Consider the following 144,179-nt stretch of genomic DNA (forward strand, 5'->3'; position numbering starts at 1 on the left):
AAACTGGAGCAAGTTCAGAAAAGAGCGACCAGAATGGTGACCGGTCTGCAAACCCTGTCTTATGAGGAAAGGTTGCAGGATTTGGGAATGTTTAGTTTGCAAAAGAGAAGACTGAGAGGAGACTTAATTGCTGTCTACAAATATCTAAAGGGCTGTCACATTGTAGAAGGATCAACTTTATTCTCATTTGCACAAGGAAAGACTAGAAGCAATGGGATGAAACTGAATGGGAGGAGACAAAGATTAGATATTAGAAAAAACTTTTTGACAGTTACAGTGATCAATAAGTGGAACAGGCTGCCACGAGAAGTGGTGAGTTCTCCTTCAATGGAAGTCTTCAAACAGAGGCTGGACAGACATCTGACTGGGATGATTTAGCGAATCCTGCTTTGAGCAGGGGGTTGGACCAGATGGCCCAGGAGGTCCCTTCCAACTCTACGATTCTATGATTCTATGATTCTATGTCACAGCTCACCGCCTCCTCCTGTACAATGACTGATAACACCTCTATATACAGTAGATAACACAGGATCCATCATTCATAATAGGTGATGTCACAGCTCACCTCCTCCTCTTCCTGTACAATGACTGATAACACCTCTATGCACAGTAGATAACACAGGATCCACTATTCACAATAGGCGATGTCACAACTCACCTCCTCCTCGTTTTGTACAATGACTAATAACACCTCTATATAGAGTAGATAACACAGGATCCACCATTCACAATAGATGTCACAGCTCACCTCCTCCTGTATAATGACTGATAACACCTCTATATACAGTAGATAACACAGGATCCACAATTCACAATAGGTGATGTCACAGCTCACCTCCTCCTGTATAATGACTGATAACGCCTCTATATATAGTAAATAACACAGGATCCACCATTCACAATAGATGTCACAGCTCACCTCCTCCCTCTCCTGTACAATGACTGATAACACCTCTATATACAGTAGATAACACAGGATCCACCATTCACAATAGATGTCACAGCTCACCTCCTCTCCCTCCTGTACAATGACTGATAACACCTCTATATACAGTAGATAACACAGGATCCACAATTCACAATAGGTGGTCACAGCTCACCTCCTCCTCCTGTACAATGACTGATAACACCTCTATATACAGTAGATAACACAGGATCCACAATTCACAATAGGTGATGTCACAGCTCACCTCCTCCTCCTGTACAATGACTGATAACACCTCTATACACAGTAGATAACACAGGATCCACCATTCACAATAGGTGATGTCACAGCTCACCTCCTCCTCCTGCACAATGACTGATAACACCCCTATATACAGTAGATAACACAGGATCCACCATTCACAATAGGTGATGTCACAGCTCACCTCCTCCTCCTGTACAATGACTGATAACACCTCTATATACAGTAGATAACACAGGATCCATCATTCATAATAGGTGATGTCACAGCTCACCTCCTCCTCTTCCTGTACAATGACTGATAACACCTCTATGCACAGTAGATAACACAGGATCCACTATTCACAATAGGCGATGTCACAACTCACCTCCTCCTCGTTTTGTACAATGACTAATAACACCTCTATATAGAGTAGATAACACAGGATCCACCATTCACAATAGATGTCACAGCTCACCTCCTCCTGTATAATGACTGATAACACCGCTATATACAGTAGATAACACAGGATCCACAATTCACAATAGGTGATGTCACAGCTCACCTCCTCCTGTATAATGACTGATAACGCCTCTATATATAGTAAATAACACAGGATCCACCATTCACAATAGATGTCACAGCTCACCTCCTCCCTCTCCTGTACAATGACTGATAACACCTCTATATACAGTAGATAACACAGGATCCACCATTCACAATAGATGTCACAGCTCACCTCCTCTCCCTCCTGTACAATGACTGATAACACCTCTATATACAGTAGATAACACAGGATCCACAATTCACAATAGGTGGTCACAGCTCACCTCCTCCTCCTGTACAATGACTGATAACACCTCTATATACAGTAGATAACACAGGATCCACAATTCACAATAGGTGATGTCACAGCTCACCTCCTCCTCCTGTACAATGACTGATAACACCTCTATACACAGTAGATAACACAGGATCCACCATTCACAATAGGTGATGTCACAGCTCACCTCCTCCTCCTGCACAATGACTGATAACACCCCTATATACAGTAGATAACACAGGATCCACCATTCACAATAGGTGATGTCACAGCTCACCTCCTCCTCCTGTACAATGACTTATAGCACCTCTATACACAGTAGATAACACAGGATCCGCCATTCACAATAGGTGATGTCACAGCTCATCTCCTCCCTCTCCTGTACAATGACTGATAACACCTCTAAATACAGTAGATAACACAGGATCCACCATTCACAATAGATGATGTCACAGCTCATCTCCTCCCTCTCCTGCACAATGACTGATAACACCTCTATACACAGTAGATAACACAGGATCCACCATTCACAATAGGTGATGTCACAGCTCACCTCCTCCTCCTGTACAATGACTGATAACACCTCTATACACAGTAGATAACACAGGATCCACCATTCACAATAGGTGATGTCACAGCTCATCTCCTCCCTCTCCTGTACAATGACTGATAACACCTCTAAATACAGTAGATAACACAGACCTTAGATCAGTATGTGTGGCATTCTGTCTACAATCTAGAATGATCTCCGTAACTAGCATTGATACATGTGATCGGCCGTACTTTCCTTTCTGGGACTGGGATCTTCCTGTGACATGAGGTCAGGGATCTAATAATGGCAGTGCGCCTCCTGTGAGGTTCTACTAGCTATAACACTGACCGGCAATTATTCACTGCAATAATGAAGCATTCAAGTGCGCTATATACAGTACTATTTCATGTTCACGATCTCTACAGGAACGAACGATAAATTGTAGTAAAAAATAATAAATACAAATTCTGAGTATTAACAAACTGTTTTTTTTGTTTGTTTTTTTTTAAAAATCCCCTCTCTGCTTCACTATGTAATGAAGAAGCACACACTGACCCAAGCTGTAAAGTTACCGTGTTCTTTAGTGAAGTGGTGATCGCCATGGAAACGGAACTATAACAAACAAATGCAGAATTGTTGTTTTACAGCAACACAAAATATTTTATTTTTTTTAATAAGCAATGATTTTATTGGGCAGAAGTGCAAAAACATGAACACCACACTGTACATAATACACAGACATGACCCAAATATCTGACAAATAGAGGTAAAATCCATTGATTTATACATTTATCCTAAGAAAACGAAACAAGGAAAGTTACGCTATTGGAGTAGTTTGAAGTATGTAATGTTGAGAAATCTTTATTCGGTCTCCTTGTTTATTACGATCTCTAGAAAAAAAAATTCATGTGGTTACTGTAAGAAATGTAAAGAGGTCGTCTGATCTCAGCAGTCCCTTTCTATATATTCTATCAGGTCGAACAAAAAAGCTATAGGCGCTGAAACTCACGTTTCCCTCATTTTTCAGCATGCTTTACACCTTCCATTCTCAAAAGGTTTTGCTGTCCTGGTCCCCGAAAGTCCACCTCTCTCTTATGCCTGTATACGGTTTGTCAGACAGGAGATCAGGAGCAAAGAGGCGTAAACCAAACCCGCCTTCACTTTTTTTAGAAAGTTATAGACCAACCCTTCACTTCCTGTAGAGAGATAAATATCTGCCCCCATTTCCTGCAGACTATTATTTGAAAAAGATGGAGACACAAAGCGCAAAATAGGGTCTCATCCCACAGAAAGACAAGAGAGCTTCCAAGAAAACTGCTCACCTGATAGTGTGGAGTAAATGTATATATAGATGTAGGCTGCTGCAGATCCACGAGTCGATCAACGACCATATGAAATGATATACTGTGTAGGAGATGTGGATTAAATCCGCGCTGCCTTAGCAATAAGATTCCAAAGGATGGTGAAATTACACGGTGGTTTATTCAACGTGTTAACGTGTTTCAAGGTCATTATGAGCCCTTCTTCAGGAAATACCACATACGACATGATGTCCCCCACGTCCTGTAGATAGATAAATACCTGCCCCCACTTCCTATAGAGAGATAAATATCTGCCCCCCACTTCCTATAGAGAGATAAATATCTGCCCCCCACTTCCTGTAGAGAGATAAATGCCTGCCCCCTACTTCCTGTAGAGAGATAAATATCTGCCCCCCACTTCCTGTAGAGAGATAAATATCTGCCCCCACTTCCTGTAGAGATAAATACCTGCCCCCCACTTCCTGTAGAGAGATAAATATCTGCCCCCACTTCCTGTAGAGAGATAAATACCTGCCCCCACTTCCTGTAGAGAGATAAATATCTGCCCCCCACTTCCTGTAGAGAGATAAATACCTGCCCCCACTTCCTGTAGAGAGATAAATATCTGCCCCACTTCCTGTAGAGAGATAAATATCTGCCCCCCACTTCCTGTAGAGATAAATACCTGCCCCCACTTCCTGTAGAGAGATAAATATCTGCCCCCACTTCCTGTAGAGATAAATACCTGCCCCCCACTTCCTGTAGAGAGATAAATATCTGCCCCCACTTCCTGTAGAGAGATAAATACCTGCCCCCCACTTCCTGTAGAGAGATAAATATCTGCCCCCACTTCCTGTAGAGAGATAAATATCTGCCCCCCACTTCCTGTAGAGAGATAAATATCTGCCCCCACTTCCTGTAGAGAGATAAATATCTGCCCCCCACTTCCTGTAGAGAGATAAATATCTGCCCCCCACTTCCTGTAGAGAGATAAATACCTGCCCCCCACTTCCTGTAGAGATAAATATCTGCCCCCACGTCCTGTAGAGAGATAAATATCTGCCCCCACTTCCTGTAGAGAGATAAATATCTGCCCCCCACTTCCTGTAGAGAGATAAATACCTGCCCCCACTTCCTGTAGAGAGATAAATACCTGCCCCCACTTCCTGTAGAGAGATAAATACCTGCCCCCAACTTCCTGTAGAGAGATAAATACCTGCCCCCACTTCCTGTAGAGAGATAAATATCTGCCCCCACTTCCTGTAGAGAGATAAATATCTGCCCCCACTTCCTGTAGAGAGATAAATATCTGCCCCCCACTTCCTGTAGAGAGATAAATATCTGCCCCCCACTTCCTGTAGAGAGATAAATACCTGCCCCACTTCCTGTAGAGATAAATACCTGCCCCCACTTCCTGTAGAGAGATAAATACCTGCCCCCACTTCCTGTAGAGAGATAAATACCTGCCCCCACTTCCTGTAGAGAGATAAATACCTGCCCCCAACTTCCTGTAGAGAGATAAATACCTGCCCCCACTTCCTGTAGAGAGATAAATACCTGCCCCCACTTCCTGTAGAGAGATAAATATCTGCCCCCACTTCCTGTAGAGAGATAAATATCTGCCCCCCACTTCCTGTAGAGAGATAAATACCTGCCCCCACTTCCTGTAGAGAGATAAATATCTGCCCCCACTTCCTGTAGAGAGATAAATATCTGCCCCCCACTTCCTGTAGAGAGATAAATATCTGCCCCCCACTTCCTGTAGAGAGATAAATACCTGCCCCCACTTCCTGTAGAGATAAATACCTGCCCCCACTTCCTGTAGAGAGATAAATACCTGCCCCCCACTTCCTGTAGAGAGATAAATATCTGCCCCCACTTCCTGTAGAGAGATAAATACCTGCCCCCACTTCCTGTAGAGAGATAAATATCTGCCCCCACTTCCTGTAGAGAGATAAATATCTGCCCCCCACTTCCTGTAGAGATAAATACCTGCCCCCCACTTCCTATAGAGAGATAAATACCTGCCCCCCACTTCCTGTAGAGAGATAAATACCTGCCCCCCACTTCCTGTAGAGAGATAAATACCTGCCCCCACTACCTGTAGAGAGATAAATACCTGCCCCCCACTTCCTGTAGAGATAAATACCTGCCCCCCACTTCCTATAGAGAGATAAATACCTGCCCCCCACTTCCTGTAGAGAGATAAATACCTGCCCCCCACTTCCTGTAGAGAGATAAATATCTGCCCCCCACTACCTGTAGAGAGATAAATATCTGCCCCCACTTCCTGTAGAGAGATAAATACCTGCCCCCCACTTCCTGTAGAGATAAATATCTGCCCCCACTTCCTGTAGAGAGATAAATATCTGCCCCCACTTCCTGTAGAGATAAATATCTGCCCCCACTTCCAGTAGAGATAAATATCTGCCCCCCACTTCCTGTAGAGAGATAAATACCTGCCCCCACTTCCTGTAGAGAGATAAATACCTGCCCCCCACTTCCTGTAGAGAGATAAATACCTGCCCCCACTTCCTGTAGAGAGATAAATATCTGCCCCCACTTCCTGTAGAGATAAATATCTGCCCCCCACTTCCTGTAGAGAGATAAATATCTGCCCCCCACTTCCTGTAGAGAGATAAATACCTGCCCCCACTTCCTGTAGAGATAAATATCTGCCCCCCACTTCCTATAGAGAGATAAATACCTGCCCCCACTTCCTGTAGAGAGATAAATATCTGCCCCCACTTCCTGTAGAGAGATAAATACCTGCCCCCACTTCCTGTAGAGAGATAAATACCTGCCCCCACTACCTGTAGAGAGATAAATACCTGCCCCCCACTTCCTGTAGAGAGATAAATACCTGCCCCCACTTCCTGTAGAGAGATAAATATCTGCCCCCACTTCCTGTAGAGATAAATATCTGCCCCCCACTTCCTGTAGAGAGATAAATACCTGCCCCCACTTCCTGTAGAGAGATAAATATTTGCCCCCACTTCCTGTAGAGATAAATATCTGCCCCCCACTACCTGTAGAGAGATAAATACCTGCCCCCACTTCCTGTAGAGAGATAAATACCTGCCCCCACTACCTGTAGAGAGATAAATACCTGCCCCCCACTTCCTGTAGAGAGATAAATATCTGCCCCCCACTTCCTGTAGAGAGATAAATACCTGCCCCCACTACCTGTAGAGAGATAAATACCTGCCCCCCACTTCCTGTAGAGAGATAAATACCTGCCCCCCACTTCCTGTAGAGATAAATACCTGCCCCCACTTCCTGTAGAGATAAATATCTGCCCCCCACTTCCTGTAGAGATAAATATCTGCCCCCACTTCCTGTAGAGATAAATATCTGCCCCCCACTTCCTGTAGAGAGATAAATACCTGCCCCCCACTTCCTGTAGAGATAAATATCTGCCCCCACTTCCTGTAGAGATAAATATCTGCCCCCACTTCCTGTAGAGAGATAAATACCTGCCCCCCACTTCCTGTAGAGATAAATATCTGCCCCCACTTCCTATAGAGAGATAAATACCTGCCCCCCACTTCCTGTAGAGAGATAAATACCTGCCCCCACTTCCTGTAGAGATAAATACCTGCCCCCCACTTCCTGTAGAGAGATAAATACCTGCCCCCCACTTCCTGTAGAGATAAATACCTGCCCCCCACTTCCTGTAGAGAGATAAATACCTGCCCCCCACTTCCTATAGAGAGATAAATATCTGCCCCCACTTCCTGTAGAGATAAATACCTGCCCCCCACTTCCTATAGAGAGATAAATATCTGCCCCCCACTTCCTGTAGAGAGATAAATACCTGCCCCCCACTTCCTGTAGAGAGATAAATATCTGCCCCCACTTCCTGTAGAGAGATAAATACCTGCCCCCCACTTCCTGTAGAGATAAATACCTGCCCCCCACTTCCTGTAGAGAGATAAATATCTGCCCCCACTTCCTATAGAGAGATAAATATCTGCCCCCACTTCCTGTAGAGAGATAAATACCTGCCCCCCACTTCCTGTAGAGAGATAAATACCTGCCCCCCACTTCCTGTAGAGAGATAAATACCTGCCCCCCACTTCCTGTAGAGAGATAAATACCTGCCCCCCACTTCCTGTAGAGATAAATACCTGCCCCCCACTTCCTATAGAGAGATAAATATCTGCCCCCCACTTCCTGTAGAGAAATAAATACCTGACCCCCACTTCCTGTAGAAAGATAAATATCCTGGACGAACCAGGCGTCAATCAAATTAAACCCCACCCTACTGTCCAAAAAAGCTGAAATAACCACCTTACTTTCACCAAAATGGAACTCAGCCAGTAAAAAGAACTGTGACCTACCCACCGAGGAAATATGTACACATGGGTTGCTTACCTCCCCACAGCCTGAGCTGCTTAGTTTTTCGGTGGCTGTTAAGTATAGATGGACAAGTACCAACAAATTGACCCTTCATACCACAGAAAAAACACTCCCTCTTTGTGTGGAACTGCAGGGGGACTGGTAAAACGAGTCAATCAAAAAATGGAAGTTAAATCGCACCTCAGAAAGCCAAAATCCTTCAGGACACTTATTAGGACGTACGTCACCTCCAGGGAGTCCATCCTGGAAAAAGATCCATACCAAAAAGTAAAAAAGACAGCGCCTCAAACGTTGGTGAAAAAAGGAATCGCATTTATTCTGCCTCCTTTGGCAAAGTTTCGATCCGAAGCTTGATAAAGATCTTTGGTTCGAAACGTTGCCACAGGAGGCAGAATAAATGTGATTCCTTTTTTCACCAACGTTTGAGGCGCTGTCTTTTTTACTTTTTGGTATGATAAAATGAGTCGTCCTCCCAACTGCATGGGTTCCTCAGTATGCTCAGCCCTACGTTTCATTGAGCCCTGGCTGATCAAAGCTATTCACCGAAAAGCGGCGATCGCAAAAAAAAAAGTTTGATTTCCCATTTATTTCTGTCTCCTCTGATATGATCTAGCATACTAGAGGAGAGAGAAATGGCGTCCACTGAGACACCACCGGTACCTCCGTTGTCCCCGGAAACTCTGGCTCTGTCCCCTGGCCCTCTACGTCTTCTTCCTGGAAAAAAATGGCGGGCGCATGTGCAGTGCGCCCGCCGAGATCTGACGGCCGGCACCCGGCAACAATAGGAGATTTTTCCTATTGGTTCATTTTGATCACTGTAATAGACCCTATCACAGTTATCAAAATAAAAAATAGTAAACTAAATCCCCCTTCATCACCCCCTTAGTTAGGAAGAAATAATAAAATGTAAAAAATTCCACTTATTTCCAATTTTTCCGTTAGGGTTGGGGTTAGAAGTAGGGTTAGAGTTGGGGTTAGAGGTAGGGTTGAGGTTAGAGCTAGGGATAGGGTTGGGGCTAGGGATAGGGTTTGGGTTAGAGCTAGGGTAAGGGCTAGGTTTGGGACTAGGGTTACAGTTGTGGTGTTGGGGTTATGGTTGTGGTGTTGGGGATACGATTGTGCTGGGTTTACAGTTGTGTTGGGGTTAGGGTGGTGTTTAGGCTTGAGATTAGGGTTAGGTTTGGGTTTAGAGTCAGTGGTAGGGCTATGTTAGGGTTGGAGTTAGAAGTGGTGGGTTTCCACTGATTAGGTACATCAGGGGCTCTCCAAATGCGACATGGTGCCCGCCATTAATTCCAAACAATTTTGGGTTCCAAGAGTTAGACGGTTCTGCCTCCCTTCTGAGCCCTGCCATTGCACCCAAACAGTGGCTTTCCCCCACATATGGGGTATCATCGTACTCAGGAGAAATTGCACAACACATTTTGTGGTCCATTTTCTCTTCTTACCCTTGTGAAAATAAAAAAGTTTGGGTCTAAAGTAAATTTCTGGTGAAAAAAGTTAAATATTCATTTTTTCCTTCTACATTGCTTTAGTTCTCGTGAAGCACCTGAAGGGTTAATAAACTTCTTGAATGTGGTTTTGAGCACCTTGAGGGGTGCAGTTTTTATAATGGTGTCACTTTTGGGTATTTTCTGTCATATTGACACCCCAAACTCACTTCAAATGTGAGGTGGTCCCTAAAAAAAAATGGTTTTGAAAATTTTGTTGGAAAAATGAGAAATGGATGGTCAACTTTTAACCCTTATAACTTCCTAACAAGCAAAAATTGTTTCCAAAATTGTGCTGATGTAAAGTAAACAAGTGGGAAATGTTATTTATTAACTATTCTGTGTGACACCACCCTCCTGATTTAAGGGTACAAAAATAACAATTTAAAAAATTGCAAAATTTTTGCCAATTTTCCATTTTTTCATAAATAAATGCAAGTCATAACAAATAAATTTTTACCACTAACATGAAGTACAATATGTCGCGAAAAAACATTCTCAGAATCACTGGGATCCGTTGAAGCGTTCCAGAGCTACAATTGTGGCCAAAAGTATTAACACCCCTGCTCAGTTTCTTCCTGAAAATGATTGCAAACACAAATTCTTTGTTATTATTATCTTCTTTTAATTTGTCTTAAATGAAAAAACACAAAAAGAATTGTCCTAAAGCCAAATTGGATATAATTCCACACCAAACATAAAAAAGAGGGTGGACAAAAGTATTGGCACTGTTCGAAAAATCATGTGATGCTTCTCTAATTTATGTAATTAACAGCACCTGTAACTTACCTGTGGCACCTAACAGGTGTTGGCAATAACTAAATCACACTTGCAGCCAGTTGACATGGATTAAAGTTGACTCAACCTCTGTCCTGTGTCCTTGTGTGTACCACATTGAGCATGGAGAAAAGAAAGAAGACCAAAGAACTGTCTGAGGACTTGAGAAACCAAATTGTGAGGAAGCATGAGCAATCTCAAGGCTACAAGTCCATCTCCAAAGACCTGAATGTTCCTGTGTCTACCGTGCGCAGTGTCATCAAGAAGTTTAAAGCCCATGGCACTGTGGCTAACCTCCCTAGATGTGGACGGAAAAGAAAAATTGACAAGAGATTTCAACGCAAGATTGTGCGGATGTTGGAGAAAGAACCGCCACTAACATCCAAACAAGTTCAAGCTGCCCTGCAGTCCGAGGGTACAACAGTGTCAACCTGAACTATCCGTCGGCGTCTGAATGAAAAGGGACTGTATGGTAGGAGACCCAGGAAGACCCCACTTCTTACCCCGAGACATAAAAAAAGCCAGGCTGGAGTTTGCCAAAACTTACCTGAAAAGCCTAAAATGTTTTGGAAGAATGTTCTCTGGTCAGATGAGACAAAAGTAGAGCTTTTTGGGCAAAGGTATCAACTTAGAGTTTACAGGAGAAAAAAAGAGGCATTCAAAGAAAAGAACACAGTCCCTACAGTCAAACATGGCGGAGGTTCCCTGATGTTTTGGGGTTGCTTTGCTGCCTCTGGCACTGGACTGCTTGACCGTGTGCATGGCATTATGAAGTTTGAAGACTACCAACAAATTTTGCAGCATAATGTAGGGCCCAGTGTGAGAAAGCTGGGTCTCCCTCAGAGGTCATTGGTCTTCCAGCAGGACAATGACCCAAAACACACTTCAAAAAGCACTAGAAAATGGTTTGAGAGAAAGCACTGGAGACTTCTAAGGTGGCCAGCAATGAGTCCAGACCTGAATCCCGTAGAACACCTGCGGAGAGATCTAAAAATGGCAGTTTGGAGAAGGCACCCTTCAAATATCAGGGACCTGGAGCAGTTTGCCAAAGAAGAATGGTCTAAAATTCCAGCAGAGCATTGTAAGAAACTCATTGATGGTTACCGGAAGCGGTTGGTCGCAGTTATTTTGGCTAAAGGTTGTGCAACCAAGTATTAGGCTGAGGGTGCCAATACTTTTGTCTGGCCCATTTTTGGAGTTTTGTGTGAAATGATCATTGTTTTGGTTTTTGCTTCATTCTCTTTTGTGTTTTTTCATTTAAGACAAATTAAATGAAGATAATAATACCAAAGAATTTGTGTTTGCAATCATTTTCAGGAAGAAACTGAGTATTATCTGACAGAATTGCAGGGGTGTCAATACTTTTGGCCACAACTGTATAACCTCATAAAGTGACAGTGGTCAGAAATGTATAAAATTGGCTTGGTCATTAAGTAGAAAATTGGCTCTGTCACTAAGGGGTTGATGTGGCCAGGCGAGAATAAAATGGTAAATGGGTGAGGTTGTGGGAGTGGTTAACGGCGTGACCTAAAATTTTGCATCGGTGGGCTATGCAAGTTCTGTCCCTCTTTCTCTGATCTTTTGTTTAAAGGAGAACCCAGCAATCTCAGCTCTTCCTTAACAGGTCAGTAATCACCAAAATACTTTTTTTTCTATATTTAGGTATATTATATCACACTTCTGATAAATCCACCCCATGGTGTCAAGGGAGGCCCCAAACTATCAAGCAAAGCAATGATGAAGGAAGTCATTCTACACAACAGAAGCCTCCCGATCCTATTATCATACATTGCTTTTTTTTTGCAGCTGACTGACTCGGTTTCTCGCTCCTTTACACTGGAGCAGCTGCCACCATCAAAGAGCGCATGAGTCACGTCCATAGGTGCAAGGAACGGGCAGCCGCAGCCTCTTATTACCGACGATGATGACGGTATACAATTGCTAGGAAAGCAAGGTGCCATTATAATGGCTTGGCAACCACAGAAACCATAGATGTCGGTAATGTATCACACACACCGATAATGATACCGACCACAGAGCTTCTAATAAATGCAGTAACGGAGGAGAGAAGCAGCACTGGGATGGCAGATTGGCTGCTAATCCAAAGATTTCAACCTTTTTTGTAGATCAAATAAAAAATGGCAGCACTCCAAAAATTGAAAAGTGAAGTGATGAGGAAATATTATTCACCCATGTAATAATTTAACATCTTGGTCCCACATGGAACATTTCTCAGGAATTTTTTTGAATATTTTTTTTTGTGTATTTGAAGTGCTGACATTTTTTTGCTGAACTCTTAATAGATACAGTAAAAAGACAAATATGATATAGCACAAAGATAGATAGATAATAGATAGATGATAGATAATAGACAAATAATGTGCTCTGAGCTTGTGTGACAGGTATGATGTGTGCGCTGCACTTGTGTGACAAGTCTGACATGGCACTGCGTTTGTGTCAGGCATCTGATGTGTGCTGAGCTTTTGTGACAGGTCTGACATGTGCGCTGTGCTTGTATGGAAGGTCTGATGTGTGTGTGGCGCCCCTGAGGCTCAGTCGCCACAGAGGTACTGCACCTTCTCCTAAGGTGTGGTGCCCCACCACCTAGGTAAGTTGGGAACTCCTTTCCACACTCCAACACCTGCATCCGACACACAGGATAGTTCAGCAATGGACCAGATTGCGGCTCCATGCTTAGAGGGTAGCAGAGCACCTTTCGTGGGTCCTTGATTCGTAACACGAGATGTGCTGGGAGGTGGGTGGAGTTAGATATAAAAGAGTGGGAAGGTTTAGAATTACAGATCAGTCTGAGAGGAGTCTGAGAGCAGTCGGAGAGAGGGGTCTAGAGGGTCAGTCAGTCAGGAGAGACTGAGGACAGATCCCTAGAAGGGAGAATGGAGGAAGGAGTGCTGCAGCTGCCTCAGTGACCTGAGCCAGCTGGCTCGGGAAAGGAACAGAAAGAGAAAGACGTAGAACTGCAACCTAAGCTTCCATAAGAGAGAGAAGGAACAGCGCGGAACGAAGGAGTAGGAGACCAGAGAGGAGTTGTGGGTTGGAAGAGGAACCCTGCCTATAGGTTCTCAGCGCAAGGCCGGGACCCGGTCCCCGAGGTTGTATGGACATTTATGGTTCTGCAGCAGAAACCGGTGGAGTAGTTGGCTGTAAATGCATTACTCCCATCCAAGACTTGGGGCACAACAACATCTGTATAGGGAGCCGGGACTCAGGAGAAAGGGAGTCCCCGAAGTAGGCTACAGCTGTCTGCCGTACAAGGAAGTGTTGTTAGGAACATCTGACAGGAGGAACTTCAGAGTACCACGGTACTGGAGCTCTTCACTCTAAAAGGCGCAATAGAGGAGTCGTTCAGGAAAGGTACATGTTGGCGGAGTGTTGGAGAGGGGAAGCCTGACTTGCCCGGGAGGTTGATTGAGTCTCTGTCCCGGAGGACATGGCATGGAGGCAGGCACCAGTGTGTACCACGAACTGTGAGTAAAGCTTTGGAACTACAAGCCCTGGTGTCTTCCAGTCATTGTGCGCCAACACCGTCAGCACCGCTACATCTGGGTATCCTCCTTTACACTACCTGTGCCTATACACTGCCCTGGGGTTACAGCTTCACCTGTGGGGAGCTACACCACCTATGCTGCAACACACCATCAGCTCCAGAGGATCTGCACGCAGCGTTGGCTTAACATCTTGCTTGCCAAACACCACAGGTGGCGTCATGAACTTTCACATAAACTATATCTCAAACCACCATTGATTTGGGCGCCCAGGGCCACGGACCGGGTCACAGCTGCCGTGACACATCCCACTGACCCCGGCCAGGTACCGAGTACCCCACAGCCCTGGGACGGGGGTGACCCAATTTTGGCGTCACGAACAGGATGACGAGACCCGATACTATCGGGTTCTGTGCGCCTGAAATTTGTGAGACTTTGAACTTTTGAAAATGTGCAGAAGACCTGATTTGATAGACTGTAAAATGGACATTAGAAATGGCCGCTGGTGCGGAGAAGAAGGGCGTGAAGAGATGGGAGGTCCTAGGAAAAGACGGCGAAGAGTATTGGGCCTTCCCTGCCTGAATTGCTATGTGACAGATACATGGCCCACCCCCCGAAGGGTCCGTATACTGGCTTGGTACGGAGGCGCTGGAAGACGCCGCCCCCGGAAGGAGGGGCAGAAGAAGCCAGTGGCGGGAAAGGGGCCGAGGCAGGAAGAATGCCAGAACGCCATTTTGCAGAGTGAGGGAAGGAGGCCTGCGGAGCGCGAGGAAACGGATCTCCCTTGCACCATGGCTGAAGGCTCCAACCCGAACTCCGGAATGAACCGCCAGCAACTAGAAGAGGAAATTGCTGAACTGACCAACCGTCTGCAGCTGAGGCAGGAGGCCTTGGAGCAGCTGAGACGGCAGCAGGCCCAAGAGGGGCCTACGCCTGCTGCTACCCGCTCCACCGGTACCTGCTGCTGCTGCACCAGACTGTCCTGCGGCAGCGCTGATCTTCATCTCCACACTGTCTGTGCGGCTGAGCATACCGGAGGATCCGAGATCTGAGACCTTGCACCCACCCGGACCTGTTGCGGCTGCGCAGGTCCCTACCGAAGCCCCCGCGGACCCGGAGCTGCCATCGGTATCACCACCACCGGCACCCGGACCGCCTGCACCAGAGCAGAGGCCGCACCGCCAGGAGGCCCCAGGTACGTCAGATGTCCCTCCACCTGGGAAGGCCCTGGAGTGTACCACAGCTGCAGCGGCTGGCCAGGTCGTGCTAGACCTGGTCTGGGACCGGGATCACTGTCCCCAGGGGGGAACATCGGGACCCCTAACGGTGGTGCCGCGGGCCCCAGTGGGCGAGGGCCACTCCCGGGAAGAGCGGGAGGATGAAGAGAACTGGGCAGGATGCCGGGCCACCATCCGACAGCTGGCAGCGGAATACCGGGGGAGAGAGCAGAGAAGAAGGCTGTAATGGGCCCAGATCTGGCCCGGAAGGAGAGGGCCCGTGCAGGTCATCATGGCCCCTGGGATGCAGCCGGATGGGGGCAAGTGCTGAACGTGAACAAAGAAAGGGGTTTCGGATTTATTGCGGACCCCAAACGAATTAGTGACTTGTTCTTTAACAGGAGGGATGTCGAGCCACATCTGAAGAAGGTACATCCTGATAGAGACCTGCAGCCTGGGGAGTATGTGACATTCACCCGGCATGAGGGGCTCAGAGGGTGGTATGCCCTGAATGTACGTCACATTCCAGGAGAATTTATTGAGAGGTACAAGCCAAAGCAACCTGTTGTTGCCCGTCCACCCACCGTTGCCACCCCGACTGCACAGGTACCTGCTTCCAGGAGCCAGGCTGCTCTTGCATCAGCTCCAGCCCGGCAGCCCAGACCAAAGATCCCTGGCTTGACACCATGGGAAGAGGAGTACTTAAAGATTGCCAACGACTACTTTGAATCTGGTAGCAGTTCCCGTTCGGCTTCCAGAACCCCAGGAGGGGACCACAATTAAGAAAACTTTCAAATCTCGTTACCCAGGAGGGTTTATTTGCACCAGTTGTGCCTTGTTTTTGTTATCATGTTTTCTGGTAGCACTTTTGTTGCCTAGTTTTTGCAATGGCAGCGTTTTCCCAATTTGAACTAGCGATCATGAACTTGGAGTGATCCAAAAACTTTTATTGTAAATAGTTGCGCCTCTTTAGTGCCCTCTCTTGGTTTTACATATAGAGACACTTTGCGAAGATAATGTTTTTGCATGGACACTTTTCGAAGATGATGTCTACCTCCAAGGACACTGCAAGAGATCCCGGCTGGGAGCGGTGTCCAGCACTTACAAGAATGACTGTTGAATGTTTTACTGTGAAGTATTTGATAATGTGTTTTATGAGTATTAGTAACTGAGAAATGGCTTTTAGACAAAGAATTGAGAATGTTTTGAAACAGAATTAAGAATAAAGAATTGAAAGTAGACAGGTGACGGACCAGGTACTTGCAGTCAGCGTCTTGCGTCTAGAAGAGACAGTGAAAGTAGAAAAATGAATGTGTACTAGAGAAGGAAACTGAAAAACGAGAGAAAATGTGTTACAGAGAATTGCACTTAGAATTAAAAATTTTAGTTAGACTTTTAGATAGAATTGTTTGTAACGTTCAAGATGAGTACCTCCTATACTAGGAAGATTAGTATAAGAAAAGTTTGTTATGCATTACAAAATTTTTGTATGTTTCTTTGCTGTCTTGCAGGCCGTGGACATGCTGTGTTTAACGGGGGGGTATGTGGCGCCCCTGAGGCTCAGTCGCCACAGAGGTACTGCACCTTCTCCTAAGGTGTGGTGCCCCACCACCTAGGTAAGTTGGGAACTCCTTTCCACACTCCAACACCTGCACCCACACACAGGATAGTTCAGCAATGGACCAGATTGCGGCTCCATGCTTAGAGGATAGCAGAGCACCTTTCGTGGGTCCTTGCTTCGTAACATGAGATGTGCTGGGAGGTGGGTGGAGTTAGATATTAAAGAGTGGGAAAGTTTAGAATTACAGATCAGTCTGAGAGGAGTCTGAGAGCAGTCGGAGAGAGGGGTCTAGAGGGTCAGTTAGTCAGGAGAGACTGAGGAGGGATCCCTAGAAGGAAGGATGGAGGAAGGAGTGCTGCAGCTGCCTCAGTGACCTGAGCCAGCTGGCACAGGAAAGGAACAGAAGGAGAAAGATGTAGAACTGCAACCTAAGCTTCGCAGCGCAAGGCCGGGGCCCGGTCCCCGAGGTTGTATGGACACTTATGGTTCTGCAGCAGACACCGGTGGAGTAGTTGGCTGTAAATGCATTACTCCCATCCAAGACTTGGGGCACAACAGCATCTGTATAGGGAGCCGGGACTCAGGAGAAAGGGAGTCCCCGAAGTAGGCTACAGCTGTCTGCCGTACAAGGAAGAGTTGCTAGGAACATCTGACAGGAGGAACTTCAGAGTACCACGGTACTGGAGCTCTTCACTCTAAAAGGCGCAATAGAGGAGTCGTTCAGGAAAGGTACATGTTGGCGGAGTGTTGGAGAGGAGAAACCTGACTTGCCCGGGAGGTTGATTGAGTCTCTGCCCCGGAGGACACGGCACGGAGGCAGGCACCAGTGTGTACCACGAACTGTGAGTAAAGCTTTGGAACTACAAGCCCTGGTGTCTTCCAGTCATTGTGCGCCAACACCGTCAGCACCGCTACATCTGGGTATCCTCCTTTACACTACCTGCGCCTATACACTGCCCTGGGGTTGCAGCTTCACCTGTGGGGAGCTACACCATCTATGCTGCAACACATCATCAGCCCCAGAGGATCTGCATGCAGCATTGGCTTAACATCTTGCTTGCCAAACACCACAGGTGGCGTCACGAACTTTCACATAAACTATATCTCAAACCACCATTGGTTTGGACGCCCAGGGCCACGGACCAGGTCACAGCTGCCGTGACACATCCCACTGACACCGGCCCGGTACCGAGTACCCCACAGCCCTGGGACGGGGGCGACCCATGTGCTTGTGTGACAGGTCTGACATGTGCGCTGTGCTTGGGTGAAAGGTCTGATGTGTTGTGATTGAGTCACCGAAGGAGGAAAAAACAAAAATAATAGCTAAGTCCAGAAAATCAGAGAAGTTGGCATCGGATTGCAGACCCCTGAACCTATCCACACAACTAGCAGTAGCCGTGGGGGGTTCCTACGGTGCCCTAGACCCCTCGATCACAGCCGGAGAACTAAATTAGCCTAAAGACAGAAAGGGGAAATCTAAACTGCCCCAGAGCAGACCCCAAAGCAATAGGCAGCCCCCAACATATAATGACTGTGAAGCAAGATGAAAAACACTAACACAGATAGAAAGATAGGTTGAGCAAATTATGGGGCCCAAGCTAACTAAATAGGACAGGACAGAAAAGCCGCTGTCTGCAATCCGCAAAAACCCTATCCAAAAAAGTACCAACAGACTGATAGGAAAAACAGGCCCTGAAGTCGCTAGGCTTCAAAAGTCTTTATCAGCACTCAGGTATATTCTGAAGACAGAGCAGAGATCAACTGATCAGAGACAAAAATGGAATTCAGCTCACCCCCGGCCGGGGATGGCTGAACTCCAAAAAACAAGGCAAACAAAACCAAAACTAAAGTGTACAAAAAGCAGAGCAAAAAACTTAGCTTTGAGAAGCAGGAATCAGACTGGTATCCAAGAATCCAGCAAGAAAATCACCAGCAAGGCAGCAGGGCGTCGGCTGCCTTATATCCAGTCATCAGTTCCTGTGACCCAGTCATCATCTACCTGCTCAGCTGTTTGGTAATCAGCCTCACTACCTTCCTTCGCCAGAAGAGGGAGTTCATCAGACCTCACTGGTGAAGGGAAACATGAACTCACAACACTGATGTGTGCTTGTGTGACAGGTCTGACATGTGCACCGTGCTTGTGTGAGGCATCTGATGTGTGCGCTGTGCTTGTGTAGAAGGTCTGATGTGTGTGCTGTACTTGTGTAAATAACTTGGCACTCAATTTAAGATGTCCTTAATCAGAAGACACATTTTTATTAATGCAGTCTGTACAACGTTTCGGTCTGTATGGCCTTCCTCAGTCCAACTACTCAAAAATTGGTGGATAAGCAATGAAGCTTTGTATCGGCTCTTAGTATAAATTCTGTAGCATGGAGTATAGAAAGTGTGTCAGCCCTCTGTATTAAGACGGTTTCTGTGAATAGGCTTTGTTGTTATATATCAGGTCCCTGCCAATGTTAGGTTGGTGTGCTAATATATATAAGGCCCCTGTAATATATTGGTGATTCGTGGGAATGGGCATGCAGGACGCTGCTTCCACTGCCTGTCACGTCATACACGTGGATACAAGTCAAAGGCAGGAGGAGCACCAAGGTACAAGGGTCAGGGGCTCTGAACTGGAAGCTAGAGCGATCACCAACACTGGTCAGCAGGCTGTAATGGACTGAAATAGCCCAGCTAGCTCCAGAAAGAGGCCAAGGAGATTAACCCCCGCATGACCAGTCCAGAGAGAGGACAACAGAAAATAAACTTTGGACTGGACCATGACAGTACCCCCCTCTCAATGGGGGGCCACAGGACCCCCAGGCTTCCCTGGATGATGAGCGCGAAAGGCCCGGACCAGCCGATCCGCGTGGACCAAATGCGCCGGCACCCATGACCGTATCTCAGGACCGTACCCTTTCCAATGGACCAAGTACTGAAGAGAACGGCGGAGCATACGAGAATCCACCACCTGTTCCACCTCGTACTCAGTCTGGCCATCTACCACAACAGGCAGCAGGTGTGAGGGAGACTCACCAGAGGAAGGCGCCGACTGCTTCAGAAGCGCCTTATGGAACACATTGGGGATCCGCAACGACAGAGGCAAACACAGGCGAAAGGCCACAGGATTAATTACCACTAAAATTTAATACGGACCAATAAATTTGGGACCCAACTTAGCAGAGGGAATTCTCAGCCTTAAAATTTTGGTGGCTAACCATACCTTATCCCCCACCTGATAAGCCGGCCCCACAGAACGTTGTTTATCCGCAAAAAATGTATATGTGCCCTGAGCCTCCCCAATGTTTCTCTGAACCTCCCTCCAGACCTCCCCCAACCACAGAAAGGCCGAATCAGACCCTGGACACCCCAAATCCAGCCGGGAAAATTCACCAAAATGAGGGTGAAACCCATAGCTGCAGAAGAATGGAGAAGTACCAGTGGACTGATTGACACGATTATTGAAAGCGAATTCCGCTATAGGTATCGCAGAGCACCAACCATCCTGTCTAGATGTGACAAGACACCGTAAAATCTGCTCCAAAGACTGATTGGTCCTTTCAGTCTGTCCGTAGGTCTCGGGATGGTAGGCCATTGAGAAGGTCAAACTGATGCTCAGCCTTTTACAAAAAGCCCTCCAGAATTTTGCCACGAATTGCACCCCTCTATTAGACACCACACTGACAGGCACACCATGCAACCGGATCACATGCTCAATGAATAGTTTAGATAGAGTCTCAGCATTAGGAAGGCCCGTTAATGGTACAAAATGTGCTTGTTTAGTGAACCAACAACTACCCAGATCACAGTTTTGCCATTAGAGGGGGGAAGATCGGTGATAAAATCCATGGACAGATGAGTCCACGGTCTATCTGGAATTGGCAGTGGCACCAATTCCCCGGCCTGCCGGTTGTGGGAGGTTTTTGCGTGGGCACAAGTTTCACAGGAGGACACAAACCCAGTGACATCAGAAGTCAACGAGGGCCACCAGAACAGCCTAGTCATGGCTTTACGAGTGGTCGAGATTCCAGGATGTCCACTCAGAGCCGAGTCGTAGAACTCCCGAAGCACTATTAACCGATACTGGACAGGCACAAAGAGCTTATTTTCAGGTATGGACGGAGAAGCAAGAGATTGGGCCTCACGAATCTCCTGTTCCAATCTCAGGGACACCACAGCCTCAGGAGGTGATACTGGAGCTAGGCTGCAAGACAAAGCATCCGCCTTCACATTCTTGGACCCTGGTCTGAAAGTGATGGAAAACTGAAATCGGGAAAAAAAAAGTGACCACCTTGCCTGTCTCAGAGTTAAACGTTTGACAGACTCGATGTCAGACAGGATCTTGTGATCTGTAATGACAGTGATACAATGGACAGCAATCTCCAAAAAATGCCTCCATTCTTCAAACACCAATTTAATGGCCAATAACTCCCGGTTACCCACATCATAATTCCTCTCAGCAGAGGAAATTTTTTTTTTAAAAGAAGGCACAGGGTCTTAAGTTAGTTAATGTGATGGGCCCCTGAGACAACACAGCCCCCACTCCCACCTCAGAGGCGTCCACCTCTATGATAAATGGTTTAGACAAATCAGGTTGAACCAGTACCGGGGCAGTCATGAAATGTTTTTTTAATTAAGAAAACGCCGCCACAGCTGGAGCTGACCAGTTTTTGAGATCAGCCCCCTTTTGAGTGAGATCAATGATGGGGTTTGACCACTTGAGAAAACCCCTTGATGAATTTCCTATAGCAATTGGCGAAACCCAGAAATTGCTGAAGACCCTTGAGATCTCTGGGTTGCACCCAATCCACAATGGCCTGTACCTTCATAGGGTCCTTACAAAACCCCTCAGCGGACAAACTGACCCCTCGAAAGGACAATTTTTGAGTAAAAAATGAACACTTCTCCAGTTTGCAAAGAGTGAGTTCTCCCTGAGCCTCTGGAGAACCGCACGAAGATGACCCATGTGACTTTGTCTATCAGAAGAATATATGAGTATATCATCAAGATAAACTACCACAAAGTGTCCAATAAAGTCAGAAAAAAACATGGTTAATGAAATTCTGGAATACTGCTGGTGCGTTAGTCAAACCGAATGGCATAACCAAATTTTCAAACAGACCCTTAGAGGTGACAAACACAGTTTTCCACTCATCCCCTTCCCGCATACGGATAAGATTGTATGCTCCCCTGAGGTCCAACTTAGAGAACCACCTGGCCCCCAACAATTGATTGTACCAATCAGGTATCAGTGAGAGAGGATAAGTGTTTACTATGGTTTTCTCTTAGACCTCAATCGTCTGCAGATGAGACTCAGCAGGTAGGGATTATTATCTCCTTACTTAGGGAGAGTCCCCAATCTTGGGCGGTTAGTGATAATGTATTGAAACCTCCACCAGGGGGAGCTGGTGAAGGAAGAGAGGTTAGAGTAGCAACACTGAGCTACCACACAGGTGTCACAGGTAATGAGAGAATGGTCAGACGAACCGAGTCAGAAACTATCAGGAGCAGACGTACCAGAAGAAGCAGCAATCCACCTAGTCAAAATACCAAGCCGAGGGTCAAAAAGCCAAACATGAGCACGGTGTCCAAAAACGTGAGACGGAAGACGTGGTTGGGGTACAAGCCGGGAGTCAGAAGCCAGACAGCGAACGTAGCAGCATAGACGAATACCAAGAGACGGGGTCTGAGATCAGTCTGGGTCATACACGTGGATACAAGTCAAAGGCAGGAGGATCACCAAGGTACAAGGGTCAGAGGCTCTGAACTGGAAGTTGGAGCTATCACTGAGGCCATGTGCACACGTTGCGGATTCTGCTGCGGATCCGCAGCGTTTTTGGCTCTGCGGATCCGCAGCAGATTTTGCTGCATTGTACAGTACCATTGTATTCAATAGAAAATAAAAAACGCAGTGCACATGCTGCGGAATTTTCTGCACAGATTTGCTGCGGTTTCAAATCCGCAGAATTTCAACTCTTTGTGCGGAATCCACAGTGGTTATACACCTGCTCCATTGTAGAGGTGTGAAACTGCAGGGGAAAACCGCAGGCTAATCCACAGGTAAAATGCAGGTCTTTTGACCTGCGGATATACCTGCGGATTTTTCCAAATCCACGCGGAAAAATCCGCAGCACCTTTCACAACATGTCCACATGGCCTAACACTGGTCAGCAGGCTGTGACGGACTGATATAGCCCAGCTAGCTCCAGAACGAGGCCGAGAAGATTAACCCCCGTATGATCAGTCCAGAGAGAGAACAGCAGAAAATAAACTCTGGACTGGACCATGACATCTGACATGTGCGCTGTGCTTGTGTGACATGTGTAACGAATGGAAGCGGAGGCAGAGATGGTGAAGTTCACATTCGTTTTTATTTTTAAAGTGGAACCTCGGGACCACGGTCCGGGGGGCTCCAAAGAGGACGTGACTAGTAAGCCCCGGGTACCCGTAGTAAAGCCCCTCAAAAAGGGCCAGAATGGAAAACCCGGAGGACACAGGTGCTACCTCCAGTTAGACCCCGGGCACGTGGCAGCTGTCCCAGCGGGACCAAAAGGGATAACAGTAGTTGCAGCAGAGTCCGTAATGAGACGGGTCCTGGATCCGGGTGGTTGGTAAGGAGTCGGTTCCAGTGACCTTCACACAGTCCTTGGACTCGGATGGCTGTTGGCGGAACGGGATGGCTTTCGCCCAGATGGCTGCAGATATAACCAGGAAGCACAGGATACTGATACTCTGTGGAGACAGATAGCATTAGACAATGCACATAGACTGCAGGCGCAGCACAGACAGGTTAGCATAAGAACCGGATGCAGCAATGATAGATACTCGTTGCTCCGGCGCTCTCCCTCTGGAGGAGAGGCCAGAAATAGCAGCCAGTGCGCTGCCATTGGATAATTGCACTTTAAGAAAAATGCATGCTGACCCTTTAAGAAGGCAGGAGAGCACGCAGGCTCTAGTTGCAGATCTGCCGACAGGATGCCAGGAGGTGGAGGCAGGGGAGCGACCTGAATGCTGAGCAGCAGCATGAGACACAGAGGAGGCAGGCTGCTGCCTAAGGACAGCGTGCGAGGCACGAGGTGAGTGTCCAGAACGGGGAGCAGTGGCAGACCTGGACGCAGCGCCAAGACGGGGACCAGGTGTAACAGTAGCAGACCTGGGCGCCGCGCCAGGACAAGGACCAGGTGTAACAACATGTCTGACATGTGCACTGTGCGACACGTCGAATTTGTGCCCTGTTCCTGTGAACAGTAGGCTGTCTGTGCTGCACAAACTGTGACATGACCAATGTGTCTTCCGTGCTCAAGTAATGCATCAGATGTGTGCGCTGCACTTATGTCACATGTCTGATGTCATGAAAGCTACACTCATACTCATCAATGGTGAAGTTCTAACACCAAGAAGGAAAAGTGATTGATTGATGGAAATCACAGGATGGAGGCGTCACTGATCTGCGAATCATGGAATAATGGGAACAACATTTTCAAAACATCCGGATGTATTCAGTCTGGAGTCTGAGCCATGAGCAGAAATCCCAGCACTTCCATCCTCAGTCACTATCACTGAGGTTCTTAGTGATCTTCTGAGGAAGAGTCTGACACTGGATGTACTTAGGCAAATCATCAAGATCCTCTGCTGGCAGCTCCTGTGTGATCACGGTCCAATGACTTCCAAGATGTGCGCTATTGAAGACAAGTCAAGGAGCAGGCTTCTCATAGTAGCACAAGAAACATGATGTTGCATCATTCACTGCATCATCTTTACCCATTCCACATCCCATGGACAGCGCAGTGACACACTCGGCTCTGCTATTCCTAGTTATGTACAGCTTCTCCCGTGCTGCGAGCTTGGCGCCTTTAAGGCTCGTGGCTCTCTCCAAGGTCATATATAAAGATCGGTTGTCACTCGTGGGAAGGTAATGGCTTCTGTGAACAAGCTGCGGATAATCAGATCCATTTGTCTCAGTGTCCGGGATAAAGAGTGCAGGAATGTGATAGTTATGCAGCAATGTGGAGCGCAGTCATTAACGCGGCCGCTCTAACTGTACCCATCCATTCTTCAGCCGTAAGAAGTAGACAACGGTGGTAATTGGAACAAGGCTTGGGAGTCTACCGGCGTGCCGTCCTATTTCTCAGCAAGGATAATTCTGATTATTCACCTGCGAGAAAGCAAGTTTCAATGGAGGGAAACAAGTGTCAAACTAGCGGCAAATTGTGCGTATAATGGCCCTTGTTTAACTCGTGAAGTGCAACTGCATTTAGTAAATGTGAAATGATGCCGCCTCTATTCTATTTTAGCCTTTAATCTACTAATTCTACTCTTACAACCCCTACAAACGGTATACGGTACTCTAAAAAAAATGTGCCACGTATCATGTTAAAATAATGCCGCCATACACTTGTCTAAAATAATGGTTATACGATGGGCATGCTCAAACAATTCTGCTAGGCAATGTTAAATGTTTTCACTATTTAGTGAATTCCTAAATAATACAACAATAAAAAAAAGCAAAATACACTGTCATACTACACCGAGATAACGGTCATATAATGTAATGATGCTGTAGACTTATAGAGCTGCCATATAAACTGAAAAGTAAGCACTTACCAGACCATGTCTAAATAATCCAATGACGCACTGCCCAAATAACACTGTCATACTATAGTGAAATGATACCGTCATATACCTGTCCAATGTGTCCAAGTTTCTTCTTTTTCAGAGCCGTGTAAGGAGACTTATAGGCCATGCAATGCTCCTATGGGAACTAAATATGCAAATAGCTCTTAGGCCATGTCAGATGCCCCAAATAAGGCCTTCTGCTTTGTACAGATGAAGGGCAAACACCCTGAAACACGTGTCTGGAGATGGAGTGTCTGGTTTCGCTTCTTATTTTTTAAGTAGTGTGGCAAGGCTTGTTAAAGGGTCAATATTGACTTCTAGGATTGCTACTGTGGCGCTAGAGTTCCTGTCCTCTTCCTCTCTGAACAGGCTATTCACGTATACTACCAAACCATATCAAAAGTATGGTTATACAGCAGATATACTCATGCAGTATTGTTAATCTATACTCAATCCTATCGCTATTTTGCAAAAGCCTAAAAAAAATACAATGATAAAAAGCGTCATACTTTAGACAGTGTATGGCGGTATTATTTAGGCAGAGTATGACATTAGGTTTCAAGAACTTTAATACTGTATTATGTAGACATTCAATAAATAATGAGAACTTTAGCTGTGTAGGGCAGTATGATAAGTCCACTGTATAACCGTATTAAATGACCAGCGTATGGCGGTATTATTTGGAGAACTATAGTTATATAGTGGACTTACCATACTGCCATACACAGATAAATGTTACCACTGTTCTGTGAATATCGACACAATACAATAATAGTGCCCATAACCCCATTTCATAGCATACCCAAATTATACCGTCATACACCAGTCAAACAAAATAGTAATACAGTGGAAATATAATATTACCATGCAGTGCTAAATATCATTACTATTCAGTGCATGGCTAAATAATACTGTATCATACAGTGCGCAGATAATACCACCATACACTGCTGAAGTGATACAGGCATACAGTGCACATAATAATAGTACCATACCATTGCAAAATAGTGCAACTACGCAGTGTCATTGCATCCTCATGATGTTTTCTTGTAGCCCTAGGTCTTGAATCATAGGATTTTCGACACCGCTCTTACTTAGTTTGAAAAACATTCTTTTTCTCTTGCCAATTGTTTCAGGAACTCGGACCCCCCAAGGTTTCCAGAGTCTGAGACCACCAAGAGTAGTAGACACTGGCAGCAGGTAACCCTGAATGACTCCGTGTTGCCTGGAGGGGTCAGGTGTGGGCGGCTCGGAGGTGGTCGTTCTGTGCGGTGATCCTTTCATTAGATCATTATGGTTCTTGTATTTTTTACTCTCTTGTCACAACGTGTAGAGATAATGATTTACGGAATATGTCAGCCGGAATCCGGGAAGGGGAATAACCCCAGACCACATCGGACCAGAGTAGCTTTATGGAGCAGGATTTAAAGGGGTTCCTCTAAAATATGTCTGAGCTCCACTGAAAGGATTCGGAGTTACTGGGACTGATGATTGCTCCATGCTTAGGTCACTATGGTTCAAGATTGCAGACGTGTCTCACCTTTATTAGAAATGTTGAGTGCCATTGACACTTATTATTAGGAGTGGCTCTTTTCATATTCATCTTTAGCACCAGATTAAAAAATTACAGTGACTTGCAAAAGTATTCACCCACTTGGCATTTTTCGTGTTCTGCTACCTCACAACTTGGAATTTCACTATGTTTTTTTTACGGTTTCCATCAGTTCACGGAAAGAACGTTCCTACAGCTGTGAACATTTGTTTTTTTTTTATTGTGATGCAAACAACAAATTGGACAAAATAACTGAAAACGTCAGTGTGCATAACTATTCACCCCCCTAAAGTCAGTACTTTGTAGAGCCTCATTTTGCGGCAATTACAGCTACAAGTCGCTTTGTATAACTCTCTATTAGCTTTCCACTGGGATTTTTGCCAATTCCTCAAGGCAAAACTGCTCCAGCTCCTTCACGTTAGATGTTTCCTCTGGTGAGCAGCAATCTTCACGTCTGACCACAGATTCTCCATTGGATTAAGGTCTGGGCTCTGACTAGTCACCTCCAAAACATTTACACGTTTCCCGTTACACTACTCAAGTGTTGCTTTAGCAGTATGCTTTGGGTCATTATCTTGTTCTTGTTGGAAGGTAAACCTCTGTCCCAGTCTCACATCACTGACAGACTGAAACAGGTTTTGCTCAAGAATATCCTTGAATTTCGCACCATCACAGTCCTCTCAACTCAGACTATTTTCCCTGTCCCTGCTGCTGAAAAACATCCCAGAGCATGATGCTGCCACCGCCATATTTCACTGTGGGCATGGTGTCCTGTGTTGGTTTAGCATCAGACATAGCATTTATCTTGGTTGCCAAAAAGTTCATTTTTAGTCTCATTTGACCACAGCACCTTCCTCCATACATTTGTGTAAGTAAAAGCTTTTTTCTGGTCACTCTTCTATAAAGGCCACCTGTATGGAGTGTACAGCTTATTGTGGTCATATGGGCGGATACTCCAGTCTCTGCTTAGAAACTCTGCAGCTCCTTCAGTGTTACCTTTGATCTCTGTGCTGCCTCACTGATTAATGCCCTCTTTGCCCGGGCTGAGAATTTTGATGGGCGCCCTCTCTTGACAGGATTGTTGTGGTACTATGTTCTTTCCATTTGATGATGATGGATTGGATGGTGCTCCGGGGATCATCAAAGACTGGGATATTTTGTATAACCCAACCCTGATATCTCACCAACTTTGTCCCTGAGTTGTTTGGAGATCTCCTTGGTCTTTATGGTGTTGTTTGGAGATCTCTTTAGTCTTATTGGTGATGTTTGGAGATCTCCTTGATCTTCATGGTGTTGTTTGTAGATCTCCTTGGTCTTCATGGTGTTGTTTGGAGATCTCCTTGGTCTTCAGGGTGTTGATTGGAGATCTCCTTGGTCTTCATGGTGTTGTTTGGAGATCTCTTTGGTCTTCATGGTGTTGTTTGGAGATCTCCTTGGTCTACATGACGTTGCTTGGAGATCTCCTTGGTCTTCATGGTGGTGTTTGGAGATCTCCTTGGTCTTCATGGTGGTGTTTAGAGATCTCCTTGGTCTTCATGGTGTTGTTTGGAGATCTCTTTGGTCTTCATGGTGTTGTTTGGAGATCTCTTTGGTCTTCATGGTGTTGTTTGGAGATCTCCTTGTCTACATGACGTTGCTTGGAGATCTCCTTGGTCTTCATGGTGTTGTTTGGAGATCTCTTTGGTCTTCATGGTGGTGATGGCTTAGTGGTGCCTCCTGTTAATGGTGTTGTAGTCTCTATGGCCTTTCAAAAAAGATAGTGTATATACTGGCAGACATATGACGCTTAGACTGCACACAGGGGTCGTCCTGTCACTAAGCATGGGACTTATCAAAGTAATTGCATGTACCAGAATTTTATAGAGGTTTCATCGCAAAGGGGGTGAAAACATATGCACATGCAAATTTTTAGTTATTTGATCTCACAACTTTAATGTATGTCTATTTTTCTTACTTCACTTCACCAATTTAGACTATTTAGTGCTGATGACTAGAGTTGAGCGATACCGTCCGATACTTCAAAGTATCGTATCGGATGGTATCGGCCGATCTTTAAAAAAAGTATCGGTATCGCCGATTCCGATACCGGAAGTCCCATTCAAGTCTATGGGACTTCCGGTATCGGAATAAGAAAAACCCTTTCCTGCCCTTGTACAGCCTCTCTGGGGTCTGTACGGGCCTTTCGGGGGGCTGTGCCGGCCTGCCAGGGGGTCTGTGCAGGCTCCGGTGGTCTGTGCCGGCCTGCCAGTGGTCTGTGCAGGCTCCGGGGGGCTGTGCCGGCCTGCCGGGGGGCTGTGCCGGCCTGCCGGGGGGCTGTGCAGGCTCCGGGGGGCTGTGCCGGCCTGCCGGGGGGCTGTGCAGGCTCCGGGGGGGCTGTGCCGGCCTGCCGGGGGGCTGTGCCGGCCTGCCGGTGGTCTGTGCCGGCCTGCCGGGGGGCTGTGCCGGCCTGCCGGTGGTCTGTGCCGGCCTGCCGGTGGTCTGTGCAGGCTCCGGGGGTCTGTGCAGGCATCGTCCGATGGGACTACAAGTCCCATCGGGCGATGCCTGCTACCATGACAGTGATTGACACATTAGCCAATGATGGGACAGTAGTAGTCCCATCATCCGGCTAATGTGTTAAATGTAAAAAAAAAAAAAAAAAATTACATGCTACATACATACAACATGCATACTACATACATGCTACATTCATACTACATACTACATACATGCTACATTCATACTACATAAATACTACATGCAACATACATACTACATATATACTACATGCATGCTACATACATACTGCATGCTACATACATACCACATATATACTACATACATACTACATGCATGCTACATGCATGCTACATGCTACATACATAACACATATATACTACATGCATGCTACATACATACTACATGCTACATACTACATATATACTACATGCATGCTACATACATACTACATGCTACATACTACATATATACTATATGCATGCTACATACATACTACATGCTACATACATACTACATATATACTACATGCATGCTACATACATACTACATGCTACATACATACTACATATATACTACATACATACTACATACATACTACATGCATGCTACATGCATGCTACATGCATACCACATACATAACACATATATACTACATGCATGCTACATACATACTACATGCTACATACATACCATATACATACTACATGCATGCTACATACATACTACATGCATGCTACATACATACTACATGCTACATGCATACTACATATATACTACATGCATGCTACATACTACATGCTACATACTACATATATACTACATGCATGCTACATACATACTACATGCATGCTACATACATACTACATGCTACATACATACCACATACATACTACATATATACTACATGCATGCTACATACATACTGCATGCTACATGCATGCTACATACATACTACATACATACTACATGCTACATACATACCACATATATACTACATACATACAATACATTCATACAATACATACATAGACATACAGTACATATAACATAGAGTAACATACTTACCAATACTTGTCACATTGTTCCCCGAAGCCATTGTCTTTTCCGGAATAAATATTAACATAACAAACCACAAAAATACTCACCCACGATCCGAAGCAGTCCACGAGTGTGTCCCACGACGATCTTGGGTAGAGAACTGCAGCATCAGCTGTTGCTGCCGTTCTCTACGGGCTGCAGGAATCCAATGACGGAAGGTAGGTATCCTTCCGCACTGTATTCCTCCGCCACTTAAAAAAAAAAAAGTCCCTAGTCTCACTTTATGCCATTGCTGTGTGGGAATTTCCCACGCAGCAATGGCATAAAGTGAGACTAGGGACTTTTTTTTTTTTAAGTGGCGGAGGAATACAGTGCGGAAGGATACCTACCTTCCGTCATTGGATTCCTGCAGCCCGTAGAGAACGGCAGCATCATCTGATGCTGCCGTTCTCTACCCAAGATCGTCGTGGGACACACTCGTGGACTGCTTCGGATCGTGGGTGAGTATTTTTGTGGTTTGTTATGTTAATATTTATTCCGGAAAAGACAATGGCTTCGGGGAACAATGTGACAAGTATTGGTAAGTATGTTACTCTATGTTATATGTACTGTATGTCTATGTATGTATTGTATGAATGTATTGTATGTATGTAGTATATATGTGGTATGTATGTAGCATGTAGTATGTATGTAGTATGTATGTAGCATGCATGTAGCATGTAGTATGTATGTAGCATGCATGTAGTATATATGTAGTATGTATGTAGCATGCATGTAGTATATATGTAGTATGTATGTAGCATGTATGTAGTATGTATGTGGTATGTATGTAGCATGTAGTATGTATGTAGCATGCATGTAGTATATATGTAGTATGTATGTAGCATGTAGTATGTATGTAGTATGTATGTAGTATGTATGTGGTATGTATGTGGCATGTAGTATGTATGTAGCATGCATGTAGTATGTATGTAGCATGTATGTAGTATGTATGTAGTATATATGTAGTATGTATGTAGCATGCATGTAGTATGTATGTAGTATTTTTTTTTTTTTTTTAACATTTAACACATTAGCCGGATGATGGGACTACTACTGTCCCATCATTGGCTAATGTGTCAATCACTGTCATGGTAGCAGGCATCGCCCGATGGGACTTGTAGTCCCATCGGACGATGCTTGCACAGACCCCCGGACATCAGCACAGCCCCCCGGCAGGCCGGCACAGCCCCCCGGCAGGCCGGTACAGACCCCCACAGGGTGCACAGACCACCGGCAGGCCGGCACAGCCCCCCGGCAGGCCGGTACAGACCCCCACAGGGTGCACAGACCACCGGCAGGCCGGCACAGCCCCCCGGCAGGCCGGTACAGACCCCCACAGGGTGCACAGACCACCGGCAGGCCGGCACAGCCCCCCGGCAGGCCGGTACAGACCCCGGGCAGTCCACACAGCCCCCCGGCAGGCCGGCACAGCCCCCCGGCAGGCCGGCAGAGACCCCCGGAAGGCCCGAAATGACGGCGCATCATGATGCGCACACACCGCGCATCATGATGACGTCAGTCTGTCAATCAACTTTGAATTTCCGATTCCGATGCCGAATTCCGATATTGAAAAAATATCGGAAGTCGGTATCGGAATTCCGATACAGCAAGTATCGGCCGATACCCGATACTTGCGGTATCGGAATGCTCAACACTACTGATGACATACAAATCAGAAAACAAAAATATTTACACACAGGTTGTAATGTAACAAAATAAGTAAAAAGCCAAGGGGGTGAATACTTTCACAAGCCACTGTACGAGATTCTCTTTCTTAAAAGCCATTTAAAAGACAGACCTATGAGCCGGAGGACCATAGGAACAGCAGACTTAAAACACCTACAAAGATGAATGCACATATCAGAAAATGGATTACAGCTTGTATGAAACTCCAGAGCTGCAGTCCCTGATCTGCAGGTGGAGACACTGTGTACATACATCACTTATCCTATATTATACTTCAGAGCTGCACTCACTATTCTGTTAGTGGAATCATATACATGCATTACATTCAGGGCTGCCACAAGGAATTTCGGGCCCCATACTGGCAAAATTTTCGGGGCCCCCTTTAGACTCCGCCCAGGCTCCACCCCAGCCCTGCCCCCACCCCTCAAACTGTCCACAGTCCCACCGCCCTCTCTTGGAAAAACTCCACATCTCACCAATCACATATTAACAGTTCCCATCACCAGATCACACATATAGCCAGCAGCTTTTGTTTTGGCCAAAAAAAATTTTAAGCCGCCATCACAACACTGTAGACACTTTTCGCCGAGCTCTACTCTACGCTAACCTATTAAATATTTGTTAAAATATGCAATACAATTTAGGTATATTTTTATTTATTTTTCAAATTTTAAAATGACCAATAATATCACATACAAGGGACAAATACCACCGCACCATGTCCAGACAACATATTACCACCACATAGTGACCTATAATACCACATACAAGGAACAAATACCGCCACACCATGACCAGACCACATATTACTACCATAGTGACCGAATAATATCACATACAAGGAACAAATACCACCGCACCATGACCAGACCACATATTACCACCACAAAGTGACAAAATAATAGCACATACAAGGGACAAATACCGCCACACCATGCCCAGACCACATATTACCACCACATAGTGACAATACTACAATACTGATCAGTAAAAAAACACAATAGTATCACCATAAGTGCCATTATATACAGGGGATCTGTACTTAGTATGCAGTGTCTGTGTACAGGTAATACAGTAATCAATGACATTATACACAGGAGCTCTGTATATAATGTACAGGTAATACAGTGATCACTGGTGATATTATACACAGGACCTCTGTATATAGTATACAGTGTATAGTGTCAGTGTATAGGAAACAAGCTAACTCACCAGTGATGTCTCCAGGTGAAGTCCTTCATCCTTGCTTTTCATCTTTCATCCAGCACAGACCGCCATCACTTCTTCTAGCCAGGGCTCGTCTCTGCAGGAAATAACACAGTTATCTAGAGCTCCGCTTGCAGAACACATTACTTATTTTTTACGAAACAATCACTGATCTCAGGGAGACCAGTCAAAGAAAACACTGCGGTAGCCGGCAAAGGCGCTCAATCAGTGAAATCCTAGGTGCATTGCTCCCTGGGAAATACGAATATGCAAATAAAGTCCGTGGAGCCTCATTTAAGAGTCTCAAACACGGGACTAGCCAGATCTTCCTCCAGGGAAGGACCCAGCCAAGGAGTGGCTCCTTTCGGAAACCACCATTACCGCCATATTAAGTGGCCCTTTAAGTCAATATCCAGCTCTTTACAAGTTTACAGATATGACAAGGGAAATACCAAGGCCAGGTATCCATCCACAGACAGCTGTTTCGGGGTGTTGCCCCTCATCAGTGTGGAGTACTTATTTTTTTACCAACTTGTACATTGCATCACATGAAGAAAAAAAAAGGCAACATAGTATCACTCTACATAGTAACAGGACCGTCCCCCCATTTAAAACAGTATACTCAAAAAATAAAATAAATACATCACTGGAGTAATAATATCCCTTAATTAGCCCCTATGGTAATAATATCCCCCCTCCTGGCCCCCGTGTGTCTCATTTCTGGCTTCTACTATATGTTCTCCCATCCCACCCTCATGGGTATCCATTGTGCCCCATATGATCTCCCCATCGTATCCATCCTGCCCCATGATCCTGCACCATGTGTCTCCCATCCTGCCCCTTCCTGTGTCTGACTGTCACATTCTGCCCCCTCCTGTGTCTCACTGTCACATTCTGTCCCATGTCCAGCATTCTGCCCCCATCATGTCCAGCATTCTGCCCCCATCATGTCCAGCATTCTGCCCCCATGTCCTGCCTTCTGCCCCCATGTCCTGCCTTCTGCCCCCATGTCCTGCCTTCTGCCCCCATGTCTGCCTTCTGTCCCAGTGTCTGCCCCGGCCCCCCGGATCGCCACTTTCAATTAAAAAAGAAAGCAAAAAAACAAGTTCTTCTTACCTGGCCGTGTTCCAGCAGCAACGCTCACGCTCCCTCCACGCTGCTGAAGGGCGCACTCGCGTGCTGCGGCTGACGTCAGCTGCCAGCCTCCGATTGGCTGGCAGCTGTTAACTATTGACGTGCAGGCCGACGGGCCCGCTTGTAAATATTGTTCAGCTGCCGCAGCACAGCGCTGCTAAGGGCCCGGTTTAGCCTGCCGGTAGGGGCCCGGTGAGCAGATGCCCCTCTACCCACCGGGCCCCATACGCCAGTCAGGACAGTAATGGCCTGATGGCGGCCCTGATTACATTACTTGTCCTGTATTATACCCCAGAACTGCACTCACTATTCTGCTGGTGGAGTCACTGTGTACATACATTACATTACTGATCCTGAGTTACATCCTGTATTATACTACAGAGCTGCACTCACTATTCTGCTGGTGCAGTCACTGTGTACATACATTACATTACTGATCCTGAGTTACCTCCTGTATTACACTCCAGAGCTGCACTCACTATTCTGCTGGTGCAGTCACTGTGTACATACATTACATTACTGATCCTGAGTTACATCCTGTATTATACTCCAGAGCTGCACTCACTATTCTGCTGGTGCAGTCACTGTGTACATACATTACATTACTGATCCTGAGTTACATCCTGTATTATACTACAGAGCTGCACTCACTATTCTGCTGGTGCAGTCACTGTGTACATACATTACATTACTGATCCTGAGTTACCTCCTGTATTACACTCCAGAGCTGCACTCACTATTCTGCTGGTGCAGTCACTGTGTACATACATTACATTACTGATCCTGAGTTACATCCTGTATTATACTCCAGAGCTGCACTCACTATTCTGCTGGTGGAGTCACTGTGTACATACATTACATTACTGATTCTGAGTTACATCCTGCATTATACTCCAGAGCGGCCCTCACTATTCATAGAATCATAGAATCATAGAATCGTAGAGTTGGAAGGGACCTCCTGGGCCATCTGGTCCAACCCCCTGCTCAAAGCAGGATTCGCTAAATCATCCCATTCAGATGTCTCTCCAGCCTCTGTTTGAAGACTTCCATTGAAGCAGAACTCACCACTTCTCGTGGCAGCCTGTTCCACTCATTGATCACTCTAACTGTCAAAAAGTTTTTTCTAATATCTAATCTGTGTCTCCTCCCATTCAGTTTTCATCAGTTTCACTGGTGCAGTCACTGTGTACATACATTATATTACTGATCCTGAGTTACATCCTGTATTATACCCCAGAGCTGCACTCACTATTCTGCTGGTGCAGTCACTGTGTACATACATTACATTACTGATCCTGAGTAACATCCTGTATTATACTCCAGAACTGCACTCACTATTCTGCTGGTGCAGTCACTGTGTACATACTACATTACTTATCCTGTACTGATTCTGTGTTAAACACCAGAGATGCACTCACTATTCTGCTGCTATGTACTTACTTTAAGTATTAACTTTTTATTATATTTCATAGCTGCCTACAGTTTTTCAAGCTTCAGAGTTGAAAACTCCTAGCATAACCTGCTTTTGCTGAGTCTGCACAGGGCTTGCTTTTATGAGTTGCTTGGAAAGTGTAGTGCATACTGTAGATGCTGGCCAGTGCCAGGACGTTCTTTGGACTGCGTTTGCGCGCTTTGAACTCCCGTCCTATTCGTTTGACCTTGTGTCATTGTCTTCTGTGGGATGTATTTAGCAGATATGGTGTATGCTATGTGACGTACACACAATCCTCAATATCTCCTATGTGATGTATATACAGCAGGCTCTGTGTGTTCTATGTGCTGTATATACAGCAGTCTCAGAGTCTCATATATGATGTATATACAGGTGTCTCCGATGTGAAGGGACAATCACTTTTTCACACAACTATATATAGCAGCCTCAGTGTCTCCTATGTGATGTACACACGTGGTCAAAATTGTTGCTACCCCTCATTTAATGACAGAAAAACCCACAATGGTCACAGAAATAACTTGAATCTGACAAAAGTAATAATAAAAAATCTATGAAAATGAACAAATAAAAGTCAGACATTGCTTTTCAGCCATGCTTCCACAGAATAAAAAAAAAATAAAACTCATGAAATAGGCCTGGACAGAAATGATGGCACCCTTAACTTAATATTTTGTTGCACAACCTTTTGAGGCAATCACTGCAATCAAACGATTCCTGTAACTGTCAATGAGACTTCTGCACCTCTCAACAGGTATTTTGGCCACTCCTCAAGAGCAAACTGCTCCAGTTGTCTCGTGTTTGAAGGTTGCCTTTTCCAGACGGCATGTTTCAGCTCTTTCCAAAGATGCTTAGTAGGAGTTAGGTCAGGGCTCGTAGAAGGACACATCAGAATAGTCCAATGTTTTCCTCTTAGCCATTCTTGGGTGTCTTTAGCTGTGTGTTTTGGGTCATTATCCTGTTGCAAGACCCATGACCTGCAACTGAGACCAAGCTTTCTGAACTGGGCAGCACATTTCTCTCTAGAATCCCTTGATAGACTTCAGATTACATTGTAGCCTGCACAGATTCTAGACACCCTGTGCCAGATGCAGCAAAGCAGCCCCAGACAATAACAGAGCCTCCTCCATGTTTCACAGTAGGAACAGTGTTCTTTTCTTGGTATTCTTCATTTTTCCATCTGTGAACATAGAGCTGATGTGCCTTGCCAAAAAGTTCCATTTTTTGTCTCATCTGTCCATAGGACATTCTCCCAGAAGCTTTGTGGCTTGTCAAAATGTAGTTTGGCAAATTCCAGTCTGGCTTTTTTATGATTTTTTTACAACAATGGTGTCCTCCTTGGTTGTCTCCCATGAAGTCCACTTTGGCTCATACAATGACGGATGGTGCGATCTGACACTGATGTTCTTTGAGCTTGAAGTTCACCTGTTTAGAAGTTGTTCTGGTCTCTTTTGTTACCATTCGTATTATCCGTCTCTTTGATTTGTCATCAATTTTCCTCTTGCAGCCACGTCCAGGGAGGTTGGCTACAGTCCCATGGAGCTTTCTGAATAATATATGCAACTGCAGTCACAGGAACATCAAGCTGCTTGGAGATGGTCTTATAACTTTTACCTTTAACACGTTTGTCTATAATTTTCTTTCTAATCTCCTGAGACAACTCTTTCCTTCGCTTCCTCTGGTCCATGTTGAGTGTGATGCACACCATGTCACCAAACAGCACAATGAGTATCTGTAGTCCTCTATACAGGCCACTCACTGATTCCAAGATTGCAGACACCTGTGATGCTGATTAGTAGACATACCTTGATTTATCATGTCCCTTTTGTCACATTATTTTCAGGGGTACCATCATTTCTCTCCAGGCCTATTTCATGAGTTTTATTTTTGGTTACAATTTTTACAGCTTCGGAGTTACATTAGGTCTTTGGATATGGGGGGGGCTCGTACCACGTGTCCACCTCTTTTGAGCCACTATGTTCTCTACCACAGGGGCCGGCGCATGCTGTTTCTTTGATATACGGTATGATTGTGTCTGGGGGGATGGGGGTTTGGCCTCTCAGATGTACGATCCAGTGGCAAAAGGAATTAAGCAGAGAAATTACATCTCAAATGTGGGCCAAGGCGTTCACCTCTGCGCATAGGCTGTTGGTGTCCTGCAGGATTCAGGAGCTGAACTATAAGATAATGACATAATGGTACAGAACACCCGTTAAATTGCACAGGATGTGTCCGACAGTCCCAGACTTATGTTGGAGGTGTAATAGTGAAGTGGATCCATGTTACATATATGGTGGAGCTGTCAAGGTGTCAGACCTCTATGGAATGAAATATTCGCACTCTATAATTAAATTGCTAATAAGCAAATGGAGGTGACTCCAGAAGTGGCATTGCTATCCATTTTCCCAGCCTCATTATCCAACATTAAGAGTATGTTGCCATATTTCATGACTGCAATGCGTCAAATTATACCCAGGCGCTGGAGGTCTTTGTTGGTACCGGGGCGGATTGATTGGGTGGAGGCGGTGGATATTCTGTGTTGGATGGAGGGGATGAGGGCTTTTGATGACAGGTCGGATACCAGTTGGTTTGCGGTGTGGCATCCTTGGATTCAATTTAAAGAGTCACAACATTTTCAGTCTTGGCTAACAAAAGGGACATTGCCTCGTCCCCTATAGCAAAATAGCAAATAAGCAACACTGGCCTGTCAGACCTTGGACATTTTATCAATATCTGTGTTTTGTCTCGTTTTCCTATCCTTTTTTTTTTTCTTCTCTATACTTTTTTCTACTTTTTCTCACTCCTTTCTTCTAACTTAGACTGTCTCCCTCCTCCCTTGATCTAGCCATTTGAGAATGTATAATGATGTAAATGGGATGGGTTAATCTTGGTAGGGGTGATACTACTGATAGAGGGTAGGAGGGTTGAATATCCTTACTCTACTAATGAGCATTCAAAATTGCAATGTTTGTTACCATTACTCTACTTGTTTAATAAAAAATATATTGAACAATAAAAATCTGTGGAAGTATGGTCGAAAAGCAATGTCTGACTTTCATTTGTTCATTTTCATAGATTTTTGATTATTACTTTTGCTAGATTCTAGATATTTCTGTGACCATTGTGGATTTTTCTGTCATTAAACGAGGGGCACCAACAATTTTGACCATGTGTGTATATATAGTTGTCTCCTATGTGATGTATACAGCAATCATGGTGTATCCTGTGTGATGTGTATACAGCAGTCTCTGTGTCTTCTATGTGATGAATACAGCAGTCTCGGTGTCTCTTATGTGTGCTGTACAGTGGGGAAAAAAGTATTTAGTCAGCCACCAATTGTGCAAGTTCTCCTACTTAAAAAGTTGAGAGGTCTGTAATTGACATCATAGGTATACCACAATTATGAGAGTCAAAATGAGAAAACAAATCCAGAAAATCACCTTGTCTGATTTGTCAAGATTTTTGCAAATTATGGTGGAAAATAAGCATTTGGTCATTAACAAAAGTTAATCTCATTTGGCATGTGGGACAGCCTTTCTCATTCTGATCAGCTGGATTCATGTCTGGTTCGATGTTCTTTCAGGTTGTGATGGTGTGATATGCTACTGTATGTGGATATCATTTTGTGTATATTTCTATTTCACTGATTTTCATAGTGTTTTTCTTGTTGCCTTGTATGTCTACAGCCTGACTGTATCTATGTCTCTTGAAGACCCCTGTAGTTTCTTAATCCTCAAGGCTCCTTTGTCACGTCTGGGAAGCCCGAAAACCGCCTCAACCTGTCTGACTACCCCTGGACATAAGGAGGGGACTGGGGAGGACAGGGGCTGGACAAGTCAGACCGTGTGTGGTGATGATCGTGTGAAGACAGCACGTCAGAGAGAAGAGGAAGCGTATCGACTTTTTATCCTCTGGCTGCTGGATTATTGGACTCTCATCTCCTTGGACATTCATCCAGTTACTGAACTGCATACTTGTTCTGGACTATTGTATCCTCAGTGTGGTGGATTGTTTATGGACCTTTTAGTTTTGCCTATAATAAAGGTCTTGGGATTGTTCACACTCCCTCGCTCTGTTGATTGTGTGAGACTGGAGAAAGGACCCCGTGACAACTGGTGGCAGCAGCGGGATCAACAGCGTGTAACCCAATGGAGAACCACCCACAGAGTGAGTACAGAAATTGGACTGTATCCAGTTTACAGGAGAGAGCCAGAGACCTGGGCCTGAACTACCAGGGACAGACTAAAGAAGCTTTAATTGACCTACTGGTGGGCGCTAGCCCGGCCACCTCCTCCCAGATGTCTGAAGGACGAGCACTGGAGACAGGGATCCCCACCCCAAAAAGCCAGTGGTTGGTGTAGTACAAAGAAGAGATGGCGGTTCTGGGCCCAGGCATCTCTCAGGAGTACAAGGAGGAGACTGCCCGCCGGGCACAGCGGAGACAAGAAGCAATGGAGCTTGAAAGAGAGAGTAACGCAATGTGGAGTGTAACCCCAACGATCCGGGAGCCTGTATGGATCACCCGGACAGAGTTTAAGCCATTTTATGAGGCTTCCAGAGATGTGGAGGGGTTCTTCAAGGACTTTGAGCAGCAGTGTGCTGTGATGGAGGTGCCCCACTCTGACTGGATGTGTTTGTTAGTGGGACTCCTGAACGGAAGCATGGCGGAGGCTTACCGAACCATTGACGCACAGCGGAATCGGGATTATAACATTGTAAAGTGGACCATCCTGAATTACCATGCTATCACCTTAGACTCATATAAGGCCAAGTTCTGAGACCTCCCATGCATCATGGGGGGATCATTTAGGATGTATGCACATAAGATGTCCCACGCATGTCAGAGATGGCTGGAAGCAGAAAACGCCTTTACTGTGGAAGATGTTATACAGGCGTTCCTTATAGAACAATTTCTTGCCAAGTGCCCTGCAGAGGTACGGGAATGGGTCCGGGAGCACACGCTGTGTACCGTGGATAGAGCTGCGGCCCTGGCAGATGAAGCCCTTACTATCCGGCTAAAATGGAGGAGGCTTCTGGACAAAAAACCATGGCCTGCTCCCGTGCCCCGTCCCCCTCCGATTATATCTGCCCTTCCACCTAGCCGCAAGCCGATGACAATCACGCCTCACAATCCTAGGCCCCAACAGTTCCGACCACGACCTGGGGGTATCACAGAGAGGAGATGTTATGGGTGTGGGCAACCTGGACATTTGCAGTCTGGCTGTCCCTCAAGGAATCGGAGAGAGCCCCACGCAGCTCCACCTCGTCCAGTGCATCTTGTACACTCCATCCCACCTGAGGAAGAGCTACCACCACCCCCACCAGAGTGGACCACCGACCACGGCACCATAGATGCCCCTCCTGGAGTGTATGGACTCCGGCCTTTGTCCTTTAGCTACTCAGAGCAACGGCAACGCTACTTACAGGACTTCTTATTTGATGGATACAAAGTGTCAGGATTTAGAGACACGGGGGCATTCCTGACTATCGCTGACCCTCGTGTGGTTCGACCCTAGGCAATTTACCAGGGTCCGGGAATTCCCATTGTCCTGGCGGGGGGTGCCCGCAAATATATACAGCGAGCTTCTTTGCGTTTGGATTATGGTTGTGGAGAAAAACTGTGCTGATTGCAGTTATGGGAGGACTTCCTGCAGATATCCTCCTTAGGAACGACATTTGGGAGTTACAGTGCCAATTTGTGGGAGCAGTCACCCGACTACAGGCCCTTCAAGCACTACATCATCCAGACCTCACCAGGGAGCAACCACCACGAACCGCATCAGAGTCGGTAAGCGATACGTTCGCTGCTACTACATTGGGAGAGTCTTGGGACAGAGAGGAGTTTAGGAGAGAAATAGAGTGTGACACTACCTTAGCTGCCCTTAGGCGAAAGGCAGAAACTGGGCACATGGGAGATAATGGGGATGGCTTCACTCGAGAAAACGGACAGTATTATCATGTACCAAAGGGCAGTGACCAGGGCAACCCTGACGCAACGACCAGGCAACTCATTGTCCCTCAGAGGTACAGGGCACAGCTACTCCATCTGGCCCATGACTTGCCCTTGGCTAGACATCAAGGGAGGAAAAGGACGGAAAAGAGACTCAACCAAAGTTTTTACTGGCCTGGCATCTCGCAGTCGGTAGCCCATTATTGCCGCACCTGCGATGTGTGCCAGCGAATTCGGCATCCAGGAGCTCGACATAAGGTACCCCTGCAATCCCTGCCCATAATTGAAGAACCATTTCAACGTGTAGCTGTCGACATCATAGGTCCTCTGGCCCACCCCGGCCAGTCGGGGAAAAAAATTTATCCTGACCGTGGTGGACTATGCCACTAGGTATCCTGAAGCTGTGGCACTGTCCAGTATTACAGCAGTAAAGGTAGCCGAGGCCCATGATACCATCTTTACCCGGGTAGGGTTTCCTAGTGAAATATTATTGGATCAAGGTGCTCAGTTCATGTCAGATCTGGTCCAGTCCCTATGGCATACCTGTGGCGTTCAAGCCATTCGCACCACCCCATACCACCCGCAGACCAACGGACTATGTGAACGCTTTAATGGAACCCTAAAAAATATGCTGAGGGCTTTTGTTGATGTTGAAAAAGACTGGGAAAAGTACCTATCACATCTCCTCTTCGCCTATCGAGAGGGTCCCCAAGAGTCCACAGGGTTCTCTCCCTTCGAACTACTGTTTAGCCGGAAGGTCCATGGGCCTCTCACTCTTCTGAAAGAACAGTTAGAGGGAGACATTTCAGATACCGGAATGCCCATCGTTCCCTATGTTCTAGAGTTCAGAGACCATCTCGCCCAGCTAGCTACCTTCGCTTAATAACATCAGCGAATGGCCCAGTCCAGACAAAAAACCTTGTATGACCGTAATGTCAGGACCCGGGAATTTATGGAAGGACAACAATTGCTCATGATTACTGCTTCCCCTCCCAACCAGCTTCAAGCAGTGTGGGAAGGCCCTTATCAGGTTGTCAAGAAAATTAATGAGACCAACTATGTTATTTCCCTGGACTCTAATGGTTGACGACAAAAAAAGTCCACATTAACATGCTGAAAGACTACCACGACCGATCTCTGCCTGTTCTAGCTGTTTGCCACCCCCCTAGTGATACCTCCGACGACAAATATCTCCCCGATCTCCTCCAGGTTGCCCAAGCGTGAGGATCACTGGAACAAGTGCCCTTGGCTCCCATTTATCGGATATACAAAAGGACGATATTTTCGCCATACTAAGGCCAAGGGCTGCTGCTTTCTCCTCAAAGCCGGGGAAGACTACTCTCACCAGCCACCATGTGGAAAACCCCGGACAACGCCCCATCCAGCAGGCTGCCTACCGGGTTCCAGAGGCTGTTCAAGGTATGATAAAGAACAAACTGGAGGAGATGAAATGACTGGGAGTTATTCAGCCATCTCACAGTTCTTGGGCCTCTCCTGTCGTCCTGGTCCCCAAGAAGGACGGTACAACACGATTCTGCATTGACTACAGACGATTAAATGATGCCACCAAGAGTGATGCTTACCCCATGCCCAGGATTGATGATTTATTGGATCATCTGGCCAGTGCCCAATTTGTGACCACGTTAGATTTGAGCAAGGGGTACTGGCAGATACCCCTAACGGAGGACACTCGGGAGCACCCCTACCGGAGGACACTCTGGAGCGCTCGGCCTTCATTACTCCATTTGTGCTTTTTGAGTTCCTGGGAATGCCCTTTGGGATGAAAACTGCCCCCGCTACTTTCCAGAGACTGGTAGATCGACTGTTGCAACAATGTCAGGACTGTGCCTGTTCTTACTTGGATGACATTGCCATTTATAGCACCACCTGGGAGGAACATCTTAAACACTTGGGAATAGTGCTGGACTGTATCCTTACTGCAGGACTGACCATTCGCCCTGATAAGTGCCAAATAGGGATGGCTGAGGTGCAGTACCTCGGGCATAGAGTAGGGGGTGGGACCCTAAGGCCTGAGCCTGCCAAGGTGGAAGCCATTAGCAACTGGTGTAGACCCCAGAGTAAATAGCAGGTACTTGCATTTTTAGGAACTGCTGGTTACTATCGCAAATTTGTTTCTAACTTCAGCACCTTGGCCAAGCCCCTAACTGACCTGACCCGCAAGAACATGCCTAGGAATGTGACGTGGACGACTGCATGCGAGGATACCTTTTCATTGTTAACGACCGCCCTCATCACTGCTCCTGTCTTGGCTGCCCGATTATAAGTGCAGGTTCCTCGTGCAGACAGATGCATCCACCTTTGGGATTGGGGCAGTACTTGGCCAAGTGAACGGCGCCGGAGAAGAACATCCTGCTGCTTTTGCCAGTCGGAAACTACTGGATCGGGAAGTTGCCTATGCCACTATTGAAAAGGAGTGCCTTGCCATCATATGGGCACTAAAAAAATTGCAACCATACTTGTATGGCAGAGACTTTACAATTGTTACAGACCACAACCCCCTCACATGGCAGAACTGCGTATCAGGGGACAATTGAAGATTGCTGCGGTGGAGCTTGTCCTTACAACCCTACAGCTTCTCCATCCAATACAAGCGGGGAAGCCAACACTAGAACGCGGATGGACTGTCTCGACAAGAAGAACCATAGGCTCCCCAGGCCGACCTACCCCTGCCACTGTACAAGGAACTGTAAATGATTGAGCAATGTGGACTAAATTGAGCAGGCCAGAGGTCTTTGTAGACCTCAAGGCGTACTCACTTATTATGAGGGGGGAGTGTCATGATCCAGTATTGGATCTGGCGGGTTTTAAAAGCACAGAGTGAACTTTTTTTACTTTGGTTAAGTTCAAAGGTGTTTTGACTGTCCCCGGTGGTGGTTAGTGGTATCACACCTTAGGTTTCAGTTTAATGTGCACGTAATTAGGAACCAGGTGTGGGGCGCTATAAATGAGTTTCAGGGTGTGTAATCACTGCTGGTGATACTGATTCATTCACTCTGAGTTTGTGAGAGCCTGGTGAAAGGATGGAGCTGAGGAGGAGTCCTGCGCAGCTTAGCCAGGGGGGACGTGTGTCAGTGATGGTGTCTGGACGAAGGGCTGGCATGGCGTGGTGGGGTCGCAGTGATGGTGTCAGCGGGAAGTGTCTGCATGGTCTGGTGGAGTGGCTACTATGGAGAGTGGCACTCACCATGTGGGACTTGGCTGCTGAGCTGGGCTCAAGCATGCTTGACTTCGTGTCAGAAGCTGAACTTATCCTTGGGACTCTGTTATTAAGCTGCAGCAACTGGTGGTGGACTCTGCTCCAAGGCTGCACTATGGTGCAGGATCCTGTTATGGTGATGGATCCGGGTGGAGGAGAAGACGCACGCAGGTGGAGGGCTCTGTTGCAGGAGCATAAGCACAGAGCATAAAGCTAAGTGGTGTCCCCCTGTATTGTCTCTTTCCCTCATGTGTGTTATTAGTGCAGTGGTGGGATTAGTTTCCGCACCGACCTATTCCCTAGTGAGGGTTTAGGGTCAGGGCGAGCTAGGGCGTTGAGGTACGCGTGCGGCGCCCGGTGCGAAACCGGCATAGGGAATGTCAGGAGTGCAGGGACACTGGCTCAGGGGAGCTCAGGAGGTCTCCAATTCCCTATCGCAGAGCCCACCACTGTTAATGTTTCCCAGGTCCCCCTTATTATTTAAATTCGCCGTACTGGAGGCGGGGTTTCCAGAATGTTTATTAACGTGTAATACCTAAATTCGCCAGGTGGAGGCGGTGTATCCATCTGCACGTATTATTATTTAAATTCGCCCCACTGGAGGCGCTGTATCCAGGGTCACGTGTGTTATGGGTTCGTCTTGCGGTAACACCTGCGCCCAGACACACAGTGACCATGACATTATCACCAGCCTTACAGTTTTTTTTTTTCTGGTGAGCCTTGGCCATGTGGAGACCTGTTAGTAATTGCTGCCGGGCCTCACTGAGGTGAGTGGGGAGCGGCATGGTGTGTTAGAGCCGCTGCAGCAGCAGTTATCAGGGTCTGGGGCCTGTGCTCAGAGTACCAGGAAATAAAAATGGCGGCGGCGGTCTGGCAAAAGCCCTTAGAGTCGCTGCTGGGGAGCGGGACTTGCTCATGCACGGGGAGGTACCCAGGCAGGTGGGAGGAATGGTGCCCCACGGAGCTGCCTGGTATTCCCCGAGGTGAAGGGGTACGCCCCTGTGGTGAGCTGACTGGTGTGATAGTCCGCGGGGTTTTACGCCAAATCTTCATACCATCGAAGAAGCCGCCCTCCTGGTCGTGTGGAGGCGACCAGCGAGAGTATATTTCCTCCATTTCCCGGTCCCCTTCTCCTCCTGATGTGTGCAGCAGGTGTGCTGCGGGGGAGTAGGGACAAATCTCAACCCTCGCCATTAGCCAACCCTAGGAGGCGCAGTCCTCATGGTGAAAGGGTTGGAGGGTGGTGTCCCTTGGTGAATAGTGGGGGTGTGAGTGTGGTGTCACAGGGGGACGCCTCGGTCAAGTCCAGAGTGAGTTCACCAAATTATGACAAATGTATGTGTGCAATAAACGTTCAGGTCCGGACCTGTGTGTGAACGAGCATGTATGTGTGCCACCAAAAAACATCTTGGAAATGTGTTGTGGAGTCTGATCAGCTCTTAGCATACATACACATACATAAACTCGTTCCCCAGGTCGGCGCTGTGGAGATGAGTGGTTCCTCCAAAAGGAACACATATTGCCAATACCAGTGGTGTTTGTCATAAACCTGAAGTGTCAGGGAATGGTGGGGTGAACTCAGGGTCTGGGCGTCCCCGCTGTATGTGTTTCCCTAATGAGGGGTGGTCTTGAGGGTCCAGAGGCCCCTCATTAAGGAGGGGGTACTGTCATGATCCAGTGTTGGATCTGGCGGGTTTTAAAAGCACAGAGTGAACTTTTTTTACTTTGGTTAAGTTCAAAGGTGTTTTGACTGTCCCCGGTGGTGGTTAGTGGTATCACACCTTAGGTTTCAGTTTAATGTGCACGTAATTAGGAACCAGGTGTGGGGCGCTATAAATGAGTTTCAGGGTGTGTAATCACTGCTGGTGATACTGATTCATTCACTCTGAGTTTGTGAGAGCCTGGTGAAAGGATGGAGCTGAGGAGGAGTCCTGCGCAGCTTAGCCAGGGGGGACGTGTGTCAGCGATGGTGTCTGGACGAAGGGCTGGCATGGCGTGGTGGAGTCGCAGTGATGGTGTCAGTGGGAAGTGTCTGCATGGTCTGGTGGAGTGGCTACTATGGAGAGTGGCACTCACCATGTGGGACTTGGCTGCTGAGCTGGACTCAAGCATGCTTGACTTCGTGTCAGAAGCTGAACTTATCCTTGGGACTCTGTTATTAAGCTGCAGCAACTGGTGGTGGACTCTGCTCCAAGGCTGCACTATGGTGCAGGATCCTGTTATGGTTATGGATCCGGGTGGAGAAGACGCACGCAGGTGGAGGGCTCTGTTGCAGGAGCATAAGCACAGAGCATAAAGCTAAGTGGTGTCCCCCTGTATTGTCTCTTTCCCTCATGTGTGTTATTAGTGCAGTGGTGGGATTAGTTTCCGCACCGACCTATTCCCTAGTGAGGGTTTAGGGTCAGGGCGAGCTAGGGCGTTGAGGTACGCGTGCGGCGCCCGGTGCGAAACCGGCATAGGGAATGTCAGGAGTGCAGGGACACTGGCTCAGGGGAGCTCAGGAGGTCTCCAATTCCCTTTTCCCTATCGCAGGGCCCACCACTGTTAATGTTTCCCAGGTCCCCCTTATTATTTAAATTCGCCATACTGGAGGCGGGGTTTCCAGAATGTTTATTAACGTGTAATACCTAAATTCGCCAGGTGAAGGCGGTGTATCCATCTGCACGTATTATTATTTAAATTCGCCCCACTGGAGGCGCGGTATCCAGGGTCACGTGTGTTATGGGTTCGTCTTGCGGTAACACCTGCGCCCAGACACACAGTGACCATGACAGGGAGAGGTTGTGATGGTGTGATATGCTATGTGGATATCATTTTGTGTATATTTCTATTTCACTGATTTTCATAGTGTTTTTCTTGTTGCCTTGTATATCTACAGCCTGACTGTATCTATGCCTCTTGAAGACCCCCAGTAGTTCCTTAATTCCCAAGGCTCCTTTGTCACGTCTGGGAAGCCCGAAAACCGCCCCAACCTGTCTGACTACCCCTGGACATAAGGAGGGGGCTGGGGAGGATAGGGGCTGGACAAGTCAGACCGTGTGTGGTGTTGATCGTGTGAAGACAGCACGTCAGAGAGAAGGGGAAGCGTATGGACTTTTTATCCTCTGGCTGCCGGATTATTGGACTCATCTCCTTGGACATTCATCCGGTTACTGAACTGCATACGTGTTCTGGACTATTGTATCCTCAGTGTGGTGGATTGTTTATGGACCTTTTAGTTTTGCCTATAATAAAGGTCTTGGGATTGTTCACACTTCCCTCACTCTGTTGATTGTGTGAGACCGGAGAAGGACCCTGTGACACATATCATGAGTTACTCTATCGTTTTCGAGAAGGACATAATTGAGGATCCAAGGACCTTTCCACCCCCTTCCTCCAATAGCCTAAATAAGGAGGTTCTGACAAATAATATATGGCCAGGCTCTTCAACAAAGGATGCTGGCACCTAGTTGTCAATTTATTTACTGATTTCCAGTCATAATGACCGAGGAACAGCGGTGGAAATGATGGTCCATCAAGTATTTTCTACAACCTGGGGTCCTATTTAAAGGTTAACTAGGGTGATTTGAACCTATATATAATGTTATCCAAGTTTAGATGATGCTGGGAAGACAATGGAGGACTGCGGTAGTGAGAGAATAATATACTGTTATGTGCAAGTTTCTTCTTGCAGGTACTATATAACCAAGCATTCACCTGGCACAAAAAGCCTTTGAGTTTCCCTTGTGCTTTTGCCAAACATTGCTAACATTTTTTGTGTGGTTGCCAGCTCAGACGATGCAGTCAAAGGCGAGTCAGCAAACATTCATTAGAAGTGATGGTATCGGTTTGGACAGTCAGTTCTCCAGATTTTTTCTGCTGTCCGTGCACGATGCCCTGCAGACATGAAGAATGGAGGCTGGGGTATAAAGTCTGGAGGTCACTGTGGTCATTCAATACAGGCATTCATGGAAGTCTCAACCAGTGCCCATCACTTCGGGGTAACATTGCAGAAGATCCTCCATCCATCTCTAGTCCTACGTTAGATTTCTTTTTCAGATCTCCTTCTCAATGTCCATTATTTTAGATTGCTATGAACTAGCTTCAAGCCACAAAGGTCCAAACACATCAGCCAACATATGATGGTTCCAAGGCTCATCTAGACCTCCTAGGCAAGGGTAAATTTATTGGTTATCTTATTGAATAACAATGGCTAATGCACATTGTTCAATATACTAGGGTGTATGTACAGTATCCTGTTCCTCAGTCCAAAGTGATTCATGTTATGGATTGACCTGGGTTGAAGTGGTGGTATTGCAACTAATAGGGGCAGCACCAGCAAGTGGTATTGTCAGGAATAGCCAGAATTTGGTACACGGGAGCAGCAGTGTAGCTAAAGGATCAGCAGGTTGCATAGTCAGGAATAGCCAGAGGTCGGTACACGGGAGCAGCAGTATACCTGAAGGATCAGCTGGTAGCATAAGCAAGAATAGCCAGAGGTCGGTACAAGGGAGCCACAGTATAGTTGAAGGATCAGCAGATTATGTAGTTATGAATAGCCAGGGGTCAGTAGCTGGTTGCAGCAGTATAGTCCTGAGGATGAACAGCAAGTAAAAAGATAGCTTGACAAAAGGCTGGGAGCTCAATAATCTCGCAAGGAAGGAAGTGCAATGCCAGGTTTAAGTAGGGTGTTTAATCAGGAAAACACAGGGTAGAGACAATCAGGAACAGAACAGGTACTAGTGTCTGGGTTAGCAAGAAACTGCCAGCTGGTGCACAAGAGCTGCTGAGTTTAAGTCCTGACAATTCATATGCTACAGTTCTCATCCACAAAGCTACCGCAGAGCATGTGAGGGAATGCTTCTCCTCAAACCTTGCTGACTTGGACTAGAGTAGCATGTTCAACCCAAGTCTGCCAGTTGTAGACACCTGTCTACCACCACTTCAGGACTTCTACCACAGCAGAATTAGCATAAGGCTATGTGCACACGCTGCGGATTTGTATCTGCGGTTTATCACCTCTACAATGGAGGAGAAGGTAAACCGCAGCAGAATCCGCAGAAAAGAAGTGACATGTCATTTCTTTCTGCGGATTCAAAACCGCAGCTTTTCCGCAGTTAAAAATCTGCAGCATGGGCACAGCAGATTGTAAGTCACATAGATTTACATGCTACTGTACACTGTCTGCAGAACTGCTGCAGATCCGCAGCAGCCAAAACCACAGCGGATCCGCAGCAAAAACCGCAGCATGTTCACATAGCCTAATCATGACTTTGGTGCACCCGGTATTTGGAGCCCTGTCCTGCAGAACAAAGCCATCCATAATCAACAGCATAATTCTAACAGTTCATAGCGTAACTCTATAGTCTCCTTTGCTCATTTCAAGAAGAGATGCCACCCGACTTTGAATTAAGCTTCCGCTGGCACAATCTGACACTGCGAGTTGCAACTGAACCAGGAGGTCACTAGTAACAGATTGACATAAATGGTTCCAACTAAACTATGCGTTCCTGTGACTCTTAACTCTGCCAAACTTGGCCAACTCCATTGTAGCGCAGGTCTTTTGCACGCAACTAAAGATTGCACTCTTTTCACAGCTCTGTGCAAGGTTTTGCCATGGGGGTCCCAGCAAAGGGACATTAATATTTTTTATTTATTTAATTTACCGGCCTTTGGCTTGATTTCCAGCCATGCCAACTTGATGGATGAACGATTTGTAGGAAGATCGATCTTGTGTAAACCTAGATAGAACCTATGTACAAGAATATAACTCCTTTAATACTGCTCCTATGTACAAGAATATAACTACTATAATACTGCACCTATGTACAGGAATATAACTACTGTAATACTGCCCCTATGTACAAGAATATAACTACTATAATACTGCTCCTATGTACAAGAATATAACTACTATAATACTGCCCCTATGTACAAGAATATAACTACTATAATACTGCCCCCTATATAAAAGAATATAACTACTATAATACTGCCCCTATGTACAGGAATATAACTACTATAATACTGCCCCTATGTACAAGAATATAACTACTATAATACAGCCCCCTATATACAAGAATATAACTACTATAATACTGCCCCTATGTACAAGAATATAACTACTATAATACTGCCCCCTATATACAAGAATATAACTACTATAATACTGCCCCTATGTACAAGAATATAACTCCTTTAATACTGCTCCTATGTACAAGAACATAACTACTATAATACTGCTCCCTATGTACAAGAATATAACTACTATAATACTGCCCCTATGTACAAGAATATAACTACTATAATACTGCTCCCTATGTACAAGAATATAACTACTATAATACTGCCCCTATGTCCTAGAATATAACTACTATAATACTGCTCCTATGTACAAGAAAATAACTACTATAATACTGTCCCCTATGTACAAGAAAATAACTACTATAATATTGTCCCCTATGTACAAGAATATAACTACTATAATACTGCTCCCTGTGTACAAGAATATAACTACTATAATACTGCCCCTATGTACAAGAATATAACTACTATAATACTGCCCCCATGTATAAGAATATAACTACTATAATACTGCTCCTTGTGTACAAGAATATAACTACTATAATACTGCCCCTATATACAAGAATATAACTACTATAATACTGCTCCTATGTACAAGAATATAACTACTATAATACTGCCCCCTATGTACAAGAATATAACTACTATAATACTGCCCCCTATGTACAAGAATATAACTACTATAATACTGCCCCCTATGTATAAGAATATAACTACTATAATACTGCTCCCTGTGTACAAGAATATAACTACTATAATACTGCCCCTATGTACAAGAATATAACTACTATAATACTGCCCCCTATGTATAAGAATATAACTACTATAACACTGCTCCTTGTGTACAAGAATATAACTACTATAATACTGCCCCTATATACAAGAATATAACTACTATAATACTGCTCCTATGTACAAGAATATAACTACTATAATACTGCCCCTATATACAAGAATATAACTACTATAATACTGCCCCTATATACAAGAATATAACTACTATAATACTGCCCCCATATACAAGAATATAACTACTATAATACTGCCCCCTATATACAAGAATATAACTACTATAATATTGCTCCTGTGTACAAGAATATAACTACTATAATACTGCTCCTATGTACAAGAATATAACTACTATAATACTGCCCCTATATACAAGAATATAACTACTATAATACTGCCCCTATATACAAGAATAAAACTACTATAATACTGCCCCCATATACAAGAATATAACTACTATAATACTGCCCCCTATATACAAGAATATAACTACTATAATACTGCTCCTGTGTACAAGAATATTACTACTATAATACTGCTCCTATGTACAAGAATATAACTACTATAATACTGCCCCCTAGGTACAAGAATATAACTACTATAATACTGCTCCTATGTACAAGAATATAACTACTATAATACTGCTCCTGTGTACAAGAATATAACTACTATAATACTGCTCCTATGTACAAGAATATAACTACTATAATACTGCTCCTATGTACAAGAATATAACTACAATCATACTGCCCCTATATACAAGAATATAACTACTATAATACTGCCTCTATGTACAAGAATATAACTACTATAATACTGCCCCCTATGTACAAGAATATAACTACTATAATACTGCCCCTATGTTTAAGAATATAACTACTATAATACTGCCCCCTATGTACAAGAATATAACTACTATAATACTGCTCCTCTGTACAAGAATATAACTACTATAATACTGCTCCTATGTATAAGAATATAACTACTATAATACTGCCCCTATGTATAAGAATATAACTACTATAATACTGCCCCTATGTACAAGAATATAACTACTATAATACTGCTCCTCTGTACAAGAATATAACTACTATAATACTGTCCCCTATGTACAAGAATATAACTACTATAATACTGCCCCTATGTACAAGAATATAATTACTATAATACTGCTCCTATGTACAAGAATATAACTACTATAATACTGCCCCTATGTACACGAATTTAACTACTATAATACTGCCCCCTATGTACAAGAATATAAATACTATAATACTGCCCCCTATGTACAAGAATATAACTACTATAATACTGCCCCTATGTACACGAATTTAACTACTATAATACTGCCCCCTATGTACAAGAATATAACTACTATAATACTGCTCCTATGTACAAGAATATAACTACTATAATACTGCCATATATAAGAAAACAACGATAATACTCTTCTGTGTATAGAAGGTGGTGATAGGTAATATATACAATGGGGTATTGGTGTGCTCCCCCTCGTTACAGGTCCTAATCCCGGTCTCAGTGCTTGTATATATTACGCTGCTGCTCTGCTGTGGCAATATGCCTTTAATAATGACAGCTGGATACATCCGGCTGCCAAAACCCCAAACTTTCCAGATTCAGTAACATGTCTTGGAGCTGCAGATCTTCTCCCACAATGCACAATATTTGCCAAGGGATTAGAAGAATTTTCTGTAAACTTTGTACCCAGTTACGGATCAGGGGTCCTGTATGTAGCTGCTCTGGGCCCCTACAGTCTGAAAGAGCTTTTATAATAATTAAAAGGTCTGCTAAAACAATATTTTACCAATTGAAATCCCTTTATTCTGTGTCCTCCCTCCTGACTGTGCAGATACGGGAAGGTGACAAGTACAGGAGAGGGAAGGACAGCAGTCAGGGTCTATGTTCCATTTGTGGTCTGGGCACAGCTGGGTGAAGAGCACTTTGGGGAAGGATAGAGAAACTAATAAATGACACCACGGTGTCTCATCTACACTAGACCATAGTGACCGATAAAAGACCGCAGATCGGGTACCTGAAAGGTGATCGGCAGTCAGTTACTGGCCTGATTACAGAGGCCGACAAAGTTCACGTATCATCTTATTGGCAGAGCATCACCTGATTATATGGGTCGAGAAACTATGCGCACAGAACAATTGATTAATTTGTTCTCTGTTGACCAAGTATCATGAGACTACAGTGACCGATAAAAGACCGCAGATCGGGTACCTGAAAGGTGATCGGCAGTCACTTACTTGCCTGACTGCACAGGAAGACAAAGTTCATGTATCATTTTATCGGCAGTGTATTATCTTATTACCTGGGCCGACAAACTACGCGCACACAAATAATTCATTTGTTCTGTGCTGATAGAATATCGGCAGCACATTGCCCATCTACTCAGATGATGTGCTGCCGATATACTACGAATGATGAACGATGCATTGCTCCTCCTCTCCGAGTCCAGCGCTGAGTCCTGACGGCTAAGCTCAGCAGCTCTGCCTACGTTTCTGACACAACCACTAAGCTCAATGATTGTCTGCAGCGCTGATGAAATAATAATAATCTGTTGAAATGAGTTTAAAGGTGTTGTCTGGGACTTTAACATTGATAGGATAGGTCATCAGTGTGTGATCGGTGGGGATCCAACACTTGGCACTCCCTGCAGATGAGTTGTTCCCGGATGTCAGGTTCATCCGTCCCTCCCATCGATTCCATCAGATGTCTCCTCTTTGTCAGTCCGTTCAGCCATTGCCCAGTAATGTCACTTCAGGGTGGTCCATAGCTTGTCCCCTCCTTCTTTTTCCAAAGGGTGCCATAATAGTAATACACAGGGTCGGACTGGCCCACCGGAGAACTGGAGGATTCTCCAGTGGGCCCAGGCACCGACACCTGCTTAGTGCCCTCACTGCTCCAGGGGCCCCCAGCTAGTGGCGTGACGCTAATAGTGGCACACTTAGCAGCTCTGGGACCCGTGAGTCAGGGGGGCCCGCCCAGTGCCAGCAGAGCAGCAGCTGGAGACAGGAGCCTGTTCCCGCTGTTAAAGGGTAATGAATATTCACGCTTTCCCTCGCCCCCATGGGTGTGGAGAGGAGTGAGTATTCATTTCACTTTAATAGTGGGCAGTGTTAGCCACAGGCTGAGGCCAACACTGCCCACATGAAAAGCCGGTGTGGCTGCATTGGGGCCCCGGAGATGGGCCCCTGCAGGGTGGCTAACCCTGAGGGCAATCGGAAGGCAGGGAGAGATCCCTTCAGCTTGGCAGTGGAGCGGAGCTGCAGGGATCCGATGGCGTCCTGCTTCCTGCCCGGCGCTTCCTGTTTGTCACAGCGCAGCTGAATTACATCATCATTCAGCGCGGCTGTTTCAGAGAGAAAACTGCTGGTGACAAAGATGCTGCCGGGATGTGCTGTGGCTGCGAGGAATGTGTGGAGATGTGAGTGGTGCTGTTTGTCTGCGTGTGTGTATGTGGTGCGGTGTGGTGCTGTGTGTGTGTCTGTCGTGGTGCAGTGTGTGTATTGGAGATTGGCAATGATGTGGGTGGTGGGGGAGAAGGCAATGATGGAGGTGGAGGGGGGCTGCATTATACCCTATGAGGGGGCTGCATTATATTCTGTGGGGGGCTGCATTATTCTCTCAGGGGGCTACATTATATTCTAGGGGCTACATCATACTATATGAGGGGGCTGCATTATGCCCTATGAGGGGGTTGTATTATACTCTGAGGGGGCTACATTACAGTATATTCTGTGGAGAGGCTGCATTATACTATATGAGGGGGGCTGCATTATACCCTATGAGGGTGCTACATTATATTCTTTGGGGGCTGCAATATACCTTATGAGGCGGTTGCATTATATTTTGTGATGCTGCTGCATTATACCCTATGAGAGGGGCTGCACTATATTCTATGAGGGGGCTGTATTATATTCTATGAAGGGGATGTATTATATTCTATGAGGGGAGCTGCATTATAGTGGGCAGCAACTAACAGAATGGTTTTTAACAGGGAAAAATGCAAAGTACTACATCTGGGCAATAAAAATGAAAAAAGCATATACAGAATGGGAGGCATAGGGCTAAGCAACAGCACATGTGAAAAAGACTTGGGTATACTAATAGATCACAGACTGAATATGAGTCAACAGTGTGATGCAGCAGCAAAAAAGGCAAATGCAATTCTAGGATGTATTAACAGAAGCATACAGTCTAGATCACGTGAAGTCATTATTTCCCTCTACTCCTCTTTGGTCAGACCTCATCTGGAATATTGTGTCCAGTTTTGGGTACCACATTTTAAAAAAGACATCAACAAACTGGAGCAAGTTCAGAAAAGAGCGACCAGAATGGTGACCGGTCTGCAAACCCTGTCTTATGAGGAAAGGTTGCAGGATTTGGGATTGTTTAGTTTGCAAAAGAGAAGACTGAGAGGAGACTTAATAGCTGTCTACAAATATCTAAAGGGCTGTCACATTGTAGAAGGATCAACTTTATTCTCATTTGTACAAGGAAAGACTAGAAGCAATGAGATGAAACTGAATGGGAGGAGACACAGATTAGATATTAGAAAAAACTTTTTGACAGTTAGAGTGATCAATGAGTGGAACAAGCTGCCACGAGAAGTGGTGAGTTCTCCTTCAATGGACGTCTTCAGAGGCTGGACAGACATCTGTCTGGGATGATTTAGCGAATCCTGCTTTGAGCAGGGGGTTGGACCAGATGGCCCAGGAGGTCCCTTCCAACTCTACGATTCTATGATTCTATATTCTATGAGGGGGGCTGCATTTTATCCCATGAGGGAGGCTACATTATTTTCTATGAGGGGGCTACTTTATATTCCATGAGGGGGCTACCCCAACCCCTGCTACATAAGACGTGTACTTCCTTATATTATTGCCGGATATTAGCGTGTTTTACCGCACAATTGGTGGTCTTGCATTTAATTCTATGTAGCTACATAGTGGGCCCCAAGAATGATTTTGTCTGGTGGGGCCTGGGTGCTCCAGTCCGACGCTGGTAATACAGGGGTCACCTAATGACCTGTCTGGTAAAGCCGCCCCCATAAGTGATTGCTGAGGCATAACTGCTGCTCCGATAATAGTCACATTGCAGCGAAGGGTTAATGTTTGGATTCACCTGATTCTGGTCTTGCTTCAATGTCCCTGAGTGTGATTAGATGTGACACTATGTATCCACGTCCGGATCAGTAGTAGTACCATTTACAGCTAATTGGCGCTTCAGATGGCAGATGTGGGGGGTGCGCGGCCAGCGCGGAGCGTAAGACACAGATCCGCTGCCACTGATGACCTTTCTGGTATTTAACGAGAGACAACATAAGAGGTTGCCAAAGAAACTGAGAGTGGATGACGCAGTGTATGTATACAGCGGGCACAACTCCGGGACCGGCACCACAGGAAACAACAGCGGCCATGGAGAAAGAAACAGTACAGAAAAGTATCTGCCCCCCCCAGATGTCCCGAATACAGCACATATCAGACTGACAAAGAAGGCTCCCTGCTCTGTAATAAAGACGTCATCATGGATGTGATGGAGAGAAAAGTATCAGTCATAGGATAAGCACTGTATGTACAGAGTGACTGCACCAGCAGAATAGTGAGTGCAGCTCTGGAATATAATACAGGATGTAACTCAGGATCAGTAATGTAATGTATGTACACAGTGACTGCACCAGCAGAATAGTGAGTGCAGCTCTGGTGTATAATACAGGATGTAACTCAGGATCAGTAATGTAATGTATGTACACAGTGACTGCACCAGCAGAATAGTGAGTGCAGCTCTGGAGTATAATACAGGATGTAACTCAGGATCAGTAATGTAATGTATGTACACAGTGACTGCACCAGCAGAATAGTGAGTGCAGCTCTGGAGTATAATACAGGATGTAACTCAGGATCAGTAATGTAATGTATGTACACATTGACTGCACCAGCAGAATATCGAGTGCAGCTCTGGGGTATAATACAGGAGGTAACTCAGGATCAGTAATGTAATGTATGCACACAGTGACTGCACCAGCAGAATATCGAGTGCAGCTCTGGGGTATAATACAGGAGGTAACTCAGGATCAGTAATGTAATGTATGTACACAGAGACTGCACCAGCAGAATATCGAGTGCAGCTCTGGAGTATAATACAGGATGTAACTCAGGATCAGTAATGTATGTACACAGTGACTGCACCAGCAGAATAGTGAGTGCAGCTCTGGAGTATAATACAGGAGGTAACTCAGGATCAGTAATGTAATGTATGTACACAGTGACTGCACAAGCAGAATAGTGAGTGTAGCTCTGGAGTATAATACAGGATGTAACTCAGGATCAGTAATGTAATTTATGTACCCAGTGACTGCACCAGCAGAATAGTGAGTGCAGCTCTGGGATATAATACAGGATGTAACTCAGGATCAGTAATGTAATGTAGGTACACAGTGACTACACCAGCAGAATAGTGAGTGCAGCTCTGGGGTATAATACAGGAGGTAACTCAGGATCAGTAATGTATGTACACAGTGACTGCACCAGCAGAATAGTGAGTGCAGCTCTGGAGTATAATACAGGAGGTAACTCAGGATCAGTAATGTAATGTATGTACACAGTGACTGCACCAGCAGAATATCGAGTGCAGCTCTGGGGTATAATACAGGAGGTAACTCAGGATCAGTAATGTAATGTATGTACACAGAGACTGCACCAGCAGAATATCGAGTGCAGCTCTGGAGTATAATACAGGATGTAACTCAGGATCAGTAATGTATGTACACAGTGACTGCACCAGCAGAATAGTGAGTGCAGCTCTGTAGTATAATACAGGATGTAACTCAGGATCAGTAATGTAATGTATACACAGAGTGACTGCACCAGCAGAATAGTGAGTGCAGTTCTGGAGTATAATACAGGATGTAACTCAGGATCAGTAATGTAATGTATGTACACAGTGACTGTAGCAGCAGAATAGTGAGTGCAGCTCTGGAGTATAATACAGGAGGTAACTCAGGATCAGTAATGTAATGTATGCACACAGTGACTGCACCAGCATTATAGTGAGTGCAGCTCTGGGGTATAATACAGGATATAACTCAGGATCAGTAATGTAATGTATGTACACAGTGACTGCACCAGCAGAATAGTGAGTGCAGCTCTGGAGTATAATACAGGATGTAACTCAGGATCAGTAATGTAATGTATGTACAGTGACTGCACCAGCAGAATAGTGAGTGCAGCTCTGGAGTATAATACAGGATGTAACTCAGGATCAGTAATGTATGTACACAGTGACTGCACCAGCAGAATAGTGAGTGCAGCTCTGGAGTATAATACAGGATGTAACTCAGGATCAGTAATGTATGTACACAGTGACTGCACCAGCAGAATAGTGAGTGCTGATCTGGGGTATAATACAGTAATGTAATCTGTAGCGGCCACTGCACATTGGATGGAACCGTGCCTTGCAAAGTCTATATCCGACCACTGCCAGAGCTGAGAGCTGCTGACTGGTTGGGGTTCTGGGTGTCAGATTTCCATCAATCTGATGACCTATATAAGGACAAGTCAGCAACATCATAGGACAGGAGAAAGGATCCATATTGGTCTTAATATGACTGTTACATCCGGACTCTTCTCTGCATCTTCAGATGGGGGCATCATGTGACGACTGCAATACATCAGTGGTCAAATATTGACAGCAGTGATCATGCTCCATTTTAGCAGCGGTGTAACTAAGGTGAGTTCAGGGGTTGCAGGTGAACACGAGTTCTGCAACGTATGGGGCCCAAAATGTCCCTGTAGACCATGTAAGAAGACTAATACTAAAAAAGACTTGTGATGGCTAAGGACTCTATAGGAGATGTTGCATCGGGCTCACGGCCACGGCTTTACAGTTACACCTCTTCATCCTAGCAAAAAGTTTTCTAGCTCTCTCTTCTGGCTTAGGCTGGTTTCACATTTGCACTTTTGTGCGCAGCGCATCGTGCGCATGCGCACCTATGTTTAACATGACGTGCGCATGGTCTTGCGCACACTTGCTTTTTCATGCGCATGCGTTTTTTTGTCTTTTGCGCCAGGCGCGCCAGACGCAACATGTTGCATTTTTTGGTGCGCCCTGTCTCGGCAAAAAAACGCATGCGCACGCTTGCGCACGGAATGCGCAAAAACAACACATTGAAGTCTATGGGAACGCATGCGTGCGCATGGTTTTGCGCACGGTTGCGTTTTTTTGCGCATGCGTTTTTGAGTGAAACAAGTCTAGAATGTTCTCTAGACAATGGAAAAAATGACACACCTAAAAACGCATGTGCATAAAAAAACGCAGATGCATGCAAAAACGCATGTAAAACGCAAGCAACGCTGCGTTTTTTTGACACATCAGCGTGCGCATGACGTTAAAAAAACGCGCGTTTGTTTTGCGTTTTTCTTTGCGTTTTTTATGCGCACGATGCGCTGCGCAAAAAAACGCTAATGTGAAACTAGCCTTAGATGGTATTTGATCACTGCAGACAATCAGCGGCTGATCATTGGCTGCAGCAGTCACATGCAGACCCATGCCAGAAAGGGAAGTGAGGTGACTGGTGGGGGAGATCGTCAGCAGTATCTAGGACATGCTACGGGTGTCTTCTCTCCTTAGTGCCCCTGCTCCAGGTGTCTCTCCTCCTTATTGCCCCTGCTCCAGGTGTCTCCCCTCCTTATTGCCCTGCTCCAGGTGTCTCTCCTCCTTAGTGCCCCTGCTCCAGGTGTCTCCCCTCCTTATTGCCCTGCTCCAGGTGTCTCCCCTCCTTAGTGCCCCTGCTCCAGGTGTCTCTCCTCCTTGGTGCCCCTGCTCCATGTGTCTTCCCTCCTTATTGCCCCTGCTCCAGGTGTCTCTCCTCCTTGGTGCCCCTGCTCCAGGTGTCTCCCATCCTTAGTGCCCTACTCCAGGTGTCTCTCCTCCTTAGTGCCCTACTCCAGGTGTCTCTCCTCCTTAGTGCCCTACTCCAGGTGTCTCTCCTCCTTGGTGCCCCTGCTCCAGGTGTCTCTCCTCCTTGGTGCCCCTGCTCCAGGTGTCTCCCATCCTTAGTGCCCTACTCCAGGTGTCTCCCATCCTTAGTGCCCTACTCCAGGTGTCTCTCCTCCTTAGTGCCCTACTCCAGGTGTCTCTCCTCCTTAGTGCCCTACTCCAGGTGTCTCTCCTCCTTGGTGCCCCTGCTCCAGGTGTCTCTCCTCCTTGGTGCCCCTGCTCCAGGTGTCTCCCATCCTTAGTGCCCTACTCCAGGTGTCTCCCATCCTTAGTGCCCTACTCCAGGTGTCTCTCCTCCTTAGTGCCCTACTCCAGGTGTCTCTCCTCCTTGGTGCCCCTGCTCCAGGTGTCTCTCCTCCTTGGTGCCCCTGCTCCAGGTGTCTCTCCTCCTTGGTGCCCCTGCTCCAGGTGTCTCTCCTCCTTGGTGCCCCTGCTCCAGGTGTCTCTCCTCCTTGGTGCCCCTGCTCCAGGTGTCTCTCCTCCTTGGTGCCCCTGCTCCAGGTGTCTCTCCTCCTTGGTGCCCCTGCTCCAGGTGTCTCTCCTCCTTGGTGCCCCTGCTCCAGGTGTCTCTCCTCCTTGGTGCCCCTGCTCCAGGTGTCTCTCCTCCTTGGTGCCCCTGCTCCAGGAGTCTCTCCTCATTGGTGCCCCTGCTCCAGGTGTCTCCCCTCCTTGGTGCCCCTGCTCCAGGTGTCTCTCCTCCTTAGTGCCCCTGCTCCAGGTGTCTCTCCTCCTTGGTGCCCCTGCTCCAGGTGTCTCTCCTCCTTGGTGCCCCTGCTCCAGGTGTCTCTCCTCCTTGGTGCCCCTGCTCCAGGTGTCTCTCCTCCTTGGTGCCCCTGCTCCAGGTGTCTCCCCTCCTTAGTGCCCTACTCCAGGTGTCTCTCCTCCTTGGTGCCCCTGCTCCAGGTGTCTCTCCTCCTTGGTGCCCCTGCTCCAGGTGTCTCCCCTCCTTGGTGCCCCTGCTCCAGGTGTCTCCCCTCCTTAGTGCCCTACTCCAGGTGTCTCTCCTCCTTGGTGCCCCTGCTCCAGGTGTCTCCCCTCCTTAGTGCCCTACTCCAGATGTCTCTCCTCCTTGGTGCCCCTGCTCCAGGTGTCTCCCCTCCTTAGTGCCCTACTCCAGGTGTCTCCCCCCCTTATTGCCCCTGCTCCAGGTGTCTCTCCTCCTTGGTGACCCTACTCCAGGTGTCTCTCCTCCTTGGTGCCCCTGCTCCAGGTGTCTCCCCCCCTTATTGCCCCTGTTCCAGGTGTCTCCGCTCCTTGGTGCCCCTGCTCCAGGTGTCTCCCCTCATTATTGCCCTGCTCCATGTGTCTCCCCTCCTTGGTGCCCCTGCTCCAGGTGTCTCCCCTCATTATTGCCCTGCTCCATGTGTCTCCCCCCCTTATTGCCCCTGCTCCAGGTGTCTCTCCTCCTTATTGCCCCTGCTCCAGGTGTCTCTCCTCCTTAGTGCCCCTGCTCCAGGTGTCTCCCCTCATTATTGCCCCTGCTCCAGGTGTCTCCCCCCCTTATTGCCCCTGCTCCAGGTGTCTCTCCTCCTTATTGCCCCTGCTCCATGTGTCTCCCCCCCTTATTGCCCCTGCTCCAGGTGTCTCCCCTCATTATTGCCCCTGCTCCAGGTGTCTCCCCCCCTTATTGCCCCTGCTCCAGGTGTCTCCCCCCCTTATTGCCCCTGCTCCATGTGTCTCCCCTCCTTGGTGCCCCTGCTCCAGGTGTCTCCCCCCCTTATTGCCCCTGCTCCAGGTGTCTCCCCTCATTATTGCCCTGCTCCAGGTGTCTCCCCTCATTATTGCCCTGCTCCATGCGTGTCCCCTCCTTGGTGCCCCTGCTCCAGGTGTCTCCCCCCCTTATTGCCCTGCTCCAGGTGTCTCCCCTCATTATTGCCCCTGCTCCAGGTGTCTCCCCTCCTTGGTGCCCCTGCTCCAGGTGTCTCCCCCCCTTATTGCCCCTGCTCCAGGTGTCTCCCCTCATTATTGCCCTGCTCCAGGTGTCTCCCCTCCTTGGTGCCCATGCTCCAGGTATTATTAAAATACCACACAGAGATCAGGACAGGACAAGTTTTTTTTACAGCGTTTGCTTTCTTTACGGCACATTGGTCTCACCAGCCTCCACGCCCGCTGTACACAGAAGGTTCTCCATCACCATGACAACGCAGGATGCGGCCGCCAGAGGGAGCTGTGGGCTCAGAGCGTGTGTTATCTCTGGAGGAGCGCGTGCACCCAGCGGGGCGGGAACAGAGCGGCGCCGAGCACGGAGATGGGCGGAGCCATCAGAGCAGAATCTCGCGAGACTTGGCAGCTCGAGTCGGCGGTGCGTTCTCCTCCAAGGCAGCGGTGTACAGTGTGAGGCGGAGACATCGGGCGGCGGTAAGAGGGGAACCGGGGGTGAGGGGAACACTGCCGAGCAGTCACCTGGTGCTACTCAGCGCTGGCGCACAACGAGCCGCGACCTCCTGCCCTGTGTATGTATGTATACTGCCCTCCTGTATCGTGTGCAGAGCCCTGACCATATATACCATGTACTGTGTCACAGATCACATCCCCCTCCTTATATATTATATCCCCTGTGTCACAGATCACATCCCCCTCCTTATATATTATATCCCCTGTGTCACAGATCACATCCCCCTCCTTATATATTATATCCCCTGTGTCACAGATCACATCCCCCTCCTTATATATTATATCCCCTGTGTCATATATCACATCCCCCTCCTTATATATTATATCCCCTGTGTCACAGATCACATCCCCCTCCTTATATATTATATCCCCTGTGTCACAGATCACATCCCCCTCCTTATATATTATATCCCCTGTGTCACAGATCACATCCCCCTCCTTATATATTATATCCCCTGTGTCATATATCACATCCCCCTCCTTATATATTATATCCCCTGTGTCATAGATCACATCCCCCTCCTTATATATTATATCCCCTGTGTCATATATCACATCCCCCTCCTTATATATTATATCCCCTGTGTCACAGATCACATCCCCCTCCTTATATATTATATCCCCTGTGTCACAGATCACATCCCCTCCTTATATATTATATCCCCTGTGTCACAGATCACATCCCCCTCCTTATATATTATATCCCCTGTGTCACAGATCACATCCCCCTCCTTATATATATTATATCCCCTGTGTCACAGATCACATCCCCCTCCTTATATATTATATCCCCTGTGTCATATATCACATCCCCCTCCTTATATATTATATCCCCTGTGTCATAGATCACATCCCCCTCCTTATATATTATATCCCCTGTGTCATATATCACATCCCCCTCCTTATATATTATATCCCCTGTGTCATATATCACATCCCCCTCCTTATATATTATATCCCCTGTGTCACAGATCACATCCCCCTCCTTATATATTATATCCCCTGTGTCACAGATCACATCCGCTCCTTATATATTATATCCCCTGTGTCACAGATCACATCCCCCTCCTTATATATTATATCCCCTGTGTCATATATCACATCCCCCTCCTTATATATTAGATCACATCCCCCTCCTTATATATTATATCCCCTGTGTCATAGATCACATCCCCCCCTTATAGATTAGATCACATCCCCCTCCTTATATATTATATCCCCTGTGTCATATATCACATCCCCCTCCTTATATATTATATCCCCGGTGTCACGTATCACATCCCCCTCCTTATATATTATATCCCCTGTGTCATATATCACATCCCCCTCCTTATATATTATATCCCCGGTGTCACGTATCACATCCCCCACCTTATATATTATATCCCCTGTGTCATATATCACATCCCCCTCCTTATATATTATATCCCCTGTGTCACAGATCACATCCCCCTCCTTATATATTATATCCCCTGTGTCATATATCACATCCCCCTCCTTATATATTATATCCCCGGTGTCATGTATCACATCCCCCTCCTTATATATTATATCCCCGGTGTCACGTATCACATCCCCCTCCTTATATATTATATCCCCGGTGTCACGTATCACATCCCCCTCCTTATATATTATATCCCCGGTGTCACGTATCACATCCCCCTCCTTATATATTATATCCCCTGTGTCATAGATCACATCCCCCTCCTTATATATTATATCCCCTGTGTCATAGATCACATCCCCCCCTTATATATTAGATCACATCCCCCTCCTTATATATTATATCCCCTGTGTCATATATCACATCCCCCTCCTTATATATTATATCCCCGGTGTCACGTATCACATCCCCCTCCTTATATATTATATCCCCTGTGTCATATATCACATCCCCCTCCTTATATATTATATCCCCTGTGTCATATATCACATCCCCCTCCTTATATATTATATCCCCGGTGTCACGTATCACATCCCCCTCCTTATATATTATATCCCCTGTGTCATATATCACATCCCCCTCCTTATATATTATATCCCCGGTGTCACGTATCACATCCCCCTCCTTATATATTATATCCCCTGTGTCATATATCACATCCCCCTCCTTATATATTATATCCCCGGTGTCACGTATCACATCCCCCTCCTTATATATTATATCCCCTGTGTCATATATCACATCCCCCTCCTTATATATTATATCCCCTGTGTCACAGATCACATCCCCCTCCTTATATATTATATCCCCGGTGTCACGTATCACATCCCCCTCCTTATATATTATATCCCCTGTGTCACAGATCACATCCCCTCCTTATATATTATATCCCCTGTGTCATAGATCACATCCCCCTCCTTATATATTATATCCCCTGTGTCATATATCACATCCCCCTCCTTATATATTATATCCCCGGTGTCACGTATCACATCCCCCTCCTTATATATTATATCCCCTGTGTCATATATCACATCCCCCTCCTTATATATTATATCCCCTGTGTCACAGATCACATCCCCCTCCTTATATATTATATCCCCGGTGTCACATATCACATCCCCCTCCTTATATATTATATCCCCTGTGTCATATATCACATCCCCCTCCTTATATATTATATCCCCGGTGTCACGTATCACATCCCCCTCCTTATATATTATATCCCCTGTGTCATAGATCACATCCCCCTCCTTATATATTATATCCCCTGTGTCACAGATCACATCCCCCTCCTTATATATTATATCCCCTGTGTCATATATCACATCCCCCTCCTTATATATTATATCCCCGGTGTCACGTATCACATCCCCCTCCTTATATATATTATATCCCCTGTGTCACAGATCACATCCCCCTCCTTATATATTATATCCCCTGTGTCATATATCACATCCCCCTCCTTATATATTATATCCCCTGTGTCACAGATCACATCCCCCTCCTTATATATTATATCCCCTGTGTCACAGATCACATCCCCCTCCTTATATATTATATCCCCTGTGTCACAGATCACATCCCCTCCTTATATATTATATCCCCTGTGTCACAGATCACATCCCCCTCCTTATATATTATATCCCCTGTGTCATATATCACATCCCCCTCCTTATATATTATATCCCCTGTGTCATATATCACATCCCCCTCCTTATATATTATATCCCCGGTGTCACGTATCACATCCCCCTCCTTATATATATTATATCCCCTGTGTCACAGATCACATCCCCCTCCTTATATATTATATCCCCTGTGTCATATATCACATCCCCCTCCTTATATATTATATCCCCTGTGTCACAGATCACATCCCCCTCCTTATATATTATATCCCCTGTGTCACAGATCACATCCCCCTCCTTATATATTATATCCCCTGTGTCACAGATCACATCCCCTCCTTATATATTATATCCCCTGTGTCACAGATCACATCCCCCTCCTTATATATTATATCCCCTGTGTCATATATCACATCCCCCTCCTTATATATTATATCCCCTGTGTCATATATCACATCCCCCTCCTTATATATTATATCCCCTGTGTCACAGATCACATCCCCTCCTTATATATTATATCCCCTGTGTCACAGATCACATCCCCCTCCTTATATATTATATCCCCTGTGTCACAGATCACATCCCCTCCTTATATATTATATCCCATGTGTCACAGATCACATCCCCCTCCTTATATATTATATCCCCTGTGTCATAGATCACATCCCCCTCCTTATATATTATATCCCCTGTGTCATAGATCACATCCCCCTCCTTATATATTATATCCCCTGTGTCATAGATCACATCCCCCTCCTTATATATTATATCCCCTGTGTCATATATCACATCCCCCTCCTTATATATTATATCCCCGTGTCACAGATCACATCCGCTCCTTATATATTATATCCCCTGTGTCACAGATCACATCCGCTCCTTATATATTATATCCCCTGTGTCACAGATCACATCCCCTCCTTATATATTATATCCCCTGTGTCATAGATCACATCCCCCTCCTTATATATTATATCCCCTGTGTCATAGATCACATCCCCCTCCTTATATATTATATCCCCTGTGTCATATATCACATCCCCCTCCTTATATATTATATCCCCTGTGTCACAGATCACATCCCCTCCTTATATATTATATCCCCTGTGTCACAGATCACATCCCCCTCCTTATATATTATATCCCCTGTGTCACAGATCACATCCCCCTCCTTATATATTATATCCCCTGTGTCACAGATCACATCCCCTCCTTATATATTATATCCCCTGTGTCACAGATCACATCCCCTCCTTATATATTATATCCCCTGTGTCATAGATCACATCCCCCTCCTTATATATTATATCCCCTGTGTCATAGATCACATCCCCCTCCTTATATATTATATCCCCTGTGTCATATATCACATCCCCCTCCTTATATATTATATCCCCTGTGTCACAGATCACATCCCCTCCTTATATATTATATCCCCTGTGTCACAGATCACATCCCCCTCCTTATATATTATATCCCCTGTGTCATAGATCACATCCCCCTCTTTATATATTATATCCCCTGTGTCACAGATCACATCCCCCTCCTTATATATTATATCCCCTGTGTCATAGATCACATCCCCCTCCTTATATATTATATCCCCTGTGTCACAGATCACATCCCCCTCCTTATATATTATATCCCCTGTGTCATATATCACATCCCCCTCCTTATATATTATATCCCCGGTGTCACGTATCACATCCCCCTCCTTATATATATTATATCCCCTGTGTCACAGATCACATCCCCCTCCTTATATATTATATCCCCTGTGTCATATATCACATCCCCCTCCTTATATATTATATCCCCTGTGTCACAGATCACATCCCCCTCCTTATATATTATATCCCCTGTGTCACAGATCACATCCCCCTCCTTATATATTATATCCCCTGTGTCACAGATCACATCCCCCTCCTTATATATTATATCCCCTGTGTCACAGATCACATCCCCTCCTTATATATTATATCCCCTGTGTCACAGATCACATCCCCCTCCTTATATATTATATCCCCTGTGTCATATATCACATCCCCCTCCTTATATATTATATCCCCTGTGTCATATATCACATCCCCCTCCTTATATATTATATCCCCTGTGTCACAGATCACATCCCCTCCTTATATATTATATCCCCTGTGTCACAGATCACATCCCCCTCCTTATATATTATATCCCCTGTGTCACAGATCACATCCCCTCCTTATATATTATATCCCATGTGTCACAGATCACATCCCCCTCCTTATATATTATATCCCCTGTGTCATAGATCACATCCCCCTCCTTATATATTATATCCCCTGTGTCATAGATCACATCCCCCTCCTTATATATTATATCCCCTGTGTCATAGATCACATCCCCCTCCTTATATATTATATCCCCTGTGTCATAGATCACATCCCCCTCCTTATATATTATATCCCCGTGTCACAGATCACATCCGCTCCTTATATATTATATCCCCTGTGTCACAGATCACATCCGCTCCTTATATATTATATCCCCTGTGTCACAGATCACATCCCCTCCTTATATATTATATCCCCTGTGTCATAGATCACATCCCCCTCCTTATATATTATATCCCCTGTGTCATAGATCACATCCCCCTCCTTATATATTATATCCCCTGTGTCATATATCACATCCCCCTCCTTATATATTATATCCCCTGTGTCACAGATCACATCCCCTCCTTATATATTATATCCCCTGTGTCACAGATCACATCCCCCTCCTTATATATTATATCCCCTGTGTCACAGATCACATCCCCCTCCTTATATATGATATCCCCTGTGTCACAGATCACATCCCCTCCTTATATATTATATCCCCTGTGTCACAGATCACATCCCCCTCCTTATATATTATATCCCCTGTGTCACAGATCACATCCCCCTCCTTATATTTTATATCCCCTGTGTCACAGATCACATCCCCCTCCTTGTATATTATATCCCCTGTGTCATAGATCACATCCCCCTCCTTATATATTATATCCCCTGTGTCACAGATCACATCCCCCTCCTTGTATATTATATCCCCTGTGTCACAGATCACATCCCCCTCCTTATATATTATATCCCCTGTGTCACAGATCACATCCCCCTCCTTATATATTATATCCCCTGTGTCACAGATCACATCCCCCTCCTTATATATTATATCCCCTGTGTCACAGATCACATCCCCTCCTTATATATTATATCCCATGTGATGTATCAAGAATTCTGCAAGTTTGCAAACAGTGCTCATTAAAAATATTGTTTTCCATCTCTGGGTTCTGTGCCGTATGCGTTTCCATAGTAACAGACGGAAAACAAAACCCTGCGTAGTGTCATCCTTGGGGCATATTTCCTTCTGCCATCTTCTTGCTTACACCTCCGTTATGAATGCATGGGAGCAGTAATAAAAAACAGCACCAAAATGCTGAAGTGTTAGGCTGTGTGCACACATTATGGATTTGCTGCATTTGTTTTTTTTTTTTTTTTTTTTACAGTTTTGTCACAAAACACCATCCAATGAGATTCTTGAAGTCTCGTGTACACGCTGCTTTTTTTTTCCCACCCTACCAGTTTCATCGTTGCAGAATAATTTTTCAGTACCTTTGCAGCGTTTTTCTACCATTGCAATACATGGGAATACACTCAATGTAAAAAAAAAAAAAGCGTAAAACATGTTACTAAAAAGACATGCATTTTTCCTGCCAACACAAAAAACTTGTGATTGTACATTGTGGCAATTATCAAAATTGTGTTATCATTTTTTTGACGTCCATTACAATATATATCAATTTTTTAATGTTAAAACTGCGCAGTCTGAGATCTCGGAAACAGTCACAGAAGTTCTAATTATCGCCTTTCTGTACATATCCGTCATCACCTCTATACTGCGCTTTGTTTCTTCGTCCAGTTTCTTTGGACACGTAAACCACAGAGATTCTTCTGTAGAGCAATGTGCCGGCACCATATGATAGTACTTTCATATACAGTCATGGCTGAAAGTGTTGGCACCCCTGAAATTGTTCCAGAAGATGAAGTATTTCTCCCAGAAAATTATTACATTTACCCATGTTTTGTTATGCACATGTTTATCTCCTTTGTGTGTATTGCAACAACATAAGAAAAAAAAAAGGCTAATTGGACTTAATTTCACACAACCCCATAAATGATCCAGACAAAATTGTTGGCACCTTTCCAAAATTGTGGGTAAACAACTTTGTTTCAAGTAGGTGATGCTTGTTCAGACTCACCTGTGGCAAGTAACAGGAATCGCACCTGAAACCAGATAAAAAAGGGGAGAAGTTGACTCCATTTTTGCATTGTGTCCTTGTGTGCCACATTAAGTATGGAGAAAAGAAAGAGGAGGAGAGAACTGTCTGAGGACTTGAGAACCAAAATTGTTGAACAATATCAACAATCTCAAGGTTACAAGTCCATCTCCAAAGATCTTGATGGGCTTTTGTCCATGGTGAGTGACATAATCAAGAAGTTTACAACCCATAGCACTGTAGGTAATCTCCCTGGGCGTGGATGGCAGAGAAAAATTTAAGGAAAGGTTGCAATACTGGATAGTACGAATGGTGGATAAGCAGCCCCAATCAAGATCCAAAGAAATTCAAGCTGTCCCTAAGGCTCAGGGTGCATCAGTGTCAGCGCGAACTATCGTTACACATGTGAATGAAATTGCATCCTATGGCAGGAGACCCAGGAGGACTCCACTGCTGACACAGAGACATAAAAAGCTAGACTGCAGTTTTCCGGAATGCACGTGCGTAAACCAAAATCCTTCTGGGAAAGCTTGTTGTGGACAGATGGCACCAAGAAAGAGCTTTTTGGTAAGACCCATCATTCTACTGTTTACTGAAAACAGAATGAGGCATAAAAAGAAAAGAACACAGTACCTACAGTCAAATATGGTGGAGGTTCAAAGATGTTTTTGGGTTGTTTTGCTTCCTCTGGTGCTGTGTGCAAGGCATCATGAAAGCTGGGTTTACATCCTAGGTCATGGATCTTCCTGCAGGACAATGACCCCAAACATACTTCAAGAAGCCCCCAGAAATGTATGGAAACAAAGCACTGGAGAGTTCTGGAGTGTCAGCAATGAGTCTGGATCCAAATCCCATTGATCACTTGTGAAGAGATATTAGAATTGCTATTGAGAGAAGGCGCCTTCATATATGAGAGACCTGGAGAAGTTTTGCAAATGAAGAGTCCAAAATTCTTGTAGAGAGGAGTGAGAAGCTTGTTGATGGTTATAGAAAGCGATTGATTGCAGTTAATTCTTCCAAAGGGGGTGCAACTAAATATTGAGGGTGCCAGCAATTTTGTCTATCCCATTTTGGGCATGTGTAATTGCAATCATTTTTTTCTGGGAGAAATATTTGATTATCTGGAACAATTTCAAGGGCGTTAAAACTTTCAGCCACGACTGTAAACGTTACGCCTATGTCACCTGTATGTAGCAATGCATCTGTAAGTTTCAGCTGCTGCATGCAAACAAAGATATTCAGCCTTTTGACATTGAAAGTGTCATGCAGATGTTACATACGTTGCGCTGGAATTCACTTAGACCAGTGATGGCAAACCTTTTAAAGACTGGGTGTCCAAACTGCAACCCAAAATCCACTTATTTGTCGCAAAGTGCCAACACGGCGATTTAATCTGGAGGTCTAAATCCCATTTTTTATTCATGGCTGAATTCTTGGGTAACGTTGTGAGTGATCCCCCTACATGGATGAAAAGCCTTAGCCTCACTGTGCATGCAGATACACCGAGACCTGTGCGCTGCAAGCTCTGCACTGGTGTAGAAGCGATCCCATATCTCAATCCTCTTTAGGATACTGTCCTGACATTTGCTGGTCTTTCTTGGTCACCCTGAAGTTCTCTTCTCCTCAATTGAGCCTCTTTGAAGTTTTTGATAATCCAATAAATCGTACAAGTGGCAATGTCCTTGCCTGTGAAGCCCTTTTTAGTTTTAAAGCAATGATGACTTCATATGTTTCTTTGGCAGTAACCATGGTTAATAGAAGATAATGATTCCAGTCCCTTTTTTTAACGCAACCAGTCTGTTCCTATACTTCAATCATCATGACAGTGATATCAGCTGCCTTGTCCTCGTTAACGCTTTCTTCTGAGTTAACAATAAGTTGTTTTTTTTTTCCCCTCCTATTTCCTTATAGAACGTAGGGCTGGATTCGTGATTACAATTCTGGTTTTTGGTCTATTTTTTTCCCCTATTTTTCATATGCACCCAATTCATCTATTTACACTTTTTTTCTTAAGCCGTTGGTGTATTTTTTTTTCTGCGATTTGTGGGCTGGTTGTGGGGTTTCTTGGACCTTTTCGGCTAATTCATAAGTTGCAGTTTGAAAAAAAAAAAAAAAAAAATTGCAAAAGTTGCGAAAGAGGTCAAGGATAAAGACAAAAATCATGAACCACGTGCACCATTAGAAAACCCAAGAAAATTGACTTAAAATTCATGATGGATCGGAGCCATAAGTGCAGCTTGCACTCTGACGTGTAGAGAGGGCATACGCTCCGGCTTGTCGCACAGCTGTGCCCGTACCTTGGCGCTCATTCCCCTGGAGCTGTCTGCTGCGGATGTCCTTGTTCAGCCCTTAGGGAGCAGCAGAGTCCCAGCGCTCTTCCTCTCCGTGCCTTTATTCTCCTCTCGTTCAGCTTTGCTCCTTGATGCTCCTTTCTTCCCAACTCCACTTCTTTAGAAATCCTAATGACGATAATATCTGTTCCTAAGGCTGTAAAATGTCAGCCATTATAGGAAATTTGATCAGCGCTTCTATTTTTTTTTTTTTTTCTTGCAAGACTTTTTTTTTTTTTTTACTTTTTTTGTTACACTTTTTTACAATAGGATTTTTGTCACATATTTTTTCCATTTTTTTTTTCTATACATCTTACCTATATATTTTTTTTTTTCATATTTTTCTTTTATACAAGAGATTTTTTCTGATGTTTTTTTCAATTTTTTTTACATCTTATTTTTCTCATATCTTCAATATTTTTTCTCTTTTTTTCTGCAAGATATAATTTTTCAGATGTTCTTGTTACATATTTTTCCTATTTTTTTTATTTATTTTTTTGTTACATATTTTTCTTGCGTCTTTTACGATATATTTTCTTTTAATGCTTGTTATATATTTTTTTTCCTATGTATTTGTTTTTTACAATGTGTTTTTTTTTGTTTTTTTTTCTGGTTATGAGTTTCTTACAATATATTTGCTACTTATTTTTTCCTATATTTTCTTAATTTTGTTACATATTTTTCTTTTTTTTTTTTGACAATATTTTAATGTTTTTGATACATATTTTTCCTGTCTTTGTGAATTTTTTTTTTCTTTTTTTTTTTTTTTTACACAAATCTTTTACAATATAATTTCTTTTAATGTTTTTATTACTTATTTTTCCTATGTTTTTGGGGTATTTTTTTTTGTTACACATTTCTTTTATTTTACATTTCTTTTATTTTTTTCAATATATATTCTCTTAATGTTTGTTACATATTTTTCCGAATTTTTTTTTTTTGTTACACATTTTTCTTTCGTTTTTTACAATATATTTTCTTTTAATGTTTTTGTTACATATTTTTTTTCCTAGGTACTTTATTTTTGTATTTTTTCTTCTGGTTATTTGAGTTTCTTACAATATATTTGCTACATAATTTTTCCTAGATTTTCCTACTTTTGTTACGTATTTTTCTAATGTTTATATATTTTTTTTTCCTGATATTTGTTACATATTATTGGACCTATATATTTTTCTCTTTTTACTTAATTTTTTTTGCTACATCCTTTCTTGTTCTCTGGGGCTGATTACATTCAGGATCCCTGTAATCTCTGTTTGACTGGGAAACCCAGTTGCAAGATCTTTCCAGGTTTTAAAGCAGGCGATTAATTTTCCCAATTACACCCAGATTACCTCTCCATTTGTGCAGCAGCGACAGAAGTCTGCATGTTAGCACTTATTAATGAAAGCTGCCATAGTTCATTTCACAGATGTGGGCGAGTCCAATTTGTGGCAAGATAACAATCCCATGACTTGTAAGAATAGACCTCTAGTAAGTGATAATACAGTGACTTGGAGTTCAAACCTACATGCTTAAAGGGAACCTGTCCTGTTTTATCTGTGGACAGCACAGTATAGAGAAGAAGAAACTGAGCAGAATAGTGTATATACTCGTGTATAAGCTGACCCGAGTATAAGCCGACCCCCCCCCCCCCCCCAATTTTGCCATAAAAAACAGGGAAAACTTATTGACTCGAGTATAAGCCAGGGGTGTGAAATGCAACATGCACCATATTAATATATGGCCCATAACATGCTCTAATATATATGCCCCATACAATGCTGCACTAAGGTTATTGGTGGCCCATAACATGCTCCATATTAATATATATGCCCCATATAATGCTGCACTAAGGTTATTGGTGGCCCATAACATGCTCCATATTAATATATATGCCCCATATAATGCTGCACAAAGGTTATTGGTGGCCCATAACATGTTCCATATTAATATATATGCCCCATATAATGCTGCACAAAGGTTATTGGTGGCCCATACCATGCTCCATATTAATATATATGCCCCTATAATGCTGCACAAAGGTTATTGGTGGCCCATAACATGCTCCATTTATGCCCCATATAATAATGCTGCTGCGATTTAAAAAAAAAAAAAAAAAAAAAAAAAGACATACCTCTCCTTATGGCATCCTTATGGCATGGCTGGCTCACCCTCCCCCAGTTCTGCTCTGCTACATCTTATTCCCTGCGTCTGTACCTCCCTTCCTGTCTTCTTCCTGTGAGGTCACATGGTACCGCTCATTAAAGTAATTAATATGCGGCTCTACCCCTATGAGAGTTGAGACACGTCCATATTCATGACTTTAATGAGCGGTGGCATGTGACCACACAGGAAGAAGACAGGAAGGGAGATACAGACGCCGGGACTGAGATGTAGCAGAGCCGGATATGCAGACGCCAGGAGGGTTGATTATCATGTCTCCTGCTCCCCCTCCCTCGCTGGCTTTCAGGTGTATGACTCGTGTATAAGTTGAGAGGGTCTTTTTCAGCGCAAAAAAGGGGCTTAAAAACTCAGCTTATACACGAGTATATACGGTATGTAGGTTTCATTAGGACCGCCCACTGGACTCCTACTTATACACTTATACACATTGATTCCTGTTTGCAGTGGACTTGAGTCCAGTGGGCGGTCCTACACAGAGATTGATATCCTTCCCTTTATGAATGTGAATAGTGCTATGTCAGTACTTACTGATATCTTTGGACATTGAAGATTTAGAAGTCAAGTGGGCAGTCTTACTTGGTGATTGTCAGCCTTAGTGTGAAGACATACGTATATAAGTCAATCACTAAATAGGACCGCCCACTGGTCTCCTAAGCATACAATGAACAGGGATGTCAATTAATAGTATAGAATTATACAGAATATTTTCCCTTTTAAATCTCTGTTCACATGCGTACAGGAATTAGTAGTCTACCAGTGTTTTAGGCCGCCCACTGGACTCCAGGAAGCCGCCCACTGGACTCCAGCCAAAGAAACTAATATATATTTATTGTACACACACTGGGTGGAAAAAAATTGTCACTGTTTCATTGCAGCCATTTGGTAAATTAAAAAAAAAGTTCATTTTTTCTCATTAATGTACACTCTGCACCCCATCTTGACTGAAAAAAAACAGAAATGTAGAAATGTTTGCAAACTTATTAAAGAAAAACTGAAATATCACATGGTCATAAGTATTCGGACCCTTTGCTCAGACACTCATATTTATGTCACATGCTGTCCATTTCCTTGTGATCCTCCTTGAGAGGGTTCTACTCCTTCATTGGAGTCCAGCTGTGTGTAATTAAACTGATAGGACTTGATTTGTAAAGGCGCACACCTGTCTATATAAGACCTCACAGCTCACAGTGCATGTGAGACCAAATGAGAATCATGAGGCCAAAGGAACTGGCCAAGGAGCTCAGAGACAGAATTGTGGCAAGGCACAGATCTGGCCAAGGTTACAAAAGAATTTCCGCAGTACTGAAGGTTCCTAAGAGCAAAGTGGCCTCCATAATCCTTAAATGGAAGAAGTTTGGGACCACCAGAAGTCTTCCTAGACCTGGCCGTCCAGCCAAACTGAGCAATCGTGGGAGAAGAGCCTTGGTGAGAGAGGTAAAGAAGAACCCCAAGATCACTGTGGCTGAGCTCCACAGATGCCGTAGGGAGATGGGAGAAAGTTCCACAAAGTCAACTATCACTGCAGCCCTCCACCAGTCGGCCTTTATGGCAGAGTGGCCCAACGGAAGCCTCTCCTCAGTGCCAGACATATGAAAGCCCGCATAGAGTTTGCTAAAAAACACATGAAGGACTCCCAGACTATGAGAAATAAGATTCTCTGGTCTGATGAGACGAAGATAGAACTTTTTGGTGATAATTCTAAGCGGTATGTGTAGAGAAAACCAGGCACTGCTCATCACTTGCCCAATACAATCCCAACAGTGAAACGTGGTAGCAGCATCATGCTACAGGACGACTGGTTGCAATTGAAGGAAACATGAATGCGGCCAAGTACAGAGATATCCTGGATGAAAACCTCTTCCTGAGTGCTCTGGACCTCAGACTTGGCCAAAGGTTCACCTTCCAACAAGACAATGACCCTAAGCACACAGCTAAAATAACAAAGGAGTGGCTTCAGAACAACTCTGTGACCATTCTTGACCGGCCCAGCCAGAGCCCTGACCTAAACCCAATTGAGCATCATCTCTGGAGAGACCTGACAATGGCTGTCCACCAACGTTCACCATCCAACCTGACGGAACTGGAGAGGATCTGCAAGGAAGAATGGCAGAGGATCCCTAAATCCAGGAGTGAGAAACTTGTTGCATCATTCCCAAGACGACTCATGGCTGTACTAGCTCAAAAGGTGCTTCTACTCAATACTGAGCAAAGGGGCTGAAGACTTATGACCATGTGATATTTCAGTTTTTCTTTTTTAATAAATTTACAAAAATTTCTACATATATTTGACTGTGTGGACATCTCCATTGTGTCCACAGGAGCAGGCCCACGACTGACATATATTGCTACAGCCCTTCCTGAATGATGGAGATAGGAGACACCTTGAATCAGACACTTGCTTCTTGGTAGGGAAATGGTCCATGTGACATCATCTGCCGCAGACATAATATTCATAAATAGCAATCAATGATCTTGTGGGGCTAAAAAGTAACCCATTATGTTCATAGCTTGGGGATCTTTTGAGTGAAGCAACTTGTTTTTCCGAAAGGGTCTGCTTTTCTGCAAAAACATAGCACTACCTTTGTACAAGTGGTGTGTAGTATTGCTGCTCTGCTCTGTCGAAGTGCAACCTGTGGATGGGTGTAAAACTGTTTTGGAAGTAAAGCCGCCATATACTAATCCTATGCAATCTCTTCAAAGCGTCTTTTCAGTTAAGATTGATCATTTCTATCGGACGGCGGCCTCTGGACATTCTCATGAGTTTAGAGGAATCAGGCATGTTGAATTTTGTTACGAGGCCCAATACTTTTTTTTTTTTCTTCAAGGGAAATAGCGGCCAACGATTTCGGAAGCGTCCCGTTCCTCTCCACCTAATTGGCACTGCAGACACGCTCGGCCGAGCAGAGTGCATGTATATGGTGCAGTCGATAGAGAGAGCGGTCGGCTGAACGCGCGCTAAGGTGACTGATCTAGGTGCTCATTCAGACAGCCATGTTTTTGGTCTGTGCTGTAAATTTCAGTATGCAGTAGTCTGACCGCGCGCTAAGGTGACTGATCTAGGTGCTCATTCAGACAGCCATGTTTTTGGTCTGTGCTGTAAATTTCAGTATGCAGTAGTCTGACCGCGCGCTAAGGTGACTGATCTAGGTGCTCATTCAGACAGCCATGTTTTTGGTCTGTGCCGTAAATTTCAGTATGCAGTAGTCTGACCATCCGTAATGTGGATGAGCACACCAAGCCAACTGTGGCTACAATTTGCAGACGTGACTGGCCCAATTTTTCTTCTGAGCTGTCTGAACTGGACGGAATGGTTTATGTACGGATTTCGGGCAGACCTACCGGTATAACCTAAAAATGACAGGTAGCGTTCAACGTGCTCATTATGGTTCATCAACGTCTAGTGATTTTAATGGACACCAGTTGTAGAGGGGGCTCCTAAGTGGGGTATTGACCCATCTGGCAGCCACATGCAATGCCGTGTCCAAAGCAACTGTTTATCAAGTTGCCGGTTCTTTGATTTCTAATGGTCATGTATCCTGTTACCAATTTTAAAGGGGCATTCAGAGATATTGACACTTGCCCCCTATCCATACGATCCAACCAGCCATCTCCAAAATGAGCTCTGTAGATGTCAATCTCAATCTTGAATGGAGTGGAGATGAATCTCCCGCCAAGAAATAATTTTTGCAAATCCCCCTTCATTCTTCCGCGCATTGTCATCTGCAATATTCCTCTTCTTCCATGCAGTCCCAGACGACATCCCTTGGTTGCCCACCATTAACGGGTGATGTAGGACCACCCATGGGTCTATTAGCAGGATTTCTAATGGAAATTGCAAATGTGAATTATCCAGATCTATTTGATAAAAGATTTCTGGATCCAACTTCATAGTCCAACTACGGTAGTTATTTTAGACAGTCTGATAGGTATTCCGTTCCAATCGGTGAGTGGTCATGCAGCTTATTCCTAGCTACCAGTCTGTCTCGGATCTGCCAAGAAAGAGTTGTTGCATCGGTGTCGGACATAAAAGTGGAGAGCCCGCTCTTCTAAGCTGTAGGACCTACATTTTCCAGAAACCCATGTGCTTGGTCTTTATTATTTACTGCCTTCCATCATCGTACAGGAATGCTTGCTTTAATATTTGAAGGCCATTTTCTTGATTTTTGTTTCTAAGTGTACGTTCACATCTTCACTTTCTTCTTTCAGGTCTGAAGCATCGTCTGAAGTGTCTAGTGATTGCGATCTATCTGGGAAATTGCCTTTTCTTCTTCACCATGGATCTCGAGCACCTATTCAGTTAACCAAGCCATTACGATGTCAAGCACAGCAGAAAGTGTCTACTGGGTACAGACTGGCTTCTCACCGCCCCAGCAAGCCCTCCAAATAACCCATTTATTACATCTGGGAAAAAACATGCATGTTTAAGTCCGATATTTACGAGCCTTGCGTTGTTGGTTTTATTATTACACCCTGGAAAATGAAATTTCCATTTTATTGGCTTGTTGTTACTCAGACAGAATAATTCCTCTTCAGCAGTCCAAAATTTTGGTGGCATGGCTACTGACCCGACGTGATTGGTCGGTGTCACTCTTGAACTCATGAGTGGGTACACCATGCTACGTAATGGGGGATTGGGGAATGGAGGTCAACCGTGGATGCTGCGTTGGTCCAGTAGGATCAGACTCTCCTGGCTGAGCTTCACGTTGTTCATCATCCTGGTTTTCTTCCCTCTGATCGCCCATTATTACCTCACCACTATCGACGACGCCAACAACGCAGGGAAGCCGATTTTTGTCCCCCGGACGGGCAACGAGCTCTGCGAGGTGAAACACGTTCAGGATCTATGTCGGATACGCGAGTCCGTCAGCGAAGAGCTCCTGCAGTTGGAAGCCAAGCGTCAAGAACTCAACAGTGAGATTGCAAAGTTAAACCTAAAGATCGAGGCGTGTAAAAAAAGCATCGAGAATGCAAAGCAGGACCTTCTACAACTCAAGAACGTCATCAGTCAGACGGAACATTCCTACAAGGAACTGATGGCCCAAAACCAGCCAAAGCTTTCATTGCCAATCCGGCTGTTGCCAGATAAAGACGATGTTGACGTACCATTGCCAAAGTCCAAAAGGAACTGCCGGCTACATAATTGTTTCGACTACTCGAGATGTCCGTTGACCTCCGGGTTCCCCGTGTTTGTGTACAACAGCGACCAGTACCCTTTCGGCAATGTGATAGACCCTTTAATCAAACAAGCCTTGGAGGCCAGTGTCAGAACTAATGTCTACGTGACCGAAAATGCAAATATTGCTTGTATATATGTAGTTTTATTGGGGGAAATGCAGGAAACATTGTTGCCAAAACCTACTGATCTAGAGCAACAGTTGCACTCTTTGCCATATTGGAGGACTGATGGTCACAACCATCTAATAATCAATTTATCCAGAAAATCCGAGACCCAAAATTATCTCTATAATGTCAGCACTGGCCGCGCCATGATCGCCCAGTCCACGTTTTACGATTCTCAATACCGGCCAGGCTTTGACATAGTGGTGTCGCCATTAGTCCATGCCATGTCCGAACCAAACTTCTTAGAAATCCCAGCACAGGTACCCGTCAAAAGGAAATATCTATTCAGCTTCCAGGGCGAGAAGATTGAATCTTTACGGTCAAGTCTGCAAGAAGCACGGTCGTTCGAGGAAGAGATTGAAGGCAATGCCCCGGCGGACTACGACGACCGTATCATCACCACTCTTAAAGCTGTCCAAGACAGTAAATTAGACTTTGTTATGGTTGAGTTTACCTGTAAAAATCAGCCAAAGGCGAGTCTGCCCACTGAGTGGGCGCTATGTGGGGGAAGGGAAGACAGGATAGAGCTGCTGAAGCAATCCACCTTTGCACTGATCATAACACCCGGGGATGCCCAGTTGGTCATATCTGCTGGCGGTGTCATGCGGCTTTTTGAGGCTCTTGAGGTGGGAGCCATTCCTGTCATTCTTGGGGAGCAAGTCCAGTTACCCTACCATGATATGATCCGGTGGAACGAGGCAGTGTTAATCATACCAAAACCCCGAATTACAGAAGTGCATTTCCTGTTGAGGAGTATATCAGACAATGACCTCCTTGCCATGAGGAGGCAAGGACGTTTCTTGTGGGAAGCTTACTTTTCTACATCAGACACTGTTTTTAACACCATCCTGGCCACTATAAGAACTCGTATCCAAATTCCAGCCGCCCCTATTAAAGAGGAACCCGCTGTGGAAATCCCTCACCGTTCCGGTAAAGCTGCCGGTACGGACCCTAACATGGCTGATAACGGAGACTTGGATCTAGGTCCGGTAGAGACAGAACCTCCTTACGCTTCCCCCAAATACCTGAGGAACTTTACACTGACGGCAACCGACATTTACCGTAACTGGAACTCCGCACCTGGTCCGTTTCACCTTTTCCCTCATACGCCTTTCGATCCAGTCTTGCCTTCCGAAGCAAAGTTCTTAGGTTCCGGAACAGGGTTTAGACCGATAGGTGGCGGGGCCGGTGGTTCGGGGAAAGAGTTTCAAGCTGCGCTTGGTGGCAATGTCCCCCGGGAGCAGTTCACGGTGGTGATGTTAACTTACGAACGCGAGGAAGTATTAATGAACTCCTTGGAGAGATTGAACGGACTCCCTTATTTAAACAAGGTTGTGGTGGTATGGAACTCCCCTAAGTTACCATCTGAAGACCTTCTGTGGCCTGACATTGGTGTGCCCATCATGGTAAGTGGTACCTCGCTTATCATTTACTCAACATGTTATACTTTTAATGTTTTTTTTCCATCTTAAATTGAAAAAAGTTCTCCCCTTCTTTAGTTGAAATATTAGACCCAACGTTATTTTTCACTATCTGTTAGTTGTTGTTTTTTTCATGATTAAACCCACCTTCTTTTTTTTGTTTTTGGAGTGTGGGAATCTGTCAACTTCATATGATGAGTCTTTATAATACTGTGCATCATGGTGTTAGTACGATACCTTAAGACAGTTGTGATATTGTGTGATTGAAAGCACAGACTCTCAAATTGTTAAATGGAGGCCAAAAAGAAAGCAGTTTCTGGTTCCCATGTTCAGTATGAGGCCTAGCCTCCCTACGCGCTGCGTGGGCCCCGCCTAGCCTCCCTACGCGCTGCGTGGGCCCCGCCTAGCCTCCCTACGCGCTGCGTGGGCCCCGCCTAGCCTCCCTACGCGCTGCGTGGGCCCCGCCTAGCCTCCCTACGCGCTGCGTGGGCCCCGCCTAGCCTCCCTACGCGCTGCGTGGGCCCCGCCTAGCCTCCCTACGCGCTGCGTGGCCCCGCCTAGCCTCCCTACGCGCTGCGTGGGCCCCGCCTAGCCTCCCTACGCGCTGCGTGGGCCCCGCCTAGCCTCCCTACGCGCTGCGTGGGCCCCGCCTAGCCTCCCTACGCGCTGCGTGGGCCCCGCCTAGCCTCCCTACGCGCTGCGTGGGCCCCGCCTAGCCTCCCTACGCGCTGCGTGGGCCCCGCCTAGCCTCCCTACGCGCTGCGTGGGCCCCGCCTAGCCTCCCTACGCGCTGCGTGGGCCCCGCCTAGCCTCCCTACGCGCTGCGTGGGCCCCGCCTAGCCTCCCTACGCGCTGCGTGGGCCCCGCCTAGCCTCCCTACGCGCTGCGTGGGCCCCGCCTAGCCTCCCTACGCGCTGCGTGGGCCCCGCCTAGCCTCCCTAGGCGCTGCGTGGGCCCCGCCTAGCCTCCCTAGGCGCTGCGTGGGCCCCGCCTAGCCTCCCTAGGCGCTGCGTGGGCCCCGCCTAGCCTCCCTAGGCGCTGCGTGGGCCCCGCCTAGCCTCCCTAGGCGCTGCGTGGGCCCCGCCTAGCCTCCCTAGGCGCTGCGTGGGCCCCGCCTAGCCTCCCTAGGCGCTGCGTGGGCCCCGCCTAGCCTCCCTAGGCGCTGCGTGGGCCCCGCCTAGCCTCCCTAGGCGCTGCGTGGGCCCCGCCTAGCCTCCCTAGGCGCTGCGTGGGCCCCGCCTAGCCTCCCTAGGCGCTGCGTGGGCCCCGCCTAGCCTTCCTAGGCGCTGCGTGGGCCCCGCCTAGCCTCCCTATGTACATGGGGGCAGGGGAGGGGGGAAACACCACATACCTCGTTCCCATTCCACCGGTGCACTGCGTCTGCTCCAGTACACTAACTCCGCAGTGCACAGCTGTCATGATGAAATGATGTTATCGCATCAGCTGTCTCACAGGCTGAATGGTGGAAGAAGGGGCCGAGCGGCCCTTCCTCCATTCCTCCACCAATGTATTCACTGCTGCCTGCATCCCAAGGATGCAGATAGCGGTGATGACGGCAGGCTGGGAAGGGCACTGTGCGACCCGTGGACCTCTATTTCAGCCCTTTGGCTTTTGTGTGTCGGACTGGAAAAGCCAGATGTAGCGCGCAGGCCACACATTGCTCAGTCCTGCGTTAGGGTCTCAGAAAACTCAGAAAAGGATCATCATGTGTCTTATGGTAAATGACTCTTAAAAAATACAGAAGGCATCACATGGTCTTATTAAGAAACTGGGTTTGTTTTTTTTGCCACTTCTTCCTTTTTGGCTCCGCAGGGGCGGGGCTGTTTATTTGTTTTATCGACCCTATCTGTATTATGGTTTGGTATTGCTCAATTCTGCTACGGGTGTTGAGTGTGACTTGTGACCTAACTTCTACAGACTTAAGCCGCCTCCTGTGCGTCAGCAACATGCAGAGTCCACCTGTCCTGTTTTATGATACCTACCGCTTGCGTACATGAGCCATCAAAAATCTGTAGACGTGAGATCGCCAGCCCCACTCACAACCCAATTCTGCATCATTCGTTTATTTAGGGCTGTCATAGTGTCCGATTCTCTTTAAAGAAGACGGTCCCGTGTTTTTTTTGTTTTTTTTTTAGCTTCTTTTCAGGAAGAGCGCCAGTCTTTGTTCATAGGCCATGTCAGGTATTACATTTCGAGACCCTTTTTCTTAAAGCTTTGCTGCTCGTGTCGTTGAACAATCACAGACGTTTTTATCTATGAAGTTAAATAGGACCCGTAACTAATCTGCGCTCTGTCACAGATTCGACAGCTTTTTTTTTTTTTTGCAGCTTATTCCCTGAAAGCCGTTGAGGTTGCTTAGTAACAAAAGTGCAAATGACTTGAGATGAATCCCCCCTTTCAACTAGTTTAGCGAACGCAGGATTTTGCGGTGTCAGCTGTCTGTATAGTCTGTGCTGTTTCTTGTGTTGCGTGCTCCTGTCTCTGCTTCCCGTGGATTTTAATTTCTCAACGCTGCCAAAACAATCGTGTGTCACTCCCAACGGTGGCGGCTGCTGGCATGGCATGAAAGATGTGTGCCCCACCATGAAGATTGGCATCCATCTATCCATCTCGAAAATGAGGGTCGTAGAGGCTGCGGAATGTGCATGAACGCTTGAACGCTTGCTCTTCCTTTTTTTTTTTTTTTTTATAGAGGTCTCCTAAAAGTAATTGGACCTGTGCGTGCATTGCTACTTTTCTGTTTTCGGCAGCCCGTTCGTGAGATAAACGTCGTGGTACTCTCATCTGTCCGGTGTTTATGGCCTACACGGATGAATTGGTAGAGTGATAATCGGGTTATAATCTTGCATCTGTTTGTTTTCTGCACACTCTAAAAATCGATTTGTAGAAATCCTGCTGAAAACATGGAGGGTTGATCTTCTGTAAATCTGGAAACTAGCAGATTTGTCAAGAGGGGTGGAGGGTTTAACATCCAGACACAGGACAGTGGGGAGGAGACATGGCTGATATCCTGGGACTTGGAGATTTCTTAGGTGCCTACACCGGATGGAGCTGCTGTCAGAGTAGGTTGTGAGGTGGTGTTGGCTGTGTATCACAGCCTGCACCCACCCCATATGCTGCAGGCTCAGCTCCCATACAAAAGCGCCCCACAACCACCAATCAACTTTCCATATAATGAACCTACAAAACGGGATGACACCTGGCGTCATTCATGTTATCAGGACGCTGGAGGAGCAAAGTACAAAGGCCGGGGGATAAACTGTGAACATAGCGCTAGGTTTATTGCTGATTCTGATTCAGTCACTATATACTCAGCTCTTCATAACCACTGCCAGTTTCCTGCAGGGTGCGAAAGGACTTTCCAGCTTCAAAAGACCCCCATCCATTTATCTTAGACGGTACTCTCGATAAGCTGATCACTGCTGCATACTCCGCAAGCGATTAGCAGCAAGTGCTCACTTAGCCCACAGTGCCCCCGCAGGAAAAATGAAGCATTACACAGTTACACAGTTGTTGATTTCAATAATCAGCGGGGATAGAATGGACATACTGTGTCCTCCATACCTGGATGCAATGTCTTTTGCCGCTCTCGGCACTAGTTAATAGACGGTACTTGAGCTCAGATCAGTCACTTCGATTGGAGCTGAGGTGCAGTACCCAGGAATTGCCACTAGAGCTGGAGCTGCTAACAGTGGACTGATGGGGGGGGGGATGCTCAGTGCTGGACCCCATTCATTTAATATTGGTAACTTATCCTACATGAGAACAGATGATCTATATCTAGATGGTCGGCCCCTTCAACTACTTATCATTATTTAGCGATCCTCGCAGGAGTCGGGGACTTGAGGAGCGCTCCAATGTATTGGTCTTTATAGGGCAAGAGGACATTGGGTCCAATCCATCATTACACGGAGCCCTGTCCCTCATGCCAGTAACTTAAACAAGGGCCTCACAATGGGCAACGTTAAATAATTGTGTAAAACATTTATGGGCATCGATTGCTCTGACTTGTAGGCACAACAGCTATTGTAAAATAGGAAAACAGCTGCTGTCATTGTCCATATGTAACTGCTGAGTCCTCTCACAACAATGACAACTCATTTCTGATGTATGAAAGTGGGTGCAGCTTGTGAAGGTCATTTATAACCATTGTCCTGGCAGCCAAAATGTTTACTACATGTCATCTGGCACCACTCGTAATATAGCGGCTTTACTGTGCTTCACACAAATTTACTATATTATAATACTGCCCCCTATTTGCAAGAATATGACTACTATAATACTGCCCCCATGTACAGGAATATAACTACTATAATACTGCCCCCTATGTACAGGAATATAACTACTATAATACTGCCCCCTATGTACAGGAATATAACTACTATAATACTGCCCCTATGTACAAGAATATAACTACTATAATACTGCCCCTATGTACAAGAATATAACTACTATAATACTGCCCCCTATGTACAAGAATATGACTACTATAATACTGCCCCCATGTACAGGAATATAACTACTATAATACTGCCCCCTATGTACAGGAATATAACTACTATAATACTGCTCCTATGTACAAGAATATAACTACTATAATACTGCCCCCATGTACAGGAATATAACTACTATAATACTGCCCCCTATGTACAAGAATATGACTACTATAATACTGCCCCCATGTACAGGAATATAACTACTATAATACTGCCCCCTATGTACAGGAATATAACTACTATAATACTGCCCCTATGTACAAGAATATAACTACTATAATACTGCCCCTATGTACAAGAATATAACTACTATAATACTGCTCCTATGTACAAGAATATAACTACTATAATACTGCCCCTATGTACAAGAATATAACTACTATAATACTGCCCCCTATGTAGAAGAATATAACTACTATAATACTTCTCCTATATACAAGAATATAACTACTATAATACTGCCCCCTATGTACAAGAATATCTAATATATAAAGCTCAAAGTATGTATGTATGTGTGTATGTATGTGTGTGTATATGTTTGTATGTCAGGGATAGGCATCCGCACCGTCGCAGCTACAGCCACAAAATTTGGCACAGTCACACATCTGGACCCCGAGAGCGTCCTAAGCTATGTTGTGAGGCGAAATTTTAACCCTGCGCGTTCCAATTCACCAAACAATTTTGCCCCTATCTACATACTGGGGGAAAAAGTGTGTGCGCGTCAAGCCCCACCCCTCATTATGATGTCATAATGGTTGACTATGGAATGGAGGATGTGTGATGAGTATATGGGCACTGGACTATGGGATGGAGGATATGTATTTGGGCACGGGACTACGGGATGGCGGATATGTTTATGGGCACGGGACTATGGGATGGAGGATATGTATGATGGGTATATGGGCACGGGACTATGAGATGAAGGATGTGTGATGGGTATATGGGCACTCGACTATGGGATGGCGAATATGTATGATGGGTATATGGCATGGGACTATGGGATGGAGAATATGTATGATGGGTATATGGGCATGGGACTATGGGATGGAGGATGTGTGATGGGTATATGGGCACTCGACTATGGGATGGCGAATATGTATGATGGGTATATGGCATGGGACTATGGGATGGAGAATATGTATGATGGGTATATGGGCATGGGACTATGGGATGGCGAATATGTATGATGGGTATATGGCATGGGACTATGGGATGGTGAATATGTATGATGGGTATATGGGCACGGGACTATGGGATGGCGAATATGTATGATGGGTATATGGGCACGGGACTATGGGATGGAGGATAATTATAATTTGCTACAACTAACCACAGTTAGTTACTATGCCCGGGCAGCGCCGGGCTCTTCAGCTAGTAACTACTATAATACTGCCCCCTATGTACAAGAATATAACTACTATAATACTGCCCTATGTACAAGAATATAACTACTATAATACTGCCCCTATGTACAAGAATATAACTACTATAATACTGCCCCCTATATACAAGAATATAACTACTATAATACTGCTCCTATGTACAAGAATACAACTACTATAATACTGCCCCCTATATACAAGAATATAACTACTATAATACTGCTCCTATGTACAGGAATATAACTAGTATAATACTGCTCCTATGTACAAGAATATAACTACTATAATACTGCTCCTATGTACAGGAATATAACTACTATAATACTGCCCCTATGTACAAGAATATAACTACTATAATGCTGCCCTTATGTACAAGAATATACTACTATAATACTGCCCCTATGTACAAGAATATAACTACTATAATACTGCCCCTATGTACAGGAATATAACTAGTATAATACTGCTCCTATGTACAAGAATATAACTACTATAATACTGCTCCTATGTACAGGAATATAACTACTATAATACTGCCCCTATATACAAGAATATAACTACTATAATACTGCCCCTATGTACAGGAATATAACTAGTATAATACTGCTCCTATGTACAAGAATATAACTACTATAATACTGCTCCTATGTACAAGAATATAACTACTATAATACTGCTCCTATGTACAGGAATATAACTACTATAATACTGCCCCTATGTACAAGAATATAACTACTATAATACTGCCCCTATGTACAGGAATATAACTAGTATAATACTGCTCCTATGTACAAGAATATAACTACTATAATACTGCTCCTATGTACAGGAATATAACTACTATAATACTGCCCCTATATACAAGAATATAACTACTATAATACTGCCCCTATGTACAGGAATATAACTAGTATAATACTGCTCCTATGTACAAGAATATAACTACTATAATACTGCTCCTATGTACAAGAATATAACTACTATAATACTGCTCCTATGTACAGGAATATAACTACTATAATACTGCCCCTATGTACAAGAATATAACTACTATAATACTGCCCCTATGTACAGGAATATAACTAGTATAATACTGCTCCTATGTACAAGAATATAACTACTATAATACTGCTCCTATGTACAGGAATATAACTACTATAATACTGCTCCTATGTACAAGAATATAACTACTATAATACTGCTCCTATGTACAAGAATATAACTACTATAATACTGCCCCTATGTACAAGAATATAACTGCTATAATACTGCCCCTATGTACAAGAATATAACTACTATAATACTGCCCCCTATGTACAAGAATATACTACTATAATACTGCCCCTATGTACAAGAATATAACTACTATAATACCGCTCCTATGTACAAGAATATAACTACTATAATACTGCTCCTATGTACAAGAATATAACTACTATAATACTGCTCCTATGTACAAGAATATAACTACTATAATACTGCTTCTATGTACAAGAATATAACTACTATAATACTGCTCCTATGTACAAGAATATAACTACTATAATACCGCTCCTATGTACAAGAATATAACTACTATAATACTGCTCCTATGTACAAGAATATAACTACTATAATACTGCTCCTATGTACAAGAATATATCTACTATAATACTGCTCCTATGTACAAGAATATAACTACTATAATACTGCTCCTATGTACAAGAATATAACTACTATAATACCGCTCCTTGAGGATTTATGTAGCAGTGGGGGGCGGGTTCTGTAGACTGAGGTCTCTGGTGAGTCTTGGCACAGAATACGTGATGACCTGTCCTCTTCCTCTGTCTAATTTTATGCTATATTCTGATATTCCTGTCTTTGCTTTCTAAATCTGAGGCTGCGCTCACACTCTTGTGTATTTATATCGTTTCCTGCGGTGTCGGACATGTGTGCGCACCATTTTAGAACCTGTATTAGTGGAGCTATATCGGTCCGATGCGTCCCACATGTGGTGCGTCTTACAGGATTGTCTCATATGCCTCCATAAGTAATACCGCGTGGTGTGAGGCCGGGGAGTGACTTTGTAGTGAATGCCTTTGTCATACAGTCCTTTTCCCCCTTTTTCTTGCTCTTTGGAGGGGTCTTGCACTTGTAATTGTATCCAGGTGCCTTCACCAGGAGATTTTAAATAGTTTCTTGTATTTTTTTTTTTTTGCTTTTGTAGCAAAAGCAACTCATTATTTTTCTACCAATCCTGTGCTTATACACAACGGCCAATGTGAGCAAGCAGCGCTGCAGTGTAAAGCATTGAGGTGGGACTGAGTTGACACCATGAGCCTCTGAAGTTGGTTCTGGGGGTCTCTAGTTGTCAGCGCTGCCAATAAGGATTTAGTAGTTATAGCTTATAGAAGAGAGCTGCTTTCACAATTCTGCAGGCTTCAGAGCTGAAATCTCCCAGCGGCCTCTGCTTGTTCAGTGTCGACACTTGTGATTTGCATTCTGGGATGTGGATAATCTCATGGAGGGGAAAAACTGACTGCCCCCCTGTTCCTGCATTACAGAAGCTAAACTGTGATAGGGAAACCGTCAGTAAGCTGGTCCCCTATGTTCATATTTAATTACTCCATGATTTTGTTTTTATGGGGGGGAAATCCTCGCCGGCTTCTGCTGTGTAGCTGAGATAGTGGAGGGAGTCTGTACGTGGTACAACCTGCTGCAGTGGAATCTGGCGGGGTGAGTGGATATCCCGCACTTCAGTGTCCGCCGGCGAGTCTGGGAAAGTCATGTCATCCTACAGGCGATGGCAGTAATGCAACACCGAGTGCACGCGATCCTCCGCCATCATCCTGCTGCGCTGCGGGGGAGACGACCCGCCGTCATCCCAAGGCTTAGATACACTTGTATCCAGGCCACACAATGATCTGGGCACCGCACTGATACATTGTAGCAAAGCTGCAGACATTTCTGGAACAAAAAAATATTTATATTTATTTTTTTTTTGTAATATCATTATTTTTTTTATATATTATATATAATAAAAATTCATGTTTAATATTTTTATTATATACAGTAATATATTTAAAAAATTTTTATTAAAATAATTACTGCCCAGTGTGTGCATTTTATCAGTCATGACCTTGTAGAAGTCGCAATCCCACCATAGAAGTCACTGGAGCGACGCTCCTCTTGCGCTCCTGCTCTTGTATAGCGAGGCCTGTGTGACGTGTGTTACATGGGGCTGCCGGCATTAGCTGCTGTTCATTACATGTTCAGCCTCTCTCTCACCCGAGGGATTGAGACCTCGATTTCTCTCCGTCATGCCGCAGAGACTCCTCTACGTGCGATCACAGGTGTTAGATTACATCTAGCGGAGGACAGCAGGGCAGATCATTGCACAGAGTCAGGAGAGATCACGTGTGGGGGCTGAGGCTGAGCACAGGGTGTGCTGGGATATGTAGTACACAGCAGCTGACCTTAATATTTAAAGGAAACCCTTTGGCAGAAGATGGATCCATGGATGATGTAATTGCTCCTATTTGACCTGCCAAGTTCCACATGGGTCATCAGAACAACTGATCGGCTGGAAAAATCTAGGTTTTGCCCCCCCCTGAACCCTGTTGTGCTCTTTGTCAGGATTTGCATTTGTCCCGGTGTGACCCAGTTTGATCATTTGCCTGGGCCAATGTAACGCCTACTATTATTTTAGATTTTTGTGCGAGTCCTGCTTGTCTGTGGTCTTCGAAGACCTCTGCTACCAGTTTCTAGTCTTCTCTCCTTCTGCAGCTTCCATTACCTTTAATACCTGTTCATAACCTTTGCTACCTGTTCCCCCGCCTCCTGGGACCTCTGTTCCCCCGCCTTCCTGGACCTCTGTCCCTCCCCCCCCCCCCAGCCTTCCTGGTCCTCTGTCCCTCCCCCCCCAGCCTTCCTGGACCTCTGTCCCTCCCCCCCCCCCAGCCTTCCTAGACCTCTGTCCCTCCCCCCCTCCCCCCAGCCTTCCTGGACCTCTGTCCCTCCCCCCCAGCCTTCCTGGACCTCTGTCCCTCCCCCCCAGCCTTCCTGGACCTCTGTCCCTTCCCCCCCAGCCTTCCTGGACCTCTGTCCCTTCCCCCCCCAGCCTTCCTGGACCTCTGTCCCTTCCCCCCCCAGCCTTCCTGGACCTCTGTCCCTCCCCCCCCCAGCCTTCCTGGACCTCTGTCCCTCCCCCCCCAGCCTTCCTGGACCTCTGTCCCTCCCCCCCCAGCCTTCCTGGACCTCTGTCCCTCCCCCCCCAGCCTTCCTGGACCTCTGTCCCTCCCCCCCCAGCCTTCCTGGACCTCTGTCCCGTCCCTCCCCCCCAGCCTTCCTGGACCTCTGTCCCTCCCCTCCCCCCCCCCGCGCCTTCCTGGACCTCTGTCCCTCCCCTCCCCCCCCCCGCGCCTTCCTGGACCTCTGTCCCTCCCCTCCCCCCCCCCCCGCGCCTTCCTGGACCTCTGTCCCTCCCCTCCCCCCCCCCCGCGCCTTCCTGGACCTCTGTCCCTCCCCTCCCCCCCCCCCCGCGCCTTCCTGGACCTCTGTCCCTCCCCTCCCCCCCCCCCGCGCCTTCCTGGACCTCTGTCCCTCCCCTCCCCCCCCCCCGCGCCTTCCTGGACCTCTGTCCCTCCCCTCCCCCCCCGCCAGCCTTCCTGGACCTCTGTCCCTCCCCTCCCCCCCGCCAGCCTTCCTGGACCTCTGTCCCTCCCCTCCCCCCCCGCCAGCCTTCCTGGACCTCTGTCCCTCCCCTCCCCCCCCGCCAGCCTTCCTGGACCTCTGTCCCTCCCCTCCCCCCGCCAGCCTTCCTGGACCTCTGTCCCTCCCCTCCCCCCCCCAGCCTTCCTGGACCTCTGTCCCTCCCCTCCCCCCCCCCAGCCTTCCTGGACCTCTTAGTGAGCCTAACGGAACGTCCTGACCTGAGGTACTCTGTAACGGACCCCACACCTGTTGATCGGGTTTCTGGGGCCCGTACACGCTTCAGGTTACACTACGAATTCCATGATTTCAGATAAAATACCTGGCAGATGCATGAAAAATTAGATCTGAGAGAAGCGCTGCCAGTAGGAGTAACCAGAGGAATGCAGAAAACAAGGATTTTATTACTGAATTAAAACCTGCAACGCGATTCTGACCTGATCGGGATTCAACATCATTAATTCAGTCATTTTTATGTTATTTTTTGCATTCCTCGGATTACTCCTATTGGCAGAGTTTCTCGCCATTTTTCCTGCATCTTGCGGCAATTTGATCCGAAGTCATTTCACAGGTGATTGTCGCCGCGGCTTCCAAATCATTTTCGTTCCGAGTAAGACGTACGGCGGTTCCTGACGGGCCCTCCGGCTCCTCAGTGACGCTTCTAGACATGGTAGCGGACAGGCGGGAGCCGTGTTAAAGCTCTCGCGCCTCAATGCAAAATCTGTAAGTTGCGCCTCTGACCCCTTTAAGAGAAGGGCCGCCAGGTGCCTCGCCTGTCATAATCGGTAATGTTTGTCGTCTTCACTGACGGAGCAAACTGTTTTATTAGCGCGTCGCGGGATTATGCACTTTTTTTTTTTTTTTTTTATCCATCCACATAAATGTTAATGATTCTTAGACATAATATTTGACAAAATTATTCCGCTGCCGACACAAAATGAGGCTTCTTTATGGCTCGTCAGCTGGAAGGAGACGTAACTAAAGGCTGACGACAATGATTGACACGTCACCCGGCGCTCGTTATCCCCCCACCACCTTCAGCCTGGGAAGGCGACGGCGCTCCGACACCCCACTCACTGCAACATCAAAACAAGATTATTTATGCCGAAGACACATGAAGGAGCGAAGTGCCGCCATCCTGAGACACAGGGCAGATTTATAACTGGTAAACAATGAATATGGATATATATGGATGTGCCAGAGGAGGTTCATTACTAGGAAACGGGATCATGTATAATAAAGGGGACAAATCGCACTGTACCGCTACCCCCAGGTAATAAATGGCGAGCGATCCCCGGAGATGCAACAGCGGAGCAGAGACTAGAGTATGGAACAGATCAAGAGCGTCATCATCTGCAGGGCCAGAGTATACCGGTTATATAGAGAGAGCAGTATTATAGTAGTTATAGTCTTGTACATAGGGGCAGTATTATAGTAGTTATATTCTTGTATATAGGGGGCAGTATTATAGTAGTTATATTCTTGTATATAGGGCCAGTATTATAGTAGTTATATTCTTGTACATAGGGGCAGTATTATAGTAGTTATATTCTTGTACATAGCAGCAGCATTATAGTAGTTATATTCTTGTACATAGGAGCAGCATTATAGTAGTTATATTCTTGTATATAGGGCCAGTATTATAGTAGTTATATTCTTGTACATAGGGCCAGTATTATAGTAGTTATATTCTTGTACATAGGGGAGCAGTATTATAGTAGTTATATTCATGTACATAGGGGCAGTATTATAGTAGTTATATTCTTGTACATAGGGGCAGTATTATAGTAGTTATATTCATGTACATAGGAGCAGTATTATAGTAGTTATATTCTTGTACATAGGGGAGCAGTATTATAGTAATTATATTGTTGTACATAGGAGCAGTATTATAGTAGTTATATTCTTGTACATAGGGGAGCAGTATTATAGTAGTTATATTCTTGTACATAGGGGCAGTATTATAGTAGTTATATTCTTGTACATAGGGGCAGTATTATAGTAGTTATATTCATGTACATAGGAGCAGTATTATAGTAGTTATATTCATGTACATAGGAGCAGTATTATAGTAGTTATATTCTTGTACATAGGGGAGCAGTATTATAGTAATTATATTGTTGTACATAGGAGCAGTATTATAGTAGTTATATTCTTGTACATAGGGGAGCAGTATTATAGTAGTTATATTCTTGTACATAGGGGCAGTATTATAGTAGTTATATTCTTGTACATAGGGGCAGTATTATAGTAGTTATATTCATGTACATAGGAGCAGTATTATAGTAGTTATATTCTTGTACATAGGGGCAGTATTATAGTAGTTATATTCTTATATATAGGAGAAGTATTATAGTAGTTATATTCCTGTACATAGGGGCAGTATTCTAGTAGTTATATTCTTGTACATAGGAGTTGTATTATAGTAGTTATATTCTTGTACATAGGAGCATTATTATAGTAGTTATATTCTTGTACATAGGAGCAGTATTATAGTAGTTATATTCTTGTACATAGGGGGCAGTATTATAGTAGTTATATTCTTGTACATAGGGGGCAGTATTATAGTAGTTATATTCTTGTACATAGGGGGCAGTAGTATAGTAGTTATAATCTTGTACATAGGGGCAGTATTATAGTAGTTATATTCTTGTACATATGGGCAGTATTATAGTAGCTATATTCTTGTACATATGGGCAGTATTATAGTAGTTATATTCTTGTACATAGGAGCAGTATTATAGTAGTTATATTCTTGTACATAGGGGAGCAGTATTATAGTAATTATATTGTTGTACATAGGAGCAGTATTATAGTAGTTATATTCATGTACATAGGAGCAGTATTATAGTAGTTATATTCTTATATATAGAAGTATTATAGTAGTTATATTCTTGTACATAGGAGCATTATTATAGTAGTTATATTCTTGTACATAGGAGCAGTATTATAGTAGTTATATTCTTGTACATAGGGGCAGTATTATAGTAGTTATATTCTTGTACATAGGGGGCAGTATTATAGTAGTTATATTCTTGTACATAGGGGGCAGTATTATAGTAGTTATAATCTTGTACATAGGGGCAGTATTATAGTAGTTATATTCTTGTACATATGGGCAGTATTATAGTAGCTATATTCTTGTACATAGGGGGCAGTATTATAGTAGTTATATTCTTGTACATAGGAACAGTATTATAGTAGTTATATTCTTTTACATAGGAACAGTATTATAGTAGTTATATTCTTGTACATAGAGGGCAGTATTATAATAGTTATATTCTTGTATATAGAGGGCAGTATTATAGTAGTTATATGCTTGTACATAGAGGGCAGTATTATAGTAGTTATATTCTTGTACATAGGAGCAGTATTATAGTAGTTACAGTGCCTACAAGTAGTATTCAACCCCCTGCAGATTTAGCAGGTTTACACATTCGGAATTAACTTGGCATTGTGACATTTGGACTGTAGATCAACCTGGAAGTGTGAAATACACTGCAGCAAAAAGAATGTTATTTCTTTGTTTAATTTTTTTTTAAATTGTGAAAAGTTTATTCAGAGGGTCATTTATTATTCAACCCCTCAAACCACCAGAATTCTGTTTGGTTCCCCTAAAGTATTAAGAAGTATTTCAGGCACAAAGAACAATGAGCTTTACATGTTTGGATTAATTATCTCTTTTTCCAGCCTTTTCTGACTATTTAAGACCCTCCCCAAACTTGTGAACAGCACTCATACATGGTCAACATGGGAAAGACAAAGGAGCATTCCAAGGCCATCAGAGACAAGATCGTGGAGGGTCACAAGGCTGGCAAGGGGTACAAAACCCTTTCCAAGGAGTTGGGCCTACCTGTCTCCACTGTTGGGAGCATCATCCGGAAGTGGAAGGCTTATGGAACTACTGTTAGCCTTCCACGGCCTGGACAGCCTTTGAAAGTTTCCTCCCGTGCCGAGGCCAGGCTTGTCCAAAGAGTCAAGGCTAACCCAAGGACAACAAGGAAGGAGCTCCGGAAAGATCTCATGGCAGTGGGGACATTGGTTTCAGTCAATACCATAAGTAACGTACTCCACCGCAATGGTCTCCGTTCCAGACGAGCCCGTAAGGTACCTTTACTTTCAAAGCGTCATGTCAAGGCTCGTCTACAGTTTGCTCATGATCACTTGGAGGACTCTGAGACAGACTGGTTCAAGGTTCTCTGGTCTGATGAGACCAAGATCGAGATCTTTGGTGCCAACCACACACGTGACGTTTGGAGACTGGATGGTACTGCATACAACCCCAAGAATACCATCCCTACAGTCAAGCATGGTGGTGGCAGCATCATGCTGTGGGGCTGTTTCTCAGCCAAGGGGCCTGGCCATCTGGTCCGCATCCATGGGAAGATGGATAGCATGGCCTACCTGGAGATTTTGGCCAAGAACCTCCGCTCCTCCATCAAGGATCTTAAGATGGGTCGTCATTTCATCTTTCAACAAGACAACGACCCAAAGCACACAGCCAAGAAAACCAAGGCCTGGTTCAAGAGGCAAAAAATCAAGGTGTTGGAGTGGCCTAGTCAGTCTCCTGACCTTAACCCAATTGAAAACTTGTGGAAGGAGTTCAAGATTAAAGTCCACATGAGACACCCAAAGAACCTAGATAACTTGGAGAAGATCTGCATGGAGGAGTGGGCCAAGATAACTCCAGAGACCTGTGCCGGCCTGATCAGGTCTTATAAAAGACGATTATTAGCTGTAACTGCAAACAAGGGTTATTCCACAAAATATTAAACCTAGGGGTTGAATAATAATTGACCCACACTTGTATGTTTAAAATTTATTAAAATTTAACTGAGCAACATAACTTTTTGGTTTGTAAGATTTATGCATCTGTTAATAAATCCTGCTCTTGTGTGAAGTTTGAAGGCTCTAACTTATTTGCAACTTATCAAACCTGCTAAATCTGCAGGGGGTTGAATACTACTTGTAGGCACTGTATATTCTTGTACATAAGGGGCGGTATTATAGTAGTTATATTCTTATATATAGGAGCAGAATTATAGTAGTTATATTCTTGTACATAAGGGGCGGTATTATAGTAGTTATATTCTTGTACATGTATTGGAGCTGAACCTCACTTAGACCTGCTTCCCTTTCTGTGCCGTTACAGTAATCATGGCGGACGTCTGCTGCCTTTTGTAATATTATATAGAATCTGTTCTTCATCTCTAGTGATAGTCGGTGACATTATTCGGATCGCACATTGTTTCCTGTACCGTGTTGTTGGATAATGCAGTGTGTGATGTTGCTGCTCTGCCTGTCGCTGGCATCACCACATGTGAGTTGTACTTTGTCCTTTGTGATAGTAATTGTGTCTGGCAACAAGGAATTATTGATAGAAATTTTCCAGAGTAGATTTGTGTGATTTCATGAGCTGCCAGGCACAAGTGATAATAGCGGAGGAACGTTTATTAATTACTGTCTTGGAGTCTGCAGAGATTTGCGATCCGTTTTATCTCTGCTGCTCTGTATCGTTCTGGGCAATGCAAGTTATATTACAAAAGCATAAAAACAACGGGGAACACTGCTGTCCTGTAACTGAGGATGAGCGGGATACAGAATAGTGAGTGCAGCTCTGGAGTATAGTACAGGATTTAACTCAGGATCAGTAATGTATGTACACAGTGACTGCACCAGCAGAATAGTGAGCGCAGCTCTGGAGTATAATACAGGATGTAACTCGGGATCAATAATGTATGTACACAGTGACTGCACCAGCAAAATAGTGAGTGCAGCTCTGGGGTATCATACAGGCTGCAACTCAGGATCAGTAATGTTTGTACACAGTGACTGCACCAGCAGAATAGTGAGTGCAGCTCTGGGGGATAATACAGGGTGTAACTCGGGATCAATAATGTATGTACACAGTGACTGCACCAGCAGAATAGTGAGTGCAGCTCTGGGGTATCATACAGGATGTAATTCAGGATCAGTAATGTAATGTATGTACACAGTGACTGTACCAGCAGAATAGTGAGTGCAGCTCTGGGGTATAATACAGGATGTAATTCAGGATCAGTAATGTATGTACACAGTGACTGCACCAGCAGAATAGTGAGTGCAGCTCTGGAGTATAATACAGGATGTAACTCGGGATCAGTAATGTATGTATACAGTGACTGCAACAGCAGAATAGTGAGTGCAGCTCTGGGGTATAATACAGGATGTAACTCAGCATCAGTAATGTATGTACACAGTGACTGCACCACTGCCCCCTCCAACTTCCCTAATCTCTGCAGAGGACTTCGCCATGCACTTCAAAAACAAGATAGACCAAACAAGTCAAGTCTTCACTCAACCACCACAACCCCTTTGTATACCAGACCAATGCCCAAACCCCATAACCTCCTTATCCAACATCACTGAAGGGGAGCTTAATCGCCTCTTCTCCAAATCGCACCTCACAACTTGTGCACTTGACCCCATCCCATCCCACCTCCTCCCCAACCTCGCCACCATTCTTATCCCATCTGTAACCCACCTGTTCAACCTATCACTGACTTCCGTTACCTTCCCTTCTGCTTTCAAACATGCTACAATCACACCTATCCTCAAAAAGCCATCCCTTGACCCAACCGCTATGTCCAGCTATCACCCAATATCGTTGCTCTCATTCGCTGCCAAACTCCTGGAGCAGCATGTCCACGCTGAACTTTCCTCCCACCTATCATCTAACTCGCTCTTTGACAATCTACAATCTGGTTTCCGCCCCATCACTCCACTGAGACAGCCCTGACCAAAATTACTAACGACCTACATACAGCCAAAGCTAACTGACAATACTCTATACTCCTCCTTCTAGACCTGTCCTCTGCTTTCGACACAGTTGACCATTGCCTCCTACTACAGATCCTCTCCTCCTTTGGTATCAAAGGCCTTTCCCTATCCTGGATCTCCTCATACCTTTCCAACCGCACATTCAGCGTCTCCCACTCCCACACCACCTCCTCATCCCACCCTCTCTGTTGGAGTCCCCCAAGGCTCTGTTTTAGGACCCCTACTCTTCTCAATCTATACACTTGGTCTGGGGCAACTCATAAAGTCCCATGGATTCCAGTACCACCTTTATGCTGATGACACTCAGATCTACCTCTCTGGCCCAGACGTCACCTCTCTGCTGTCCAGAATCCCAGAGTGTCTATCAGCCATATCCTCCTTCTTCTCCTCTCGCTTCCTGAAACTCAATGTGGACAAATCTCCTGTCGCCTCCAGCTCAAAAATATTTCCAGAATCCGTCCCTTCCTCAACCCTCACTCTACCAAAATGCTTGTGTATGCCCTAATCATCTCCCGTCTCGACTACTGCAACATCCTTTTCTGTGGCCTCCCTGCTAACACCCTCGCACCTCTCCAGTCCATCCTTAACTCTGCCGCCCAACTAATTCATCTCTCCTCCCTACTCCTCCGCTTCTCCCCTCTGCAACTCTCTTCACTGGCTCTCACTCCCTCAGCGTATCCAGTTCAAATTACTAATACTGACCTACAAGGCCATCTATAACCTGTCTCCTCCATAATATCTCTGAACTAATCTCCAGATACCTTCCCTCACGTAATCTCCGATCCTCCCAAGACCACCTTCTCTCCTCCACACTTATTCGCTCCTCACCCAACCGCCTCCAAGACTTCTCCCGAATATCCCCTGGAATTCTTTTCCCTAACACGTCCGCCTATCAACCACACTCGGATCCTTCAGACAGAACCCATCTCTTCAGGAAAGCGTACAGCCTGCAATGACCCCACTACCTCCTCACCACTACTGGAGCTACCGCCTCAACAACACCGGAGCTGCTGCAACCCTGCAACCTACTGTCTCCTTCCCCATCATCCTGTAGCATGTAAGACCGAAAGGGCAGGGTCCTCTCTCCTCTGTATCAGTCTGTGATTGTAAGTTTCTTTACTGTAAGTGATGTCTGTAATCTGTATGTAACCCCTTCTCATGTACAGCACCATGGAACCAATGGCGCTATAGAAATAAATAAATAATAATAATGATAATAATAGTGAGTGCAGCTCTGGAGTATAATACAGGATGTAACTCAGGATCAGTAATGTAATGTATGTACACAGTGACTGCACCAGCAGAATAGTGAGTGCAGCTCTGGAGTATAATACAGGAGGTAACTCAGGATCAGTAATGTATGTACACAGTGACTGCACCAGCAGAATAGTGAGTGCAGCTCTGGAGTATAATACAGGAGGTAACTCAGGATCAGTAATGTATGTACACAGTGACTGCACCAGCAGAATAGTGAGTGCAGCTCCGGAGTATAATACAGGAGGTAACTCAGGATCAGTAATGTAATGTATGTACACAGTGACTGCACCAGCAGAATAGTGAGTGCAGCTCTGGAGTATAATACAGGAGGTAACTCAGGATCAGTAATGTATGTACACCGTGACTGCACCAGCAGAATAGTGAGTGCAGCTCTGGGGTATAATACAGGATGTAACTCAGGATCAGTAATGTAATGTATGTACACAGTGACTGCACCAGCAGAATAGTGAGTGCAGCTCTGGAGTATAATACAGGATGTAACTCAGGATCAGTAATGTAATGTAATGTATGTACACAGTGACTGCACCAGCAGAATAGTGAGTGCAGCTCTGGAATATAATACAGGATGTAACTCAGGATCAGTAATGTAATGTATGTACACAGTGACTGCACCAGCAGAATAGTGAGTGCAGCTCTGGAGTATAATACAGGATGTAACTCAGGATCAGTAATGTAATGTATGTACACAGTGACTGCACCAGCAGAATAGTGAGTGCAGCTCTGAGGTATGATATTGTAAGCTATAACCTTTATTTGCAGTGATACCTTTTAGTAGATGAATTTATGTGAGCTGTAAAGTGATGCTCAGTAGTGGAGATGCCCTTCGAGCTTGCTGGGTTGGTAGACGTCTTGGAGGTCCCTGGACTTGGTGCTTCTCCTGCTGACCGTCATGCTATATGGATATTCCTGTCCTATTAGAGTTCCCGTTTTCCTTTCTCATCTGAGACTGACATTATATACATGGTATACGGGGGCAGTGTACTATTCAGGATCTTCAGACAGCTGTGTGACGGCCCCTGTGGTTGCGGTGATGGCCGCCGGTGCTGTGTACCTGCTTAAGCCGAGATAATTGGAATATAAAAGACGGCACATAGGAGGATGACGGAGGGCGTTATATTTCCAGCTCGTTTTTAGGTTTGCTGTATAATGAGGGTCTCTGTGCACTGTATGTCACTGACATCTCCATATAACGATATTTGGGGAGGGGTTCCTTACATTAATTGCCTTTGTATATAACTGCTAGACCTGGGGGCCGCTCCATACGCTCTTTGATATTGACGACACCTGTATATGTGTGCCGCCTGCCGGTGGCTTTTCAGTCTTAGCAGCAGCTTTTGAGCTGGTAATTGGTAGGGCAGAGGGCGTCCTGCAGCGAGACCCCGTATCAGTGGTGGGCTTCCTGCCGATATGGAGTAAATCCGCTAATAACCATTGTTTCCCCGTCGCCTGTTCTCCTGGATTTTTTTTTTTGGCTAAGGCTTTTGTTACCTATTTAAGTTTATCCATTCCCTTAGCTGGAGCTATACTCGTGCACGCTTTCATCAGTAAAGCCCCCGTACACCTGCGCGCTTGCGTCAGTAAAGCCCCCGTACACCTGCGCGCTTGCGTCAGTAAAGCCCCCGTACACCTGCGCGCTGGCGTCGGTAAAGCCCCCGTACAACTGCGCGCTTGCGTCGGTAAAGCCCCCGTACACCTGCGCGCTTGCGTCGGTAAAGCCCCCGTACACCTGCACGCTTGCACATTATTAATGGCAAGAGGGTAATAAAACATTGGGCATATTGAAATTCAACATGCCCAGTCCCTCCCCTTCTCCTCCACACAAGTGCTTGCAAGAAGTGGGAAGTTAGCGGCTTCCTGACTCGGGCTCCTGATTATAAAGCAGCAATCCGGTGATCTCCTGGCATTGAGCTTACAGCATGGCGCATTGTGTGGCTGTAGATGAAAGGGCAGCAGGAAGCCGCTGGGTGACGTGGCTTGTAAGGGGGCCAGAAACCGGTCTCCATGACCTATCAGCGCTCACTCCATGTTTGTATATCTTCTGCAAATACTCCAGGGACACAAGGACGGGTGATCCGATCGCTTTCTATCCCCTTTCCTGCTGACCCGTGGCGGCCATGATGTATTGTTAGGGGCTTCTCTGCTATGGCTGTGGGGGGGGACGCTACTTCTGCTCTTTATTTTGGGTGAATTTCAGGTTGTGGCTCCTCTGTTTTTAAAGGGTTTGTTTCATCATTGCTGTTCAGGAGCGCACCGCTCCCCTGCCTCTTGGCTACCAGCTCTCTGGGGGTCTGCGCTCATTGCTCCCCTGCCTCTTGGCTACCAGCTCTCTGGGGGGCTGCGCTCAACGCTCCCCTGCCTCTTGGCTACCAGCTCTTTGGGGGTCTGCGCTCATTGCTCCCCTGCCCCTTGGCTAGCACCTCTCTGGGGGGGGCTGCGCTCATCGCTCTCGTGCCTCTTGGCTACCAGTTCTCGGGGGCTGCGCTCATCGCTCCCCTGCCTCTTGGCTACCAGCTCTCCGGGGGGGCTGCGCTCATCGCTCCCCTGCCTCTTGGCTACCAGCTCTCTGGGGGGCTGCGCTCATCGCTCCCCTGCCTCTTGGCTACCAGCTCTCTGGGGGGCTGCGCTCATCGCTCCCTTGCCTCTTGGCTACCAGCTCTCTGGGGGGCTGCGCTCACCGCTCCCCTGCCTCTTGGCTACCAGCTTTCTGGGGGGCTGCGCTCACCGCTCCCCTGCCTGTTGGCTACCAGCTCTCTGGGGTGCTGCGCTTATCGCTACCAGCTCTCTGGGGGGCTGCGCTCATCGCTCCCCTGCCTCTTGGCTACCAGCTCTCTGGGGGGCTGCGCTCATCGCTCCCCTGCCTCTTGGCTACCAGCTCTCTGGGGGGCTGCGCTCAACGCTCCCCTGCCTCTTGGCTACCAGCTCTTTGGGGGTCTGCGCTCATTGCTCCCCTGCCCCTTGGCTAGCACCTCTCTGGGGGGGGCTGCGCTCATCGCTCTCGTGCCTCTTGGCTACCAGTTCTCGGGGGCTGCGCTCATCGCTCCCCTGCCTCTTGGCTACCAGCTCTCCGGTTGGGCTGCGCTCATCGCTCCCCTGCCTCTTGGCTACCAGCTCTCTGGGGGGCTGCGCTCATCGCTCCCCTGCCTCTTGGCTACCAGCTCTCTGGGGGGCTGCGCTCATCGCTCCCCTGCCTCTTGGCTAGCACCTCTCTGGGGGGGCTGCGCTCACTGCTCCCTTGCCTCTTGGCTACCAGCTCTCTGGGGGGCTGTGCTCATCGATCCCCTGCCTCTTGTCTAGCAGCTCTCTGGGGGGCTGCGCTCATCGCTCCCCTGCCTCTTGGCTAGCAGCTCTCTGGGGGGCTGCGCTCATCGCTCCCCTGCCTCTTGGCTACCAGCTCTCTGGGGGGCTGCGCTCATCGCTCCCCTGCCTCTTGGCTAGCAGCTCTCTGGGGGGCTGCGCTCATCGCTCCCCTGCCTCTTGGCTAGCAGCTCTCTGGGGGGCTGCGCTCATCGCTCCCCTGCCTCTTGGCTAGCAGCTCTCTGGGGGGCTGCGCTCATCGCTCCCCTGCCTCTTGGCTAGCAGCTCTCTGGGGGGCTGCGCTCATCGCTCCCCTGCCTCTTGGCTAGCAGCTCTCTGGGGGGCTGCGCTCATCGCTCCCCTGCCTCTTGGCTAGCAGCTCTCTGGGGGGCTGCGCTCATCGCTCCCCTGCCTCTTGGCTAGCAGCTCTCTGGGGGGCTGCGCTCATCGCTCCCCTGCCTCTTGGCTAGCAGCTCTCTGGGGGGCTGCGCTCATCGCTCCCCTGCCTCTTGGCTAGCAGCTCTCTGGGGGGCTGCGCTCATCGCTCCCCTGCCTCTTGGCTAGCAGCTCTCTCTGGGGGTCTGCGCTCATCGCTCCGCTGCCTCTTGGCTAGCACCTCTCTAGGGGTTGCGCTCATCGCTCCCCTGCCTCTTGGCTAGCAGCTCTCTGGGGGGCTGCGCTCACTGCTCCCCTGCCTCTTGGCTACCAGCTCTCTGGGGGGCTGTGCTCATCGCTCCCCTGCCTCTTGGCTAGCAGCTCTCTGGGGGGCTGCGCTCATCGCTCCCCTGCCTCTTGGCTAGCAGCTCTCTGGGGGGCTGCGCTCATCGCTCCCCTGCCTCTTGGCTACCAGCTCTCTGGGGGGCTGCGCTCATCCCTACCAGCTCTCTATGGGGCTCATGAATGGTTGACAGTTTGGGCCGGGGACACGGTGCGCTGTAAGCAGAGGCGGCGTCGGAGGAACGCAGGGGCTCGGAATATGGCAGAGAGGGGTTTGTTGTTTACATTCTTTCCCTCTGAGAGGGAAGCGGAGATCTTAAATGATAAAAAAAGAAAATATTTATGTGCACATGGCGTATAGTAAGGTCTTCATACACGAGACCGGTCCAGCTGCACTGACAGACGGGGCATTCAGTCTGTCCACCTTCAGGGGCGGGCGGGGGGCCCCTATTGTTCTCCATGGTCCTCGTCTTTCCTCTCTCGGGCACAGAGGATTTTGTGAATGAGCTGCGTAGTTTCCGGCCCGTCGGACACTTTGGCCTTCGCTCGTGTGATGAATATGAATCGGGCAGATTACCAGAGTGAGAACAGAAGCCGAGCGATAATGAATGTACAATGGCTGCTCTCTCCCTCCTCCTGGAAACGCCAGGCCGAGCCGTCACACGATGCCAGAGCCGAGCAAAGGACAAGCGCCTGCATGTTCACCAGCAGGATGCCGGGATCAGCACGATGACAGCAGCGAGACGCTTGTGTCTGCTACTAGAGTGCCAGCTCTTCTGCAGAATCCTGTGTCTATAGGGCGGAGGGTGACGATGATTCCCCGCAGGACGGCAGCGTAGAGTCGGAGTGGCGCCCTTTGCCGCAGGATGGCGGCTGCAGCTGTGAGGTGGTAGAGTTGCCACGACACTTGTACCTTTCAGACTTCCTCGTTTGACAGTATATTATGGAGTTGTCCGTATGCGATTGTCCACTGCTCCTGGTTGATCAGTTTGTCGCAGCGATTTTTTTCTGTAGAGCGCAGACCCCCTGAGGTCTTCAGTCCTCCCCTCTTCCAGATCGGAGGCGGCCGCCCCGGCGTTCCGGTTTTGCTGCATTCCTTGTCGGTCCTGTGTCATCCCAGGTCAATAAATCTCTGCTCTGGGTTTTACTATTTGCCTGCAGCTCCAGGCCCGGTTCCTGCCGCATGGCCTCCTCCGCCATCCAGCCGTGCGGCTCCCCGGTACCTGCCGCATGGCCTCCTCCGCCATCCAGCCGTGCGGCTCCCCGGTACCTGCCGCATGGCCTCCTCCGCCATCCAGCCGTGCGGCTCCCCGGTACCTGCCGCATGGCCTCCTCCGCCATCCAGCCGTGCGGCTCCCCGGTACCTGCCGCATGGCCTCCTCCGCCATCCAGCCGTGCGGCTCCGCGGTGCCTGCCGCATGGCCTCCTCCGCCATCCAGCTGTGCGGCTCCGCGGTACCTGCCGCATGGCCTCCTCCGCCATCCAGCCGTGCGGCTCCGCTCTACCTGCCGCATGGCCTCCTCCGCCATCCAGCCGTGCGGCTCCACTCTACCTGCCGCATGGCCTCCTCCGCCATCCAGCCGTGCGGCTCCGCTCTACCTGCCGCATGGCCTCCTCCGCCATCCAGCCGTGCGGCTCCGCTCTACCTGCCGCATGGCCTCCTCTGCCATCCAGCCGTGCGGCTCCCCGGTACCTGCCGCATGGCCTCCTCCGCCATCCTGCCGTGCGGCTCCCCGGAACCTGCCACATGTCGTCCTCCTCCGCCATCCAGCCGTGCGGCTCCGCGGTACCTGCTGCATTGCCTCCTCCGCCATCCAGCCGTGCGGCTCCGCGGTACCTGCCGCATGTCCTCCGCCATACAGCTGTGCGGCTCCGCGGTACCTTCCGCATGGCCTCCTCCGCCATCCAGCCGTGCGGCCCCGCTGATTTCCCAGGAGACTCCTGCCCCTCATGTTATATGGGAATCACATTATGGAGCAGCGCTCGCTGCCGGTCACCGATGGCTCCTCGTATGGAGGGTAACAAACGGCGCTGATCTGTGCCCAAATGTAGTAGATCCCGTCCCAGCGGCCGCCATGCCGGTTTCCTGATTTAATCCCTTTAACACTGAATAAAATTAAAGGTATTCTCTATTCTCTGCCTGATGGTTTACTGTAGCTGAGGGAAATATGGCGGCAAGAGAGAGGAGCGCGGATATGATACCAGCTGGTGTCTTCATGCCTTCACAGCCCTGCTGTGACTACTGGGGAGATAGGGGGCTATTACTATGGAGAGGGTGACCTGCTGTGACTACTGGGGAGATTGGGGAGGGTGATCTGCTGTGCCTACTGGGGAAATTGGGGTCTATTACTATGGAGAGGGTGACCTGCTGTGCCTACTGGGGAGATTGGGGAGGGTGATCTGCTGTGCCTACTGGGGAGATTGGGGAGGGTGACCTGCTGTGACTACTGGGGAGAGATAGAGGGCTATTCCTATGGGGAGGGTGACCTGCTGTGACTACCAGGGGAGAGGTCGGGTCAGAGAGGGCGGCTAGTACAATGTTGTCCGGTAGAGACTATCCTCGGTGAGGGAAACAGAGCGTCTCTCTTGTTTTAATAGTTTGGTACAGTGTATCGGCTCAGATAAAATCTGAATATTCCCCTGTGTATCAGAAAGCTTTTCATGATTAGTTATCACAGGTCAGATAATACCACAACGAGAGCTCGGTCTCCATTTTGTGCGCCGTCCCTGACCACCTCCAGCGATGCGCGCAGCCTCCCGGAGTAATAACCGGCCGTCCTGCAGTCACACACTCACTTATGGTTGATAACGGAGAGCAATAGCTTTGGTCTTCCTGTATGTGGTCTGTGTGAAAGTCTTTCCAGCGCCCCACGTGGGGTCGGGTTCAGCCATTGATTGGCACTGGCTCCCGTGTAATAACTGCATCCTCCTCCCTCCTTCAGGTGGTGCGAACAGAGAAGAACAGTCTGAACAATCGCTTCCTTCCTTGGGATGAGATCGAGACTGAAGCCGTGCTCTCCATCGATGACGACGCTCATCTCCGGCACGATGAGATAATGTTTGGCTTCCGGTAGGGTTTTTTTTTTTTTTTTTCTTCATTAGACCTGGTCTGTGTGTTATATTGTACCTACTCACATCATAAATGCTATAGTAATCTTGTATTATACTCCAGAGCTGCACTCACTATTCTGCTGGTGCAGACACTGTGTACATACAGTTGTAGCCAAAAGTATTGACACCCCTGCAATTCTGTCAGATAATATTCAGTTTCTTCCTGAAAATGATTGCAAACACAAATTCTTTGGTATTATTATCTTCATTTAATTTGTCTTAAATGAAAAAACACAAAAGAGAATGAATCAAAAAGCAAAACATTGATCATTTCACACAAAACTCCAAAAATGGGCCAGACAAAAGTATTGGCACCCTCAGCCTAATACTTGGTTGCACAACCCTTAGCCAAAATAACTGTGACCAACCGCTTCCGGTAACCATCAATGAGTTTCTTACAATGCTCTATTGGAATTTTAGACCATTCTTCTTTGGCAAACTGCTCCAGGTCCCTGATATTTGAAGGCTGCCTTCTCCAAACTGCCATTTTTAGATCTCTCCACAGGTGTTCTATGGGATTCAGGTCTGGACTCATTGCTGGCCACCTTAGAAGTCTCCAGTGCTTTCTCTCAACTCATTTTCTAGTGCTTTTTGAAGTGTGTTTTGGGTCATTGTCCTGCTGGAAGACCCATGACCTCTGAGGGAGACCCAGCTTTCTCACACTGGGCCCTACATTATGCTGCAAAATTTGTTGGTAGTCTTCAGACTTCATAATGCCATGCACACGGTCAAGCAGTCCAGTGCCAGAGGCAGCAAAGCAACCCCAAAACATCAGGGAACCTCCGCCATGTTTGACTGTAGGGACCGTGTTCTTTTCTTTGCCTCTTTTTTCTCCTGTAAACACTATGTTGATGCCTTTGCCCAAAAAGCTCTACTTTTATCTCATCTGACCAGAGACCAGAGAACATTCTTCTAAAACGTTTTAGGCTTTTTCAGGTACGTTTTGGCAAACTCCAGCCTGGCTTTTTTATGTCTCGGGGTAAGAAGTGGGGTCTTCCTGGGTCTCCTACCATACAGTCCCTTTTCATTCAGACGCTGACGTATAGTACGGGTTGACACTGTTGTACCCTCGGACTGCAGGGCAGCTTGAACGTGTTTGGATGTTAGTCGAGGTTCTATGTGCGGATGTTGGATAATCTTGCGTTGAAATCTCTTGTCAATTTTTCTTTTCCGTCCACATCTAGGGAGGTTAGCCACAGTGCCATGGGCTTTACACTTCTTGATGACACTGCGCACGGTAGACACAGGAACATTCAGGTCTTTGGAGATGGACTTGTAGCCTTGAGATTGCTCACGCTTCCTCACAATTTGGTTTCTCAAGTCCTCAGACAGTTCTTTGGTCTTTTTTCTTTTCTCCATGCTCAATGTGGGACACACAAGGACACAGGACAGAGGTTGAGTCAACTTTAATCCATGTCAACTGGCTGCAAGTGTGATTTAGTTATTGCCAACACCTGTTAGGTGCCACAGGTAAGTTACAGGTGCTGTTAATTACACAAATTAGAGAAGCATCACATGATTTTTCGAACAGTGCCAATACTTTTGTCCACCCTCTTTTTTATGTTTGGTGTGGAATTATATCCAATTTGGCTTTAGGACAATTCTTTTTGTGTTTTTTCATTTAAGACAAATTAAATGAAGATAATAATACCAAAGAATTTGTGTTTGCAATCATTTTCAGGAAGAAACGGAGTATTATCTGACAGAATTGCAGGGGTGTCAATACTTTTGGCCACAACTGTACATTACATTACTGATCCTGAGTTACATCCTGTGTTATACTCCAGAGCTGCACTCACTATTCTGCTTGTGCAGTCACTGTGTACATACATTACATTACTGATCCTGAGTTACATCCTGTATTATACTCCAGAGCAGCACTCAATATTCTGTTGGTGCAGTCACTGTGTACATACATTACATTACTGATCCTGAGTTACATCCTGTATTATACTCCAGAGCTGCACTCACTATTCTGGTGGTGCAGTCACTGTGTACATACATTACATTACTGATCCTGAGTTACATCCTGTATTATACTCCAGAGCTGCACTCACTATTCTGCTGGTGCAGTCACTGTGTACATACATTACATTACTGATCCTGAGTTACATCCTGTATTATACTCCAGAGCTGCACTCACTATTCTGCTGGTGCAGTCACTGTGTACATACATTACATTACTGATCCTGAGTTACATCCTGTATTATACTCTAGAGCTGCACTCAGTATTCTGCTGGTGCAGTCACTGTGTACATACATTACATTACTGATCCTGAGTTACATCCTGTATTAAACCCCAGAGCTGCACTCACTATTCAGCTGGTGCAGTCACTGTGTACATATATTACATTACTGATCCTGAGTTACATCCTGTATTATAACTCAGAGCTGCACTCACTATTCAGCTGGTGCAGTCACTGTGTACATACATTACATTACTGATCCTGAGTTACATCTTGTGTTATACTCCAGAGCTGCACTCACTATTCTGCTGGTGGAGTCACTGTGTACATACATTACATTACTGATCCTGAGTTACATCCTGTATTATACTCCAGAGCTGCACTCACTATTCTGCTGGTGCAGTCACTGTGTACATACATTACATTACTGATCCTGAGTTACATCCTGTATTATACCCCAGAGCTGCACTCACTATTCTGCTGGTGCAGTCACTGTGTACATACATTACATTACTGATCCTGAGTTACATCCTGTATTATACTCCAGAGCTGCACTCACTATTCTGCTGGTGCAGTCACTGTGTACATACATTACATTACTGATCCGGAGTTACATCCTGTATTATACTCCAGAGCTGCGCTCACTTTTCTGCTGGTGCGGTCACTGTGTACATACATTACATTACTGATCCTGAGTTACATCCTGTATTATACTCCAGAGCTGCAGTCACTTTTCTGCTGGTGCAGTCACTGTGTACATACATTACTGATCCTGAGTTACATCCTGTGTTATACTCCAGAGCTGCACTCACTATTCTGCTTGTGCAGTCACGGTGTACATACATTACATTACTGATCCTGAGTTACATCCTGTATTATACTCCAGAGCTGCACTCACTATTCTGCTGGTGCAGTCACTGTGTACATACATTACATTACTGATCCTGAGTTACATCCTGTGTTATACTCCAGAGCTGCACTCACTATTCTGCTGGTGCAGTCACTGTGTACATACATTACTGATCCTGAGTTACATCCTGTATTATACTCCAGAGCTGCACTCACTATTCTGCTGGTGCAGTCACTGTGTACATACATTACATTACTGATCCTGAGTTACATCCTGTATTATACCCCAGAGCTGCACTCACTATTCTGCTGGTGTAGTCACTGTGTACATACATTACATTACTGATCCTGGGTTACCTCCTGTATTATACTCCAGAGCTGCACTCACTATACTGCTGGTGCGGTCACTGTGTACATACATTACATTACTGATCCTGAGTTACATCCTGTATTATACTCCAGAGCTGCACTCACTATTCTGCTGGTGTAGTCACTGTGTACATACAGTGCCTACAAGTAGTATTCAACCCCCTGCAGATTTTGCAGGTTTACACATTCGGAATTAACTTGGCATTGTGACATTTGGACTGTAGATCAGCCTGGAAGTGTGAAATGCACTGCAGCAAAAAAGAATGTTATTTCTTTGTTTAATTTTTTTTAAAATTGTGAAAAGTTTATTCAGAGGGTCATTTATTATTCAACCCCTCAAACCACCAGAATTCTGTTTGGTTCCCCTAAAGTATTAAGAAGTATTTCAGGCACAAAGAACAATGAGCTTCACATGTTTGGATTAATTATCTCTTTTTCCAGCCTTTTCTGACTATTTAAGACCCTCCGCAAACTTGTGAACAGCACTCATACATGGTCAACATGGGAAAGACAAAGGAGCATTCCAAGGCCATCAGAGACAAGATCGTGGAGGGTCACAAGGCTGGCAAGGGGTACAAAACCCTTTCCAAGGAGTTGGGCCTACCTGTCTCCACTGTTGGGAGCATCATCCGGAAGTGGAAGGCTTATGGAACTACTGTTAGCCTTCCACGGCCTGGACAGCCTTTGAAAGTTTCCTCCCGTGCCGAGGCCAGGCTTGTCCGAAGAGTCAAGGCTAACCCAAGGACAACAAGGAAGGAGCTCCGGGAAGATCTCATGGCAGTGGGGACATTGGTTTCAGTCAATACCATAAGTAACGTACTCCACCGCAATGGTCTCCGTTCCAGACGAGCCCGTAAGGTACCTTTACTTTCAAAGCGTCATGTCAAGGCTCGTCTACAGTTTGCTCATGATCACTTGGAGGACTGAGACAGACTGGTTCAAGGTTCTCTGGTCTGATGAGACCAAGATCGAGATCTTTGGTGCCAACCACACACGTGACGTTTGGAGACTGGATGGCACTGCATACGACCCCAAGAATACCATCCCTACAGTCAAGCATGGTGGTGGCAGCATCATGCTGTGGGGCTGTTTCTCAGCCAAGGGGCCTGGCCATCTGGTCCGCATCCATTGGGAAGATGGATAGCACAGCCTACCTGGAGATTTTGGCCAAGAACCTCCGCTCCTCCATCAAGGATCTTAAGATGGGTCGTCATTTCATCTTTCAACAAGACAACGACCCAAAGCACACAGCCAAGAAAACCAAGGCCTGGTTCAAGAGGCAAAAAATCAAGGTGTTGGAGTGGCCTAGTCAGTCTCCTGACCTTAACCCAATTGAAAACTTGTGGAAGGATCTCAAGTTTAAAGTCCACATGAGACACCCAAAGAACCTAGATAACTTGGAGAAGATCTGCATGGAGGAGTGGGCCAAGATAACTCCAGAGACCTGTGCCGGCCTGATCAGGTCTTATAAAAGACGATTATTAGCTGTAATTGCAAACAAGGGTTATTCCACAAAATATTAAACCTAGGGGTTGAATAATAATTGACCCACACTTTTATGTTTAAAATTTATTAAAATTTAACTGAGCAACATAACTTTTTGGTTTGTAAGATTTATTCATCTGTTAATAAATCCTGCTCTTGTGTGAAGTTTGAAGGCTCTAACTAAAGGGGGTTTTACACTAAGCGATATCACTAGCAATATCGCTAAAACGTCACTGGTTTTGTGACGTTATAGCGATATTGCTAGCGATATCGCTATGTGTGATATTTACCAGCGACCGGCTCCCCCGCTGTCCATCGCTGATCGCGCGAGAATGTCCGGCTCCATTTCTCGTCGGGCGCTTCCTGCTGAGACTTCCTGCTGTGCCGACGAGCGACGCTGGACGCGGGCGGGAGGACGTCAGGATCGCTGTGTGTGAATGGTAAGTATCGTGCGCTGCGTCGCTGCTGAATCGCTCTGAGATCTTTCTGTATGAAAGCTCACTAGCGATCATTTAGCGATGCACCAGCGATCCTGACCGGGTCGGATCGCTGGTGCATCGCTAAATGTAAAAGGGCCTTTATTTGCATCTTATCAAACCTGCTAAATCTGCAGGGGTTGAATACTACTTGTAGGCACTGTACATTACATTACTGATCCTGAGTTACATCCTGTATTATACTCCAGAGCTGCACTCACTATTCTGCTGGTGCAGTCACTGTGTACATACATTACATTACTGATCCTGAGTTAAATCCTGTATTATCCTCCAGAGCTGCACTCACTATTCTGCTGGTGCAGTCACTGTGTACATACATTACATTACTGATCCTGAGTTACATCCTGTATTATACTCCAGAGCTGCACTCACTATTCTGCTGGTGCAGTCACTGTGTACATACATTACATTACTGATCCTGAGTTACATCCTGTATTATACTCCAGAGCTGCACTCACTATTCTGCTGGTGCAGTCACTGTGTACATACATTACATTACTGATCCTGAGTTACCTCCTGTATTATACCCCAGAGCTGCACTCACTATTCTGCTGGTGCAGTCACTGTGTACATACATTACATTACTGATCCTGAGTTACATCCTGTATTATACCCCAGAGCTGCCCTCACTATTCTGCTTGTGCAGTCACTGTGTACATACATTACATTACTGATCCTGAGTTACCTCCTGTATTATACTCCAGAGCTGCACTCACTATTCTGCTGGTGCAGTCACTGTGTACATACATTACATTACTGATCCTGAGTTACCTCCTGTATTATACCCCAGAGCTGCACTCACTATTCTGCTGGTTGGGGTCAGCAGTGATTTAGGATTTTGTCCTCCCCCCATCTGGCTGCTGGCGTTCTGCAGTGGAGACCCCTGTCCTGTCACCACCCTGACCTGTGGATGGTCTTAGGCTATGTGCACACTCTGCGGATTCTGCTGCGTTTCCGCAGCGTTTCTGGCCCCGCGGAAACGCAGCAGTTCCGCAGACATGGTACAGTAGCATGTTAGCCTATGGCATTACAAATCCGCTGTGCTCACGCTGCAGTTTTTTCTGCAGTTTACATCCACAGCATGTCAATTCTTTGGGTGGATTCTGCAGCGGTTTCACATCTTAGGCTATGGGCCCACGTAGCATTTTAATTCGGACACTGAAAACCGGACTCCTTCCCCTACCCTCCTTACAGTGATTATTTTCGTGATTTTGCCGCGATTTTCGCGTGTGATATTCAAGCACTTTCCAAGAGATTTGAAGCATCGCTTGGAAAGTGTTTGACAAGTGTGAGCAGGTTTTTACTATTGAGGCCGCCTATGCGGCATCAATAGTAAAAGATAGAATGTTAAAAATGATAAAAAAAATAAAAAATCGGGGTATATTTACCTTCCGGCGTCCCGCGCTGCCATCCCGGCCTCAGCGTTCCCAGTAATGCCTTGCGAGACCTGTGATGACGTAGTCTCGTGTTACTATAGCGAACTCGCGAAACTACATCATCACAGGGCCTTGCCGCAAGGCATTACTGGGAACGCTGAGGCCGGGAATGCAGCGCGGGACGACGGAAGGTAAATATACCCCGATTTTTTATTTTTTATTCTTTTTTTTTACAGGGGTATGGTACCCAGGGCCTGGAGGACAGTCTCCTCTCCTCCACACCGTGGGTACCAACCGCACATGAGACGCTAAACTTCCCGCATGGTGGACATAGCCACATGCGGGAAGTAAGCGATTCTCATGCATTCCTATGGGTGCGGAATCGCGGCAATTCTTTGCGATTCCGCAAAAAAGAATGATCATGCTGCGATTTTTTTTTTTTTTCCGCCATGCGATTCCACCGCGGAAACAAGCGCAGCATTAGCACAGCATGTGCGGAATGCCATAGGAATGCATGGGGGGCGTCATGTACACGATATTTAAACGTTTTCGCGCCGAAAATCGCGGCAAAAACGCTTAAAAATCGCATCATGGGCACACAGCCTTACACGGTTTATGGTTTTGTTGCATTGTCAGTGCCCCATCAGTGATGATTCCTCGGCTCATTCTGTCCTACCCGCCATCCTCGCACTAACACCGCGCACCGCCCTCTGGTGGTAAAGTCTCAGCAGCGCAGCCATAGCGTAGATTTACCATGCATGTGCCTGCAGAGCACAGTTTCCCGAGTTCTTGTGTTGAAATTACCCTGAGCCATAAAATCTTATTGCCAGCGCTGCGTGGGAGACATAAACATGGCGGGGCGGTGTCGTAACTGTCGGCTGGAGGTGAGAGTAAAAGTGATATTTTGTAAGTGGAGAGCAGGATGGATCGGAGCTGCGCACACGGGCGGGGTGGGGGGGGGGGGAGCAGCACGTTTTTAGAGCTTCAGTACATTTTTTTTCTTTTTTATTTTTTAAATCGCAGGCTGTCGGCTAATTTCGCATTTTTGTGTAGTTTTTCTCCCATTTAAATGAATGGAAATCACGCATCAGAGATGCCCGTGTTGTGGATCACTATGTGTGAATGTGGCTTTAAAGTGACTTCCAGTATTAAGGAACATGTGATAATCTATTGTCAGCATATATTGGCCTCCACATGGGGTCCGGATGGATGAGTGAGGAGGCAGGGACGGCACCGCTCCTCCGGGTGCTCAGCGCACTGTGATTGCCACTGTCCATAGACAATGACCTGCGAGGACAGCGCTCTAAACCAAGTGGCTGTCTGCTGAACATTCATTTGTCTCGCTGCCATCTACATATTCTTCCCCATACACTAAAATCAGCGGAGGGTGTCGTGTAGGAGGAAGGGACAGAAAGGTGGGCGCCACATAGGAGGGAAGGAGAGGGTGCTGTGTAGGAGGGGATGGAAGGAGGGGGTTGCAGTGCAGGAGGGCAGGATGGATGGGTCGCCTCGTGGGAGAAAGGTCAAGGAAGGAGGGAGGGTAGGGGGTCGCCGCGTGGGAGAAAAGTGGAAGGAGGGTAGGGGGTCGCCACATGGGAGAAAAGGGCAAGGAAGGAGGGAGGGTAGGGGGTCACCGCGTGGGAGAAAAGGGGAAGGAGGGTAGGGGGTCGCCACATGGGAGTAAAGGGCAAGGAAGGAGGGAGGGTAGGGGGTCACCGCGTGGGAGAAAAGGGGAAGGAGGGTAGGGGGTCGCCGCGTGGGAGAAAAGGGGAAGGAGGGTAGGGGGTCGCCGCGTGGGAGAAAAGGGCAAGGAAGGAGGGAGGGGGTCGCCGTGTGGGAGGAAAAGGGCAAGGAAGGAGGGAGGGGGTCGCCGCGTGGGATAAAAGGGGAAGGAAGGAAGGGGTCGCCTCGTGGGAGAAAAGGGCAAGGAAGGAGGGAGAGGTGGGCGCCGCGTGGGAGGAAGGTGGAATGAAGGGGCTCCGCATGGGAGGAAGGGAAGGATCGGTGCCATCTATTGTCGCCAGTTATGGATGTTGGTATCGGGTTAATCACTTGTGGTTCTCTTTATAGGGTCTGGAGAGAGGCTCGGGACCGCATCGTTGGCTTTCCCGGTCGCTATCATGCTTGGGACGTCCCTCACCAGTCTTGGCTCTACAACTCCAACTACTCGTGCGAGCTGTCCATGGTGCTGACCGGAGCCGCCTTCTTCCACAAGGTGCGGGTGGGATTGTGATGACTCTATAGCGTATGGGCTTCGGGATAAAACCCTTGCAGACATCTTCAGTTCTTCTAGTGCCTCTTTGGGGGCACGGGTCTGATTTTCTGTAAAGCCGCTGACTGTATGTCTTCTCCCCCTTTAGTACTACGCCTATCTCTACTCCTACGTTATGCCACAAGCTATCCGAGACATGGTGGACGAGTATATTAACTGCGAGGACATCGCCATGAACTTCCTAGTTTCTCACATCACCAGGAAACCTCCCATCAAGGTGAATGTCTGGGGATCCGCAGCCTCCTTCACGATCTGTTTGTGCCGCTTCGTTACAGCTCCCTAGTGCACGTAAATACTCTGTAATTGACTGCTGCATCGGATGCTGGACAGGTGTCCAGATCTGAGCCGGGGGGAGGAGGCAGCTCCTTCACCCGCTACCGGGGATGTTTATTCGTTTAGGCATCGCGTTGCAAAACCGCTGCGTCATTACTTCTCCTAATGGAAGTGACATCCCAACATCTCCACGTCGTAGAAGTCAAACCCGAGGCCGTGTTACTATTAACGGTCTCGCTTGCGCATGATGAGAGAGTAGTTCTGCTTAGATTATACTGTAGTCGCCTCCAGAGCTGCATTAAACATCCTCCTGACCTCCAATTACTGCTAAGGCTGCAAGTTCTGTGAGAGACGTGCGTCTCCTGCCAAACCACAACTCCCGGTATTCCCTGCCTGGGAAATTACCCTCATTTAATGAGTCATTAAAAGTTTTGCAACTTTCTAATGTCCCCGCATCATCCATACTGGTGTTTTGCACGCCGGCCATGATGAAAGGTGCGCCGGATCCTGAAGTCTGATAATCTGGCATTGCTTACCAAAAGAAATTTTACGGCAAATACTAGTAATAAAATTAACCCCTGTACCTGTTTCGCACTGTTTCAGGTGACATCTCGCTGGACCTTCCGGTGCCCCGGCTGCCCGCAGGCTCTCTCCCACGACGACTCGCACTTCCACGAGCGCCACAAGTGCATAAACTTCTTTGTGAAGGTGTACGGATACATGCCGCTACTATACACCCAGTTCCGCGTGGACTCGGTTCTCTTCAAGACTCGGCTTCCCCACGACAAGACGAAATGCTTCAAGTTCATTTGAAGACGTCGCACGCGTGGTCCGTTGCGGGGGGGAGACGGAGGCGTCTTCCCAAAGTCTCGATTCCTGGGCAATTGCCTCAAGTGTTCTCTAGTCTTAAAGTAAAAAAAAAGTTGATGAACTACAGGATGATACGTACTCTAGAAAACTTTGGATACACCGAAGGAGACGACGGTCCTTTATATATATTTTTCTTTTTTATATATTTTTATTTTTCTGTAAATTTAAAATTTTAAAATTATTTTTTTTTGCTTTTTTTTTGGCCACAGATGATTTTATCCGACGTGTCCTAGAGATCAAATCGAGTCCTCTTAACGCTTTAGACCTAGAGTATCTAAAAAAAAAGTTACTCTAAACCCTTTTCCTCCCCAATTGTGTTTTTTTTTTTGTTTTTGTTTTTTATTTACAAAAAGTAATGATGAAATAATAGCTACAACGAAACAAGCAGAGACTTTGCTCGGCCAACTTCAAAGATCGCAACGCACAAAACTGCCAACCTAACGACGACGCTCGACCCTCCAGACCCCAAACCGTCAACACCCCCTTCCCCGTTTCGCCCGACAGCTTTGGTCTTACGACGTCCCAATAAAGCACAGAAGAAGGAGAATCGCCGCCTCTTCATTCTCAGACTCACGTTTGTACATTGAATAAATTGCTGTACAGCTCGACAGATGATGTAGACTATGTAATTAGAACATTTTGGGATTTTTTTTTTATTTTATTTTTTTTTTGGTGGGGGGGATGAGCGATTTAAGTGGTTACTGTTTACAGTCTTAGACGTTGGGAATGATTGCGGGGGGATATCATGATTTGGGTCAGAAGACATTTGAGCAACACTGTGAGATTGGACCCATCCCCGGCCGCAAGTTTTATTCCACCAGGTACGATTTATGTGCTGGTATTAAAGGAAAAAAAACTATATATTTTTTTTTTTTTTAGGATTAGCGATTTAGTCTCAACCTGTGGTAATTATCATTTCTAATTAATTTTATTATTTTTACGCACAAAAAAGCAAAAGTTGAATAAAAACCGTTGGTGAACACTGAAATTTTCATGAAACAAAAAAAAAAGTGGTTACAATGTGCCATCCAAGGTGTTTTTTTTTTTTTTTTTTAAAGTCAAAGAAGTCAGGATCAGTCTGAGCAAAATTGTATTAAAAGTGCTAAATATGTGGCCGAGACCGAGCACAATCTGTGAACGAATGTGGCGACTGCTTAAACTGGGAGTAGTCATTTTGGAAGTTGAATAAAAAGGGAAATTGATATTATGAGCCATTTTTGGTTTGGTAAAGACTTATTACTCTTCCACTCTGCAAACTGTTATGTGCTTTCCACCCTGTCTCTGCTGTGTGCAGCCTGTGTGATCTGCCATTCCAGAAGACTTAGATGCTTTCCTTCCTCTCCACACTCTCATCTGCATTGTACCTTCTCATTTTTTTGTGCAGCCTGTGTGATCTCCCCTTGCAGAAGACTTAGATGCTTTCTTTCCTCTCCACACGCCGATCTGCATTGCAACGTCTATTTTTTTTTTTACCTGCTATCACTGAGATAAGGGAGAGCAGAGAAAGCTTTCAGCCAGGTCCTGTGACTGATTTGCAGATCAACTAGCTGGTTGATGGACTTGCACAGTCTGCAACAGCAGGAATTTAACAAAGACTTTGCATTGTCTGCTTTCCCCCTAATCTGTACTCAGTACAGCCTGTGTGACCTGCTCTTCCTGCAGCCTTAGATGGTTTCCTTCCTCTCCGCACTCTGATCTGCACTTTATAGCAATCTTGTCACCTGGTTTATCTAATATAAAAATTAGCTACCACCTTCAGCACCTCTCTTACCACAGTCCAGCAACCTGTATGTAAGCCCCCCATCTTCCTTGGCGTATCTTTCACCCCCCCCCCCCCCCCAAAATAAAACCAAAACTAAAAAAAAAAACTTTTTCTCTGTGCCTGTGCTCGATTACCCAAATTGCCATCCACTTGCCCTGATGAGGGCAGAGCTACGTCCGGTAATGGGGAAGCGCTGGGAGAGGACACAGAATTCTGATGACCTGGAACTTCGGTGCACAAGCGTTACGATTCTTTGCTCTGCTCTCAGCAAAGCGCCTACGCAGGTCTGTGCTCCACCTGCACAGGTGTGAGATTGGCCATGCTGTGTAGAAGATGTAAAATGCGACATCTGCCTCAACAGGGCAGGAGGATGGCGATTGCGGGGATAGAGGTGGTGCTGAGCAAGACCGGTAATGCCCATCAGACCGGGAAGTTGGGAGGCTTATGTACAGGATGCTGGACTGCAGGCTTTAAAGGTGGTGACTTTAGTCTATTTGGAAAAAAAAACATGGTGAGATTCCCTTTAACATCCCCTTCCCTGCTGACACAGAGCGGCTGAGTGAGCGGTCAGACAGGAGCTCTGATGGGTTTGTATCTGATCCGGTTGGCAAGTGACAGACTTGCCCAGTCTGTGGCAACAAAAACAGTGAAAAGTTTTTAATGAACGCTTTGTATTATGTCTGCTGTGCGAACAATCTCTGAAGACTTAGATGCTTTCCTTCCTCTCCACACACTGATCTGCGCTATAACATTGTATCGCCATCTGTCGCTTTTCAGAACCCTCGGTCCAACAGTCAGGGCCGTAGTCTGTGGCCAATGGACTGGGGCCCGCAAACCTTTGTCCCATCATCTCCCGCCCCTCTTGATTTGTCTTTCTAGGCCATGAGGTGTCCCCTTTACCAGATCTGTCAACAATGGCCTTTATTTATTTTGGAGCATGAGACAACGCCTTTAAGGTATAATTAAATCCATAATAACTTGTGATCTGTGACTCTATATAGCAACATATTACAGCATGACCTCGTATAGGGTGTACTGGCCCTTTAAGGCTCTGCCTGTAGTGTTTTGTTTCAGAACTTACATGAACCGGTCCGTAGACGGCAATAAAGCGGCTCCGGGGTTCCAGTAATTGGCGGCACAGATATCGGCCTGATACGTTTACGACCAAAAAACAAAGCCGATCGGTGGTTTAATAGGTGGGAAAGCGTCTGAATGTTTAATTGTCTCCCTCCATTGATTTTATATCCGCAGTAAAAACTCCGCAGCAGAGAAAATTGCCAGCGACTCCTGCGGGAAAGAAAACTAGAAAAAGGCGAATTTAGGAGTCTCAGAAAACTTCCGTCAAACGGGAAACTTTTTTACATTTGTTTTATCTTTATAAATAGATTCTTTGCCTCCAATGAAATGTGAGCAAACTGTGGTGAAACTACAACCTCCAGCATGCTGCAATAATCTAATTTATGGTAAGGTATAATGGGAGTTGTAGTTTTGTCACAGCTGAAGTCAGGCAGTAATATAGAAAAGTCACCACGGCTCTGCTGACCCCATAATTGCAGAGTCCAGACTTCCTCTGGTATCGGCACAAACAACTGCGCCCCCGCCGGGAGCTTCATGCAGCCGTACATCACCAAGCACAATGCCGAGTGTGGGATGGAGTGGTGTAAAGCCGCCACCACTGGACTCTGGAAGAGACGAAGTGTTCTGTGCAGTGACAGATCTCACTTCTTTTTAAGAGTCTGGGTTTGGTGATTCAAGGAGAATGTTGCTCCCTAGCTACATTGTGCCTGCTGTACAGATGATGGAGGATAATTCCATGGGCTCATTATCAGGGGTTGGAATTGGGCCCTTAGCTCCAGTGATGGGAAATCTTAATCTTCAGTACAAGACATTGTGGACAGTTGTAGCTTCAGCTTTGTGGGAACAGTTTGGGGAAGACCCTTATCTGACCCCCATGACCGCTGTACAGATGGTGGAGGATAATGCTATGAGCTCATCAGGGGTCGGCATTGGGCCCTTAGCATCAGTAATGGGAAACTTAATCTTCAGCACAAGACATTGTGGACAGTTGTAGCTTCAGCTTTGTGGGAACAGTTTGGGGAAGACCCTTATCTGACCCCCATGACCGCTGTACAGATGGTGGAGGATAATGCTATGAGCTCATCAGGGGTCGGCATTGGGCCCTTAGCATCAGTAATGGGAAACTTAATCTTCAGCACAAGACATTGTGGACAGTTGTAGCTTCAGCTTTGTGGGAACAGTTTGGGGAAGACCCTTATCTACCCCCATGACTGTGTCAAGTGCAGAAGGTCCATACAGCGAATCTTTCTCCTTAGCTACTGATTGTCACAATGTATCAGCGCACAGAAGCTTGAGAACCTGAAGACGAGTGTGTTCACTTTGCAGTCGACTATCTAGTCTGCAGCCATTAGTAACAAATCCTCAGCTGTGAGCGTTATCAGGGCTGGCGAGAAATGTCAGCATCTGGATTACAAACAATGGACGATGCAATTCACTGCAAGCAAGCAGAGATCTCGCACACAGGGTAAGTGAAACAGGCGCCGGACTCCTCATTTACAAGTTTCTTTGTTGCTTTTCTTTCTTTTTTTCTTGCATTCTTGACATTATTTGCTTTACGTTCTGCAAAATGGCTCATGCGGATCGTGAAATTTGGGCAAAATAAAAGCTCTGTGTGTTTGGCTTCAACCTTTTAGTGCAAAAAGTAAAAAAAAAAAAAGGATATACAAGTTCCTCAAAAAAGGACTTGAGAACATTTATGCAAATACTGTCTATAAAGACTTCAGAGAAGGTGCAAATGAAAAAGAAGTTAAAAAACACCAAAAACTAGAAAAAGTGATACTGAATCGGATCCGATGTCCTGGAGTCTTCACTTTCCTCCAGCAGCTAGACGACGGGGGGAGAATGACTCCTTATTGTCGGCCTCCAGGGGGCGCCTTCTCTGGAAGCCGAGCATTTACTTCTCTGCCTGCTTGGCAGTGCCAGGTACCTGCAGTTACATGATTACCGGCAGCAGGCGGAGGTATAACGGTGGTGCTGCCGGTAACTGCGCCTGACCGTCCTGCAGCTCTTGTGTCCGGGGTATTGGCTGTGGATATCGATGACCCGTGATGCAAGTTTTACCTAGATTCCACAGTTCCTGTGGTTGCAGTTTGCTTTCCTGCTGCAGGATGCCCTCTCCTCGCTGCCCGCGGACCCCAATAGAACGCAGGCGAGCTAAAAGGGTATTCTAGCCCGAGGAATGGCATCGTTAGGATGTGATCAAAAGGGTCTGACCTTCGTGATCCCTCACTCATTCTGAGAATGGGAGAAAAAAGAGTTTAGGACCCTGGGCACATTGCTGGTCAGTGACTGCAAACCTTCTGCCGGCCACCCTCCCGATGTACCCCCTCTTCAAAGGATACCATCACCACTCTACCCCCTCCTCCAGATCTGCCGTCATCACCCTGTACCCCCTCTTATGCTGGCGTCATCCCGCTGTACCCCCTCCTCCTAAGCTGCCGTCATCCTGCTGTACCCCCTCCTCCTAAGCTGCCATCATCCCGCTGTACCCCCTCCTCCTAAGCTGCCATCATCCCGCTGTACCCCCTCTTATGCTGGTGTCATCCTGCTGTACCCCCTCCTCCTGTGCTGCCGTCATCCCGCTGTACCCCCTCCTCCTAAGCTGCCATCATCCCGCTGTACCCCCTCTTATGCTGGTGTCATCCTGCTGTACCCCCTCCTCCTGAGCTGCCGTCATCCCGCTGTACCCCCTCCTAAGCTGCCATCTTCCCGCTGTACCCCCTCTTATGCTGGTGTCATCCTGCTGTACCCCCTCCTCCTAAGCTGCCATCATCCTGCTGTACCCCCTCCTCCTAAGCTGCCATCATCCCGCTGTACCCCCTCTTCTGCTGGCGTCATCCCGCTGTACCCCCTCCTCCTAAGCTGCCATCATCCCGCTGTACCCCCTCTTATGCTGGTGTCATCCTGCTGTACCCTCTTCCTGAGCTGCAGTCATCCCGCTGTACCCCCTCTTATGCTGGTGTCATCCCGCTGTACCCCCTCTTCCTGAGCTGCCGTCATCCCGCTGTACCCCCTCTTATGCTGGTGTCATCCCGTTGTACCCCCTCCTAAGCTGCCGTCATCCTGCTGTACCCCCTCCTCCTAAGCTGCCATCATCCCGCTGTACCCCCTCGTATGCTGGTGTCATCCTGCTGTACCCCCTCCTCCTGAGCTGCAGTCATCCCGCTGTACCCCCTCTTATGCTGGCGTTCCTGCTGTACCCCCTCCTCCTAAGCTGCCATCATCCCGCTGTACCCCCTTATGCTGGTGTCATCCTGCTGTACCCCCTCCTCCTGAGCTGCAGTCATCCCGCTGTACCCCCTCTTATGCTGGCGTCATCCTGCTGTACCCCCTCCTCCTAAGCTGCCATCATCCCGCTGTACCCCCTTATGCTGGTGTCATCCTGCTGTACCCCCTCCTCCTGAGCTGCAGTCATCCCGCTGTACCCCCTCTTATGCTGGCGTCATCCTGCTGTACCCCCTCCTCCTAAGCTGCCATCATCCCGCTGTACCCCCTCTTATGCTGGCGTCATCCCGCTGTACCCCCTCCTCCTAAGCTGCCGTCATCCCGCTGTACCCCCCGATTCTCATGAAAGTATATAAGTTCAGACCCTCACTGATCATAAGCGATTGTGTACACCGTCACTTTACAGGGTCAGAATACCCCCGTAAATCAGCAGGTTTGGATGAGACTGGAGTACAGACAAGATAAAAGAAGTCGCTGCGCTACACAGTAAGAGCGGCAGATTCTGCGGTTCCCGGCGCTCCGGCTGCGGTAGAGGTGTTGGAATTAGGAATTAAAGGGGTTGTCCGGCTGCAGCCCCTTCTGCGTCGGGAGGGGAGCGCCGCTCTTGTGCGCGATTCCTGTTGATTGCCTCATGTCTGTTATTGCAGGTCAGGTCTCTTCGTGTAAGATGGAGCAGCAGTACCGCACACAACCTGTGGGTAAAGGTGGCGCTATTTTAGGTAGAAAGCCGCCCTGCTGCATCACACATTGGGAATTAAATGCGTATATTTTCCCGCAGTGCATCTGCAGTGGGACCCAGGGGCGGCACAAGCGGATTCTGGTGCAGATATCACCCCGTCCATTGCCAAAGGGGAACAGTCAGAAATTTTCGGCACCGTGCTCACTGATCGGTCACAATCTCATCTATATTATACTGCAGGTTTTCTACACACAAATCCACACCAGGTGGGAACCCACACTTAAAGGGACACTCCAAAAGAGAGTCCTAGGGGTTACTCATGGGGGCACCATCATACAACCAGCATCCTGTTCCGTTCCCCTTTAAAAAAAAAAAAAAAGGCTTTAAGAAAAAATAATATTTTATATTTTAAAAAAATGCACATAAACTGAGTAAAAAAAATATTTGACATGTTCTGTACATGAGCGCGGAGTGTAACACTCCCCTAGTATCACTACAGGCCGATGGTCCATCACGGCATCTGATTGTTCTAGTGTGATCACACAACGCCCTCTGCTGGCCACCACTGGCACTGCGGCCACCCCGGCTTCTAGAACTTCTGCAGGAATTTCAAGACCAGGTCCCGGAGTCGGACCCTCAGTCGCTCGTCGTGTTCACAGATTATGTGCGTGGAATCGTCCTCAAACTGGATGAGCGTGTCGGCCTCCTGGAGGTGCACGATGTGGCCTTTACTGGTGTCTTCAATCTTCACGTCGGAGAAACCGTGCTGGGCGAGAGGAAGGAAGGATCAGATAACCGGCCCCGTGATAGAGGAAAAACCAGAGCTAGGCTCGGATACAGCATCTCAGTAACCACTAACATGTACTGAACGACATAACCAAGGCGAAACGGTGTATCCAAACCCATCACGTGTGACACCGTCTGCTGATCTGGTGTAACGAGCCCAATCATGTGCGATACCGGCTGATGAGGAGTTATCCAAGCCAAAATGGTGTACCTAATCCTTTATATATTAGAAAATGTGCTGCTGAAGTGGTGTATCCAAGCCTCTCATGTGCGATACTCTTTCCTAAACCACTGTACCTCATCCCATCACATGCGATACTGCCTCCTAATGGTGATTTCCCCAAAACAGTGGCTGTATAATCTGTATGCAGTGAGCTCCCCCTAGTGGTGACTGTATAAATCTGCATGTAGTGAGCTCCCCCTAGTGCTGGCTGTATAAATCTGCATGTAGTGAGCTCCCCCTAGTGGGGGCTGTATAAATCTGCATGTAGTGAGCTCCCCCTAGTGGGGGCTGTATAAATCTGTCTGTAGTGAGCTCCCACTAGTGGTATCTGTATAAATCCGTATGTACTGAGCTCCCTCTAGTGGTGGCTGTATAGATCTATATGTACTGAGCTCCCTCTAGTGGTGGCTGTATAGATCTGTAAGTAGAGCGCTCCCCCTAGTGCTGACTGTATAAATCTGTATGTAGTGAGCTCCCCCTAGTGGTGACTGTATAAATCTGTCTGTAGTAAGCTCCCCCTAGTGGTAGCTGTATAAATCCGTATGTACTGAGCTCCCTCTAGTGGTGGCTGTATAAATCTGCATATACTGAGCTCCCCCTAGTGGTGACTGTATAATCTGTATGTAGAGAGCTCCCCCTAGTGGTGATTGTATAAATCTGTATGTAGTGAGCTCCCCCTAGTGGTATCTGTATAAAAATGTATGTACTGAGCTCCCTCTAGTGGCGGCTATATAAATCTGCATGTAGTGAGCTCCCTCCAGTGGTGGTTGTATAAATCTGTATGTAGTGAGCTCCCCCTAGTGGTGCCTGAGGACAACAGATTAGCACTTGTATATGAATTAGTTAATTATGAAATTTATCTCCCCATTCTCTCTGTGATCCGCTATACATGGCAGAGGGGGCGTTTCTCTCACCTTCTCCAGAGTTTGGACAAACTGCTCCACGGGGATGGAACCGCTCAGTAGTGGTTTGTAGAGCTGAGTCTCGGGAGTCTCCTCCGTTGCTCGCTTCCGCTTCTTGTTAGACTGGGCAGGTGCGGAGGGTTTAGGTGGTGGCTGAGGAGAGAAGCAGGATAGTTGCAGATCCCCCATAACGGTGCGTCCTCCACAGATCCCCATAACAGCGCAACATCCACAGATCCCCCATAACAGTGCGTCATCCACAGATCCCCCATAACATTGCATCATCCACAGATCCCCCATAACAGCGCATCATCCACAGGATCCCCCATAACAGTGCATCATCCACAGATCCCCCATAACAGTGCGTCATCCACAGATCCACCATAACAGTGCGTCATCCACAGATCCCCCATAACAATGCGTCATCCACAGATCCACCATAACAGTGCATCATCCACAGATCCCCCATAACAGTGCGTCATCCACAGATCCCCCATAGCAGTGACCGCTGCCATCTTACCCCTACGGACGTATGGCCGCTCACCTGTAGGACATGTTTGTTGTCTTTTGTATACAGAATGGCCGACACTGTTGCGAGGGAAACTCCGGGTTTAATCTCCGTGGGCACCAGCGCCTCCGCCAGCTGCACCGGGGAAGAAAAGGTAATTAGCCACCGAAGTCGGACTTCGAGACCCTCCAGTCAGTCCCCACCCCGTGTCTCACCTCGGGCATGAGCTCTATCTTCTCGTAGCGCCTCCTGAAAGGTAAAGTCAGCACCTCCGCCCGGCGGTAGGACATAGGAGGAGGCAGACAGTCGATCATGAGGTCGGAGCGGTGGGACTGCGATGCCGGGGGCTGGGTGTACTGCTCCGGGCACACGACGTGCAGGGGCTGCAGGGAGACCGGAGGGAAGGCGACTACAGTCAGAACCTCCTGTGCTGATAGTTTGTTACAATGTATCAGGGCAGGTGAATTGTCGGCACCACTCCCTCTTTGACGTCTATCTAGTGCCCTGCTGGGACCTTCCACCTTAAAGGGGGTTAGCACAAAATCAAAACTAGGACAGATGAAAAGTCTCAGGGACCCCTGGAAGTCATGAGTACGTGGGGTCACCAAGGCCCCTGTATGAATGGGGCACAGCTTGCACACGTACGTTGCGCTCCACCCACTCACTAGCCACAAGCCTCACCTGGACTTCCTTGAGAAGTTTTGACACTTGGATGAAATTGAGCCGCGTGTCGATGGGGCAGTAGACGCACTTCATCGCCAGCGGCTGGTACGGAGCCAAGGCATCCAAGTATGAGAAGTCGGGCTCTGCGAAGAGCAAACAGAGCAGATTAAAAAGCAAAAGACGGCGCCACCCAGTGGCGGAGACCTAGAACGAGCTGCGGGAATCACATACCGGTGAAAATGACGGTGTTCAGGCTGGATTTCCCCCACAACTCCATGAAATGAACCACGTCTCCGAAGCGCAGGGTGGGGTGACCCGTGAAGACCACGCACGGCTGCTTGAAGTCGTTGCTGAAGTCGCCGTGGATGCTCGGGTAATGCTTCAGCTTATTGGTCTGGATCAACTGGAAAGAAACGAGAGCAGAAACGCGTTAGCACAGCTGCACGAATTCATATTTTCTATAGCCTTTTGGAGACGGTGGTCTTACCTCGGCGTGGGGGAACGGGGGCTCGGGGAGGTACACCTTTGTCTGTTTGTTGTGACACAGCCTGGGGTGGGAAACAAAAAAAAACTCAACTTACTGGTATCTGCCACCACCTAGTGGCTGTGGTAGTGTACTGCAAAAGACAGACGTCCTGGCCGCAGGGGACAGTTATGGTCAACCCTTGGACGAGGCAGATAACTTTGGCGTTAACCCTCTTGTTGCCAGGGGGCCTCAAGACAATTTTCACATTTAAGGGCCTGCATCATATTCTATACATATATTATTACATCCCTATGTATTAAAAAATCCCACCCAACATAATAATTGGGGGCATTCATTCAAAATCAAAGTAAAAAATTTGGTAAGAAAAAAAAAATTAAATATACAGCTAAACAACATGATAATCGAAGAGAATGTATCGTCTTTTCTATTGGTAAAAGGGGTGATGCCATGAAGAAAAGTTCCTGCATCACCCCATAAGGTCACCAGAGGCTGTACTAGGGCAAGAGGGGACAGTAACACACTGTGATTGGCAAGATGGGTGATGATATGAAGAAAAGCTCCTGTAACATTCTATGGAGGTCAGTGGAGGCTGTAAAGGGCAGCGGTAATAGTAAGAGGAGGGGTGAGAACATGAAGAAAAGCTCCTGTAACATTCTATGGAGGTCAGTGGAGGCTGTAAAGGGCAGCGGTAATAGTAAGAGGAGGGGTGAGAACATGAAGAAAAGCTCCTGTAACATTCTATGGAGGTCAGTGGAGGCTGTAAAGGGCAGCGGTAATAGTAAGAGGAGGGGTGAGAACATGAAGAAAAGCTCCTGTAACATTCTATGGAGGTCACTGCAGGCTGTACAGCGCAGAGTTAATAGTAACAAGAGGGGTGAGAACATGAAGAAAAGTTCCTGTAACCCCCCCATGGGACAGGGGGGCTGAACAGGGAAAGACATGACAGTAACAGGCTAAACTCTTCCTTTCGTCCGTCACGTGGCCCCCTGTGGTGTAACTATAGCGGCTGTACCAGCAGAAGGTCCACGACCCTCTGCACCACGTTCGGTGTAATATCCGAGGTCTGTGGATCTATTGCTCAGGTCTTGTCTCATTCAGGCTCTGCCTGACAGCGTTCAGCACCATTGGCGGTGCCCATGGAGGTTCCCTAGAGTCTGGAGCGCTTCCCCAGGGGTGAGGCCCAAGACCCCATAAACCCTTCATCTACGCCTCTGCCCACCCTCTTCCTGCACAGATGCGCCATCGCTGACCGTTCTCCCGCCACGTACCACTCTGCGAAGATCTGGGAAAACTCCAGGGAGCTGTTGGCCACGGGAGAGATGAAGTAGAAGGGGACGCTGGAGAGCCCGGCCGAGTCGATGTACTGATACAGACACTCCAGGAGGTCGTAGATGACGCCGGAGGGATAACACGGCACCAGCACGTTACCACCATTACGGATCGTCATCGCTGTGGAGAGGCAGAGACAGCGGCACACGCCGGATTACATACTTTGGGTTTTCATTCTAAACCATTTTAGGATCATTTTTGCTACAAACGACTGAAAGAAAAACCTCCTGTTCACAGCTGAGGGTTTGCTGCAATGTATGAAACCTGTGAACACACAAACAGCAGCAGCCCAAGTTTATATACCGGTCTGCAGGTGTGTGAGCAGGACAAGGGTCACGGGTTATCAGGCGGCAAAATTGCATCTTTATGGCCCCAGAACTCGTCTCTCCATGTGCCAAGCTTGTGCTTATGCACAGAAGCCAAGCTATGCTGCAGTGTAAAGTATGGGGGAAGCAGCACCATTCTCTGATGAGGTAACAGATGTATCAGACTAATTTAGATCTCCAACCATGGAGGCGTTACTGATTACAGTTGCGTCCTAATGGATCAGAGCGGCAGTGTAAATCACGATGGACAATAAAATAAATCGGAGCTTAGACACCAACAGACAACGCATACAAGAAGGAGTTTGTGATTAAGGCAGAGACCGGCAATGCTGCACCCGACAGAGAGGAACTAACGAGCAAAGGCAAGAGCCCTAGAACGGGCGACGCTCACCCAGATTACTGCAGAACTCGCCCACCATCCCATCCGGATTGGCAGTGGGAATCTGGGTGAGGCCGGTGAGGATGAGGACGTCGCTGTTCTTAAGGGACGTCTGATCCATTGGCTACAATTCATTTAAAAAAAAAAAAAAATCATGATTAAACAAACAAAAAAAAAAACGCCGACCCCACCGCCTCCTACCCTCCTCTATCTGTAGAGCTCACCTGCGGGTGGGTCGTTAAAAGCGAAGACCCCGACACGTAAGAGACTTTTTCGTAATGAGACTGAATGATCCAATTGGAGCTGCCGAGAGCGTAACCGGAACTGAGCGGCGTCACCTGCACGGCCCCGAAGAGTTCCTGCAAAAAAATTAAAAAAAAAAAAAAAAAAATCAATGGCAGCGCATTATAGCACATCGCCACAAGAGGGCGGCATTACACTGCAGTTTATGGTAAATGCTCTCCACTCTCTTGGCAGCCTCTCCCTGGAAAGGGTTAAACGCATTTCTTCCTATAAAGTCTGCATTATTATTTTTTTATTTTTTTTATTTTTATAGATTTTTATTTCTTGGTAAAAAAAAAAAAAGTCTTTTCGACCCTTACGATGCGCAAGATGAGAAGGAGGGAATGGAGTGCAGCTCTGGAGCACAAAGTGCTGCTCTGACGGGTGAAATCCTGCGCAGGATAAAACGTACAAGGAAGCTTCCCGCTAAGACCTACTCACTATTTTCTGGGAATACCCCACCAGCTGGATCTTGCTGAGTGCCGCGTTCACCTCCTGCATCGTGTAGCACTTTCGCCAAGTGAACACCTCGACAGCGTCCTTCAGAGGGGCCGGCAGCTGCCTGCGGACGACGGGAGGAAGAACGAGGCGCCATTACAAGGGGTAACGGATCAGCTCTCTACTTCTTGTGCTGTTCAATGCAATCTATTGTTCCCTGTTATCAGCCATTCAGGCTGGGACCGTAAAAAAAAAAAAACAAAAAAAAAAAAAACACAAAAACCCTTCATGCTGCCATATAAACAGAAATAAAATTAGAAAAAAATTACGAAAAAAAAATAAAGATAATAAAAATACCAAATTACGTATATTCTAAATATTTTCTTGTGTGTGCTGTACAAGGAACTACGAGAAAAAAAAAGAAAATGAACAGAAAATATGAATTGTATAAAATAAATGCCCTAGTTAAAATGTCTTACTAACAGACAGCGCTGAAAAATATTTGTATCTTCCTAATAAAAATCCCTCGTATAAAAAAAAAAAAAAAAAAAAAAAAAAGACGAAAAAGGATGAAGGAAGACCACAGGGAAAAAAAAAAAACAAAAACAAAAAAAAGGATGAAAGAAATAAAAAGTTTTTTTTTTTAAAAAAAATGGCGAAAGAAGAAAAGGATTAAAAAAAGATGAAAAAGAAAAACAAAACAAGATAAAAAAAAACCTCAACATAAACAAGCTAAAAGAAAAAAAAAAAAAAAAAAAAAAATGAAAATGCTAAAAAAACAAAAACGATGAAAAAGAAGAGGATGAAAAAAGTGATGGAAAAAAAAGGTTTTAAAAGAAATGGAAAAAAAAAAAAAAAAAAAAATCACAGAACACCGGACAATATTAAGGGGTTAAGTCTTGACCTTCCTCCACAGATCCCCCTTCTCTGTACCTCTGGTTGTCCTTGTGCTTCCACATGGCGGCAGACTGCGCCTTCGGGACTCGTTCTATGAAATTCACCAGTTCTTCCATCAGTAATCTGGAAACGGAAGAGAGCGGGTGAGCGAGAGGAGCGCCGCCGTCAGTCACGGAACCTGATTGCTGACAGTTTCCAGCAGAATTGTGAGTGCAGCTCTGGAGGGCTCTGATGACGTCACACACGTTTCCTACCACAGGGGAAGTTAATAGAGTGTCTACTCTCAGATAAAATCATTATGGGGGGGGGGCAACCAGTAGACCCTTAATGATCACTGGATCAGGTTTTGCTGTAATTTAAAGTATTATAATAATGATCAAACCATCGCTGGTCCAGAACTCCAAACCCCCCACTCAAAAAGAAAATAGACATTAAGTTTAAGTTTCATTAAAAAAAAAAAAATCTAAATAAATATATATTTATTTAAACAACACTTTCTTAAACATAAGGTTATACTGTATTATATATATTTTACTTTAATTTTTTTTTTTTTTTTAAATAGTTCACCTGTCAAATCCACATAGTAGCGGATCCTGACACACTTGTAACAACGCTCAGAATAAAAGAGAACTCGGAGGCTTTTACTGCACGATACAGATAAAAAAAAAAATTACTAAAAATAGCATGTTTTTGGCGCTCCCCTTCCCTATAAAAATGAATGAACAGATAATAAGGTATTATTAAATTAAAAAAAATAAATAAATGAATAAAAGGGGAAAAAAAAAAAGATGGAAGTCAATGGAAATATAGAAAAGTTATCGCTCCGGAAGTCAGGCCAAAAAAAAAAAAAAAAGAAAATGACGCTACTGTAACTAATTACAGGGACGCTCCAGCTGTAAAGAGATATTGCCTTATGTGAAGGTGACCTTTGCTCCAGGGGGTCTATGGGTGCCTGTCTAAGTTTGGGCCCCATAATTTGAGCAAACTGGGATTGCTGCATTAGAAATGAGTGTGCATGGGACCGGGACCTGCCCAGCAGAAGCCTACAGGACCGAGACCTGCCCACGGGGCCAGGACCTGCCCAGCAGAAGCCCATGAGACCACGACCTGCCCAGCAGATGCCCACAGGAGCGGGACCTGCCCATGGCACTGGGACCTGCCCAGCAGATGCCCACATGAGCAGGACCTGCCCACGGGGCCGGGACCTGCCAGCCCATGGGACCACGACCTGCCCAGCAGATGCCCACAGGAGCAGGACCTGCCCACGGGGCCGGGACCTGCCCAGCAGATGCCCACAGGACCGGGACGTGCCCACGGGGCCAGGACCTGCCAGCCCATGGGACCACGACCTGCCCAGCAGATGCCCACAGGAGCAGGACCTGCCCACGGGGCCGGGACCTGCCCAGCAGATGCCCACAGGAGCAGGACCTGCCCACGGGGCCGGGACCTGCCCAGCAGATGCCCACAGGAGCAGGACCTGCCCACGGGGCCGGGACCTGCCCAGCAGATGCCCACAGGACCGGGACGTGCCCACGGGGCCAGGACCTGCCCAGCAGAAGCCCATGGGACCACGACCTGCCCAGCAGATGCCCACAGGAGCGGGACCTGCCCATGGCACTGGGACCTGCCCAGCAGATGCCCACAGGAGCAGGACCTGCCCACGGGGCCGGGACCTGCCCAGCAGATGCCCACAGGACCGGGACGTGCCCACGGGGCCAGGACCTGCCCAGCAGAAGCCCATGGGACCACGACCTGCCCAGCAGATGCCCACAGGAGCGGGACCTGCCCAGCAGATGCCCACAGGAGCGGGACCTGCCCAGCAGATGCCCACAGGAGCGGGACCTGCCCACGGGACCGGGACCTGCTCAGCAGATGCCTACAGGACCGGGACCTGCCCACGGGGCCGGGACCTGCCCAGCAGATGCCTACAGGACCGGGACCTGCCCACGGGGCCGGGACCTGCCCAGCAGATGCCTACAGGACCGGGACATGCCCACGGGGCCGGGACCTGCCCAGCAGATGCCTACAGGACCGGGACCTGCCCACGGGGCCAGGACCTGCCCAGCAGATGCCTACAGGACCGGGACCTGCCCACGGGGCCAGGACCTGCCCAGCAGATGCCTACGGGGCCAGGACCTGCCCATGGGACTGGGACCTGCCCAGCAGATGCCCACAGGAGCGGGACCTGCCCAGCAGATGGTCATGGGTCCACCATCAAATGGGTCAAGAACAGGCACCCCGTATATCTTCTGCTGTACCCCCATCTTGTATCAGTCTCTGACAGGTAACACGTCACCCCCACCAGGACACACTGCGGTATTTTACCTGCCGATCTGCACTGTGGGCTCGGTGGCGTACACGGTGCCTGTAAATCCGGTGTGCTCGGTGATGTACGGCAGGGCCATCATACAGTGATAGTTAGAGATTAGGATCACATCTACAGTAGACAGATCTATGAGCTGCGTCTGAAAGCAAAGAGCAGAATATTAAACACCGAGTCTGCAGGGCCCGGCCTCTCCCGGCAGCCGAGGGCAGCGCCACCCCACCCAGACGGGAGGACATCCATAATACAGACACCATCAGCGCCCGATACACAAGGTCATCCCAAATGTGCCAACGGTATATGGAGGGGAGGGGGGCGCTAATTACTGCAGCACTATATGGCTATAATACACGGCCCGGGCACGAGACACAGGGCAGGCATAACTGACCCAGGGGGTGGCAGATGGTGCGGGGTCACAGATGCTACAACTACAAGACGATAAGGTTTATAAAGGGTTAATCACGTCACTAAGTTCTGTAACTTTCTAGCACTTCGCTCATCATTTTCATGTCCTCCGCTTGCTGTCAGTGAATAGGAACAACCTCCTTTACCTCTAGAAGCAAAATACGGCCTCACTCCACCTGCTCTAAATAAGCCCAACTGATGCAGGAGCACAGGGCGTTACAGTGTGTCAGCGCAGCACCGTGTCACAGCTCTATTAGATACGGCTGGGTGCATGTTTCTGAAACGCGCGTCGGGGGGACACATGTAATATAAAGGCTTATTACACACTTACTTCTGGGAGACAGAATTCGGGCACCGAGTCTACAAATACGCGTCCTGAGCACTCCTTCACCTCCTGCAGAGACAGAACACACCATGACAGCCCCCCCATGTCTCACAGAGGACGTGAACAGCAGCGCAGAGCATTTCAGGAGAGGACTGAACTCTTTTTTTTTTTCTCCCCCCCCCGGCTACTACTTTACCTTCTCTAATTGGGCGTTCCCATCCTTTGAGACCCAGCCGGGCATTTTGGACAGACGAGTGCTGCCGAGAAAAAATAAAAATAAAAAAACAGAATACCCATAATTCATTTCACTTTGATCTGTTCTAACATTTCAAGGGGTTAAATAACAAATTCCGGTTCACACTCTACTCCGGTCACATCCAAAGCTGCACCGTCCGTGGGAGCAGTGAGTGAGCGCCACCCACCGGTCAGACAAATCTCAGTCATAATCTGAAATTTAAAGCTTCCACACTGCACTGCTCTCAAAAAAACTGGAATTCTGGGTGCAGCTTTGGATGTGACTTGAGTAAATAAATAATAAAAAAAAAAAAGATATAAAAAAACATTTAAAATATTAAACGATACAAGAACATTAATTTCTGGAGCTTGTCCCCCGCATACGAAGATTTACCTGGGAGATGGTATGGTAAGCTGGCATTTATCCCCTTAAGCTCCCCTTACATTCACAGGGTTAAAGGGTTAATTGGTGCCATAATATTATATTAAACCCGTCACCTGTAACTGTAATAACGTCCTGTCTCCGGGAGAGTCTGTCTCTCTCGCAGACGTGTGATTTACGGTCAGGGTGAAGGCGTGATTGATGAGCAGCCGCACGGCTCCTATATAAGAGCTCAGATGCAGCTTCTTAAAGGGACGGCGCCACCAAAAGCACGGAGACATATATGGAAAATGTGTCTTGCTGGATTTCCCGTCTGTGACTCCCATAGAGCTGTGTGACAACCACTGAGGAAGCACTAATGGCAGCCATATTCGTTGTTGCAACCCAGCTTTCCCAGACTCCTGCACATCAACCGTCTACTAGGACAGAGATGCAATTCACAGCAGACAGATTTTCAATTTAGGACTGGAAAAAGAGCTGTGCAATAATCTGTAGGAGGGACCTAATGGCAGTCATCCAGCTTTCCTAGGATCCTGAACTGTCAATCTGTCTGATATCACAGACACTGCTCACTAGGCAGATTTGCCATTCAGGACTCCAGGAAAGCAGACACATTGGAAGCTTCTCCATTCGGTAGATTTCTTTTTAGCAAAGCTAGTTGTCACCCAGCTTTTCCAGGACCCAAATAGGAATATCAGTATAATAAAGCATAAAAAAGTCAGGTAACTAAACAGATTTGCCACTCAGGACTCAAGGAAAGTGATATAATATTCCCTACAGGTGCACTGGTATTATTTGTCACCCAGCTTTCCAAGAATCCTAAACAGAGATTCATCTTACTAGGCAGATTTGGCAATCAGAACACCAGGAAAGCTGTGTTATAATCCCATTGGCAGCCACACTGGATGTCACCCAGCTTTGCCTCTCCAGTGAAGCTGCAAGCTTTATGGGCATTGTTAGTCATCACCCAGCTTTCCAAGACTCCTCCTCATTGTAGCTATAATAAAAGCCATATTGATAGTCACCCAGCTTTTCCAGACTCCTGAACATTAAACCTGTCCAGTAAAGCACAGATACTAGAAATCTCACTAGATCGTCCTCCTTCACCATCTGTACGGGGGGCACAATGTAATCAGGGGGTAACGTCCTCCTGGAATCATCAGACGCAGATAGAGAAGTGCGATCCGTCACTGCACAGAACACGTCTCCTCCAGAGCCCAGTGGTGGCAGCTTTACACCACTCCATCCGACACTCAGCATTGTGCTTGGTGATGTACGGCTGCAGGCAGCTGCTTGGCCATAAACCTTCCCGTGGGGGCGCAGGGTTTATACTTATACCACAGGAGGTCTGGACTCTGCAAGTATGGAGTCAGCAGAGTGGTGGTGACTTTTCTGCCCCCCGCTCGGCAACGTTACAGGGTCTCCACTTTGTTTGGTTCCTTACACTTTCCAATAATATCACTCACAGGTGATGGGGAAGATTCAGGATGAGGGGCCGGATGATATGAGCCGATCCTCTATATAGAGCATACATGTGACGGGGGCTGTGATGGGCCGGATGTTATGGGCCGTCCCACCATATAGAGCAAAAATGTGTCGGGGGCTGTGAGGGGCCGGATATTATGGGCCGTTCCTCCATATAGAGCATACATGTGTCGAGGGGCTGTGAGGGGCCGGATGTTATGGGCCGTTCCACCATATAGAGCATACATGTGTCGGGGGCTGTGAGGGGCCGGATATTATGGGCTGTTCCTCCATATAGAGCATACATGTGTCGGGGGCTGTGAGGGGCCGGATATTATGGGCCGTTCCTCCATATAGAGCATACATGTGTAGGGGGCTGTGAGGGGCCGGATGTTATGGGCCGTTCCTCCATATAGAGCATACATGTGTCGAGGGGCTGTGAGGGGCCGGATGTTATGGGCCGTTCCACCATATAGAGCATACAAGTGTCGAGGGGCTGTGAGGGGCCGGATGTTATGGGCCGTTCCTCCATATAGAGCATACATGTGTAGGGGGCTGTGAGGGGCCGGATGTTATGATCATACATGTGTCGGAGGCTGTGAGGGGCCGGATGTTATGGGCCGTTCCTCCATATAGAGCATACATGTGTCGGGGGGCTGTGAGGGGCCGGATGATATGGGCCATTCCTCCATATAGAGCATACGTGTCGGGGGCAGTGAGGGGCCGGATGTTATGATCATACATGTGTCGGGGGCTGTGAGGGGATGTTTTGAGTTGTTCCTCCATATAGAGCATACATGTGTTGGGGGCCGGATGTTATGGGCCGTTCCTCCATATAGAGCATACGTGTCGGGGGCTGTGAGGGGCCGGATGTTATGGGCCGTTCCTCCATATAGAGCATACGTGTGTCGAAGGGCTGGATGTTATGGGCCGCTCCTCCATATAGAGCATACATGTGTCGGGGGCTGTGCGGGGCCGGATGTTATGATCATACATGTGTCGGGGGCTGTGAGGGGCCGGATGTTATGGGCCGTTCCTCCATATAGAGCATACGTGTCGGGGGCTGTGAGGGGCCGGATGTTATGATCATACATGTGTCGGGGGCTGTGAGGGGCCGTTCCTCCATATAGAGCATACGTGTCGGGGGCTGTGAGGGGCCGGATGTTATGGGCCGTTCCTCCATATAGAGCATACATGTGTCGGGGGCTGTGAGGGGCCGGATGTTATGGGCCGTTCCTCCATATAGAGCATACATGTGTCGAGGGGCTGTGAGGGGCCGGATGTTATGGGCCGCTCCTCCATATAGAGCATACATGTGTCGGGGGCTGTGCGGGGCCGGATGTTATGATCATACATGTGTCGGGGGCTGTGAGGGGCTGGATGTTATGAGCCGTTCCTCCATATAGAGCATACATGTGTAGGGGGCTGTGAGGGGCCGGATGTTATGGGCCGTTCCTCCATATAGAGCATACGTGTCGGGGGCTGTGAGGGGCCGGATGTTATGGGCCGTTCCTCCATATAGAGCATACATGTGTAGGGGGCTGTGAGGGGCCGGATGTTATGGGCCGTTCCTCCATATAGAGCATACGTGTCGGGGGCTGTGAGGGGCCGGATGTTATGGGCCGTTCCTCCATATAGAGCATACATGTGTCGAGGGGCTGTGAGGGGCCGGATGTTATGGGCCGCTCCTCCATATAGAGCATACATGTGTCGGGGGCTGTGAGGGGCCGGACGTTATGATCATACATGTGTCGGGGGCTGTGAGGGGCCGGACGTTATGATCATACATGTGTCGGGGGCTGTGAGGGGCCGGACGTTATGATCATACATGTGTCGGGGGCTGTGAGGGGCCGGACGTTATGATCATACATGTGTCGGGGGCTGTGAGGGGCCGGACGTTATGATCATACATGTGTCGGGGGCTGTGAGGGGCCGGACGTTATGATCATACATGTGTCGGGGGCTGTGAGGGGCCGGACGTTATGATCATACATGTGTCGGGGGCTGTGAGGGGCCGGACGTTATGATCATACATGTGTCGGGGGCTGTGAGGGGCCGGACGTTATGATCATACATGTGTCGGGGGCTGTGAGGGGCCGGACGTTATGATCATACATGTGTCGGGGGCTGTGAGGGGCCGGACGTTATGATCATACATGTGTCGGGGGCTGTGAGGGGCCGGACGTTATGATCATACATGTGTCGGGGGCTGTGAGGGGCCGGACGTTATGATCATACATGTGTCGGGGGCTGTGAGGGGCCGGACGTTATGATCATACATGTGTCGGGGGCTGTGAGGGGCCGGACGTTATGATCATACATGTGTCGGGGGCTGTGAGGGGCCGGACGTTATGATCATACATGTGTCGGGGGCTGTGAGGGGCCGGACGTTATGATCATACATGTGTCGGGGGCTGTGAGGGGCCGGACGTTATGATCATACATGTGTCGGGGGCTGTGAGGGGCCGGACGTTATGATCATACATGTGTCGGGGGCTGTGCGGGGCCGGACGTTATGATCATACATGTGTCGGGGGCTGTGAGGGGCCGGACGTTATGATCATACATGTGTCGGGGGCTGTGAGGGTCCGGACGTTATGATCATACATGTGTCGGGGGCTGTGCGGGGCCGGACGTTATGATCATACATGTGTCGGGGGCCGTGAGGGTCCGGACGTTATGATCATACATGTGTCGGGGGCCGTGAGGGGCCGGACGTTATGATCATACATGTGTCGGGGGCCGTGCGGGGCCGGACGTTATGATCATACATGTGTCGGGGGCCGTGAGGGGCCGGACGTTATGATCATACATGTGTCGGGGGCCGTGAGGGGCCGGACGTTATGATCATACATGTGTCGGGGGCCGTGAGGGGCCGGACGTTATGATCATACATGTGTCGGGGGCCGTGAGGGGCCGGATGTTATGATCATACATGTGTCGGGGGCCGTGAGGGGCCGGATGTTATGATCATACATGTGTCGGGGGCCGTGAGGGGCCGGATGTTATGATCATACATGTGTCGGGGGCCGTGAGGGGCCGGATGTTATGATCATACATGTGTCGGGGGCCGTGCGGGGCCGGATGTTATGATCATACATGTGTCGGGGGCCGTGAGGGGCCGGATGTTATGATCATACATGTGTCGGGGGCCGTGCGGGGCCGGATGTTATGATCATACATGTGTCGGGGGCCGTGAGGGGCCGGATGTTATGATCATACATGTGTCGGGGGCCGTGAGGGGCCGGATGTTATGATCATACATGTGTCGGGGGCCGTGAGGGGCCGGATGTTATGATCATACATGTGTCGGGGGCCGTGAGGGGCCGGATGTTATGATCATACATGTGTCGGGGGCTGTGAGGGGCCGGATGTTATGATCATACATGTGTCGGGGCTGTGAGGGGCCGGATGTTATGATCATACATGTGTCGGGGCTGTGAGGGGCCGGATGTTATGATCATACATGTGTCGGGGGCCGTGAGGGGCCGGATGTTATGATCATACATGTGTCGGGGGCTGTGAGGGGCCGGATGTTATGATCATACATGTGTCGGGGCTGTGAGGGGCCGGATGTTATGATCATACATGTGTCGGGGGCCGTGAGGGGCCGGATGTTATGATCATACATGTGTCGGGGCTGTGAGGGGCCGGATGTTATGATCATACATGTGTCGGGGCTGTGAGGGGCCGGATGTTATGATCATACATGTGTCGGGGCTGTGAGGGGCCGGATGTTATGATCATACATGTGTCGGGGGCTGTGAGGGGCCGGACGTTATGATCATACATGTGTCGGGGGCTGTGAGGGGCCGGACGTTATGATCATACATGTGTCGGGGGCTGTGAGGGGCCGGATGTTATGATCATACATGTGTCGGGGGCTGTGAGGGGCCGGATGTTATGATCATACATGTGTCGGGGCTGTGAGGGGCCGGATGTTATGATCATACATGTGTCGGGGCTGTGAGGGGCCGGACGTGGCCCCCTGGACGTACCTGTGCACCAGCGGCAGGGGCAGGAAGCTGAGGGCCGACGTCATGTCCAGGCCGCAGTCCAGCATCACGGTGGTGGTCTTGAACTTCAGGACGTTGCAGGGCAGGGTGGGGTGTCCGGACAAGCAGTACTGGAAGAGAGGATGGAGGGAGTAGTAGTCCATACAGACATTCAGTTATCTCTGCATTAACCCCTACATCACTGGACCCTGCACACCAGTATACAAGGGGTTAAGCTAATTATCTGGGGGAGGGGGGTGTAAACACCCTGAACAGCTGAGGTGTTGTTACAACCTCATCCACTGTCACACTGTATGCAGGAGAGCTGTGCACTGGTGACATTGCAACGAAGCCTCAGCTGTGATACATCAGCCACAGTGTGCAAGCATCTAACAGGTGTGGGGGAACTACAGGTCTCAGCATGCAGAGCAGGCCAGACTGGGAGCACGCTGGGAGTTGTAGTCCCCCCACCTCAGGCTGCTCACACTCTATATACCGCACACTACTCGGATATTACACGAGCTCCTCACCAGCTTCATTGTGGAGTCTCTTCCTGGCCGCGCACAGCCTGCTGGGAGGTGTAGTTCTCCGCTATGCCGCACGTCACAGTGACGTAGCCGCCGCCCCAGACACGCTCCCCCCCCTCTCTGCTGTCTTCTCCAGTCTATCACTAAGGGGCGGGGTTGTTATGTCTGTCTCGCCGAGCATTGTGGGAGACGTAGTCCTCTCCATGCGCTCCCCTTCAAGCTCCCCGGGGAGAAGTCAGCGGTGTCGGGAACTACAACTCCCAGAGTCCCCGCCGCGGCCGTTCGGCTGAGGAGCTGCGCGGTGCTTGAGTGTCAACATGGCGGTTGGGAGACAGACAAAGACGAGTCAGGCTGGGATGTGAGCGGCGGGGGAGACGCCGGGGGCGAGCTGGGCACGGAGGGCGGGCGGCGTCATCGTCACCACCACCTCGCCGGGAGTGAGTACGGGCTGCCGGGGAGCCGAGCCCGGGGACTGCACAGGTGAGCCCGCCAGTCCGTCCGTGCACAAGTTCCGGCTGGGCAGAGGATACGGGGCGGAATACGGAGCCGGAGCGGAATACGGCACTGCTGTGCACGAGAGAGACACGCACGTGTATGTACGTATATCTATTACTGCCGCCCGTGTGCAGTGCGCCGTGTCCTGTCCGTACAGCTGTGCTCGGTGTGTTATGTGTACAGGTATCCTGTCCCGGTGTACATTGTATCACTGCGTGTATATGTAATGTCTGTGTGGTGTGATGCCATTTATTCCTTGCTGCTTTCCATCTTCTCCCCATCGCTGTCCCTCCTGGTGACTGTCCCGGCTGTATACTGTCAGGCTGTGTATACACCGGACGCTGGGTGGATGTGATGGACCGGAGCCGTCCGTCGTTACTTATGACTGGTCACCGCTGTGTATTGTGTCCGGTGTTGCTGATGTTTATATTCTTCTCATTGACATAAGTATATAAAGGAGAGGATATGGGATGTGTGTACTGGGATTGTATGGTATATAGTATACACTGTGTCATGGAGGATATAGCGTGTACTGGATTGTATGGTATATAGTATACACTGTGTCATGGAGGATATAGCGTGTACTGGGATTGTATGGTATATAGTATACACTGTGTCATGGAGGATATAGCGTGTACTGGATTGTATGGTATATAGTATACACTGTGTCATGGAGGATATAGCGTGTACTGGATTGTATGGTATATAGTATACACTGTGTCATGGAGGATATAGCGTGTACTGGATTGTATGGTATATAGTATACACTGTGTCATGGAGGATATAGCGTGTACTGGATTGTATGGTATATAGTATACACTGTGTCATGGAGGATATAGCGTGTACTGGGATTGTATGGTATATAGTATACACTGTGTCATGGAGGATATAGCGTGTACTGGATTGTATGGTATATAGTATACACTGTGTCATGGAGGATATAGCGTGTACTGGATTGTATGGTATATAGTATACACTGTGTCATGGAGGATATAGCGTGTACTGGGATTGTATGGTATATAGTATACACTGTATCATGAAGGATATAGCGTGTACTGGATTGTATGGTATATAGTATACACTGTGTCATGGAGGATATAGCGTGTACTGGGATTGTATGGTATATAGTATACACTGTGTCATGGAGGATATAGTGTGTACTGGATTGTATGGTATATAGTATACACTGTGTCATGGAGGATATAGTGTGTACTGGATTGTATGGTATATAGTATACACTGTGTCATGGAGGATATAGTGTGTACGGTTGTGGGGGTATTTATGGCGTACGCTGTTGTGGGGGGATATAGTGTAAACTGTTGTTCGGGGATGTATGGCATATGCTGTGTTCTGTTTTACTTCTACATCCTTACACTGATCCTCAGGTGTGGGGCATATCGCGTAGCGCCCTGTCGCGGGGGGGGTTATATGGCGTAGCGCTCTGTCGCGGGGGGGTTATATGGCGTAGCGGCCTGTCAGGGGTGTATATGGTGTAGCGTCGTGTTGCGGGGGAGTATATGGCGTGTGCCGTGTCGGGGGGGGTATATGGCGTAGCACCCTGTCACAGGGGGAGGGGGGGTTATATGGCGTAGCGCCCTGTCGCGGGGGGGTTATATGGCGTAGCGCCCTGTCGCGGGGGGGTTATATGGCGTAGCGCCCTGTCGCGGGGGGGTTATATGGCGTAGCGCTGTGTCGCGGGGGGTATATGACGTAGCGCCCTGTCACGGGGGGAGGTGGGGTTATATGGCGTAGCGCCGTGTCGCGGGGGGATATATGACGTAGCGCCGTGTCGCGGGGGGGGGTATATGGCGTAGCACCCTGTCGCGGGGGGGGTTATATGGCGCAGCGCTGTGTCGCGGGGGGTATATGACGTAGCGCCCTGTCACGGGGGGAGGGGGGGTTATATGGCGTAGCGCCGTGTCGCGGGGGGGTATATGACGTAGCGCCGTGTCGCGGGGGGGGGTATATGGCGTAGAGTTAGGCTGGTTTCTCATTAGCGCTTTTGTGCGCAGCGCATCGTGCGCACCCGTGCGCATGCGCACCTATGTTTAGCGTTTTCGTGCGCATGCGTTTTTTTGTCTTTCGCGCCAGGCGCGCCAGA

The 144,179-nt window shown here is 47.0% G+C and overlaps 3 protein-coding genes across 13 annotated transcripts in view; 2 read left to right on the forward strand and 1 right to left on the reverse strand.

The window, feature by feature from the left end:
* Positions 1 to 63,203: 63,203 nt before the first annotated feature.
* On the forward strand, positions 63,204 to 118,573 carry EXTL3 (exostosin like glycosyltransferase 3). Of its 3 annotated transcripts, none has more exons than XM_073586340.1 (6): positions 63,204 to 63,340; positions 79,448 to 81,987; positions 107,620 to 107,747; positions 116,621 to 116,765; positions 116,911 to 117,039; positions 117,699 to 118,573. In XM_073586340.1, exons 2-6 carry the CDS (start codon positions 79,840 to 79,842, stop codon positions 117,906 to 117,908), a joined length of 2,760 nt encoding a protein of 919 aa, XP_073442441.1. In that variant the 5' UTR covers positions 63,204 to 63,340; positions 79,448 to 79,839; the 3' UTR covers positions 117,909 to 118,573. The 3 variants fall into 3 exon arrangements, with proteins under 3 accessions (XP_073442441.1, XP_073442442.1, XP_073442444.1); XM_073586341.1 differs by lacking the exon at positions 63,204 to 63,340 and adding an exon at positions 63,343 to 63,439; XM_073586343.1 differs by lacking the exon at positions 63,204 to 63,340 and adding an exon at positions 63,367 to 63,435.
* A 6,517-nt stretch (positions 118,574 to 125,090) lies between these two features.
* Positions 125,091 to 141,740, reverse strand: INTS9 (integrator complex subunit 9). Of its 2 annotated transcripts, XM_073586345.1 has the most exons (17): positions 141,587 to 141,740; positions 141,060 to 141,187; positions 135,178 to 135,238; positions 134,988 to 135,050; positions 134,254 to 134,393; positions 131,965 to 132,051; positions 131,035 to 131,155; positions 130,536 to 130,670; positions 130,324 to 130,435; positions 129,546 to 129,726; positions 128,278 to 128,338; positions 128,022 to 128,193; positions 127,809 to 127,933; positions 127,343 to 127,510; positions 127,164 to 127,262; positions 126,632 to 126,772; positions 125,091 to 125,474 (listed from the first exon to the last, which is right to left on the reverse strand). In XM_073586345.1, the coding sequence occupies exons 1-17, from the start codon at positions 141,593 to 141,595 to the stop codon at positions 125,298 to 125,300; spliced, it is 1,980 nt and encodes a 659-aa protein (XP_073442446.1). In that variant the 5' UTR covers positions 141,596 to 141,740; the 3' UTR covers positions 125,091 to 125,297. The 2 variants fall into 2 exon arrangements, with proteins under 2 accessions (XP_073442446.1, XP_073442445.1); XM_073586344.1 differs by lacking the exon at positions 141,587 to 141,740 and having other exon boundaries at positions 141,060 to 141,531.
* Positions 141,741 to 141,882: 142 nt separating this feature from the next.
* Positions 141,883 to 144,179, forward strand: part of HMBOX1 (homeobox containing 1) — a 109,378-nt gene continuing 107,081 nt past the window's right edge. For 2 of the 8 annotated variants that reach the window (XM_073586350.1, XM_073586351.1), the window contains exon 1: positions 141,884 to 142,063. The gene's annotated coding sequence lies outside the window, so the exon portion shown is untranslated. Of the gene's footprint in view, positions 142,180 to 144,179 lie in introns of all 8 variants that reach the window. The other 6 variants (XM_073586346.1, XM_073586347.1, XM_073586348.1 and 3 more) reach the window with 4 other exon arrangements.

This window comes from Dendrobates tinctorius, unplaced genomic scaffold, assembly GCF_039654945.1.
Source record: "Dendrobates tinctorius isolate UK_male_01 unplaced genomic scaffold, ASM3965494v1 ptg000093l, whole genome shotgun sequence".
In the NCBI taxonomy this organism is placed as follows: domain Eukaryota; kingdom Metazoa; phylum Chordata; class Amphibia; order Anura; family Dendrobatidae; genus Dendrobates; species Dendrobates tinctorius.

Bases quoted from the DNA above. Each gene is read 5' to 3' on its own strand.
- INTS9 (XM_073586344.1), bottom strand. From the start codon at position 141,220: ATGGACTACTACTCCCTCCATCCTCTCTTCCAGTACTGCTTGTCCGGA. The intron at 127,934-128,021 runs GTATGTGATTCC...TGCTCTTCGCAG, and splicing joins GAACACCGTCATTTTCACCG to AGCCCGACTTCTCATACTTG. The intron at 125,475-126,631 runs GTGAGAGAAACG...CCTCTCGCCCAG, and splicing joins TTGTCCAAACTCTGGAGAAG to CACGGTTTCTCCGACGTGAA.
- EXTL3 (XM_073586340.1), top strand. From the start codon at position 79,840: ATGAGTGGGTACACCATGCTACGTAATGGGGGATTGGGGAATGGAGGT. The intron at 107,748-116,620 runs GTAGGGTTTTTT...TTCTCTTTATAG, and splicing joins GAGATAATGTTTGGCTTCCG to GGTCTGGAGAGAGGCTCGGG. The intron at 117,040-117,698 runs GTGAATGTCTGG...GCACTGTTTCAG, and splicing joins CCAGGAAACCTCCCATCAAG to GTGACATCTCGCTGGACCTT.